The sequence below is a fragment of the Phoca vitulina genome, unplaced genomic scaffold (genome assembly GCF_004348235.1).
Source record: "Phoca vitulina isolate PV1807 unplaced genomic scaffold, GSC_HSeal_1.0 scaffold28, whole genome shotgun sequence".
In the NCBI taxonomy this organism is placed as follows: Eukaryota; Metazoa; Chordata; class Mammalia; order Carnivora; family Phocidae; genus Phoca; species Phoca vitulina.
This window is the reverse complement of record NW_022589731.1, coordinates 2,696,281-2,840,459: the sequence shown is the minus strand read 5'-3', so window position 1 is coordinate 2,840,459 and position 144,179 is coordinate 2,696,281. Positions and strand designations below refer to the sequence as shown.

Below are 144,179 nucleotides of genomic sequence, written 5' to 3'. Positions count from 1 at the left end.
TGAGTGGAATTCACACCAAAGGCAGGGATAACACTCATCAGCAAACATGGTCTTCTCAAACTTTTGAAAGCCTGTCATTGGGCAGATAGCATACCATGATACCAAAGAACACAGGTTTGGGTTTTGGAAGGCAGGCAACTAATCACGTCCACATTTGTTAAGCAAATTCCTACGAAACTATAAATTATAAGCTGCCCATAGGTTTAAAAAAAAAAAAAGGCATTACTACAGGTTGCCATTATCTGAAATGCTTTCCTAGCTTAACTCTGGGCCATTGAAATAGGGTATTTTAAACCTGCACGTACAAGTTTAAGATTTCTGTAAAGCTGCCAAATCTTTAACATAACAATAATTAACATAAAGCTTGTGCAATTAAGCTGCCCCGAAAGGAAAGAGTTTGAATCTTTGGCAAGATGTTCCTCTTTTTTAAAAAAGCAGCCTCACCAGTACATATTATCTTCACTCAGAGCTGTTTCCCTTAGGTTTTGCAGGTATGTGAAGCTGACTTTGTTTCATTCCAATAATTGTCTGTAGGGATAACAATTTATTTTCAGTCACTAATTTTCAGGATGAATCAATCCTCATCAAACCAATTTTACCCACCAATATAATCTGCTCTGACTATTTCCATTTTTATAGTTTGAAAGAATCAGACTTGCTGATTCCCTCAACCTAAATAGAATTCTTCTGTGCTGAGAATGGGATTAATTTCCCAAAATAAACTCTAGGAAGGGAATTCATTTCAGAAAAAGAAATTCACAGATATCAAACAATAGATGCAGCGAACCAGTACCTGAAATGACTTGATTTTAGGGAGTGAAAAATAGCATATTATTACAGGTTTAAAAGACTACAGCTTAGAATTCTGTGGACTAATGAGAGTATAAATCTCCCTCTACTTATGATGGAGTTACATCCTGATAAACCCATTGTAAAGTGAAAATATCGTTAAGTCAAAATGCATTTAATACACCTAACTTACCAAACATCCTAGCTTAGCTTAGCCTGCCTTAAATGTGCTCAGAACACTTACATTAGCCTACAGTTGGGCAAAATCATTTACTTCATAATAAAGTGTTGGATATCTCATCTAATTTATTGAATACTGAAAGGGAAAGACAGAATGGTTTGTATGGGTACAGAATAGTTTTAAGTGTATGGGTTGTTTACCCTTGTTACTGCATGGCTGACTGGGAGCTGGGGCTCCCCACCACTGCTTAGTAGCAATCAGAATTCAAAATTTTAAGTTTCAGATTTTCTATGTTTATGGTTTCTACTGAATGCATGTCGCTTTTGCACCATGGTAGAGTTGAGCGATCATAAGTTGAACCACCATAGGTCTGTACTAAAAAGCTAAAATTGAACATTTGCTGCTCTGAAGGCAAGCTTTATAAACCCATCAATAACTGCTCAAGCTAAGATTATAGGAAGCTTTCCTGGATCATTGCATCCATAACTGAACCCGTCCTCAAGAGTTCAAAATTCAGTGCCAAGAATTCTGTAGGAGAAGAAAGAATGAGAGGGAAAAGGAGAGAGGAAGACATCTTTACTATATGTTTCTTGCCCTTAAGGAGAATAAAACTCTTGTTTTAAAATAACATTTTTTATAACAGATTACTGATTACTAGACTTGGTTATGTCATACTACAAGTTATTCTGCAAATTTAACCTGGGTTTTGAGGTCCAAATGCAGATCAAACACCACGAAACCTGGGCACATTAACTGGGGCTATATTCTGAGAAAATCATGATTTCTTGCTTAACAAGAAATGCATACCTCATGTTCTTTTTTTTTTTTTTTTAAAGATTTTATTTATTTATTTGAGAGAGAGAGAAAGCACATGAGAGGGGGGAGGGTAAGAGGGAGAAGCAGACTCTCTGCTGAGCAGGGAGCCCGATGCGGGACTCGATCCAGGGACTCCAGGATCATGACCTGAGCCGAAAGCAGTCGCTTAACCAACTGAGCCACCCAGGCGCCCCGCATACCTCATGTTCTTTAAGGCCTTTCATACAATTGAAAAAAAAAAAAGGATATGGAAGTTTAAGATTTTATGATTAATAAAGATGTAAACATGCATTATCGATATACGTCTACTTTCTTAAGACTGATGCAGTGTTATAAGAATCAGGGTAAAACTGATTATACCTTGTAAATTAGATAAGCCACATTTTACAGCAGGTAAAATTTTAAATGAGTAAGGCTGTAAAGCCACAGACCTTACTTCAATTTTCTTTAGCATTCCAAACCTTTTCATTGTTGAGTTTCATTATTGTGTGCAGTGAATTGGGGATGATATGGGCTGTGTTCACAAACTGTGAAGGTGAGGTTGCTTACACATGACATAATCATGGGTTGTCAGTTTAAATTGGGGGAAATGGGAAAGTCATTTGGGATTTTTGTTTGAATACAACTTTGGGTGAATACAAATGAAACACACTGATGTTTACAACTGTTTTTCTCTGATTCATTCATTCTGCTGGGAATAGGGCTGCAGCAGGGGATAAGACTGAATCAGAGCCGCTGAGTACTTTACTGACCCTACTACCAACAACTAACGTGCTATGGGACTTTGGCAGATTCAGTTAAAATTCTATGGTCTCAGTTTTCTCATCTATGAATTATAGAAAGAAGAGTAATCTTTCCAAGCTCTGAGTTTCTCTAATTCCAGTTTGGGTACATTTTGGTATACCTGAAATTACCAGTTCCCACCATTACTCAGTTCACAGAAAGTTAAAGTTACAGATAAAATTCCCTGTAGTAACAATCATTGAACTGACAATAGGTGCTAAAAATGGAAAAGTAAATATATTTTTCAGGAATTTACAAAGACAAATTGGACACTTCAGTATTTATCACATAGATTCAATCAGAATGAGCCCTGGAGAAATTTGTTATATGGAGGATTTTTTTTCTTCACTGACCTTCCCTTCCTCTTAGCAGCCCTCCCATATCATCAGAGTCCCAGTCTCCCAAACCCTGGGCTTCAGGCTAACTCTCACTACCTGTCACTTGCCATTGCAGGTCACACTCCTGGTTACTCTGCTTACTTTTACTGTCATCTACTGGAACTCATATCCTTGCTTTTATTAAAGTGTGTTGCTTACCATAGGTGCTCAATAAGTGTGTTCTGAATGGATAAATGATTAATTATTTAATCAGTAACTCAAAAGGTGAAAATCCCAAAGTGATAAGATAAAGTCACAGTGTAGCAGCCTAATAGAGCAAGGGATGGGGGAATATTAACAGCAGGCAGAATTTTCACTGTGCCTTTTGAATTATTGATGGGGGCTGGTTACCAGAAAGACCAAGCCATGATTAGAAGTTTGGAATTTTCAGACACCACCCCTCCCCAACCACTTCTCTAGAGAGGGGAGAGGGGCTAGAAGCAGAGTTAATAATTGATCATGTCGATGTGAGGAAGCCTCCATAAAATCCCAACGGTATGGGCTTTGAAGAGCTTCCAGGTTGGTGAACACATTCATGTACCAGGAGAATGACACATCCCAACTCCACAGGGACAGAAACTCCTGTGCTTAGGACCCTCCCAGGTCTCACCCTATGCATCTTTTCATCTGGCTGTTCATCTGTATCCTTTATCATACCCTTTAATAAACTGGTAAACAGGGGCACCTGGGTGGCTCAAGTGTTTGAGTGTCTGACTCTTGATTTCAGCTCAGGTCATGATCTCAGGCTCGTGAGACTGAGCCCTGTGCTGGGCTCTCTGCTCAGCTCGGAGTCTGCTTGAGATTCTCTCCTTCTCCCTTTGCCCCTCCCCCAGCGCTCTCTCTGTCACTCAAATAACTTATCACCAAATGGGGTAATAATATCTACTCTATGAAATATAATGATGCAGATAAAGTGTTTAATATGGAACTTGCCAGATAGTAACTCTCCACATAATGGGGTGAAGGTAATGATGCTGGTGGTGATAACCTTAAAGCTGAGGATGGAGACAAGTGTCAAGGGCAAGACAAGAGAGCTGCTTGATCAGAGAACTTTTCTCATCTCTTTTATTTAGCCAAATTTTCTCAGATTGTGCTCCAATAGAACAATGGTGTTCTATGAGCTAGTTAAAGGTGTTTTACAGGTAAAATTGAAATTAGGGTGATCTTTTCTAAATTTGCAGGAAAAAATTAAAATAAGTTATAGGATGCTTCTAATTACATTATTTTCTATGCACTCTTCTTAACACTCTTGTGTCTGCTAATGGACAACAGATAACAAATGAATAGGTAGCAAATGAATATTAAGAAGAAACATCAGTAAACTGATTTAAGTGTTATTCAACATTCAACAAATATTTGTTTTATAGAAGTTTTGGGATTTTTTTGGGTAAAGACTTTGGTCACGTTTCTTGCTAAAATTATTGCTTTTAGTTCATATAACAAAATGAAATATGGCTTTATTTCATTCTGTTTCCGAAGAGCCCATGTCATCCCCATGCTTGACCCCTTGCAGAAGTCCATGGTCTGCTATTGCCAGCATCTCATTGTCTGAAGCTATAGAGTCCTGGGTTTTAGGGCACCCTTAAGACTTTACTAAAATATCCATGGAGAACCCCACTGTTCATCACCTAACCCCCTCTTATATTAGAGGAACAATGTCTTAAAAATACAGAATTTTTTTTAAAAGCTGTAATCTTGGTTATGCCACACTTCTGTTACTTGTGCCACATGCTATGAATGGATAAGTACATCTGTATCTCGTAGAGTCACTATATACAAGGATGTCCTAAAGAGTGAGAGTAAGAAGAACTGGGAAACATAGAGGAAACGCATCCTGCTTTAGCCCATGCTCTATACTAGTCATCCCCAAGAAGAGAAACAGTGCTGCTCAAGGTAGCTGCTCAACCTTTGGAAAACACAAATGACTAAATTTTGACTCATCTTCCTCTCAGAAATCCTCTGAGACTCAGAGTAATTTATTGATTGCTTGTTCTTGATAAGTAGGTAAATCTAGCACATTTCTAGGTGTTGACTGGCAGGACTGATTAACGAGGACTGCAGGACGCCAATCTGGTGAATAGCCTTGGGCAGCCCTCCTCTTACGGTGTGGCTCAGCGTTACTTCTTCCATTAAGATGCTCTTACTAAGTCTTCCATGTTAATTCAGGGGCATAGAAGAAAAGGATTTGGAAATCTCATTATCCAGACACAGATAAAATGGCTCAAAGAACCTGGCATGAATTCTGAGACCCAAGTCTAGGATTCTCCAGATACTTCATACCGCTGAAGACCTGGATGAATGCTTCTGTTTGAGTCAAGTTTTATTTTTGCAAGTAATGCTTCACATTGAAGGACCATCACCATGATAAATTTCATTATTTGTATTTTTATTAATTGCTTATCTCAAGGGCTGGATTTATTGCTGCGAAGTGAATCTGAAACCCTAACAAAAATTAAGAGTAACAATCTCTCTTCCTAAGGCTTCTGTACCCAGACCACAGTTGGATTTATAATAAAAGCTTGATGGTTAGCCTTAGTCTTAAACAGGGTAAATTTAGAATCCTCTTGGAAGAATTTCCTGGAAAACTCTTTCTTATTGTAGCTATGTGCGCCCTGATATTGCTGAATATGCCACAAACAAGTCCTTTAGTCCACAAAATCTTTTTCTACACTCTATCAACCTTCAGCTTCAGGAATTAGAATCTTAATATTTTTTATTCCTAAACAAACAAATCAAATCATTAAATGTATAAGAAGAATAACCAAAATGGGTTTATTACAGGAGTACAATGCTATTTCAGCACTTGATAATCAACATACTTCACCATATTGGCCAAAAAAAAAAAAAAATCATATGACCATCTAAATAGATGCTTAATAAAAAGCATTTTTGATAAAGTTCAACATTATTTCATGCTAAGTAAAAGCAAATTAGTAATTTTTAAAAACTTATCTAATAAAATATTTAATTTAAAAACTATGATAAATATAATGGTGAAATGTTGAAGACTTTTCCTTTAAAATCGAGAATAGCAAGAATGCTCACTATTATCATTTCTATTCATCGTTCTGAATGATGATGTAATTCTTATTACAAAGTATAAAGCAAAAAAAGAAAGAAAATATAGAGGGACTGGAAAGGAAAAAACAAAACTATTTGCAGATGATACGACTGAGTATACAGAAAATCCAAAAGAATCTAGTAAATTATTCTAAATAATATGAGAATATAGTAAGATGACTACATAAGGTCAAAATGGTAAAAAATCTATTAAACTTATAATAGAAAGTGAAATTTTAAAAAACATTATTTTGAATAGCATTAATACCTAGGAAAGACATAAAACCTCTACACAGAAAACTGTGAAATGTATAAACTATAAAATTATGGAACATATAAACTGTGTTTATAAAACATAAGCATATAAACTATAAACATTAAAACATATTAACTGTATGTTTATAAAGCATGTAAACTATAAAATACATACAGCTATATAACATTATTCTAAGAACTCATAGACCTTAATAAACGGAGATGTAGACAAGGGCTCCTGAATTGGAAGACTACATTTTAAAGATATTGAGTTCCCTCAAATTGGTATATGGATTTTGTGCAATTTCATTTTTTATTTATTTTATTTTTTTATTTTTTAAAGATTTTTTATTTATTTATTTGACAGAGAGAGACACAGCAAGAGAGGGAACACAAACAGGGGGAGTGGGAGAGAGAGAAGCAGGCTTCCTACGGAGCCCAGAGCCCGATGTCGGGCTCGATCCCAGGACCCTGGGATCATGACCTGAGCCGAAGGCAGATGCTTAACAACTGAGCCACCCAGGCGCCCTGCAATTTCATTTTTTACAAATTCTTGGCAGATGTTTGTGTATATGTGTGTGTTTGACAGGTTCATTGTGAAGTTTAACTGGAAATGCAAAGGCCCAAGAACAGCCAAGATGCAGTGAGAAAAGAAAAACAAAGAGGAACAAAAACAGAACAAGTTGTTGATATCTTATTGATATCAAGATATCTTGATATCTAGACAGTGTGGAATTGGAGCAAGGAGAGATGAATAACAGTGAAGCAGAGTCCAAAAAATACCCATGTAGAAGTAGAGACTTGACCTATGATAAGGATAGCACTGGGGCACCCGGATGGCTCAGTCAGTTAAGCATCTGCCTTTGGCTCAGGTCATGATCCTGGGGTCCTGGGATGGAGCCCCACCTCGGGCTCCCTGCTCAGTGGGGAGCCTGCTTCTCCCTCTCCTCCTTCTCCCACTCAAGCTCTCTCTGGCTATCTCTGTCTCTCTCTCTCTCTCAAATAAATGAATAAAATCTTTTAAAAAACCCAAAAAACTAAACTAAGTTTGACCCCTAACTCATACCATTCACAAAAATCAGTTCCAAGAGGATTTAGATCCAAATGTGAAAGGTTAAAAATAATAATTTAAAAGACTTATAAAATTAACATAACAATAAAAAATTTAAAAAAACAGAAATAAAAAAATAAAAATAAAAGACTTATAAAAAAGGATATCTTCAGGAACTTGGGAAATGGAAAGGTTTACTTAGATAAGAAATAAAACACACTGATCACTAAGGAAACAATTAAGTGTTCTGTTTATAAAAAAAAAAAATTTAATAAGATTGGAACATGCCACAGATTGGGAGAAGTTATTTACAAAATATATAACTGATAATATCAAGGAAATGAACAAGAAAAAGACAAACAATCCTAATTTAAAAATGGTCATGAAACTTGAACAGGCACTTCACCAAAGGGTCTACCCAAATGACCAATAAATACACGAAAAGGTAGTAAACCTCCTTACTAATCAGGGAAATTAAAAACAAAGCCACAATGAGATACTACTAGACCCACCAAAATAGCAAAAATGAAAAAGACTGACCATACTAAGTGTTGGTGTGGAGTCTCTTACACACTGCTAGTGGGAGTGTAAACTCCTGTGGAATATCTGGCATTAGTTACTAAAGTTAAATGTGTACATACCCTATAACCTAGTGAGTGCACTCTGAGGTATAGTTTCAGCAGGAATTTTGTGCACATGTTCAACAAAAGACATGTATAAGAAAAGTAGCAGCATTTTTCATAATAGTCAAAGTCTGAAACAATTCAAATGTTGACATATAAATAACACTTGTCATACAATGGAAAGCTGCACAGTATTACACATGACAATATGGATGAATCTTATAAACATAATATTGAGCAAAAGAAGTCATACACAAAATATTACATATCATATAATTCCATTTTAATGATTTCAAAAACACACAAAATTAATTTATGGTACTAAAATTTCCTGAAAAGTGGAGTTTCTGAGGGCTGGTGATGTTCTATTTGTTGCCCTAGATGGTGTTTATGAGGGTATGTTCACTTCATGATTATTCATTAAGCTGTATTATTATAATTGTGCACCTTTCTGTATGTGTGTTATTTTTTTAAAGCAATGAGAACAAAAGACAAGCAGCCCATGAATCAATTACTTTCCCTTCATGTTTCAAAATTATTCTTTTTTCAAATTGAGAAGTTTTGAGGTAGCAACAAGCATTTCTACATACTAGCTGTATTATATGTACTTATTGAATTTGAAAAACTGTTTATTAATAGACTATTTTTTAGAACACTTTTAGGTTTACAGAAAAATGGAGCAGGAAGTATAGAGTTGCCATATATCCCCTTTCTCTTCTCCTCTCCCCACCAATCACAGTTTCTTCTATTATTGGCATCTTGCATCATTAGCGTGATACATTTGTTATAATTATAAGCCAATATTGATACATTATTCTTAACTAAAGTGCATAGTTTACATTAGAACTCATTCTTTGTGATGTGCATTCTATGGGTTTTGACAAATGTATAATGTCATGTATCCACCATTACAGTAGAATGGATTTTAAAATTTATTTTTAGCTTCATACAGTTTCTATAATGATTATTCTTTCCCATTGCTGATTGATTTTGTCTCCTTTATAACTATAGCTATTTCCCAGAGACGATGTAAATTTCTTTTTATGTCATTAGCCAGTGGTTTAAGTTAAGTAACATCAAGTTAAGGATTTATTGCCAAGTACTGGGCAAAAAAAAGTTGCTTTCCAGGCCTGAAATTTCAGAGATAGCCTACCTTGCATTTGTCTTTGGCAGTTAGAAGATGCGCCAATGGGGCGCCTGGGTGGCTCAGTTGGTTAGGCGACTGCCTTCGGCTCAGGTCATGATTCTGGAGACCCGGGATCGAGTCCCACATCGGGCTCCCTGCTCAGCGGGGAGTCTGCTTCTCCCTCTGACCCTCCCCCTCTCATGCTCTCTGTCTCCCATTCTCTCTCTCAGATAAATAAATAAAACCTTTAAAAAAAAAAAAAAAAAAAAAAAAAAGAAGATGCGCCAATATTCCAGTGAAAGATTCTATTATAATTTTTCAGGGAGGACTTGCCATGGGCCATCAACCCTTAGCCCCCACACTGAGGATCACTGAGTCATGCTCTGAATCAACACAAAACTCAAGACAGGATGTGCAAGTTTTTACTCTGGGCACAGTCATCTCAAAAGGCTTCATATACCTTAATATGTGACTATTGGCCATATTCAACCTGGAGAGGGTCTGGACAGCAGATTTTTCCTCCACTCCTCCACCTGCATTCCTCAGGGCAGCACCTCGGAAATAACTAATATCATGACAGAAAAGGAAGGTAACTGTTCCCACCTGCCTTCGTTCACAAAGAAGCACGTAGTGGTGGCTTCTAGTAAGTACTCAGGACTAACAGGGAAAATCTAATGACTGCATTTTGGTCTTAGAGTGAACTTGGTTGGATGTGTGGTTATGAGCACTGGATTAGAGATAAACCCACTTTTTAGTCATTGAAAACAACATACTGGAGTGTTGATTATATATTAGAAGAAGAGAAAGCAGATACACTCAGATGTGTTCAGAGACAACCAAAAAAACATGTCATATAAATGCAATCCATAAATAGAACTAATGAAATCCAAAGTCAAGAATAACATCAAAGGCAGCTCAAAGTTGTCATGAGGCAGGATGGGTTTACCAACATTTTAAGCCAGATTATATAGAAATTCCTGCTAGTGTGGTCTCATAATACTAATTTTACTAAACCAAAACATTGGAAATGATTAGATTGATATCTAATGATCTTAGGCTTAATGAAATTTTTCTTCATGGAAAATATTAAAACAACAAGATCATGAGAAATTGTTTACAACTGTAAGAAAATAAAACCATTGGTTTTCTTTCTTTCTTTTTTTGGCGTTTCAGGTTTTTATTTAAATTCCAGTTAATGGGGTGCCTGGGTGGCTCAGTAGGTTGAGCATCTGACTCTTGATTTCGGCTCATGTCAAGGTCTCAGGGTCATGAGATTGAGCCCTGTGTTGGGCAGAGGGAGAGGAAGAGAAGCAGACTTCTCTGCTTCTCTCCCTCTCCGTCTGCCCCTCCCCTTGCTTACTCGCTCTCTAAAATAAATAAATAAATCTTTACTAAATTAATTAATTAATCAATTAATTCCAGTTAGTTAACATATAGTGTAATATTAGTTTCAGGAGCAGGACTTAGTGATTCATCACTTACGTACAGCCACCCAAGTGCCCTCCTTAATCCCCATCACCCATTTAGCCCATCCCCCACCCACCTCCTATCCAGCAACCCTCAGTTTGTTCTCTATAGTTAAGAGTCTGTTTTATGGTTTGCCTCTCTCTTTTTTTCCCATTTTCATCTGTTTTGTTCCTTAAATTCCACATATGAGTGAAATCATATGGTATTTGTCCTTCTCTGACTGACTTATTTCGCTTAGCATAATACACTCTAGCTCCAACCACGTCATTGCAAATGGCAAGATTTCATTCTGTTTTATGGCAGAATAATATTCCATTGTATATAGATACCCATTATTAAACACTTTAATATCAAGTTGTATACCTACAAACATGATGATAGTTGCTTATTCAATAAAATAGTGCCTTCAACAGCTAGCTACAACAAAGCAGTGTGTCACCTGAGTGTGAGTTACTGCGAAGCTAAAAGTGAACTTTTCATTCATTAGTTCAGGTTTTCTCCTATATCACACTCTTGCATGAAGGTTACAGGAGCTCTCAAAGTATCCTAAATTATGTTTTCTTCCTCTATCACCCATCTTTGTTGTTAGAGATTTCTGTCCACCAGATCTAAATATTATTTTAAAATAGCAAATATATATAGACTTATCCTTCTTTTCTGAAAATATTCTTACCCAATGATAAACCATGATCTTGAAGTTCAGGTGTGGCTGAGAAGGTCTCTGAGATACCAAGAGGCTCCCACCTCTGAGGCCACGTCTGTCCTCTGCCGGATGCTGTTAGGTGCCTTCAGAAGTGTAAGGTTCTCAGATGCGTTCAGGTAAATAGAGCTGCACAAATCTAAACATTGTTAATGGAATGCGGGGTTCATCCATGCCGTTAATGATTAGTGGAATATCCGACTCATCTAAAAATGAACTGTGTTGATGTTCTTACGTGAAAAGGATTCTTACCCCTGAACTCCAATTTTTTTGAACAATCTGTGCGTTGTACGGGGTTTACTGAGCCCTAATCTACACTGTTGCCTAATTGCCTCGTGAGCACCACGCCTGAAGGCAACAAGCTAAATTATTTTTAATATTCATTTGTATTAGAAATCTACAGAAATCTCTTAATAGAGTTTGTATCATGTAAATAATTTATTTTTATGAGGACTTGTACTGTTTTGTTTAAAAGATTGCAAAAAAGAATATCCTTCAAGTCTCTGGGCCAGAACTTTCGGCAGGAAGGGACCTCCTGCTGTTGGTTTTCACATCGTGTCTCATGTGCTGACTGAGGGAGTTAGTTCACAAACTCTTGCCCATTTATATTTCAGTAAAATTCTCCATTCCAATAGAAAAACCTCTCCCAGGGATGCCAGGAATCTGGGGCGTAAAGATTGAGACTCAGCACGTAAGGACAGCTGCCTTAGGAATAGCAGGTGCTTTTCGCTGGTTTAAAAAAAAATCACAGGAGTCCTTTAAACCTCTTTTTGGAACAAGTGTTGAAAAAAAGATAATTTCTTTGGAAAATGCTCTTTTCATCTATCTAAACACCCTTCACAACTACCAGATGTCAGCATGATTTTACCAAGCCCCTTACAATGACAGAATATTTCTTACACATTTCCCTGTGGGCTAGAATGTACCTCCCACAAATAAAATCAAGGAGTGCCTGCATCCTGCCTTTACCTGAAAATGTCTTGGGGTTACAGTTATGACATGTCATCACTCAAAGGGATTAGAGCATCAGACCTAGACTAAGCTGGCAATAGAACCCAAAAAAGAAACATACAATAAGTTACAAAACTGTAAAAACTCCAGGACCAGAAGAGCAAGCAAGATCTTGTCCCTTTACCTACCTAAGGCAAAATAGGGAGTCATTCCCCATGGGAAAAACAAATGAAAGCTAACCCCAGACCTTCATTTCAGAGCCTCATCTTAAGAACTCCGAGGTTAGGAATGAGGAGTCTGATCACACTTTATTTTCACCAACTATTATCAGGCTCCATAGTGGAAAAGAGCCCAGCTGCTGATATTATCTGTGCATGCAGGAATGGCTGAGAAGGTGGAAACATGCCCACAAGTCCCTTCTCTCATCACACTCAGAAAACATCGAGAGTCTAACTCAAATTGGAAGCAGTTAAGAAAGTGATGGAAGGGAAGTGGAAGAAACTGGAACAGTGTTCTAGCTCTTCTACTGAGGGCTCTAGATGCATTCTATCCCTCCTGATTTAGGGAAAACCAGTCTAAATTATCCTTCTCACCTTCCTATGCACCATCTTCGTCTTCTCTCTTCGTTTCTCCTCTTTCCTTCTTTGTTACCTTTGTGCCTCCCTTCTTCATTTTACTTCTTTTCTTCCTCATACTTCTTTTCTGTTCTCTTTTTCCTTACTTCTCATTCCCCTTGGAAGGAATATTTTCTGAATACTACAGTGATCTGGATACAGACCAGGCGCTGTAGATGCAACGATGAATACAGCACTAGAGACATGGCCTAGGGGAGGGGACGGGGGAAGCGTGACAGATCTGGTTCTTAGCATGTGGACATTGAAGTACCGGCAGGATATCCATGGAGGCAGACGGTACTGGTTGGGAATACTAATCAGGAGCTCGGGAAAGAGGAAACTTACTGAATCTCTATTATACTATAAGCACTGTGTTTGGTGTTGGGAACAGAGTAAAAAGATAAAACCCAGCCCATTTCTCCAAGGACTTTAAGAAAACCAACAGCTGCATTCAAGTGGTAGAGGTACAGAGAAAGTGTGGGCAGGTGCAGAGGAGGTACAAAGGACAATGTCCTACATGGGGAAGGAGGTAGAGTTGGCCCCTCAGTTTCATTCACCAGCCCAGCCAGGATGGTGTCCAAAGGCATTAAATTTGCAGTTGGCCCTTGAAGTTCTGTTGATACCAAATCATTCCAGCCAATCTTGCCTATGGGGTAAGACTAGCTTTTCTGATTTGTATTCTTCGTTCTCTAACTGGGCACTGATGTCCAGGAGCAGAACAGTCTCCGTCTCTACATGGGGAGGGCAATCTGTGGCTACCTGTATAAGGCCTCCTGCCCAAGGTGTTGTAAGAAGCCTGAACTCGTTAGCTTTATCGTCAAGCTTAACACTGTGCGGATTTTGCGACATAGCCAATGATGGCTTACATTTTTCCCATGCATTTCCTGAGCCCTAGAACAAGCCTGATGGTATTCTGGGGTGGGAGTGCACGGACTTTAATCAGCTGGCACTCTGATGGGTTTCAAGAACTTTCTGAGAGCACAAGGAGATAATTGCTGTGAGGCTTTTCGGTCATGTAAGATCTGACGAAATTAACTTTATATTTCAAAATCCCTTCCCAGCTTTTGTGGTAAAATCCCCTTTGACTTATCAGATCTTGAACTAATGGAAATTCCCTCCCATGCTACCCTACTCCTAACCCCATTTGTTTGAGCATCAGAGGAAACTCTCCTGTCTTTCATCAGTCACCCATTTGTATCTCTCTCCTAACCTAAAAAATCCTCATGGTCTGATTAAGTAAGTTAAGGTTTACATAAATAACTTAACTCTCCCAGCCTTTTCTCAGATGCCCGAGTTAACTCAGACACACCAAAAATGGAAATCCAAATGTCACATACCTGCTGCATTTTTATCCCTTTAAAGGAAGAGTCCCCTTTTGTGTTTTTCCTTTGCCAAGAGCATTGCCCTCTAGCCACAAGTTATTGCTAAGAAAACAGGGAACAGTGGTGTGAGGTTCTATATATAGTTAAGTCAATATGACTGCAATCAACTCAGATATTTCTGCTCAGTCTAGGTTTGTTTTTCCAGGTTTTGGATTTAGATTGTCTACTTCCCTCCAAAATTACCTATTAAAATGTTGTTTCAATTATGGTAATGTATTATTATTGATGACCTGAACCTTATTTGTGATACTCTTCCAAGTTATGTGGGATTATTATAAAAAAATTATAGTGAAGTGTAAGTTGCTTCTTGTTAGTCCTGGGGAAAGAGGAGGATTATTGGATTCTTTTTTTAACGAAGATATTTCTTTTTTTCCTCTTTTTATTTAAATTCCAGTTAATATACAGTGTCATATTAGTTTCAGGTGTGCAATATAGTGATTCAACACTTCATACAACACCCCGTGCTCATCACCAAAAGTGCCCTCCTTAATCCCCGTCTGCTATTTCACCCCCCACCCCTACCCCCCACCTCCCCGAAGGTCACCACCAGTTTGTTCTCTGTAGTTAAGAGTCTGTTTCTTGGTTTGCCTCCCTCTCTCTCCCTCTTTTTTTCCCTTTGCTCACTTGTTTTGTTTCTAAATTCCACATATGAGTGAAATCATACGGTATTTGTCTTTCTCTGACCAACTTATGTCACTTAGCGTTATAATCTCTAGCTCCATCCATGTCATTGTAAATGGCAAGATTTCATTCTTTTTTGTAGCTGAATAATATTCCTCTGTGTGTGTGTGAGTGTGTGTGTGTGTGTGTGTGTGTGTGACATCGTCATTTTTCGTTCATCAGTCAATAGACACTTGGGCTATTTCCATAATTTGGCTATTGTAGATAATGCTGCTATAAATGTGGGGGTGCATGTATCCCTTTGAATTAATGTTTTTGTATTCATTGGGTAATACCTAGTAGTGCAATTGTTGGGTCATAAGGTAGCTCTATTTTTAACTTTTTGAGGAAACTCCATACTGTTTTCCAGAGTGGTTGCACCGGTTTGCATTCCCAGCAAGAGTGCATGAGGGATTCCCCTTTCTCCACATCCTTGCCAACACCTGTTGTTTCTTGTGTTGTTGATTTTAGCTATTCTGTGTGAGGTCATATCTCATTGTAGGTTTGATTTGTATTTCCCTGATGATCAGTGATGTTTAGCATTGGATAACTATATCTTTATCATTTTTTGGTCATTTAAAATTTTAATTAAGTGCTCTATAGGCCAAAGAGGTGGAAGATTTGAGATAATCAGAAATGATAACATTTTCTTTTAACTGTTAGTACCCCATTTCAGGTACTCTTCTTGCTGTGGCTGCTTTATTTAATATAGAAGAAATGAGCATAATCTGATAAACATAAATTACATAGCAAAAAAATTACCTTATAAAATATATTTGATTTTATGCCACACTAACTATCCTGCCCTTTCAAGTATCTTCTTAGTATGTAGAATGGCTGAGCTTACTTCTTACTCCCAAGAGAAATGAATGGATGGTAAAATCATCAAGAGCAGGGTTTTTCTCCTGAAGTTCATCATTGAGAATTGCTAAAACTTGCACAGGATTTTAGAGGCACATGCTTGGTCCATAATGTTTGCTAATCCTTCAAGCTCCTCAGTAGTTAGGATAATTAAGAGCCCCAAAAAGCATCTTGAACATTTCCCCAAAAGCCATAGCAAAACAAGCAAACAAAAACATACATCTTAGTCCTGACTCTACCATTAAAGACATTCAATAACATATTTAGTTTATTTGGGTCTCAATTTTGTCATTTGCATTATCATTAGGTGATCTCTAAGACCTCTTTGAGCTCCAAAATTTTATGATATTAATATTTGAAGTATGCCCATTTTTACTAAAATTAACCTTAAAGATTCTAACATCTTCTGAGAATTGATACTTGTAAGTCTTGGGTGTTTGTGGTATTGACAATGAGGGAGCTATATTTGAGTCTTTACATTTGAGTGAATCACTCTCAACCTTTGAAATGTGCATATCTCTTTTTAAGGTCAAAATATTTTATAGAGTTCCACATGATGATATTTGTACTTTTGGAACCAATTGATTAAAAAATTAGGCAATGCCAGAGGAATGCTTTGACTTCATTAACATTTAAAATGAATTTATATTTTATTATTCACAACAGTATCTATGTATATTTAGACAATACCATTACTTATTATGTATCTAAGTTTGGAGAATGCCATTATTTATTATTATGTATTAGTGAGGATGCTTTCAACTCCAATAACTGAAAATACCAATTCAAATTGGCTTAAATGATAAGGAAGTTTATAATCTCAACATACAAGGAATCCAGAGATAGGTTGGCTCCATGATATTTCTTCCAGCACTCAATGTTGTTGTGAGGAGCAAGGATGTTTTCAATTCTCATCTCCTCACTGTGGTGATTTTGCTCACGTGGCTGTAGTGTTTCAGCAGGTCCATATCACATCCAGACATAACAATATCCTGAAAGAGAAAAGGGTTATCTCTTGTCTCCTTAGAAGCAATAAGCCTTCCCCAAAAGTCCCTAGATAGGCTTTCTTCATGTACACTTGGCCACAAATGGGTCACATTTCCTTCCTAAACCATCATTAACAAGGGCAGTAGGTTAAGGTGAACAGTTTGGGGGTAGAACTGGGAGGCCACCACAATGACCACTCTAACAGATGATACATTCTCAGTCTATATATACAGAACATTGTGCACAGAGCCATGGTAGTAAGTCGACATGTACTGCCCACTTCTCCTTTCAAATACTCTGGAACTCCTTGGTCAAATCCTCTCCATAATACCAAAGTCCATTAACACTCACCACACTATTAATGATTTGTATTCTTTTGTGGATAAAAAAGATGAAATTAACAGTTCTAAAGCAAATCACCCAGTGTGTGCATCTTTCCTAGAGGATAAATCTTAAATACTGCAACAAATAACACATGTCATGCTTAATATTTAATGTTGCTACTGAAAAAAAGAGATCTGCCCAATGAACAAATCTCAAATGGGATCACAGAGATTATGATTGGCTATCATTACTGCCAATCATTTCTGCTATAAGAGTGGTAATAAAAGGGGTCAGTGAGAAATACAGACGTTTTCAAACAAAAATTGAGAGAATGAGTTGCCAATAAATCTGCCTTTCAAGAAATGTTAAAAGAAGTTTTTTAGAGAAAAGGAAAATTATATAGGTCAGAAATTCAGGTCTATATAAAGTAAGGAAGAACCTTGAAAAAGGAATAAATGAAGGTGAAATAAAAACTTCTATTTTTCTTATTACTAATTGATCTAACAGACAACAGTTTGTTTAAAATACTAATACCAACAGGGCGCCTGGGTGGCTCAGTCGTGATCCCAGGATCCTTCGGCTCAGGTCATGATCCCAGGATCCTGGGATCAAGCCCCACATCGGGCTCCCTGCTCAGCGGGAGGCCTGCTTCTCCCTCTCCCGCTCCCCCTGCTTGTGTTCCCTCTCTCGCTGTCTCTCTCTCTCTGTCAAATAAATAAATAAAATCTTTAAAATACTAATACCAACAACATATTCAATTATGTATGGTTATGCTTCATATATATAGCGTATGCTTGGATGTAAGTAAAATGAAAGACAGCAGGGGCGCCTGGGTGGCTCAGTTGGTTAAGCGTCCAACTCTTGATTTTGGCTCGGGTCATGATCTCAGGGTTGTGAAATCGAGCCCCACATCAGGCTCCTCGCTCAGCCACAGTCTGCTTGAGGTTCTCTCTCCCCTCTGCCCCTCCTCCCACTCATGCTCTCTCTCTCTCAAATCAATAAATAAAATCTTTAAAAAAAAGAAAGTAAAGAAAATGTCAAGTTTCACCACAGACTGGGATGAAAGAATATCTGCAAAAACACCTCTCTCAAATAGGACTTATACCCAGATTATATAGAGAATTATCAAAATTCAATAAGAAAACAACCCAATTTGAGAATGGGCAAATATTTGAATAGACACTTCACCAAAGAAAATACATGAATGGTAAATAAACACATGAAATGATGGTCCACATCTTAGTCAACAGAGAAATGCAGATTAAAGCCATTATGCAATACCACTCCACACTTATTAGAATGACTAAAATCAAACAAACAAACAATACTGAGAGCTGACAAAGATGTGGAACAATAAGAACTCTCATACATGACTGCTAGAAATGCAAAATGGTACAAATATTTTTAGAACAATTTGTCAGTTTCTTAACAAATTAACTCTATATTTATCTAGGTCAACATTCCACCCCTAGGTATTTGCCCACAAAAAATAAAAACTTATGTTCATACAAAATAAATACATAATGCTTAAAGCAACTTTATTCATAATTGACAAAAACGGGACACAATCTGAATGGCCGTCAACATACAAATGTATAAAAATTGCGTATCCAAACAATGGAATATGACTTAGTAATAAAAAGAGGCAAACTCGGGGAAGCCATTGCCTGTTTAATAGTTGCTGTTGCTGCACTTGCGCTTCTCTCCCAGCGAGAGAGAGACACGAGTGGCCAGGCCCAGCAGCAGCCGCCGCGGGGGCACGGAGGAGCCAGACAAAGAGAGGGGCTGTTTGCGGGGTGGGGTGGGGGGTTCGCTATGTCGGATGACGATTCGAGGGCCAGCACCAGCTCCTCCTCATCTCCGTCCTCCAACCAGCAAACCGAGAAAGAAACAAACACCCCCAAGAAGAAGGAGAGTAAAGTCAGCATGAGCAAAAACTCCAAACTCCTCTCTACCAGCGCCAAGAGGATTCAGAAGGAACTGGCAGACATCACTTTAGACCCTCCACCTAACTGCAGTGCTGGTCCCGAAGACTGTAATCCTGCTGACCCTTTGGTGGGAAGTATTGCCACTCAGTATATGACCAACAGAGCAGAACATGACAGAATGGCCAGACAGTGGACCAAGAGATACGCTACATAAATTGGGTTTTCACAATTCTTACATTGTCTGTCACAGAGAGAGCTGCTTATGATTTTGAAGGGGTGGGGGAGGGTGGGAGTTGGTAAAGAGTAGGGTATTTCTATAACAGATATTATTCAGTCTTATTTCCTAAGATTTTGTTGTAACTTAAGGTATCTTGCTACAGTAGACAGAATTGGTAATAGCAACTTTTAAAACTGTCATTAGTTCTGCAATATTAGCTGAAATGTAGTACAGAGAATAGACATTTGGGTTCAGTTGCTTGTAGTCTGTAAATTTAAAATAGCTTAATTTTGTACAGGTTACACACATGGCCATTTATGTAAAGTCCTTCCAAGACTACACATTTTTTTTTTTTTCAAAAAAATTGGAATTTGTTTTCCCTTCTTGGGAGGGAACATTGATATTTAACAGTTTTTAGAGACTGTCATCTCATATATATAAAATGGATACGTGGCTATAAGACACCATATAGGAAATGAGTAGTTATGTGTTTTATTTTATATGCCAATCTACTTTATTGTGACAAGATAAGAGGTTTGAATCACGACTTGTGAAAACCTGTAGTAAAATACCTTAAGCTGTTAACTGTAAGGTGTGGAATAGGAGTTGCTCAGTGGATTGGTTATATGTTGTGGACTACTTAAGTCTGCATTTGTTACTGTGCTAATAAACAATATTAAAACAAAAAAAAAAAAAAAGAGGCAAACTAATGATGTATACAACATGGATTAATCTCAAATGATAGTCAAAGAAGCCAGGCTCAATAGGCTATGAATTGTATGATTCCATTACATGACATTCTGGAAAAGGGAAACCATAGGAATACAAAACAGATTAGTAGTCGACAGGGGCTGGAGATGGGGGTGAATTACAATGGAGCACAATGGAATTTGGGGATGTGGTGGAACTGTTCTAAATCTTGAATGTGGTGGTTATACAACTACATGCACTTGTCAAAACTCATGGAGCACAAAAAAGGGTGAATTTTACTGAATTCAAATTATCTGATTTACATCTGATTCTGGCAAATGGCTAAAATACAGGAGCCCCAAAACACAAGTTGGGAACCACTGATGTAAGAATAGTTTGAAAAATTTTAGATGAGGGGAACCTGGGTGGCTCAGTCAGTTAAGGTCTACCTTCTACTCAGGTCATGATCCCAGAGTCCTGGGATCTAGCCCCAGGCCAGGCTCCCTGCTCAGTGGGGAGTCTGCTTTTCCCTCTCCCTCCCCTCTCTTGTGCTCTCTCTCACTCACTCTCTCTGAATAAATAAATAAAATCTTTAAAAAAAATTTTTGGATGAGTGTTATAATCACTGGAATGTTGATCAATGAGCATGTCAGGCAACAAGACATGATTTTCAGTGAGTCTGTGTACTAGAGATATACCCATGAGGAAAACAGTGGTAACCACAAACCAGATAATAGGGTGTGGTCTTCAACTTAATGAAGATAGTCCTTGTGTGGACATGTTTTGTGAAAACCCAGCCTGTCTTCTGAATCATGGCCTATAGTACAAAAGAATGTTCATCACCTGATGCAGACATTTCAGATCTTTGGGCTAAAAGCCATTAAAATCCAGTAATAAATCCATCTGTCAGGTGGCTTCCTGCTATTTTGTTGAATTGTTTTTCCTTGCTCCCCAACAGAGATCAAGCCTAACATACATTTTAAACAACTGGTCTATTTATATTCAGTAATTCATTTCTGAGAGCTCATCTTTTTTTCTATGAGCACTATTGAACTTTTCATCTCCTTGATGCTTCTGACATCCCTTCCACGTAATTTCTGAGCACATAAAGTACAAATAACTTGGCTTACCCCAGTTCTTAGAGAGGCTTAACACTGCCAGAGTGGGCAGGTGAACAGTACCAAACAGAAGACTAGGAATGACTTCCAGCCGAAACAGGATTTTCATTTCTTCCATAAATGGGGGAATCTTTTGGAATCTAAGGGGTATATTTTCTCTGATAGTGAAAGGGTAGCAACTGTTAAGACTAACACTTCACATATTTTTCTTTGGCTCATTGCTGTCTTTTGATAAAAAGTTATCTATAAATGTTTAGTTATTAGAAACAAGTTACAGGGGTGCCTGGTTGGGTCAGTTGGAGGAGCATGGGACTCTTGATCTCAGGGTTACGAGTTGGAGCCCCATGTTGGGTGTAGAGATTACTTAAATAAAAAAATATTAAGGGGCACCTGAGTGGTGCAGTTGATTGAGTGTCAGACTCTTGGTTTTGGTTCAGGTCATGATCTCAGGGTCATGAGATGATCCTCGAGTCGGGCTCCAGGCTTAGCTCGGAGTCTGCTTGAGACTCTCTATCCTTCTCCCTCTGCCCCTCCTCCACCTCTCTCTCTCAAATAAATCTTTTTAAAAAAATAAATAAATATTTTAAAAAAGAAAAGAAACGAGTTACAGATAATTTAGTAGAGCATGTGTTAGAAATAACACATGGTGGTTTTAAACTAATTAAGGGTATTATCTATAGGTGATATATTTTAATATTATCCTATTGTCTTAATTCTAAATTCTTCAAGACAGAAAATGAAACCGTTTTTTTTTTTTTAAACCTCCCATGTGTTAGGTAATGAACATAGGACAAAATGGAGGCAGGGAAAAGTCCAAACCAAGGGAATGATCTTTTTTTTTTTTCCATATCCTTCTGTCAGCTCTAACAGGTGGTCTTCTGAGGAAGGTAGAAGGCCTTTTGAGTTAGGGAAAAGGAGAGAAGTTGCTGTGGTCAGTGGTTGGCCTGGAAAAATCTCAGTGTCATCCCAAGCCCTACCCTCTTTCTCATCCTAGCAGCAATCACTCAATGCTCTGTGTCTTCCTAACCTCCCTGATATTGGCCCCCTTGGTTCCTTTCCTTTTTTCATCTTTGCCTTGCTAAACTTCAGCCTTATCTTTCACCTCAACTACTTCCCTGGTGTCCTTTATTGGTCTCACTGTCTAAACTCTTTTGGTCCACTCTACACCATCACCAGATTAATCTCCATTCCACCCAGTTCCCATCATTCCATTTCTTGACTTCCCATAAATCCCTCTCACTCACAGAATGACGTAGACATTCCTCAGACTGGCCTTTCAGATTCCCCATGATCCAACCAGCACACCCTACACTTCCAACCTCTCCCTGTCTACTCTTTTTTTCATGGTATGTTTTACCATCCTCCACCCAAGCCTTACTGTTTCCTAGGACTGTGCCTCTCATGCTGGACTCTGTGCTCAAAATTTCAGATCCACCTTCAGTTTCTTAATACCACCCATCCTTTTAAGTCCAGCTCAAATAACAACTCTTTCATGAAACAATAGCTGACGCCCACAGCTGAATATCCATATACCTTTTTTTTCGTATTGTAAATTCCTTAAAGGCATTTTTTACATCTCATCCTCAACTGTATCTATACACCCAATGCCTTGCTCAGAGTAGACACTCAATAGGTATTTGTTTACTCATTCAACAGACACATATGGGTTCTAAGTGGATAAGTGAATGAATAGATCTGAAATTAGAAATGGAAGAAAAGAAACCAGGTGCTTTGTTATTATATTAAAGGCAGCAAAGAACACAGTTTGGGAACAATTCGAGAACCATTATAGACAGGAGAAGCAGATGGAGGCCTCAAGCCCACGTGTGAAGGGCAAGAGCTGGTGTGCTGTATCTCAGCTGCATCCTTCCAGAAGCCACATTGCTCCATAAACTGTGACAAATGCTGTTGTCGTAATTGTTTACAGGGAAGTCTTATTATCCAGGAGTACATGCAACCAAAGAGAAAGCTAGGCGGAAATATGGTCTTCTGGTCTCAGAAATATAGTAGCAAACTGCAACAAATAATTATTGTATCATTTTTATTTTAATATGTAGGAATTCACTTTTTAAAAAAATCAGTGGATTCTCTATCCAACAAAACAGCTGAATCACTGACTCTAGGTACTGGAATTATCTCATTAAATGTAAAATTATTTTCTCTCACCTCCTTCTCAGTGAACTTCTTATTGTCTCTTAGGAATGCAAGGCAAGTATATCCCAAAGCTTCAGGATTCCTGGATGAAAGTATCATCAGAACAAGATATCACTATCATGTGATGTTGTTTTATGAAAAGAAGGTCACAAAGTCCGTAGAAATCCATTGATAGGGTACATTCCTTTAAACCAGATAAAGAAAATTCAGTGTTCACAAAGATTAACGAGGTAGTGAATAGTCATTTGACAAAAACACCCTGTCACCAAAAAGTGGATTTACGCATCACTTTTCAGAAACTTGGCAGCCACGTAAAACGGGGTCCACCTATACTCAACATTGCTCAGCAAGTGATGAGAATCTGGTCACCAGGTGCCAATCTGGGCTCCACGTGAACAGGCATCCTTTCTGCCCAACCTATTTAAAAGTCAGTAGATAATTTGGGGAGGATGAATATTTTTCCGGTTGCCACTTAAGGAAATTTTCTTTCTAGTCCATCACAAATTGATTAAATGTGACTCATTAACACAGCTCTGAATGGAGCAGGGAACAAGAAACACCTTTCCGGTGTCTTAGTCACTGCTATGTCCTAAATCTGACTCTGGTCCTTCGTTTCAGCAAGAATTTCGCTTTTTTCTGTTAAAAGACAACTCCCTTAGTACCAGGCATATGGTAGGAACTTGATATATAAATGCTGAATGAACATAAGATTTCTTTCACTCCATGTACCAAGATAATTTCTTCTTATAAATGATTTTGCCAAGCACAATAAATGATGAATGTTGAGTAACTGGAATATAAACACTTGAATTCTTTTAATCTCCTTCTATCCCAAAGTGCTTAGTACAGGACTCTGGAAACAGCACATACATGCACACATACACATAGGCGTATTAGCTATTGAGTTAGCTTAGGGGATCTTGATGAATTACTTTGGGGTTTATCTATTTTGGGTCTGACTTTTCCATTATTCCTGGAGAATTATGTTATTACAGGACCCCAGGGGGGAAAAAAAGCCATGCTGATTCCAATGGTTGGTTAGCATGTCTGGGTTTATACAATCATTATAGTTAAATAATTGGTCCATGGTTGCCAAGTCCTAATAGATAGATTTTTATCTAAATGCATCATTAAATTATACCAACACCATAATGCTGTTGGCAGCAAATATCCCCACTATTCAGATGGTTTTCGTTCTGATTTAAGTTGTCATTTGCTCTTGGCCTGATCTATTTTGATAATGCCTATTTTCTTTCAGTTCAAAGCTATGGGAATATTTAAATTTTAATGATACACCAGGTGGTGGAAAATGAGAGTTCAAGAGTTGAATGGAATATAGGCTCTGCCACTGTGTGTAAACAAACAAACAAACAAACAAAACCCTGACCCAGTCCTCCTCTTGTGTCCTCCTTTACTCTCACATCACTGCCAAGCCCACAGCACTTTGGACACTCTGGTCACCAAATGGGGGGGGCAGGGGGAGGGGTTCCCACATCAGCCAACTCCACCACAACAGCTACGTGTCCTACAATTTATCTCAATTCTGACACTCTCTGCTTGGAGACAGTGTCAGATCCCCCAGGGTAGGGGCTCAGTCCCACGAGACTGCCCCCCACTGCAGATGCCAGTCACAAGTAATAGGTCCCCAGGTGACCCACAACTTCTGTCCAATGTGGCAATAAATCAGAGGTTCCCATGACCTCCTCCGTCTTGGATTCAATTATTTGCTAGAGGGGCTCGCAGAACTCAGGGAAACATTTATGTTTGCTAGTTTATTAAAGGATATGATAAAGGATACAGATGAACAGCCGGATGAAGAGAGACATAGGGCAAGGTCTAAGAAGGTGGTGAGCACAGGAGCTTCTGACCCCCCGCAGCTGCGATGTCTCACCCTCCTGGTATGTGGATGTGTTCATCTACCTGCAAGCTCTCTGAACCCTGTACCACTGGTTTTGTAAGAAGCCTTCATCATGTAGATATGATTGATCTTTAACTCCATTTATAGGCCCTCTGCCCTTTCTGGAGCCACTTATTATATATAAAATCTTTGTCCTGATTACTCAACTTCTCTGAGTTTCACTTTTCTCGGCTATAAAATTTAAAAAAAAAATAATAGTACACACCTCTTAGGGTTGCTATAGGGAATAAATAAAATGTATGTAAAATATCTGGTGCACAATAGACCTTAGAAAATGTTAATTTCAGTCTCTCTTCTTTCTTAATGATCCAAACACTCACAGGTGCCAGTACAGAGCTGCTTTCTAATGTCAATTTAAGAACATTTTCCTAATACCTAAAAACCCTCCCTCTCGTGGCTAATGAGGCCTTTTGTGAGCTAGCCCCTGCTCTCTCTCTCTCTAGCTTCTCTCCTACTGCCACCCTCCCTTGGTTTGGGACACTTAAATAGACTGGCATCACTTTTCGTCAAACTTACTTGGCTTCTTCTCCTTCAGAGCCTTCTCAAATATTTTTCTCCCTGTCTAGATTCTAGAGCAATCTCAATCCCTCCTTTCACCTGTATGACCTCTGCTCAACCTTCCTCTATTAGTCTAAATGTTACCTTCTTAGCCAGACTTGCCCTTCCATCCCTCCTCTGGATGACCTCTCCTCCTCTCTGATAGAATCCAGAATTCGTTCTTTATAATAGTCATCACATTTTTAATTGTATATCAGTGCATAATTGTTTGTCATGAACATCATTTATTATAAATTGTGTCCCCCTCCTAAAATTCAGATGGTGAAGCCTAACCCTCAGTATCTTAAAATGTGACCACAATCTGGAGATACAGCTTTAATGAAGTAGTTAATATGAGGTTGTTACGATGGGCTCTGATCCAATCTGACTGGTGTCCCTATAAGAGATTAGGACACAGAGTGAGACAGCTGGGATGCACACATACAAGCAGAAAAGGCCATATGAGAACACTGCAGGAAGACAGCCCTCTGCAAGCCAAGGAGGGAGAGACTTCGGGAGAAACTTAGCTGCTGACATGTTGGTCTTGGACTTCCGCCTTCCAGAACTGTGAGAAAACTAATTTCTGTTGTGTAAGCCACCAGAATTTTGTCCAGGCAGCCTTAACAGAATAATATATTGTTTAAGACCTACCTTCTTCCGCTAGACTGTGAACTCTGTAAGGACAGAGAATATGTCTACATTTCTTTTTTTTTTTTTTTAAAGATTTTATTTATTTGACAGAGAGAGACACAGTGAGAGAGGGAACACAAGCAAGGGGAGTGGGAGAGGGAGAAGCAAGCTTCCCACTGAGCAGGGAGCCCGATGCGGGGCTCGATCCCACGACCCTGGGATCATGACCTGAGCCGAAGGCAGACGCTGAATGACTAAGCCACCCAGGCATCCCTTTTATTTATTTATTTATTTATTTATTTTTAAAGATTTTATTTATTTGACAGAGAGAGACCATGTCTACATTTCACAACTGAGCTCTCAACATACAGTTTAACACCTGGCTCTGAGCAGGAGCCAACATGTTTTTGTGTAATTCATCAATTAGTGAGTGAATGAATGAATGATGCAGGCTTATGTCAATTTTATGCTGAAAGCTCCCCCTCTTCTAGATTCCCAGTGCTCTTCTCCTAGGAGATTGACAGCAGACATGTTGAGTAAGTATTTACTTGGGGTAGGCAGGAACATCCCAGAAAGCAAGAACCCAGTAGTGTCACATTCTAGGTCATCAAAAGGCTTCTGAAGTGCGCGACTTCAGTGCAGAATGTTGGGGGCTTAGGAGTGAGACTCCTACAGGTGGTGCTCGGTGGTCCGCTGCCCTTCCACGTGGGGCGAGTGCCCACAGGAGCAGGGCGCAGACACGCATTAGTGCTACACTGCAGGAATCCTACCACTCCCCTCTGGACTGGGAATACCACCAAAGTGAGTTCCAGGGTCAGACTCCCCATATTACCAATACCAAGAGTCTCAAGCTAGTCTGTAGGGGTCCTAGAAAGCCAGACCCTAAGCAGGTATTCATTGGTGTAAACTGACACTTTAGGGAAGACTAATGGCTCCAGGGAATGAGCTGAGACTAGAGAGTTTCTGGGAGTCCACACATGTCTTTGGGTGTATGGAGACTGTGTTTGCCTGATTTGAACGGCAAAAAGGTCCTTAACCCTCCTCAGCAGTATCTCTCCGTTACATGGTGGCTAAGCACCTAAAATCTTGTCACTAACACATCCCTCTTTGGAGTCAACATCACTGTATCTGGCTGCCCCTTTTAAAAAAATGAATCCCTGGGGCGCCTGGGTGGCTCAGTTGGTTGAGCGGCTGCCTTCAGCTCGGGTCATGATCCCAGGGTCCTGGGATCGAGCCCCGTGTCGGGCTCCCTGCTCAGTGGAGAGCCTGCTTCTCCCTCTCCCTCTGCTTGTGCTGTCTCTCTATCTCTCTGTCAAATAAATAAATAAAATCTTAAAAAAAAAAAAAATGAATCCCTGTGCCATCAATTGTCCTGCATTTTCAGTCACTAACATCTTATTCTGAATGAGCTCACCCCTTTCCTCCAGGCGGGTTTGACCTGGCCTGAGTCAGAATGAAGGAAAGAGGGCAAAGGCATGTGTAGGAGAAACAGGTCTTGAATGTAAATCCTGCCAACTTCACAGTTTTTCTAGGAATCGAACGCTCTGACCACGGGCCCCCCACAAGCCTGGCCACACCATGAATCATGCACCTTTGGATTTTTACTATTCTCTGGCCACAAGAAAAGGGAATACCACGTTGTGGCAGCTCTCTGGTTATGAAAGATAAGGAAAAGTCCTCAAGGGCATTTCCTTTACCTTTGTTCATTTATCACCACAGACCCACAAATGGTTAATGGGCCTACCCTCATTGGAGAGACGTTCTGCTTCCTGTAAAGTTTTGATTCCTGGAGGCAGATCTTTTTTAAATGCTGCAAGTGTCCGATAATTGGAAGGGTGGAGTAACTGTAAACCCGACACACCTTTGTCAGGACTTGTTAGGGAGCAAAGAACTGAGAGAAACAAGGGGGAGAGCAGGAGAAGTGAACATTTTTGGAAGATCACTCAGCTCTAACACACCTGGGCTGGGTCTGGATAAAAAAAGTGGGGCCTGCAAACATCTTGGAGAAAACATCAGGAGGAGAGAAAGGGGCGTTTATTCGAAGTTGTTTCCAGTCCCTTCCAAATCTCAAAGAAGGTAAGTTACAGGAAGGATTTGCCCTTTTTCTCCCTTCCTCTGGGATTTTGACTTGGAATTTGTTTGTTGGAGAAAATAAGATGAAATTGTTACGGTTCAAGCCTTGCGGTAGCGGCAGTTAATTGATCGGGAAAGGTTACTTTGCTTTCTGCATTCTGCTTAGGGCAGGTCTTTTAAAGGAACAGTAAGAAAGATTCATCTGTGGGAAGGAGAAGAAAAAGGCCGGTTAAGATAAATTGGGCTCTAGTGGCCAGTTGGGTTTTCTTTTTTGGTATTATTTTCAGTATTGTAAAATGGCTTGTGTTAAATTGTTTTATTTAGAATAAGATAGAATTATGATTCCTTGAATCTCAGTCTTGCTCTCGCTCTCCCCCCTCCCTCAAAGGCAGAGAGCAGCTCAGAGGTGAAGTTACAGTGTGGGTAAGTGGGGGCTGGGAGAAACAGCCCCTGAGCACCAAGACCTGAGTTGCCACCTGGGCTCTGCACCAGCAGGTCCCGATTAAGCTCGAGAGGATGGATGCACATTGTTGTTTACCACGCTCTCAAAATACTGCCTCTAATCAAAAGTAAAGTGTAATATCTGAAATGATATAATTAATCCAGGAATTTCCTGGAGTCAAATTTAGAGCAAGAAAAAAAGGGGGGGGCGGAAATGTTTTGCCTGTGTACACACGTTTACTGGTGAATTTTGCCCCCTCTCCCCAAATCATTTTGGGGTGAGAATGACCAACTTCAGTATCTCACTGGACAGCCTTAAGTGCTCCATGACAAATGACCACACGTTGCTTTTTGAAGTGTAGGCAAAGGGTCTGGCACATCGCTTCATGTGAGTAGCAGCTAATCAGTAGCTAATGGCTGGATTTGTTAATGTCCATAAAATATAGTGAGGTTTTTAAAAGATAGTCATTTGAAAAGCAGAACCACTTCTCCTCACCCGTCTGCTGTGTCTTTCTTAGACGTAAGGCACAGGTCTAAGTCAGCTCCTGATGGCTGCCCTTCAGAGAATCAGAGGCACCAGCTTTACTCTGAGCCCCTTCAAAACACCCACACACATCTGACCAGAGTTTACCTGGGGACAGTAAACAGAGTCTTGCTTCAAGCTTGGATAGAAACTCAGATTCGTGAAACTGACCCCACCTAAGAACCAGCCTCATTCTCAGATTATGCTTGACCAAAAGAAGACTAGGTTTGTGTGGTTGGGCTCATTTGCTATTATTAACGGCAGCAGGACTTCACGAAACAGGGCTGTGAACAAGAGGCAGAATCATAAAGCCGGTGCCCAAACTCCCCCAACCCTAAGTTATGGAAATCAAAGATGCCAAATGTAGCTAGGGGCACACCCACTGTCGAGGTTTGTAGAGACAAAAGCCTCTGAGACAATCCACCCTAGGGCGCTGGTTTTCCTGGCCCTCAAGCTGCTTGCCCCATCTGTGTTAACGGATGAGTAGTGCATGGTTTTCTCGCACTGTGACCATTTTGTTGTTTTGTTTTAAAATTTGAAGCATACAGAGATGGGAGTAATAGAAGTTATAAAAATTCTTGCGGTTCCTTAGCAGAGGCTAGGGAGATGAATTCTTAAAATAGGAACTAGAAAACATTTAGCTTCTCCATCCCCTTCCTTACTGAAGACCAAGTGTTCCATGGGTCATTGTTTTTTTAATAAAGTTTTTTATTTTATTTTATTTTATTTATTTGAGAGAGGGAGAGAGATAGCAACATAGATCGTGAGAGAGCACACGAGAGGGGAGGATAGGGAGAAGCAGGCTCCCCTCTGAGCAGGGTTAGATCTCAGGACCCTGGGATCATGACCTGAGCTGAACCACCCAGGCGCCCCTCATGGGACATTAGATAAGGTCAGCGTGAGAGCTGACTCCCTAACAGCAGTTTGTCCTTGTTTGTGTGTGTGCCATCATCGGAATAGTTTTAGGTGAATGTGACATCATTTAAATGCAGTGGAAAGAAAAGAAAATTCAAAAGAGTAGAAAAATAATTTTGAATTGCATCTTCCTGCATAAGAAAATATCATGGGATCGTTTTTTCTACATCTTCTAAAGCATATTAACTATGAATAACCACGAAGCAGCCCCTTAGCACTATGGATGGAAATTAGCATTATTCTGGAATTGAGAACCTAGAAACCTGCTCTTCCTTGGTTCTAGAGAAGTGGCCTAAACATCAAAGAAGTTAAAATTAAAAAGTTAAACATTATGCTACTTGACAGTGCTTCCATTAAGTAGTGTTTTGGGAGGAGAGCACGCGGGTGAGCTTGGCGGGGAGAGGCAGGCTCGGGCATGTGCCCGGGCTTGTAACTTTCCTTTCCCTAATGTTACACTTCTTAAAACAATCCGCACTGAGGATGTTTAAAAAGGAAGTCCTGCAGGAATACCGTAGGTCCTATGGGATGATCCCAGTCCAGGTTTGTGCCTCGACCCATCACTTTCCTTTAGATGACTCACTTAAAAAAGTTTTCATCTTGATGTTTGGTTTAAACAAATCCGCCTCCCAGCACAACCCAGCCTATCAGACTATCAGTGGCAAAGTCAACAGAACTCTGGCCTGGGTATTCCAGGCCTAGGAAATCATTCTGCACGGCCTGGGACTCAGCCATCTCAGGGGCTTCAGGCTGAAAGAGAGGCAGGGGCCCATCTACCTGCCCCAGGCTCAGGCCCATTCTCTCCCTGAGCACCTTCTAGTAAGGAGCCCCCAGGCCCTGGAGGAGGGTATCTGATTTCTTAGCAGGTGGTCCCTTTCCTTGTGCCTGCTGGAAGTTGGGGAACCCTTGGCATTTTGCTGTACACCTCAAAGCTCCATCATTATGACTTGAGAAAAAGATTGGGGGTGCCTAGAATAGTGGGTTATTTTTCTGGGTACAGAAAGAACAAGAAAACACTCACTAGGTTTGCTGCCTGGACACGGAGACCCTTATCAGTGGGAGCTATCATCAGCCTGCCTTGATGGCTACAAGTAAAAGAAACCCAGCTGAACCCAAATGTATGGTTTCTGGCTGCAGCTTTCTTTAAAGGATCAAAACACACAATAACTTGCAGGAAGTAAAAGCTTACATTGCCTGTTATAAACAGTTCCTTTCAGGATAGTGTTTCACATCAGTTCAGGTACCACTCTAGGTGGCTCCCCACTAGCAGCCAGGTGCATTTGAGTGTTTAGTTTCCAAAATGCCTCCTGGTCCACAGCTAACGACCAATTAAAAAAAAAAAAAAAGCAGAGGGGCTTCAGAGGTACCAAAGGCAATTACTGCTTAAACAAAAGATTTCAAAGAGGGTGTCTGGTGGCATGTAGGTTTGCTTGCCAGTAGTCACGCAGGTTAGAGCCCGAATGCAGACACAGACACAGGCCAGATTTGGCCTTCTAAAGAGGCTGGACTCCCTCGTGAAATGGTTTATGGAGCCCCTCTTCTTTGGCTCTGGGAAACATACCAGAGCCAAAGCCACCTTCTGTGGCTTCTCAGATCCAGTCATGAGTTTTTCCATGATGCCTCATTCCTTGCCTAAAGCTGCATCTAAGAAACTCCAATGAGCAAGAAGTTGGCACATTCGACCAGGCCCGGAAGCTAACTGTGCCGATCTCGGTTCATTCCACCGGCTAGCTGAGCAGCCAGTCTCCTGTGGTCTTGGTTTTCAGTGGGGAAGTCACCCAGGGCCACATTATGACTTTCGTGGGCTCTAGTTGCTTTTGCTTTTGTGGACCGCTTCTTTCATTTAAAAAAAAAAAATAAATTAAAAAATTATATTTTATAACTGCATTGAAAGAATACAAACCAGGTTGGTTTGTGTTCATTTCTCCTTCTGATTTTAAAGATTTTCTTTTTAAGATTTATTTATTTATTTATTTGAGAGAGAGAGAGAAAGAGAGAGTGTGCGTGAGTGGGGAGAGGGGCAGAGGGAGAGAATCCTCAAGCAGATTCCCCACTCAGCACAGAGCCCGATGCGGGGCTAGATTCCAAGACCCCAAGATCGTGACCGGAGCCAAGATCAAGAGTCATACGCTTAACCGGGTGCCCCATTTCTCCAGCCGATTTTAAATTTTTTTAATTTTTATTTATTTATTTGAGAGAGAGAGTATGAGCAGGAGGGAGGGGCAGAGGGAGAAGCAGGCTTCCCACTCAAGAGTAGAGCCCGATGCAGGGCTCGATCCAGGACCCGGAGATCATGCCCTGAGCTGAAGACAGATGTTTAACTGACTGAGCCACCCAGGCACCCCTCTCCTTCTGATTGTAAAGAGAAATTAAAACACTTTAGTGGGCCCCCAAAAGTATGATAGGATTAGGCATTGTGCCTATTAAGAAGTCGACCCTGAAGTCACCAAGCAGGTAAAAATGTCTGAAAGGAGAAATCTTCAAGCAAGAGGCATCCTGGGCAGAAGTGGCTTGCCCAGAATTCTAGAATCCAATTTGAACTGCATCCAAAAGAGGAAGGGAAGGTTAGGGAGAGGAGGGAGAACCACAGGAAAAGCCAGATTTCAAGTCCTCCCAGACGTGGGACTGGGAAGCACAGCAAGAACCCAGTTGGGATGGGGATCCCTGTTGTGCTCTTCTGTGTGTTTAAGCCTCACCCCCCACCCCAGCCCCTTCTGTCAGATGGCCTCAGTCCATCTACACTTCAGGACACAGTGCACAAGATCTTAATGGTTTTCCCTTCCGGAAGCAATGAGTGAAGGGAGAACATAGATAACATACAAATATGCCTTTCCTACATATTTCTGTAGATTTTACACATTTTCTTCATATATTTTTCCTACTCGTGTCTGAAAATAAGCATAGTGGGGCTAGCTTGTTATGAAGGGAAAGTTCCATATTGTGAGAAGTGTTAAGTGCCATACAAGTACCAACAGTACAATAATTTTTTTTCCCGAGTTAAGTCCATCAAATGTCATTCTCCCATCTAAACTCTAAATGATGAAGCATGAATGTCTTCTATTTATCCAGTTCCCTATAGAACACTGAACATTACGGGATGCAACAAAATGAGTTCGTTAAAAGCACCAAGTGCCTTGACAGATACCCTTCAGCTGTCTGTTACTTTGGCAAAGAATGGAAGTTTTACAAAGGTCAGGGCACCACATCTTCCATGTAATCCTGTTAATGCTCAGCAGGGGGCAGCCTGGTTAATGAGATCCTGAAAAATGAGCTCTCCATACAGAATAGAATCCAAAGGGGAACTATTAGATGACTACCTCTTATAACTGAATCAAGTGGGAAGGACTCTGTAAAAAATATGCACGAGAAAGAATTATGCCTTGAATTCTGGGAGTCAAGTGTTTTTGGTTCTCAGCTTGCATAGTAGGGACCTATGCTTCCTAAAAGTGATGGTCAGAGTCATGGCTGATCATGGTTTCTGGATTTTCTTCAGGTGGCTATGGTATGGATGTAACCAAGAAAAACAAGCGAGATGGCACCGAAGTCACTGAAAGAAGTAAGAGCATGAGACATATCATTATAAAAGTAATTAAAAAATTGAAAAGAGTAAATAATTCATGCCTGATTCCATCACAACTACTGTATCATTTCTAAATTATAGTTTTTCTTGGAGTTGTTTTTTTTTTTTTGCTTTTTTTCACTGTATTATTTAAAATGTTTTCCTAAGTAGACTTTAATCCTTCCCATAAGATAGCTTTTGTTGATTTTTATTTTAACATACTTGTAATCAAAATGTGTTCTACTTTTTCTCAAAAATGAAAATTACCATTTTGACATAGTTTTCATAATTAGCACTTTTAATAGCTGCATAATATTCTGTGGAATGAATCTGCCGAAGGCGTTTAACCATTTCTCTATTTAGAAGACGGGGCAACAGAAATCCGAAAGAATAACATCCTACTTACTGCAGGGACAAAATTAGAATAACACTGGTGTCGCAGTTGCAATCTACACTGAAACTGAAAACAGACACATTTCTTTTGTGAAACTGCCCAAATGATAAATTCAGAGACATTTAAACTGTCCCCGAAACAGTTCTGACTCTTTCATTCATCCTGTGACTTTCATATATCTCTAATAAAAAAATCCTGGCTTCACAGACTTGGAACGTTAGATTAAGAAATCATTTATTTTTATGTGTCCAAGAATCCCAAAGGTCCCCACAATGAGAGATTTAGTGAAAGCTGAAGGATTGTTATTCAAATTAAGCTGCCATTTTAGTCTGAAAAACCATTTCCTGTTATGCATGGAACGCAGTTTCTGCCACAGTTGTCACCCCAGGTTCCTGCCAGGACAAGGAAATCAATTAGGAAAATACCCTGTGACGAAGGAAAAGGGTGGGGACAGCAAGACTGGTGCGGGATGGAGCAGTGCCGTGCAGGACGGCTTAAATTGGCACAAACGATCCTGCACCTTTTCTCCTTTCACCACCCCTACCAACACACATGCGCACATGCGCACATATGCACATATACCCGAGCATGTGCACATACGCACCATACGTACACATACGCCTGGGCATGCGCACACGCACATATACCCGGGCATGTGCACATACGCACCATACGTACACATACGCCTGGGCATGCGCACACGCACATATACCCGAGCATGTGCACATACGCACCATACGTACACATACGCCTGGGCATGCGCACACGCACATATACCCGGGCATGGGCACACCTGCGCACACCGCACGAGTGTGCTATTAAAGATCCGTGACCCGATCTAGATTGCTGCTCCTTTATGTCCCACACAGAGGGAGGTGGTGCTGATGGTCACCGTCAGAGAACAGCGTTGGCCTCACTGTGGTTTTAGGAACCCGCGCACCTCCCCATGTTGCCGCAGGGGAGAAAGCGGTTCAGGAAGGCAACAGGTCTTTCTTCTAACCGGTATTTAAAACATACTGGAAGCTTTTATTACCTCCATAGACTCACCGTCACTTGGGAGTCTAGAGAAACTCAATCTGGGGAGGCAAAGGCACTGGTTCTTCAAGTCTGTCTTCCATGTTCCTTTATCCCTGATTTCACCAAGCACCAAATGTCACTTACTAACCCCCGGCCTTCCTCCACCGCCCCACACTCAGGCATGGCTCTGAAGATTTTAGAATGAATTATGTCCTTCAGACACCCCTAGTTGAAAAAGAAGCACAAAGTACTTATCCACTTCACAGTGAGATCAGCCAGGATGATGCACTGGCCCAGCCGGACTGGGTGACCACTTGGAAGGGGCAGTGCAGACAGAGTGTGGCTCCACACACTTGAGGGTGACTTGAGGCCCTGGTCCTCCTTCAAAGGTGAATCCAGGCCTGGACTGGATCTAATTGTTAAATGAGAGACATGAATGCCAAGGTAAGTCATCCTTCTAATCAGTGGGTAATTCCATTTGGTTCCAAAAGGATATAAACGTATTTTCCAGGTACATTAAACCCCATTGTTATTGCACATATGTTCATGTACAGAGGGTCAGAGCACATCCCTTAAAGCACAAGTATACAAAAATCCATGTTGAACCTAATTTAAGATGCTGAGCCCATGATAGATGTTAGACCTTGCCAAAATATAGGGAATTCGGTATGTTAAGATATCTTTTTATTGTCTTTTTCTAGTTATCACGGAAACAGTAACTACAAGACTTACATCCTTGCCGCCAAGTAAGTGACTATCAAGAGCTTTCTTCTCAGCAAGGCATGTGTGAAGGAATCCACATGTAACCTTTCCCATAGGCGCTTACTCTTCAGTTGAGCAAATCCAAAATATCTGAAATCTCTTGTTTAACAGCTATATAGACATTAATTTATATACCACAAAATTCACCAGTTTGAAGTATATATAATTCAATGGTTGTTAGTATTGTTAACCTTAAAAATAAAACTGCCCGTTATTTTACCAGCAAAATATGGGTTTATTTGGGAATAGCAAAGAATCACAACCTGGAACAAGCAAGCTAAGACAGAACCATAAGCAAGTCCAACAAACAAAGGAGAGGAACATTATTTTATGGAGAAGAAAGAGGAAGCTGAGAGGTGTTGTTTAAATGAAAGACCATCAGAGAAAAGCAAGAGTTCAGGCTGTTGGATGGTTCCTCACTGGCCAAGTTGCAGGTGTAGTAGATTTCCTGTAGGAGATGCAATGTACACTTTCCCTGTACATTGGGGCCTGTAATTGATGACTCTTTCCTGTTGAGGATTCTTCTGTTATGTCTGTAATTGACATTAAGTGGCCGTGGCTCCCCTTCCAACCTCCCCCTCCAGCAGCAATTCACTTTAGCGAGGTTTCCTTTTATTAATTTTCACAGTATATTTACGGAGTTGTGCAGCCATTGCAACAATCTAATTTTAGAACATTCCATCACCCCAAAAGGAAACTTCACGACCATTAGCTGTCACCCCCCATTACCACCCCTCTCCCTAGCCCCCAAGAACCACGAATCTATTCTCTGTCTCTATATATTTACCTCATCGGACACTCGTATCAAAAACCTTATCCAGCCTGAGCATAGAGGGTGGGAGAAGGGAACCAGTAAGGCTTCCGTCTGAGTCCACTTGTTTTCTGAGGGGGTCCTTAGGTTGAGTGGATTCTGTATTGGAGAACTGAGCCCTAAAGCTACCCCTGCACCTGCCAGGCAGGCTGGCTTACAGAGGATGGGGACGAGAGGTCAGAGCATGAGGGGCCGCCATGCGCCATGAACACCAGCGACACAGAGCTGTCACTCACCCCTTCAACAAGTCTAGTGGCTGCCATTGTCTGTGGCACTGACCAGGCAATTTCCAAAAGTCAAGCCCAACCCATGTCCTGGCCTTACAGAGCCTTTCATCACTCAGTTGCCTTTTCTAATACTTCAGTTTTCCTAATGAGCAACTTGCTATGCTCCATCCAGAAGACTTTCCTTATAAATGGGGTAGAATATTTGCTCTTGACATTTCTATCACAAACAAACAAATGAGAGTATGGCAGCTTGCACTTGCAAAGGGACCCCCAACCAGCAGGGTCATGGGTGGTAAGCCAGGGGTGGTCTCCACAGCGGAGGAGGAGAGGACCCCTGGCCTGACTCCACCCATAAATTGTCACCTGCTCCTTGTTTGTGCAGAAGGGGGAACCAGCAACGGCTATGCTAAAACGGGCTCTCTAGGTGGAGGGAGCCGGCTGGAGAAGCACAGCCTGACCCATGGCAGCAGTGGTTACATAAACTCAAGTAAGTGGCTGCTGGTGGAGGGACTGGGGGAAAACAGATGGACAGGGCAGAGGGAGTCCTACAAGGAGAGGGATGGTCACAACTGCTTGTCATCCTTTCCAAATGCCCCCAGTTGTTTGTGTAACTGACACAAGATCCCAGCCAAGGTGATACTTTCAAATCAGCCGCATTTGAAGCCTCCTTACAATGGGATCAATTTTCATTAAGTCCCCAATATAAATAACAATCCTCAAGAATGCTTTGTGGGGAGGTCGCTCTTTTCCCACTGAATCACTCTCTTGCAGCCATTTCTTTTAGGGAAGGGTGTGTACACAAGAGGGTTTACAATTTGAATTAACAACAAAAACAAAAGAAACTTAACGACTGGGTTACTCTGCTCAAGGAGTCTAGCGACACACAATCCCACACTGAGTTTCCACTGGGCAAGCATCCAACACAGGCCCATTGTTCCCAATGAAACACTCTTTCACGGTGGTAGCTTTCAAACCAAAACAAGACAGCGAGCAAGGCAAACAAAACAAAGAACAAGCACACATATAACCCCTGAGGCCGTTTAAACCATCTTGGATTGACACTGAAAAAGAAGACCCAAGACACACAAATAGCCAGGTTGACCAAGAGGCGTGGTTGCTGTGAGCTGTCAGGGAACACCTCGTCGGATTGTATTCTGGTCCATCCAGCAGTGAGCTGCAATTAAATGCCAGGTCCTCAAGAAAAATCCTGCCAGAGCCTCTCCATTGCCATGTGCAGCCACATCCACAAAGGGCCCCCCCGCCTTCCTTCCATGGTTAGCTGGGGAAGGACACTGGTGATGATCCCACCTCCGATTTCTGAGCCGCCGCGGGAGTGCCCAGGTGGACCCCGTCAGCAGCGTTCTCAGAAGGTCCTCGGGGCCTTCCGGACGGCCCTCTTTTATCTTGAGCAGCCGGAGTGTAGTCAGTATAACTGCAGGCCAGTCTGAAGTGCTCTGAGAGTTGATGCTTTTCCCCACTCGCAGGTGGGAGCACGCGGGGCAATGCCTCCACATCCAGTTACAGGAGGGCTCACTCCCCGGCCTCCACTCTGCCCAACTCACCAGGCTCCACCTTTGAAAGGAAAACTCACATCACCCGCCACGGAACATACGAAGGTATCAGTCCCATATATTTTATTTTATTTCATTTCATTTCATTTTATTTATTTATTTTTTTTAGCATCTTTTTTTTTTTTTTTAAGATTTTTATTTTATTTGACAGAGAGAGACATAGCGAGAGGGAACACAAGCAGAGGGACTGGTAGAGGGAGAAGCAGGCCTCCCATGGAGCAGGGAGCCCGATGTGGGGCTCGATCCCAGGACACTGGGATCATGACCTGAGCTGAAGGCAGACGCTTAACGGCTGAGCCACCCAGGTGCCCCGCATTTCATTTCATTTTAGAGGGTGAGAATAAGGGGGTGAGGGGCAGAAGGAGAGGGAGAGACAGAATCTTAAGCAGGCTCCACGCCCAGCGTGGAGCCCAATGCAGGGCTCCATCTAATGACCCTGAGATCATGACCTGAGCTGAAATCAAGGGTCCGATGCTTAACCGACTGAGCCGCCTGGGCGCCCCTCAGTCCCACAGATTTTAGAACTACTCTCTCCCCCAAAAGAACTTCACTCATCCTTTGAGGATGGAATTATTGGCCACCCGTGTTTAGCTGTTTCTGCCCTCAACTTTCTCTTTACTCGTGTTTTGATGTGGTTTGGAGTGTTGAGGTCTGGAGCCAACAGCCAAGAAAGAATTCTCGAGATGTCTTTAGTGCAAAAAGGTGGTTTTATGATAGCCCAGGGACAGGACCATGGCAAGAAAGAGCTGCTGCCCTGGGATTGTGAGGAGCAACTGATTATATACTTTGGAGTTCGGGGGAGTAAAGACAAAGGGAAGTTCCAAAAGGGTTTTCATAATGCTGAAGAAGACTCACCGGATACTTGAGGCCTGGCTATTGTCAAGCTAAGGTTGTTTTTCTTTTTTTTTTTTAAGATTTTATTTATTTATTTGACAGAGAGAGAGAGGGAGAGTGTGCACAAGCAGAGGGAGCAGCAGGGCATAGGAGAGGGAGAAGCAGGCTCCCCGCTGAGCAGGGAGTCCGATGCGGGACTCGATCCCAGGACCCTGGGACCATGACCTGAGCCGAAGGCAGATGCTTAACCGACTGAGCCATCCAGACACCCCAAGCTAAGGCTGTTTTCCCTCTAGCACAGCACTGACAGTAAGACAGCTGGGAGCTTCCTGGAAGAATGCCATACTCTGCCTGCCTCAAGTACTTGTTAATGGGCTGCAGGTTATAAGGACATTTAATTTCATCTACATTTCCTTCTGCCTTTGTTTCCCACATCAGTTTCCTTTCCTTTATGGACTCAAGTTGGAGATTTCATTGACTTACCCACCCCCTTATTCATTCATCCATTCAGTATTTTATCACATATCTACCATGTGTTTAACACCGTGTGGAATGCCTTAGTGGACACCGTAGGGGCCAAGGGCTGGCTGCCCCAAGACAGGCCACTCTGGCACGAACATTATTTTGAGTTAAAAGCAGTCAGAACCCAGCAGATTCAGGAAAAGCTTTTTACCTCCCCCTCAACTGTCTGCTTGTACCAAGAAGAGAGCTATTAACAGAGATTCCCCTACCCAAGACACTTACCTACATAAGGCAATCTTTGTTTTCCAACCATCTCCTCTCACCTTCCTGCTAATGGCCTTTCTGCCCTTTGTATCCTCAGACCCCTACCCCTCTCCTCAGCTCACACAAGCATCATGTTGCCTGTCTCTGGAATTTCCATGTCTGTGTGCATTCCCTGTATGTACAAAACTAAATTTGATTTTCTCCTTTCTCCTGTTAGTCTGTCTTATGTCAGTGTGATTCTTAGTCCCCCTATAAAGATCTTGTAGGGCAGAGGGTACCCACCCTTCCTCTCCAACACTTAAATGAATTAGACGTGAGGCCGTCTAGGGGGCGCAGTCGGTTAAGTGTCTGACTCTTGGTTTCGGCTCAGGTCATGATCTCAGAGTTGTGAGATTGAGCCCCCCATCTGGCTACGTGCTCAGTGTAGAGTCTGCTGAAGTTTCTCTCCCTCTCCCCTGTCCCTCTCCGCATGCACTCATTCTCGCATGCTCTCTCTCTATATATATATAAAATAAACAAATCTTTTAAAAAGGAGAAATGAATTAGACATGGATCTTGTCTCCAAGTTGCTTCTGGTCTAATAGATTAGCTAAGATGACAGGTAAAAACTATGATGTAAAGTTGAAGGGGCTGAGCGTTTCCAGCTAGGGTGTTCAGGGAAGACTCTATGGAGAGGTGGCCTCTGAGCTGGGCCTTCAGGATGTGTGACATTTGAGGCCAGGGTCGGGGGGGTGGGGTGGGGCACTCCAGCCTGCAGGGGGCGCACTCAGCACAGACGGGCAGAAGTCAGGGCTGGGCAGCAGGCCGCTCGGTCCTGATGTGAAGAGAGCTGGAGGGGCTCAGATTCAGGGCTGGCCTGTGATGTCTGGACTCTATTCTGCAACACTGAGAAGCCACTGGGATTTTTTTTTTTTTTTAAAGATTTTATTTATTTGAGAGAGAGAGAGAATGAGAGACAGAGCATGAGAGGGGGGAGGGTCAGAGGGAGAAGCAGACTCCCTGCCAAGCAGGGAGCCCGATGCGGGACTCGATCCCGGGACTCCAGGATCATGACCTGAGCCGAAGGCAGTAGCTTAACCAACTGAGCCACCCAGGCGCCCCGAAGCCACTGGGATTTTTGAGTAGAGAGTCGATCCTCTTTGAGGTCCAGGACTAGAACTCCGGAAGCCATGTACAGGAAGAACAGGGAGGAAAGAGGCTGAACATGGTGACAAGTTAGAAGATGCTTATAGTCAAGGGCAAACTTGGCTGGGATTAGGGCGGTGGCAATGGGAGAGGAAACAAGGAGCGGGAGATGGAATTGATGTTTGACAATTGATTAAATATGAGGGGAGAGGGAGGAGAAGGGAGTCCGGGCCACTGAGATTCAAGCACAGGTGGCCGGGTCCACGGTGGTGCCAGCGACTGAGAGAGGGGTGCCGGAGGCAGGCCCCCAGGTGGACAAGCTCTGTAATGCTCCCAGGTGGGGCTCCCAAGCAGGGAGTGGGAGTGGGGCGCACAGCACGTGAGCTCAGGGAAGAAGTTGGGCAGGATACCCAGTTTGGAGCCATTTACAAAGAGATGTTAGTAGAAGATGGAAGACTAAGGAATCAGCCAAGGAAGGGAACAGGAAAGCAGAGGGAGCAAAGAAAGATAAAGGTGGGGATGAAACGGAAGGAAGAGCCAGAGGACACAGGAGGAAGAGGAGCCTGGGGGAGTGGGGAGAGCAGGACCCCGATAGAGACATGGAAGTCAGTGCAGGAACGCACTCAGGGTCAAGAAGCAGAAGGCGGGCGGAGGACATCTGGGTTCGGCTCCTGAAGTCCCCTCAGTGCCCGGAGACTGCAGAAGCCGGTTTGGTGGGAAACAGATGAGCCAGGCAGCAGGGGGTCTGACCGGGACTGGAGATGGGTCCCGGTGCTGGAGAAGCAGGACTGAGGGATGGGTTCACCAGTACGTGATTTAAGACCCAGAGCTGTCAGGGGGTCTGGTGGGGGGGCGAAATCCAGGCTTGTGTCACCACAGCGCCGTGTGATGTGAGGCCTGCCTGGGGCCTTCATTGTACCGTCCGCGTTCGGGACGAGCTTCACAAGGTCAGTGACGCTCCCATGCTGACAGCACATTTACTTGACCAACACTGGTACAGGGCAAACCCAGTCAAGAGCTTAAAAACAAAAAAAGAAAAGCAAACCTGCTTTCCTGTGTTCCAACCCTTCACCATCCGAAGTAGATCTGTGATCAGGATGAATCTCGGCAGCTGGGTCCAGCAGGCGTGTCCTATTTCAAGAGCGAGCCCACTGCCGAGCACCTACATCCTCCTGACCCAGGGCTGCCGAGGCTCAGAAGGGGGCACCCGGCACACCTTCCCCCATCCGAAGCCCCCCGGCTGGCGTGGCCATGGGTACTAAGTGTTTTCTCGCCCTGCAGGGAGCTCCAGTGGCAACTCTTCTCCAGAGTACCCTCGGAAGGAATTCGGTAGGTCCTTTCCTTATTTTCTGAAGGCACGGTCTGATGCGCTAGGGAAATGCCTGGGGTCAGGGGTGGGGGGACACTGAGTTCAGTGGATTCTTCTAAAGGACTTTGACCCTTGCTGATCAGTTTTTCCCTTGCTCTTTATCCTGAAGCATCTTCAGGCCACAGTCAGCCACGTTAACTTGCTGCCATTAGCCATTGCTCCTGATACTACCGAAATGGCAAGTTGGTCACACAAGGCTCAGACTTGGACAGAGAAGCCCCTAAGGCCAGGCAACAATTGTAGGGTGTGTCCTTCTGCAGGATGCACAGGGACCTCCCAGCAAAGAGCAGCAGGGGTTCGAATGCACACACACCACAAACATCACAGCACTCCCCCCCCCCCCCCCCCCCCCCCCCCCCGGCTACAGCGGGCGGCAAAGGGGCACATTTATATGCCACGTGAAACCCTAGGCTGTCTCTTCATTTGGCCTTAAGTTTGTGGTCCATGTTCTTGGATTCTCACTGTGCATATGAATTGATATGATCAATGATTATAATTTTACTGCTTTGCTTACATCAGGAAGACCAAGATCTGGCCATTTTTTTGAATACATTTGGTCAGTGTAGACAGCCAGCCCCAATGACTAGGCTTCCAAATGATTAACTTAGTTAACACTCTAAGTGTGAGCCAATTTAACATTCATTTCACTAACGCCCTAAATGCATCGGAGCCTTGCAGAACTCACTCTGCCCTTGGGCTATGAGGTCATCATTATTAAGCGTCCACCATCGAACTCAGGTGCTTTGGGTTCACTGTGGGGCTAATGATTGAACTAGGGAAGCCAGGTGGACGCCTCCACGTGGACACGTTCCATCACCTCGTCCTGAAGCGGAGCTGTCTGGGCAGGGCTCCCAGGGAGGAAGTGGGATGCACAGGGCTTGAGCTCCGAGAAGGCAGGGCAAGATACTCAGTTTGGAGTCCTTTACAAAGACTTTACACAGTATTAGTAGAGACCCAGAGGATGGCTCCCATCTGGATATAAAGTCACAAAAAAAAAACCCCCCCCCCCCCCCCCGCTCAAACAGATCTCCTTCCAGGTCAAAAATATCTAGTGTGCCACCTCTTCTGTGCCTAAGATTACTTTTCTTTGTTCCTCAGCATCTTCTTCAACCAGAGGAAGGAGCCAAACACGAGGTGAGCTCTGTGGCTGGGTTCAGTTCAGTTCATTCAACAAGTTTTTTCTGAGCATCTAATGTGTGTGCTCAGATTTGAGCCAGAAAATGGGAGGAGTAGAGAAGCCTAAATAAGGCGTGGTTCCTGCTTTCAAGGAGCCTACAGCGTCCTGGGACTCTTCGGCTGGCCCCATCAGGATGCGAAGGGTAGTTTGGGGCACTGATCTAACATGGAAGTGGAAGTAAGGGTACAAACACCTGGTAACCACCTGGGGACTAGTTTGTTCTACTGTGGATTATGAAGATGCTGGTGCCACATCTGGTTTCTCTTGGAGTCTCCTGGTTGACTTCAACAAGATGCACTGTAATTGCCTTTACGTAGCGAGAAATGAACAAAAGCCCTTCTTTTTCAAGTTAGTCCAGGGGACAGAGGGCTCCGTGACAGTTTTTCATTCTGCAAGTCTGCCCATGGATAAGGCTATAGGAGGGAAATGGGCTCCTGGGGAGGGCTGGCCTGGATGCATCTGGTGACGGTGGGGGGCGGGGGGAGTGTGTCCGGGCTGTGCTGAAGGCAGAATTTTCACGGGCTCCGGTAGCTCTCCGTGGTCACTCTAGACTTCCAGGGACCTTATTGCATCAGTAACTCGAAAGTTAGGAACACACAAACCACCTACAACTTTAGGCTAATAGTTGAAAGATGTCAATGGCCCACCTGAAGCTAACTGATAATGTCAAACCCAGAGGCAGCTCAAGTGGCTAAGTAAAAGGTATGGGTTTTAGAATTCCGCCTCCTGCATCAGAAACCCAGGAGGCAGGAGAACAGCTTGGTTTGAGCAGGAAGGGGGTCGGTCATTGCTGGTGGTGATCCAGGCTCCTGCTCAGCCTGCGATCTCATCAGAGCATGTCCAGGTGCTGGGAGGTATGCGGGGGGCTGGTTAGGGTGTGGGGAGAGGATCCCTCCTTTTAAGCAGCACTCGTTCTGGGCACACTTAGGTTTTCTGTTCCCAGGACAGATCTCAGAGCAGCCCACATTTCTTTCTGCTGCTCAGAGCTCAGGGTCGGGCTCCTTCATTTATACCTTCTCCATCTCTTCCCTTGTACAGAGAGCGAAATCCGAGTCCGACTGCAGAGCGCGTCCCCATCTACCCGATGTAAGTGGTCACTGTCTGAAAACAAAGGATCCAGGAATCCAGGGTCACCATGGCGTGCATGCATGTGTGCGTGCATGGGTGTACGTGTGTGGTCAGTCACTCGATCATAAAACGTGTCGAAGGGCCTTCTGTGAGAGGGACCCTGGCTGAGGTGCCAGGGGTCAGGAGCTGAGAAACTCCTGTTCCCTGCTGCTGATAGGGAGATAGAAAACCATCCCACCATGACCTCTCAGGGAGCTGAAGGAGCAGGGAGCCAAAGAAACCCTCCTGGGTCAGCGTCCCTTGAAAGGAGACGGAAGGCTCCATGGGACGAGCTGGCATGAGACCCTTGAGGAACATAAGCTCAGACATTGGAGGAATGTTCAGTGTGACCAAAGGAAAAGGAGCAGGAGGGGACCTTAAGGTTGGAGGAGAGTCAGAAGTAAGTGGAGTGTGAGAGTTTGAAGTTTATTTCACATGTCTGGGATGCCCCAGTCCCTGTCCATTGACTCTGTTAGACTCCTGCTCTTGTTAGAGGTGACTGGACATTTTGAAATGAACCCAACTGATAGGACGGGAGCCAAGTACAAAGAGTAGGAGGAGAAAGAGGTTGGTTGACCCAGGAATCAAAGACTGGGGCTGGCCCAGAAAGCTCCGCGCCCCAGGCCCTGGGGTCTGATGCTGTCTCCCCAAAGTCCTTCCAGGCTGGGCAGGGCTGAGCCAAGGTTGGAGCTTTCAGGGAAGGGGGTGCCTGGGCAGTCCTCCAGCACGTGTTGTGTGCAAACCTGTCTCTTAAGCGCTGCCCTTGCATGATGCTTCCCTCCTGTCCTAACTTGCCCCGTTGGGAGGCACAGGGAGCTTGCATGTGACCTTGCTACAGGTAATAGTGGCCAAATGAACTTGAACTCACACAAAAGCAGCATACTGTTAAGAAGTTATGGGCCACAAATTCCTGTGACACTCCAGAGCATACAAGGTCAGGGACCTAGTATTCAAGGTGTCCTGGCAGGGGATGAGACCACTGTTGAACCATTTGTTTCAAGGGATCTGGTTCTCACTGCTTTGGGTGTAAATCCTCGAGTCCCCCAGTCTAGGATGACAGGGCCTTCTAGCCACAGAATTCTCCCTGTGGTGCCTGATGAGGGAATCTATACTGAGGACCTCCCCATGGAGACGCTGTATTTATGAGGCCATTAATATTACAAAATGTGAGCTTGATAAGTGCTATAAATTGACAAAATGCAAAAATTAAAAGGCTGACCAAAAATATCCCAGCGTGTGAAGCAGATGCCATCCCCCCCTCATATTCTGGATACCATTAATGTTCCTCCCACTGCAGTTGGACTCAGGAAAGAATCCTGGGCCCAATGGAAAATGCGGGGATTACCTTACAGGGACAGAATTGGATGATGTTAAGCGTTTGCTCAAGGGGAGCCGATCAGCAAGCGTGAGCCCTACCCGGAACTCCTCCAACACCCTCCCCATCCCCAAGAAAGGCACGGTAGAGACCAAGATGGTGACGGCGAGCTCCCAGTCAGGTCAGTCCCGGGGCCCCGGCTGCCGTGGAGGGAAGGGAACGAGGGGGCAGAGTTCCCCCGGCCCAGGGTCTCAGCCGTGCCCCAGCAGGCCTTCCAGGTGGTGGCAGAGACCTCACAAGGCACTGAGCATCCACGCTGCGTGCTGTGTGACCACGTGGGCTGCACCCTGTTGGCTCCACCATCCCGTGAGCGTGTGGCTGGGCTCCAGATCCTAGAGATTCCCTCCCAGGACATTCTTGACCTCTCTCGGGAATGTGTTGGCCAGGTTCCCCAAATGAAGACTACCGGGGACACTTGTAGTATTATCCTTCATTTATTCAGTGAATGTTCTGTGGCTCCTCTATGCCGAGTACCAGGCACTGAGGAGAAGCAACAGACAAAGGAGACCCAGCCCCTCGTGGGGGTGAGGGCCTCTGGGGGAAGCCAGACCAATAACCAGGAGCTCGTAGTCAAGTAGGATGAGTGTTGTGGAACCCTCTGAGATCACATGCCTACCAAGTGGGTTGGGGGGGGAGGGCAGAACAATGAATAAGCAGATCCTCGGAGGGAGAGGAGGAAAGCAGCCAGTTGTACTGTGATGTGAAGCTTTCTTTCACTCCTGGAAAGGAAAAAAAACCCTTGAGATCGTGACCAGATCGTGACCTGTCTCTTGTTTTGTAAATATAACACCAAACCTCAGGGCAGTTTTTCTGACCTGCATGGCCAGCTCCCCCCAGGGTAGTGAAGAGGCAGAATTGGCTTCAGACCTGAAGGAGCACCAAAGCCCCCTCCCAGGGGCAGAGTGGCCCTTGGGTCTGGTGGGCACGTAGGAATGTTTACGGGGCGCTCACTGGGGAAGATGCCCTCAGCGCAGGATGTCGCAGAGCCAGGCCTTTGCTGTCTGTGCCTGCCGCGTGCCTGGAAGTCGGCGTGGGATTTGCTGTTCCCGGGCATCTGTGGGAACAGAAGGTGGAATCAGCAAGAGATGGAGAGACCATTGGTCCCCACCACACCAGCACACTGAGAGGTGGGGAGGGGATCTTGGAAAAATGGGCAGACCCCAGAGCAAAACTGACCTACTTGAGATTTCACCAAGAGCCAGCAAGCATTTCTAACACAAGAGATCAAGTTTTCACCAGCTCCAGGGTTTCGGATGGAAGTGGGCTGACCAACTTCCCTGGACTGAGGGAGTTCCCGGACATGGGACCTTCAGGACTAAACCCAACTGCGCTACACCGACCCGAGTGGGTTACCCCAGCACGGAGTGCCAATTTGTCTCTCACTGGGGTGTGGGCGTGCCTGTCTGTTTCCAGTGTCCGGCACTTACGATACCACCATCCTGGACGCCAACCTTCCATCCCACATGTGGTCTTCCACCTTGCCGGCGGGGTCCTCCATGGGGACCTATCACAACAATGTGACAACCCAGAGCTCGTCCCTCCTCAACACCAACGCCTATTCTGCAGGATCGGGTACGTGGTACAGGGCACTTCCCTTCCCACCCCTGGGCCCCTTGCACCTTTATTGGACCTGAGGGACCCCTCTGGTATTGACTCTCACCACGGGTTCCCTGAGGGGTTTTCTGTAGCCCCATGTCCCACGATTTTCCCAGCTCAGTTCAGTCTCCAGGTGTGTCTTTTGGTGGGTCCCCTCTGAGAAGGACTGTAGCACAGTGTATCAGAAAAAAAATGTCATGAGAAAGAACATGAAAACAGATCTAAAGAGCCTAGTTTCACTCCACGTGGATAAACTGTGCCCTTGGGTACATCAGTTAACTTCTCTGGGCTTCAGACGCCTTCTCTGCGAAGTGGTGACTCACAAGAGGGGCTTTGGCTGGACCCCGTGTCCGCTCGACGACCCAAGGACCATCCCTTGGCTAGGACCCAAGGCACACCACAGACAATTGGGTTCTCTGGTGCAAGGCAAGCGCCCAAGATTTTCCTAAAACCAGCAATGTAACAAAACCTAAAAATGCAACTCTGCCCCTCCTCCCGGGGCTTCCGTACCCCCGCCCCTTCTGGGCCCAACATCCCTCTCACTGGCCTTCCTCCTCCCCTGCAGTCTTCGGAGTTCCAAATAACATGGCGCCCTGCTCTCCCACGCTGCACCCAGGGGTCAGCACCTGCTCCTCAGGTCAGTGCTCGCCAGCTTGCATCGCCTTTTCTCGGAATGTCTGCTTAAAAAGTTAGGGATGCTCCCTCCTGCTGAGGAGAACAGTGGTTTCCGCAGAAATGTCCTTTCTGCCCCCGAGCCTGAGGACTTCCATCAGTGCACACAGGGACGCAGGTGCAGGGCCCAAGGGGTGCCTGCCTGCAGTCGTAGGTAGAGCTCGGCCCCCAGGGCCAAGGCCTAAGGTGGAGGGGCCAGAGGCCTCACCTACCTGCTTGTCTTGTGTTGGTCCCTTTCTCTTCTGTGAGTGGTAGAGAAATGGGGGCAAAGGGGCTGAGTCAGCGCTCTGGCCATTTTCAGGTAGAAAGTATTGTTAGGTTAGAAGGATCTGACTTTAGAAATTTTTTTTTGAAGATTTTATTTATCTGACAGAGAGAGATCTGGGATCGTGACCCGAGCCGAAGGCAGGCACCCAAATGACTGAGCCACCCAGGTGCCCGAGGATCTGACTTTAGATCTTTTTATAAATACTGTAGTTCATTGGGGGCTCAACCAGGGTTACTGCTTAGTTCCCAGTGCAAACATGACCATTTTAAAGAAACATGTATTCACTCTATTTCCACATAATTGCCTGTTATGTAAATGTTACCAGCCCCCATATTTTTTTTTTTTTTTAAGGACTCTGCCTTCTCTCTCTGTTACTGTGATTAATAAATAAAATGATGTGGGCCTTCTTTATTTACTTGCCTGGTATATCCACAAGTGTGTGTGTAGCATTTTCGTTTCCACACCTCCATTTGACTAGAGCCCCACCAAACCCAGAAGACAGTGGGTGTACGTTTCATTCCTTCTGCCTTGACCCTTCTGAGGAAGGTGGGCTGATCTTGGACCCAGGATCTGTGCCCCAAACACTAGAGACAATGGAATAAGGGAAGCTGTTAACTTGGGAGGAATAAGCTTCTGCACGTTATTTAAAGACCAACAATCAGCCTCTGAGATCATAATGGGGGCTAGGGGAGTTTTATGTGTTTAAGTCTCGAGGAGGAAGTGTTCAAGGGAAAAGCAGGGGTATGCCAGGCCAGCCCTCCTGTGTCTGCGTCCCATGCCCACAGTTCCACACTGTGCACCAGGGCGCCCCAGCAAACAGGGACCCCTGGGATATTTTTAAGTAGGCTCCACACCCAGTGCAGAGCCCAACTAGGGGCTTGAACTCACGACCCTGAGATCAAGACCTGTGAGCTGAGACCAAGAGTCAGACACTTAACCGAGGGAACCATCCAGGTGCCCGGACCCCTGGGATGTTTTTGAATGTGCTGGGATACAGCGACATCTGTCAGACCCTGTGCAAATGACCGCTCTTCAGTTGTGTGCGCTCACTACCCAGTGCTTGGAACTGCTGGTAGCTTTTGGCCTGCAGTGGGGGACCCCCGTGTCACTCGCAGTGTGAGAACTGAGCATGCTGGGCAAGGTGTCCTGTGCAAAGGCTTTCATCATGGAAGTGATTTGGGGGGTCCAGGGGCTGCCTCAAGCTAAGGGCCCCCCAACCTGCACTCACCTGCCCCCCCTTGCTTTCGCAGTGTTTGGCATGCAGAACAACCTGGCGCCCAGCTCATCCGCCCTGTCCCGCGGCACGGCCACCGCCTCCACAGGTCTGTATCCCAGGTGTGGCGCCCCCAGGCCCCGGGCAGTGACACCTCTCGGCAGCTCTAACTCACAATATCCCTTTTCAGTAACTGAATCGGAGGCACCAAAATGTCTCTCAAACTCCGTCAACCTTTCCCACCAAAGTAACAGCCCCCCACCTCCCAACCTAGAGATGCCAACTTCTGTCACGCGCTGGCTCGGACATGAGGGGAACCACGGGGTAGCCTGTGCTGTGGCCACATGTATGGCCCTGTCTCACTGCTGTTCCTGATAGTCCCCTGTCACTGCACATTGATCACCTGGCTGATTTCCTGGGGCACCCCCTGTGCAAGCCTGGGGAGGGGGAGCAGAAGAGGTGTGACCCTTAGCCTTAGCCCTCAACTTGCTTACTGTTTACTTGGAGTAGAGAGTCTAATACACGTGAAACAACTGGGCATCCTATAAGACAACATGAATCCAGCTATGCAGAGCAGGTGTTTGGGTTATAGGAGTTCCGAAGGGAAGGAATCCTAGGAGGACTTCATGGAGGAGGAGGAATTTTGGAACAGTCCTAAAAGGATGAGGATTAGACCAAAGAAAGGTTCATCTATACTCATTGCTGCCCCTGTGGCTGGAGAGAGTTCCCTTCATTATTATTGTTCATTTTATTTATTATTCTTACTGTCCTCTTCTCATCTGGGGGGGCTGGTCAGGCTGCTTCTGAGCTTCGTGGAGCCGCCCTCTCACACTGGCCCCGCTCACTCAGCAGTTCCTTTCTTGCAGCGTATGGTGTGAAGAAGAACCTGCCGCAGAGCCCCGCTGTCGTGAGCACTGGCACGTCCACCTCTGCCGGTGAGCGCTATCCCTGGCTGCCGAGGGCAGGCTTGTGCAGGGCTCTACGGTGACACCTGCTATATGCGAGGAGATCGAACCCATTGCTGGTCTGAGGTCTGCAAACGTGACTCGCGCCAGAGTCCCCCCAGTTGCCAGGACAGAGCAGAGATGGGTGTGCCCCTGACCCCACCTGGGCCTTCCCGTTCAAGGGGTGGGGCAGGGAGCTCCACCCTCCACAGCTGCCTAGGGTCAGGCCTTTGCACCCCAGTCCCCAGCAGTGTCTGGAAGCCCCCGGCCTGCTCCTGCTACGTACTCCCCAGTGTAAGACCTAGGGAGCCCCTCAGAAGGTACCACCCCACCACACACACTTCCGATAGGATCTTTATCAACTTGGGCTCACCGCAGCTGGTGGGTTCTTTCCTCCATTGCTCTGATCCTGTTGCTTCCTTCCATTCAACAATTTGTTGATTCAAAAAAGATTTACTGAGCACCTGCTTTGTATGAGACACTGTTCTCAGGGCCCAAGCAGAGGCGTGAACAAGGCAGACTAGATTCCCACCTCACCAGGCTGACCACTGCAGTGGAGGAGGCAGATAGACAGGGAGACCAAGTACAGGAGAGGATGACCGAAAATAACATCCACTGGAAGAAATAGGTGGCTCGCCTAGAGACAGGAGTGTGTGTACCTTAGATCAGGTGGTCCGGAAGGGCTCCCCCCAACCCAGGACAGAAACCCGTGAGGCTGAAGGTTAGAAATGAACCCACCATGTTAATTAAAGAAGTGCCTGCCTGACAAGGGGACTGTGGCCCTTTCACTAAAGATCCTGTAACGTCCAGGTGGGGAGGCAGCTTCAAAGGTCAGGCGCCCAGCGCTTCTGGCATTGACCTCTGATGGCCAGGCCCAGCCGGGCAGGGGAGGGTGCCTTTGGTCCCGAGGAGGCTTCTTAGTAACCACTGTCGGTGAAAGCAGGAGGCCCGCAGACGTACCCGCTGATCTCTCCCTTTCCCTCCCTGCTCTTCTCTTCCTCCTTCTTCCTCTTCTGCTCATTTCTTCCCTCTCCCTTGGCCGGCTCCTCTGCTCCCCAGCCTGTACCACAAATGTCCAGAGTGATGATCTCCTGCACAAGGACTGTAAATTCCTGATCCTGGAGAAAGACAACACACCGGCCAAGAAGGAGATGGAGCTGCTGATCATGACCAAGGACAGCGGGAAGGTCTTCACTGCCTCCCCGGCCAGCATCACTGCAAGTACGAGGGGGCCCACACTATGCAGGTTTCAGAAGAAAGGCAGACCCTGTAGGAGACCGAATGTCCCAGCAAGGTGGTTTGAGACATTTTAATAAGAAAACCACAGTCACCCCATTCAAATAGCCTGCCTGAATAGGGTGTTCCAGGGTCTGCCTTGAATGTAGATAAACATTCAGGAAAATCCTGGCAAAAGGCTCCCAGAGGGGTCTTTGGGCAATGTGAAGTCTAAGCACAAACACAGATGTGGGAGATTAACTGAGGAAAGCCGGGCCCTCTTGCTACGCGGTGTCCACGCAGGAGCGGCTCTGGGGCAGGCAGGGAGCGAGGACAGAATACCCCGGATGATCATGGGTTGTGCGCACAGCATCTTTTTCAGATGACACCCTCAAGAAAGAAAAACAAGCTGCCTACACTGCGGACACCTGCCTGGTTTCAGAAGCTAATGGTGAGAGGAAATCTGAGACTGTCCCTCTGACTTCAGTCTGTCTGCATCTCATTTATTTATATTCTGAGACCTTGCTACTCAAGAATGCGGCCTCCTGCCCAGCGGTGCGGGTGCCACCCAGGAGCCTGTTAGAAATGCAGAGTGCCAGGCCCTGGCCCCACAGCTCCGCAGTGGTCTCGTGTGTGCATGTGTGTGACTGCAGCGGATGCCTTCCCGGGGTGCGTCTGACGTCTACGGCGGGATTGTTTTTCTCCGCTTACTCCCTGTCCCATAATTTTCAGAACTACTAGAAAATGCTTCGCAAAGCACCTGCTACGTTTATTTTTTTTTTCCTTCTCAAATATTTGGATTCTGTCCCAGATAACTGCATTTCTCTGCATGCTCTGGGCCCTGTAGACTCTCCCCAGATCACTGATTTCAGGGAGGTCAGTAAAGGAAAAGTTGGGTCCCAGAACATCTTTTCAAAATGCAAATGCAGTCCGTTACAGTCTTCGACAGGCCTGACTCTAAGGAAATGCTTACTTTGAAGACATATATTTTAGGGTTGGAAATGGGGCTGTGGAGACAAAGATTGCCAGATCTGATGAAAGCTGTAAACAGTGTTCCCAGAAAACTTCACATGTGCCCACAAACACTCAGTGGTCCAATAGCAGGAGGGACTCCTGCGCTAGCCCTCCGCCCCTCTGTCCCTCCGCCCCAGGTGAGGAACGTGTTCGGAGTTCCTGAACCAAGAAATCAAGAGTCCTTTCTCATAAGCACATATATCGTTTGAATGCGAATGTCACCCCTAACGCGGAACTCCAAAAATGTCCTGGGCTTGAAAGATTTAAGGTCACAAGAAGGTTAAGACCCTGCTTTTTCCCTTGACAAGTGCTTGTCAAAAGCCATGTCTCTCTCGATGGAATTGTTGCAAGTACCCCATCAGCGAGGACTGAGGGAGGGAGGGTCCCAGCCCGGTGGCTCCTCCGCGGGCTCGGTCGGCATGTTTCCCTCAAGCTCTGCCCACAGTCCACTCATGGGCTGTCCTGTGGGCTCCTGTTGTTGAAAAGCTCAGGTCCAAACCTGTGTCCTTGGTGTTTGCCTTCCAGGAGACGTGAAGACCGTGTCCACCAAGGGCAAGGCCGCCTCCGCAGGTGAGTGATGACAGCAGGTCCTGCGGGGACAGGGGGACAGGAGCTGATGGGGCTGGTGGTGATGGATGGAACAGATGACCCCCCCTCGCCTGCAGCTGGGGCACACAGGAGTGTTTCCCTGAAGGCCCGAAGGCAGCAGGATGGAGGGCCAGGGGGCGCAGGCTGGGGGCTGGAGCAGGGCCACCGCAGGAGCTCAGCTCGGGGGTGGGGCTCACAGGCCGTCCAGGGTCCCCCAGCCTCAGGAACCCCCTGCCTGGGCTTCCGAGGCCCCTGAGACCACATGCACATCTCCAGCCCTTTACACTTAGCTCCCTTGCTTCCACAGTCTTGTGAGAGTTAGGGTTATCAGGGTTATCAGCCCATTTTAGTCAGAAAAACCCTTTTCACTTTAAAAAGAAAAAAGCCCCTGGCCACCCCCATAGGTGCGGAGTGTAATTCCGGGCGCCGCAGGGGTTACAAAGAAGGCGCAGTGGGAATGGAGACGGGGAGCTGGGGACGCTTTGGGTTTGGCCATAATCAAATGCGGAGCTGGTAGCAAATCAGCGGTCATCGAGATGTTTAAGCTCCGGGCCACGCGCTGCGTCCTGAGCTCACTGCCTTGCGTGCCTTATCGCCCTCATTCGGCAACCGTCCTAAGGAGGAGGCAAGCTTTTAACCCCATTCCGTAAGAAAGGGAACGGAGGGGAAGGGACCCCCTGCGGGCCGCACACCCGGGCTGCTCAGGCTCTTCACCAGCCCGGGGCCCTATGTTCCGTCCAGGAGCCAGCCGCCGCCTCTGTGGAGTCGCCAGCCCCGACCAGCATTCACTCAGGCCCCGAGCAAGGCCCCCAAACGCGGAGAATTCGGAGGGAAGAGGGCGCAAGCCTGCTGCGTGCACCTTACCCTTCCTCTGTCTTCCGCAGAAATCCACGACTACAGCCACCGCGTGGGGGGCGGCGGCGGCGGCGGCGGCGGGGGAGGCGGCGGGGGCGGCCCGTGGGGGGCGGCGCCGGCCTGGTGCCCCTGCGGCTCCTGCTGCAGCTGGTGGAAGTGGCTGCTGGGCCTGCTGCTCACCTGGCTACTGCTGCTGGGGCTCCTCTTCGGCCTCATTGCTCTGGGTACGTGACAGCAAGGGGCCCGGCGACAGGCCCCACTGCCCGTGCAGACGGCAGGAGTCCGCCCGGCCCAAGGATGGAGGGACCAGAGCGGGTGGGTGCAGACCCCTTGTTACTGCAGATGAGCACACTGAGGCTCCGGAGGCGGCCGAGCTTGGGTGCCCGTGTGGCTCCCAGCCCCGGGGCCCTCTGTCCCTGGAACAGCCTGCTAAGCAAGCCTTTGGCTGCCCTTACTAGCCAGGCCAGGCCTTGCCGTGGCGCCATGGCTTTTCCCCTCTCCCACGCCCCGTATGGGTCTCTGTGTGGCCCCCCGCACCCGCGCCCCGGGAGAAGGCCCCCCCTCCCCCGCCGCGCTGTCGCCACCGCGCACCGGAAGGCTGGCTCCCAGGCCGGGTTGCGTCGCCGCCCCCGCGTGCGGATTGCAGCAAGATGTCCCTAGAGTCCCAGGTGGGGCCCACGCTGAGGCGAACCCGCCCAGCTGAGCGGCCTGCCCCCCCCCCCCCCACCGCAGCGGAGGAGGTGAGGGCGCTGAAGGCGCGGGTGGCCGCGCTGGAGCAGAGCCGGGACGCCGTGCTGCTTTACGAGGAGAAGGCGGAGCGCGCCAACAAGGACCGGCTGCAGGGCGCCGTGCCGGGCGTGGGAGCAGGCGCGGGGAGACTGGGGCTCGACGGCCACAGTCAGGAGGTGCTCTGGCTGTTCGTGAGGGACAAGCTGATGGCTGAACAGGAAAGCGGTGAGCGTGGCGCAGAGCCCTGACCTCCCACGCTCCTCGTTCGCCCCTGCCCAGGAGCCGGGAGGGGGGCCGGCATTGCCATCCCATCTGACTGCTGGGAACACTGAGGCCCGGCAGGAACTGCCCCAGGTCACAGGGCTAGCACACCTTAGAGTCTGGGTGCCAGTCCCCGCCTCCGTTTCTTTCCCCATACCGCGGCGACCCCCCTCGTGTGTGTGCGTGTGTGTAACACACACACAAGATGTGCCGCTCACTCCACGTGTACCTTCCTTTGTAGGAAATCTCCGAGGAAGCCCCGGCCCGAAAGGTACTGGGTAGACTGAGCCCTGACCCTCCTCTCTTTTCCTGCCCTTGGACTGGGGTTTCTGGTTGGAAATTTTCCCAATTGAAGGATGAGCTTTGGAAAGATCTTACGGCATCTGTTGGGAGGTTTGAGAATGGTCCTGGGGTTCTCACCCCGTCTCATAGTTTTCGTATCTTTCTGATTTTAGGTGACATGGGAAGTCAAGGCCCTAAAGGTAAAGTAAGCGTGGCGATTTTGACCTGGAATATTAGTAAGGGTTGGTTTAAGGCAATCGGCCAGGGTCTGATTCCCACACACCCCGTCTTCCTGGCTAGCTCTCCTCGTGTAAGACCTGCAGACGCTTGGGCTTTTGGGGTCAGGGCGCTTAGTGACAGAGCAGGGCTCTGTGTCTCTGGGGCAACACTGTTCCTCGTCCCTCCTCACGGTTCTCAGGACTTCCCCAACAAGGACTCTGAATGCATCAGAGGCCTGCATCTCCCTCCGCTCCAAAGGGCAGCCCAGGGGCCTGCTACTCTACACAATCCTTAGGGAGATTTCTAGAAATACAGATTTCCTGGGCCCTGCCAGGCATCAGATCCTCTGGGACTGGATCCCTCCTTCCCCCAGGTTAATTCCAATGACCCAGGTCAGGGACGCCACTGCAGGTGAGCAGTCTGCTCCCAGGGGTCTTAGTTGGGGGAGGCTGGAGGTGACCCCCAGCAGTCAGAAACGGGGCTCCTGTGGGGGAATCCAGTAGGGGCAACACCACCTGCCTTTAGGGAGAGGGCAGTGTAGCAGGGAGGCAGGACATATTCACAGGAAAAGGGGCCCCACCGTGTTAGTTGGGGAACAGTCATGTGCTATCTTGTGTGACACATTCATGTGCCATAGGAAATATATTTCCTCAGAAAAGTGGTTTGACAGGCTCATGGGCAGAAGAGTTTTCCGATCCCAGTTGACCACAGCAGCACCCCTCGACCTAGCTGAGTGGGGTTCACGAACTTCAGTGTGTAGGAGAATTGCCAGAAGATGCTGGGCCCTGCTCCCAGGCCTCTGATTTAGCAGGTGTGGATGGCACCCGGAGTTAGGGTCTTGCTCACCCGGGTAGTTCTGAGGCCAGGGGTGCGCGGACCACTCTGAGAACCACTGTTCAAGATGACAGGGCTGGCCCTCCATCCCCAGCTTTACCTCCCTTCCCAAGAGAGCCCAGTGCAGGAATGGGGGTTCCTCCACCTGATGGCCTTCTACTTCTCTTCCAGACTCCCTGACCCCCCCACCCCCAGTCTGGGTCACTGCATGAGCCCCCTTCCTGAAAGCTCCAGCTTGCAGGCCACACACCCCTTCTGACCATGCTAGACATGAGGACGCTTGGTCCTGGAGTCTCTGACTCTCTGGTTGCCATAAAATACAAGACATTAAATTTGAATTGCAGATACATCATTTTTCACTATGTCGCAAATAATTGTGTTAAACGTACTTAGACTACAAATGTACTCAGTGTTTGTCTGCATCCTGTATATTTGCTAAGTTTGGCAATCCTACTTGAGTTCTACAGTGGCTCTTTGAGGTAATGGGCACGAGTCCTCTGACTTCTCGCTTTTCTCTCTGTCCCCACAGGCGACCGAGGGCTCCCTGGGACTCCAGGTGTGTAACCTCTGATGGCGTGGCTGGTGTCGTGGGCGGCTCGGCCCTGGCTCCCGGCTCTAGGGGGAAAACAGGACTGAGGTATTCTTGTATCTCCACAGGCGTCCCTGGGCTCTCGGGCCACCCGGGTCCAGAAGGACCAAAGGGACAAAAAGGCAGTGTGGGTAAGAGCCTCTTGGTCCATTCTTTCGTTTCCTTATTCATTCATTGATTCAATAGATATTAAGTGCCCATGTGTGCCAGGCTCTGTTTTAGGAGCTGGGGAGACATTGGTGAACAGACCAGAACCCCCCGCTCATCTTTGGGTTGGGGAGAGAGATCACAGACATGACAAATAAGTAAAGTACAGAGCAGTGTTGGAGGTGGATCGTGAAATGAGAAAGACAGACCCTGGCAGGGCCCTGGGAGCGCGAGGGGGTAAATTTAAATATGGCTGTCAGGGAAGGCCTCACTGGGAAGGTGCCATTTGAACAGACTTGGATAGACTTGAAGGGGGTGAGGGAGCCGGGCATGGGGAGATGGGCGGCGGGAGACACTCCAGCCAGAGGGAGCAGCCCTGGGCCCTGGGGCAAGGGTGTGCTGTGGTCAAGGAGCAGGGAGGGGGAGGAGGGGAGGCCTGGCTGGAGCCAACCGGAAGACTGAGGTGGGCCTCTTGATCGTGGGGGGCCTTGGAGGCTGTGGCAGCCCTTCAGCATTTACTGCCACTGAGTTAAGAAGCCATTTGCAGGTTTGGGGCAGAAGCGGGTTGTGATCCACTTGCATTTTCTAAGGGTCGCTCTAGCTTCTGGGTTGAGCCTGGGCTATAGCGGTAAGGAGAGAAGCGGGAGACCAGTGTGGAGGCTCCAGGCAGGTGTTCTGCCGGCGACATGCTGCCGCTGGAGCCCTGAGCCAGGGCACTGGGTCCTAACTCGGAGCTGGCTGTTCGTTTCTTTAGGAGAGCCGGGCCTGGAGGGACCCATGGGCCAGAGAGGACGAGAAGGCCCCATGGGACCTCGTGGTGAGCCAGGGCCTCCTGGGTTTGGAGAGAAAGGGGACAGAGGTAAGAGGCTCTTCCTCCTTCATTTCACTCCCCTTTGCTGAGCACCTACCTCAAGCCGGGCTTTGTGCTGGGCCCTGCAAAGACCATGCTCTAATGAGGGGATGAGGGCTGGGCTGAGGGTTCAGGGGTGAAGCTAAGAACCCTGCAGTGCTTGGAATCCACAAAGAACTTGGTAACGGGGAGAAAGGGTCTTCCCAGGTGGGCAGTGCAGGGTCAAGGCTGAAGTGAAGAGCTCAGGGCAGAGCAGGGCCTGGCTGAAGGCCGAGTAGAGCGTAGGTCCTTGAGCCTCTCAGGGCTGGAACTAGGCAGGGAAGGAGACACAGGCCCAACCCTGGAGGAGGTGGGGAAGATTTTACATTAGATTCTCAACCATGAGTCTGCTTTTATCAGGGTAAACCAAGCACAGACACCAGAAATGCTCAAAATGCTAAAAGATCATGAGCAAGAAGTTTATTTTTAGCTTCATTTTCCCTTAAAAATATTGTTTAACCAGGCAACAAAGATTGCGTACCTACCGGGTACCAGAGCTCATGGACTATAAATAAAGACTCTGGGGGCAGAAGCTGAAGGTGTTCTGCAGATTCGTGGCCTCAAGGAGGTATCAGATGGATCAGAGACCACCAGCAGCCTGGGCAGTGTACCCCAAATGACACTGCCTGACTGGGTGGGCAACCAAACTGAGGGGCCTCACCTTTCTCCCCAGGGGTTGCTGGTGAACCCGGTGTTCAGGGCCCACCCGGCGTCCCAGGTTCTGTGGGTCCCAAAGGTAAGTTAGGTGCCAGAACAGGACCCAAATTTGCCACGTCCAGGACCAGGATGGATCACAGAGGTCCGGGCACTGGGAATCCTGGCAGGCCTGACCTACTGCCCCAGACCTATGCAGGGACGGTGGGCCCAGAGAGTCCCCCCACAAAGGAGTCCCGGGGGAGGGGTCAGGACTGGGGCTCTATTTTTGGCTTCATGGAAATTTGGACCGTCTTTGCATCTCTCTTCAGTGGTCCTGTTATATGGCCCCTAAGTGGGTGGATGGGTCAGGAAGTCCACAGTCAGATAAGTTCCTCACCCGACTGGTGCCCAGAAGCGCTCATTCAAGAGCAACATGTCTGGACAGCTCGGGGCGAATAGGGCCTTCTCAGTTGGACGCCCATCTGGCCAACTGTCCTCCCTCCTGCTGCCGGGGCCCAGATATTTTACTCTGACCGGGGAGGAGCAGGGGTCTCTCGATCCCACCAGCTGCAGCTGCCTCCCTAAGGAGAACTTTGCACAGGGGTCACCCTCCAATCCACTGACTTGGGGTCAGCTGGGAGTGAGCCCCCCCCGCCCCGGCCCTTCACCGTGGGGTCGGACGTCCCCGGCCTGTGCCTTGCCCCTGATGGTGGTTGTCTCCTCTTCCTTCTCAGGTTCCAGTGGCTCCCCTGGCCCACGGGGTCTCCCAGGTCAGTGTGCTGCGTACATCAATACGTGCTATTTCTGGGGAAAGGAAAGGGATGCCTAAGGGAGGAACATGTTTAAAGCAAACGAAGTAGTTATAAACAGCCTCCGAGAGACCCCAAACTCCCGTTCTTCCGCGCGTCCCCTGAAGCCGAGGTCAGGTTCCCAGTGGGTCCAGTGAGACCCGTTGTGATCTGGCTCTGGCAGCTTCAGCAGCAGGTGGCCCCCATCCCGCTGCGCCTGAGCGGAGTCCCTGCGCCATCTCCTCCCGGGGGCCAGAGCCCCTCTGCCGCCGCGGGCCTGGAGCTGCAGGCCATTGTCTCTGCTCGGGGCCCACACGGCGTCCCCACCCCCAGGCCTGGTAACACGGGCAAGGAGCTGGCCTGGGACGAGGGAGCAGGGACATGGGGAGGCGTCTGTGGAGCGCAGCCCTTGACTTTGCCCCAGGGGGTGTGTGCACGTGGGTCGCATGTACACGCCCCTCAGCCCCAGGGCTGGGGCCACTCATCTGCCCATGTGGTTTCCTTCACTTGCAGGCCCTATAGGTCCCCAGGGGCTCCGAGGGGACATCGGACTCCCTGGTATCAAAGGTAAGCTTGGGAGAGGGCTTGGGGGCAGGGGCTGTCACCCTGTAGATGCTCCTCGCTCAAGGAGGAGGTCTTGGGGGGCAGGGAGCACCTGACAGGTGTGACCAGCGGCCCGTGCAGGCTGACAGGTACGGGAGCAGAGGGGAGGTCAGGATGGCGGGAGAGCCTGTCTGCACACACAGACCGTGCCCTTGCTTGATCGTCCCCCCCCCCCCGCCCCCCAAGGTTCTTTACAGAGTTGTCTATTACCTTTCCAGGTGACAAAGGACCTCTGGGGTCACCAGGACCCAAAGGTACGTTGCTGCTCCTCAGACATCCCCATCATTGCCTGAGTCCTAGGAACCCAGCTAGGACCCCTGCCTCAGAGTCTGGGGGTGTATGTGAGAGCTCGTTCTAGCCTGGCCTCCCACCTGGGGACACTCAGGCAGGAGTCAGGGAAACAGCAACCGCATCACAGCGCTGTGGTTGGGTGGTCCGCAGGAGGGCCGGGACATCCCTCTAGTCTGGTTCTCCTGGAACCCGTGGTGCCCACTTGAGTGACAGCAAGGGGCTGGGATCGGTCTGTGGGTGACCCTGGGGGAGGGCAGGCGTGCTCCTCGGTCCACCAATTCTTGCCCAGTTCTCACCAACCTCCTCCTGACCGTGGCTTGTGGGCACAGTGACAACTACTCGCAGCCGGGGGTCCCTCTTGCTGAGTGAGGGGGTTTTCCTGGCTCCCGAATGACGCTTCCTGCCTCCCTGCCCTGTCCCGTGTTTGTTGCAGGTGACCAGGGAGAGAAAGGACCCCGAGGCCTCACAGGTCAGTCCTGCACAAGCATCTGCAGTGATCTGTTAAAGACTATCTTGTAAATCCATTGGGCCCTGGAGGTGGAAAGAAATACAGAAGTGTGAGACAGACTCTCTGTCTAAAAACCTCCAGAAAACCTGTAATCTAAAAAAAAACAAAACAAAGCAAAACAACAAAAAACAAAAGCACAAGATAAAACAGTGAAGGGAGTGGAAGGCAGCATCAAGATGTATGTATAGTCCAGACGGTGAATGTTTGGAACAGAAAAGGGAGTTTCTGATTGTCTTGCATTATTTGGGGGGAATCCAGTTGGGAAAATGAAGCTCTTCCCAAAGTAGTGGAGCATTCACGCTCCTTGTGAGCCTCTCATCCACTTAACTTCCTGCCAGCTTGAAGGACTGAAGACGGAATCCGGAGCACCAGGGCGTAGGCTACGAGGGGCAGCCGTGTGGGGCCAGGGAGTAAGAATCAGGCCCGCTTCCCTTCGGTCCTGGTGTGGCTCTGGGCCCGTCCGTGCACGCTGCCTGGGGACGCTGACTGTAGCCGCTAAGAGGCTGTGTCCCCAACCTCTGTTTGTCACCTCAAGCTCTCTGGTTGGGCAGGTGGCAGTCTTGGGGGTGGGTGGGGAGGGAGGAGCGTTCTCATAGGTGTCAAACACGCATATCTTGGAGGCCTCCAGGCAGCTAGCCTGTTTCCTTTGCAGGTGAGCCGGGCTTGAGAGGCTTGCCTGGTGCTGTGGGTGAGCCCGGAGCTAAAGGAGCAGTAGGTGAGTGTCGCAAAGGAATGGATGCGGTAGGTCTGCCCCCGCCGGTCGTCATGGCCGGAGAGCTGAGAGCCTGCTTCTAGAGCTGCCTCTCCTCTTCTCCAGTCTGCCGGCCCCTGGCCGAGGGCCTGTGTGCGTGGCTGGGCCTGGACAGTCATCTCTGGGTTTCTCACTGCTGGGGGGGGTTGGTTGGTGGCCTATCCATGCTGGTCCCTGCCTCTGAGCCACTTGGGCCCATGGGGAGGACAGATGAGCATCGAGGTCCTTTGGGACTTGCAGTGTTGCAGGCCCAGGCCTGGTACTCCAGAGCTGACGTCCCAGCCAGATCCAGGTTTAAGTATTTTGCTGGTGCTTAGCATGGTGCTTGCCCAGCAGAACATGGAAGCTGGCCAGGGACCCTCCGAGGGTCGAGCATTTAGCACCAATTCCCAAAAGGGTCTAAGTACCACCAGTGGGGATATGGTATATTCACTTTCTTGTTCATTTAACAGAGCAAGGAAGCTCTGGATGTACACAGGATGCCCTGTGGGGCAAGTCAGATGCTTTACCTCCGAAAGGGGAGATAAAGCTCGTATAAGGTGACAGGTGCCCTGAAAGGTACAGAGTACTATGAGGACATAGCAGAGAGAGAGTCCTTCCAACTAGAGGGATGAAGGAGGGGGCATTTCATCTGGCCTTAGAAAGTAAGGAAGATTGCATCATGGTCAGTTTGGAAAATCCCACACAGAGACAAAATGAGTGAGGAAAGACAAAGGGGGGGGCGCAGAGAAAGCGAGACATGGTCCCAGGAGGACACCCCTTCGGACAGAGGTTAGCGTAATGCCCAGAGCAGAGGAGATGAGAGCTTGGAGGACCTTGACTCCCAGGACCTTGAGTGAACGAGGCGGACACATACTGAGCATCTCGTGCGTGTGGAGTCTCACAATAGGCCCTGGGGATGCAGTGGGGAGTTGCTGACCTGTTAATTCTCTGCAGGAAAATACACAATTCCTGGTTGAGGGGAAGAGGCCAGGGAGAAAGTGCCATCCAGAGGGGATCCCAACGATGGGGCTTCTTCCGTGGTTGGTGGCTGTGGGAGGGGCCACCCGGGCTCCCCCCTGGGAGATGACCTGCCGAGAGGCTGCAGGGCATTTGAGGGAGGCAGGCCCGAAGTCGCTCCTGGGGTAACTGATGAGCTGTGGTTCGGTTTTCCTAGGACCCGCTGGCCCCGATGGACACCAAGGCCCAAGAGGTAGGTCACTGCCCTGCTGTCCTCACACTCACCGCCGGGCCTGCCCCGCCCACGTCCCAGCAGGCAGGGCCCTGTCCCCTGAATCCTAACGCCAGCAGGGCACACATCACGTGGACCCTGCGAGGCCCAGGTCTGACTCCCCTTCTCCTTTCCACCTGCCCGCAAGTTATTCAGGAAAACCCCAAGAACAGAGGCTCAGAGGTGCTGGCTGGTTCAGCTTTCCTAAAAGGAAAACCTTTCTGTGTTGCTGGTGCTCTCTAGGTGAACAAGGGCTAATGGGGATGCCTGGAACCCGCGGCCCACAGGGGCCTTCTGGAGACCCCGGAAAGCCAGGTAACGGAGTGGGAAGAGGGAAGCACAGCCGTGCATGTGCGTGCGTGTGTTTACACGCCAGTGCGTGTGCCTCATCCCATCTTCCTCCAGCATCTCAGCTGCTGCAAGGGCTGGCTTGCGCTGTGTACAGTGACCGTGGGTCCTGACGCCTCTGAGTCACCAACTCTGGCGATCTGGTGGTAGAGATTGACAATTAACAGATTAACAGCGAGTTTTAGAAAGGAACAAGGAATGTCTTAAAAACTGCAAAGTTTAAGGCGATTTCCATACCTTGCCCCGTCCATCTCCCCTCTGGCCATCCCTGGACCCTCACCGAATGCCCCACCCCCCCGTCTGAGAAGAGGGGCCACTGTGGGGGTTTCCTCTCAAGGCCCACCAGGCACCAGGCCACAGGGCCACAGGGGGTGAGACCAGAGCAAGCTGAGAGAGCTACAAGGGCAAGGTGGCGATCATCAAGGGGCCTGCTCGGAGCCAGGGGCCCCTCTTCCTTCAGTGCGTGCTCAGATAGGGAGCACCAAGGGAGGGAGTCTTGGGGAGCAGCATTGGGGGTCCATGAGTGTATGAGCTTGCTGGCTTCCTGGCTCTCAGATGCCGAAGGGTGTGACCCCAAGCAGGCTGCGAACCATCGCCTGATGGAGCAGTGGTCATGTCACTGCAAAGTCCAAAGAAATCTTTGTCCAGTGCTGGGAGGACCCTTGGCTGAGGGTGTGGCTCCTCAGCCCTTCGTCTATGTCTCTCTCTCTCTCTCATATTCTTTTCTGTAGGTCTCACAGGACCCCAAGGACCTCAGGGTGAGTCATGGGGCCCCTCCCACCTCCAGACGACAGCTGCCCAGCCGCCTCCTTCCAGCAAATGCCTCACCAGTCACCTTGGGGTTTCCTCTCCTCCCTGCACTACTGCCCCCCGCAACCCCACACACAGATGGGTTCAGGTCCTTTCACTGTGGGTCTTAAGAAACATCTGAGGAAGGAAAAATACAGAAAATCTAGAAAGCTATTGTGGAGACCCGAAGTTAAACCATGTGCCAATTCAGTCTGCCTGGCCCGGGGCGCAGGAGCCCCGAGAGGAAACTCCAGGCCCAGGAGCTGCACTGGCCCCACCGAGGCCCCCAGGGTAGGAGAGGGGGCTCCCCTCATGCAAGGGCCCAGGCTCCCTGGGACAGCTTCAGCGGCAGAGTCTGTCCTACAGTTGCACTAGCGTTTACCCCTTTGTTTTTGAGAAGCTGTCACCATGCCCACCCCCAACTCCTAAAGGAAATTGGGTAAAGATGTGAAATGAAGTCAAGCCGCAGGTCTCCCCCCAGAAGTTGAGTGCACGGGGCCTCCTCCTTCTCCTGATAGAACTCAGCCACAAAGCCAAGGCGGGAAGCAGCAGCCCAGCCCCTACTCCCCTCCACTGCTGGCAGGCGTATGGGGGGGCTCATAACCCAGACCGACCGGGACCCCCCAAAGCTGTGTCCATGGGCCTCCCTCAAGCCCAGTGGTTGCCCCGTTTCCCAGAGAGGGAGAAGGGCTCAGAGCAAGAGCTCCCCGAGGGAGGCAAGCAGGAGGCCAAGCCAGGTGGCCCTGCAGGTGGCCCTGGGGGCTGTGCCCAGGGACGGAGCAGTTACTGCCACAGGGGTCTGGGATTGCTGGCCCTCCATCATCCCCACTGACTTGTTTTAATCTCCTCAGGACTTCCTGGTACCCCCGGCCGACCAGGAGCTAAAGGTAAGTGATTGTCCAATTCAGATATTCCTTCTTTTTACTAGCCATTTTTGTGGGAGAGGAGAGACTAGCAGGAGGGAGCCCCTCTCTGGCCAGAGTCTGGATCAACAGTGGCATCTAGTGGCTTCAGCAGAAGGCACTGAAGCTGGAGAGCCAGGGATTTGTTCTGATCCGCTGAGCCCTGAATCCTCGCGCCCCGCCCCCCCCACACCTCCTGCCCCCACAGTCCTGAGCCTGGCCTGGTACCAGATGTCTCCAGGCCATTGTTGGAGGAGGAGCTGGAAGGGGGTGCTGCCTTGCAGAGCCTGTCCAGCTCCTGGCTTGCCTCTAGAACATCCCTGTTCATGCTCTGTCTCCCTGGCTTAGACTTGGTCCCCCCCAGCGTGACCCTTCCCGGGGACAGGGACCACCTTTGTCCTTTTCGTTCACGCAGGCCTCCGTGTGCCTGCACACCCCGCAACCTTCTCTGGCGGGGGCTCTGACAGGTAGGGAGGAGCACCTCGATGCCCCTCAGAAAACAAAGTCGAAGTTCCAAGAGGGAAGTCCTCTGCAAGGGTCTGGCCAGGGGAGGGGACACTCTCGTCCTGCTCCGGTCCTCTGCCATTGTCCAGTTCTGCAACCCCTAGATAGCAACCCTGGGCCAGTCCAGGGGTCAGCGGTGCTCAGGGACAGTTTTTCTCCTGTTCCAGTGACTCCACATTCCCGAATCCTGACATTCCGTGGAGCTATGCTGTCGTGAGCAGTCTCGATCAACTTGGGGAGACCCTAGGAATGGAATTACTACTTTCCAGAAACTATTCCCAATGACTAGTTGGGCCAGGGAGTTCTTTTGGGACAAATACATGTAATTCCAAAATAATAACTGAGTTCCTATATCCCAGGCAGACTAACCTCTGAGGCTATAGATCTGCTCATGGATTGATAGCACCTTTAGGAAGAGACGCCTAGGTTTGGGGATCCCTGAGGATACCAGACACCCTCTCCTTCTCCAGGGCCTGTGACTTCCTGTCCAAGAGGGGTTTCAGGCCCTTCCTGGGCAGTGTGCGCAGGTGGTGGACATCTCACCTAACGCCGTGTTGTGTTCCAGGAAAACAAACACCAACCAGTGCTTTCTCCTCTTGACCTTGACCCCAGGGAATGGCAGATAGCAAGCAGAGAACCGCCCTCTACTTCCTCCAAGGGGGAATCATCCTCTCCGTCGTGGTGTGGGTGATGGACTTGCCCCCAGATCATGGGAAATGACAGAAGAGGCCCCCGAGGAGCCCCCAGGGGAGGGCTTTTCTGTCCTCCACTCTGTTCACTCAGTTCCCCGGAGTCCGTGCATTTCCAGTCCTGAGAGATGCCTCAGGCAGCGTCCAGTGGTCCTTAAGTTCAGGGAAGTGTGAACCCGAATCCCCTCGTTGGAAATCCTCCACCCACATTTGCATTTTCGACCCTCTCAGACAGAGGCAGGAAAGAAATCTGTCAACCTCTATGTAACTCAGGCTCTCCCACACTTACCAGCCACGGCCCCCCTTTCTACTCTGGTTACTCTCTACTACTGTCCCAGGAATTAGCATCCTGAGGGGCACTCCGGGGACCCGGCTCTCCGCCTCTGTCCTTTGGCCTCTTGGGACTCTTCCAACTGAGGCAGTTCCCAGCAGAAGCCTGGGAGGCCCAGCGTGGGAGTGGGGAGGACTCCTGGCCAGCCTGGAAAGGGAGACTCTCCCGCCTCCTCAGAGGAAGCCCCTCCTCGGAGTGCTGGCTGCTTCCAAGAGCTAACGTGGGCCAGGAAGCCGGAGGTGGCCTCAGGGTCTCTGGCCCAGAGATTGGTGCTTCCTGCATCCTGCGTGCTCCCCTGCGGTTCATTAAAATGCCTTTAGCCCAAGGGTTGGAGGCGCAGGAGTGGCTCTCAAACTCCATCAGAAGCCTTGGAGATGATTGATGGAGCCGCTAATTGACCCTGGGAATAACTGTTCTCCTTCGCCTCCCCTCCCAGGTGAACCTGGAGCTCCAGGCCAGATCATGACCACAGGTAGGCAGGCCCGGGAGGGCGGACATCTGCCCCGGCTCTGCCTTGGGACCCTCGGGCAGTGCCAGTCGGGGCTTCTGGCAGCAGGGGGCAGGGCTCTCGGGTCAGAGGTCATGGGGGCACACATGCCTGGCCTGGGTTCGCAGCGCCTCTGAGCAAGAAGAGTGAGGGTCCCTGTTCCGTGTGCTTTGTTTTCAGAGGGATCATCGCCGATCACTGTCCCAGGCCCCCCGGGGCCTCCTGGAGCCATGGGACCACCGGGACCTCCAGGTGCCCCAGGTCAGTCGTTCTCTTGCTTTACTCTGAGGTTGCATTTAAGGACAGCAGTGTTTGCTCAAATCCTCAACCCCAGGGAGGAGCCCCCTCCGGCCCAGCCTAGTGAGCGCCCATCACACCCCAGCAGGTACCCCAAGCACCTGGCAGGCATCGCCTCACCAGGCCCCCACAGCCCCCCGGGGAGCCTCAGGCAGGTGCATGACTCCCCTGCGGTCACTCGGCTGAGCGGCCGCAGGGGCAGAATTTGGCCCAGCTCCTTCCCCCTCTGGAGCCTGTGTGTGACTTCAGTTTGTTGCCTTTCGGAAAACAATTTGATAAAATGCATTAAGGGCAACAAAAATGCTAGGAATCTGTTTGGAGAAAGCATCTCCACATGGTCCAACCACAGTGAGACGGCTACAGAATCACAGAGACTCCGAGCCGTTACTGAGAAGTGCGTGTCTTCTGAAGCTGCACCTGTGTTTTTACAAGATGAGAAAAAAAACACGCTGTAAGAAAACAAAATGCTTACAAATTAAAGGATTATAGGTGATACTTTTTCTATTTTTCCAAATACCTGTGATTTTGTTACCTATTTTTTTAAGTTTGTTTGTTTTTTTTTTTAATTAAATAGTTTCTACACCCAACGTGGGGCTGGAACTCACGACCCCGAGATCCAGGGTCGCATGCTCTTCCGACTAAGCCAGCCAGGCGCCCCTATTTTTTAATTTAAAAAATTTTACGTGTAAGTGAAGTAGGTGATTTAATACAACCAACGCAAATATGGGATCAGCCTTCTATCCTGATGCACTCCAGCAAGAAGGGGATCCTGAGGGTGCTGAGAAGTCCCTAACCAGGGAGGGCAGAGAGGGCAGCCCTGCCTATCCCAGAGCCCCGGGGTTCAGGAGAGGAACTCTCACGGGATGGACCACAGGGCTGGTCTCAAACTGCTTATTGCTCTCAAGTGAGCCACTGGTCCATGCCTTGGGAGGTAGCTACGTGTCTCCCCGGTCACCTACCCTTCCTTCAGTTCTTTCTACAACTGTGACCCTAGACGTGTGGTAAAGCCTTTTCTTCTTGACTCCATGTCCAGGTCCTGTGGGCCCAGCTGGTCTGCCTGGACAGCAAGGTATGTCAGTCCTACAGGAGCCTAGGACCGTGGGCTCAGCGGGGAAGGCTTCCTTCCCAGGCTGGACTTGGGACCCCATCTTTAAGTGAGGTGACAACCTGCATTTGGGGAAGAGAGCTGAGGTGACCCGGTGCTTCACCAAGGGCCTCGCAAGGCCTCAACTGCAAGGGGAAACACCTCTCCTCCTTCCCATGTTTCTGAGAAGATAGGGGTCCTCCAGACAGGGGGCCGAGGCTCTGTGGCCCCCTGGCCAGGGTCAAGCTTGGCTATTTCATAGGTGTCACGCCTCTTGTGACCAGACCCCAATCATTGTGCCACTGTCCCGTGATTTATCCAAACACCAAAAAATGGGCTTAGGAAAAGTTGGTCCAGTTGCTCCCGGGCTGTTGGGGCTGCGAACAGGAATGTTCACAGCCGGCTCTCCAGCCCCGGCCCATACCCTGCGGGGCTCCAGGCCCTCTGGACAGAAAGCAGGTTGGGGTCGCTGCACACGGTGCCCACCTGACCCTGTGTCCTTCTCACAGGCCCACGCGGGGAGCGAGGACTTGCTGGCGAGTCGTTCATGGGTAGCCACAGCTCCATCTCCGAGGTCCTCTCTGCCCGTGAGTGCCCCCGTGTTCTCTGGGGCGAGGTGACACCGGGGTGGGAGCAGGGCAGACGGCAATGCACTGGGGCCCCGCGGCAGCTGTCCCAGTGCGTCATCCTGGGCCCCGATGTGAGCAGGGATGACAAGTTGCTCTGAAAGGCGATGCTAGCCTCGAAGCAACAGCAGGGCTTTTGTCGCTCTGGGGGGTGAGTCACTGGGATGGGGCAGCTGTCAGAGGTTCTTGGGATTCTAGTGGGGCCTCTGAAGTGAGCTGGGCACCAGGAGAATGGCTGGCAGGAGTCCTGCATCCCCCACTTGGAGCAGGGACCCGGGTCCGTGGGTTCTCGGCCATAGGCCCGGCCTGGGAGGGTGAGTTCTGGGTTCTTCTGTTCCTAGAGTCCTTTAAAGAGCCCTCGCAGACATGCTGCTGGGCCTCCCGCGTAGACACCTGAATGGCAAAGACCACAGCCAAGCCTGGTCCAACAGTCGCCATGTGCTAGACATGTGTCGTGGGACCTCCCTGGGTCTACACAGTGCTCCTATGACCTAGGTCTTATGCCTCTGGTTTAGAGAAGAGCCAACAGAGGCCAAAAGAGATAAGAACTTGCCCAAAGTCACCAGCTGGAAGGAGCAGAGCAGGAGTTTGAACTCAGGCTGACAGCAAAGCCACGTCCTCAGCTGTCGGGGAGTTTGCTGGCAGCCCTGCCCTGCCTCGCTTGTGAGCGAGGAGCACCCCTAGCAGAGGGGGTCCAGAGCTGGCCTCTGGGGTGGGAGTGTAGCCCGGGTCCCCGGCACTGATGATCCTAATGAGGGGTGACACTGGCAGAGAACAGCCTCACGAGGGTTTCTGCTCATTTCTGCATTTTTCCCTCCACAGAAGGTCTTGATTTACGAGGTCCCCCAGGCCCACCTGGACCACCTGGGCCTCCAGGTGAGCATCTCAGGAATCATTGGAAGGTGGGGAATTGTGGGAGACAGGGCACTTAGTGAGGAAGCCGAGATCCTGATCACAGGGCAGGCCGGTTCCCTGCTGGTTCAGCATGGCCTCTTGCTTGCTCTCTTCTGTAGGACCTTCCGTTCCAGGCCCGCCAGGACCCCGAGGCCCAGCAGGTGAGAGCTGAGCTCCCCGGTGAGAGACACAAGACCAAGGCGCCCAGAGCCCAGGCCTGGCTCTCAGGAAAGCGCTTCCCTGCCACTTCTCCCGGGCAGAGGGGTCTTGGCCCATAGCTTGGCTTTACAAAGTCTTGGTGGTTCTTTTATCTAGGAGAAGGTCTGCCAGGCCCACCAGGCCCACCGGGATCTTTCCTGACCAACTCAGGTAATGTTATAGAGTCAAGTCCCACCTGTTTTCCACCTCAGCCCTAGCTCCAGGACGTGCTGTGGTCACAGGCATGTGGTCTTCCTGACCTGCTCACCATGCTTCCTCCTTGGGACCCTCCACCACAGTGTGTTTGCATGAACTCCATAGAACGTAGAACGGGAGTTCTGCAGGTAGAACAAGAGACCATCCCAGCCCAAGCACCCTGATAGCCACTGCTAACCTAGTCGGAGGGAGGGAGCCGCTTCTGCTCTTGGGGAGCTTCTGGACTGACTGGTTTGTGACTGGGGACCTGGTTTCCATCCTTGGGAAGCCCAGGTCTGATAAGTAGGTGGGACACACACACATGAAAGGAGATAAATGTTGACTGTACAACACGGAAACATACGGAGATAACTTCAGAGCAAACATTAGCCCAGAACTTGTCCCTTGTGGAAAATCCACGCACCCATCTATTCGTCCATCCATTTGTTAGGTTTCTCTCTCATTTATATTTCTACCCAACCTTCCAACTATCCCTCCATCCATTTATCCACCCGTCTGACAAGTGTGGATGGAGCATCTGCCGTGGGCCAGCCTCTCACAGATGGTGCTGCTCCCTCACAAATACCATGTCCGCACTCAAAACTTTTTCCTCTGCAGAGACCTTCTTCTCTGGCCCCCCAGGCCCCCCTGGCCCCCCAGGCCCCAAGGGAGACCAAGGTGAGTAACGTCTTAGGGCACAGAAGGCTGTGCGTCCCTGCTTGCTCAAGGGGCCAGGAGGCTGGATGAGGCTGGATGACCTGCGGCATTTGTGTGTCCTCCTGCCCTATCCCATTAGGGGCTCGGCAGTCTGGGGCGGGGGGCGGGGAGCGGGGAGCGGGGCGCACAGTGGCTAGAAGCTCCACAAGGAGTCCCCGCCTCTGCGCTGGCCTACTAGGAGGGGAGGCATGAGGAAGTCCGCGCCCTGGGTCCGCTCCAGCGCAGGAGCCCATCCCTTCCCCGTGGGCCCCTTGAAGCCACGGCACCTCGTAGGTGTGCATCTCACAACTGTCTATCTGCTTCCCTCAGGCCCCCCAGGCCCCCGAGGACACCAAGGTACAGTAGAGCTGGCATCTAACAAAATGTGGGGTGGGGTGGGGTGGGGTGGGGGTGGGGGTGGCAAAAGCTGACCTTCCGAGAGCCTTGAGCTTCCTGTAAATGCATTTTGTCCAGACGAGCACGGGTGGATCAGTGTGGGTGTCTGAATGGTTGGGACTGCATGTGTGCATGCGCATGTGGCAGCTCGAGGTTGGGGGGCCTTGGGAGGGAAGGTGGGGTGAGGGCTGGGCCTGGGGAGGAGGAAGAGGAGGAGGGGCGCGCCGCTGACTGACCCCTCTCGGGTGTGTCCCTCAGGCGAGCAAGGCCTCCCAGGGTTCTCAGCCTCGGGTAAGTGCTAAGCCCCCGCCCCCACTGCTGGCTCTGGCCAGAGCCCCGGAGCCCTGGCTGATGGCTGTGTGTGTGGTTGGCTTCCAGGTGGATTCAACCTGCAGGGACCACCTGGCCCCCGGGGACCCAAGGGGGACAAAGGTCAGTGAGGGGAGCAGCCAAGAAGACAGGCCTGAGAGCAGGAATGGCTCCCAGAGTCTGAATAGAAGGCAGGCAGTGCTTGTGCTAAGGCTGGGGAGGAAGGAGGGGCTGCAGGGAGAGCGGGGAGGACGTGAGGACAGCCTCTGCCCGAAGGGAGCTCATGGTAGCCCTGCAGAAACCGAGGGACTTGGGACAACTGTTGAGTCATCTGCGGATAAACATGGTTGGGCTTAACCAGGGGAGGGTTCCTGGAGGAGGTGATGCAAACAGGGCTTCTCGTTTGGGATTCCAGGTGATCCTGGGGTCCCAGGGGCTCCTGGCATTCCTGGTGGTCTCTCTCAAGGTAAGAACCAAAGGTGACCAAAGTCCTTCTCCCCCAGTTCAAGCAAGGACACTGATTCACTCATCAGTCCCCCCACCCACGATTCCGTGTTGATCAGGTCGCTTCTCCACGAGCTAGGCCTCAGGGCGGCCCTGACGGTGGTTCTAAGTTGGTGGGGGTGGGAGGGAAGGACCCTGCGCAGTAAAGGTGGTTAACGATGCAAAATGATGGCGAACAGACCAGACCTGGGGGTCAGGGGCACGGGGAGGTGAGGGAGCCTCTGGGGTGCTGAGCAGGTTGCTGGAGGGAGGGTCTGGCCTGGGCAAGCTCAACTCGGAGCCCCTTTCAGTCAGCGGCCGCTACAGGCACTCCCTTCCTCTCCTTCTGGAGGGACCCTCCTCTTTGCCACCATCTTCTTTCTCCCACTAAGAAAGGCCCTCCCTCCTCGGGCTGTGGAAGCAGTGTCGGGGCCCTTCTTTGACCCTCGGGTGGGCTTCTCCTAGTAGACTCAGAAGGCTTTCCTTCCTGCAGGAGGATCGTCGTCGAGCACCATGTTCATGCCAGGCCCCCCAGGCCCCCCGGGCCCCCCAGGGCCTCCGGGCTCCATCAGCAGCTCTGGCCGGGAGATCCAGCAGTACATCTCTGAGTACATGCAGAGTGAGTGCTGGGGTCTGAGTGTGTGTGTGTGTGCACGCATGTGTGTGTGTGTGCATGCGTGTGTGTGCGTGTGCATGCGCGTGTGTGTGCATGTGTGTGTGTGTGCGTGCGTGTGTCTGCTCTGGCTGGGGCATCTCCAGTGCTTTCTGGAGCTCGGCTATTTCAGGAAGCCTCCAGTCTCCTCCTCCTTATGTAAATAAACACGACAGATCCCATCGCCTGTACCAGTGGGGGCCGGTGGGGGAGGCTCTGGGAGCGGGTGGGAGCCGGAGGCGGCGGGCAGGGCCAGAGGGGTGTGCTTGCGTGTGCGTGAGTGCGTGCGGCAGGGGACAGCGGTCTGTAGGCCAGGCCTAGATCAGAAATCCACCCCTGGAGCCAGGATGCGTGTCCATGCACGCCCCTCACACCCACCTTCTCACGGCTCCCCACACAGGCTGGTCCTCACCCGCACACACATACGCACACGGTCACACGAGTGTACACCCCCGACCTCCTCCCTGTGCTCCCCATACATGTGAGGGTGTGATTTGCAAGAATGTGGGCACAGAGCTTTGTCAAATGGGTGGCTGACTAGAGCCTCGTTGGTCCTCGGTCTTCGAGTAGCCCCTGACCCGGCACAGGCCTTGGCCTCAGTTTCCGTCTGTAACCAGGAGTCTAGGCTCCCTGCTGGCCCTGTCTTGGGCCACGGAGGTGGTGGGGAAGGCATCTCTGTGGGGAGGACATGCCCTCTCAGGGACAGGCTTGACTTTGCTTTCTTTGTTGGCAGGCGACAGCATTCGGTCCTATCTCTCTGGAGTTCAGGGTCCCCCTGGACCACCTGGTCCCCCAGGGCCTGTCACCACCATCACGGGGGAGACTTTCGACTACTCAGAGCTGGCAAGGCGCGTCGGGAGCTACTTACAGAGTAAGCCTCGCCATCCCCCCCCCCCCCCCCCCCCCCCCCCGTAATGACCCCTTCCTCCCACCGTCACTTTGTTCCAGAGCATCCTCACTCACTTTGCCCTTCTGGATGTGGAGTTCAGTTCTGGATTCATGGCTCTCCAGCCACTGGGATCTGGCTTCCAGAAGGGGCTGCTCAGATTAAGAACAGAGGCCACACTGCAGAGCCACGCTGACCGAGCCTTCTTGCCATTGACAGATGTGTCCTAAGGGTGTGAAAAGGGAGCGAGACGGGCGAGATCTGGCAGGAGTTAGGCTAAAGCATACTCTGGAAAACAAACTGCATTTCTTACCAAACAAAACAAACACAAAACCACCTTTATTTTTTCACGCCTTCACAATAGCTCCTCACACCCCCGTTCGTTCATTTCGGCAAGCGCACGGCCAGCCGGGTCCTGGTGGTGCAGCGGTGGGGAGGCTCTTGCTTCGGTCTTGCTAAGCACGTCACACAGGGTTTCCTTCCCCACAGCCTCGGGGTACAGCATCAGCTCCTCCACCTCCATCTCTGCTGAGGACATCGTGGCTGTGCTGAAGCGTGAGTGCCCGCGGCGGGCTGGAGGGTGGGAGCTCTGGAGGCCCAGCTCGACCCCCATCTGAGCCCGGTGAGGGCTGCAGGGAGGGGGCGCCCCTCCTCGTTCCCAGCCACTTGTGAGTCTGGACTCACTGGAAAGGGGGCAGCAGATCTCCCCATCCCCGGGGCCAGGTAACCGGGCAGGTGCCTTGTTAGGTACCTGGAAGCTTGCTGATTCCCCCTGTGGACTGAGAACCCAGAACCCGGAGTGGGGGCAGCCTGTGGGGGCAGACCTAACTGAGGCCAGCTGTGGTGGTGCGGGAGCCCTGGGGCCTGGGTGGGCCCACTCCAGCGCATCCTGTCCTCGCAGGGGATGACGTGAGACAGTATCTGCATCAGCATCTGATTGGAGATTGGACCCTCCAGTCTTTGGACTACGCCGAGCTGAGCAGCCGCATTCTCAGCTACATGTCCAGTGAGTGTCTGCCCTCCTGGCCTGCCCACTGCAGGCAGGGGGTCAGCAGGGTCCCAGAGGAGGGGGTGGGGGCTGAGCTTGCCTGCACCGGCCCCCAATGCTCCCCTGCCAGGTGGCACCAAGCCCAGAGGGAGTGAGCTGTGTTCAGAGCCATTCACATCGACGGCCCCAGAGCAGGTGGCTGAGCCTGGCCAGGGAGGCCACGAGTGTCTGGGGCACTGTCCTGTATGGAGTTAACACACAACTTGCATACACATATGCAGTGTCAATCTGTCGCAACTTGGGGTTTTGTTCCTCAGGCTCTGGAATCAGCATTGGGCTTCCTGGCCCCCCGGGACCCCCCGGCTTGCCAGGAACATCCTATGAGGAGCTCCTCTCCTTGCTTCAGGGTAAGGCTGGTCAGGGGCCATCTGCCATGTGGCTTGGGGTGGAAGGAGAAGGCCCTTGACCCGGGCCCCCCACTGACTCCGTGCTCTTTGGGTGTCTCAGGGTCTGAATACAGAGGCATCGTTGGGCCCCCAGGTCCCCCTGGGCCCCCAGGGATCCCAGGCAACGTGTGGTCCAGCATCAGCGTGGAGGACCTCTCTTCTTACCTGCACAGTAAGGCACAGGGCAGCCACGGAGAGTTAAACTATTGGACCAGCCACCCAGTCCCCCTGAAGCACATACAGGGCTGGGCCCGGGAGAGGAACACCCTTGTTCTTGACATGCTTTCAGCCATGACAGGGGGACTAGCTGGGAGAGACAGTGCTCCCAAGTGCAGCCCCTAGAGAAGTCCTGAGCAGGATGTGATCCTGTGTGTGGCAGGAGAACGGGGGAAGGGGATGGGATTTGGGCTGAGTGAGGGTCCGGACTGGGAGCGGGAGGGCAGGTCCGAGTAGTGGCTCCAGGGTGATGCCAGGAGCTGGGCCCCCGGTATTCCCTCCTCCCCTTCTTGCAAAGAGGAGCTGCACCCGAGTGCAGGCTGGGAACTCCGCTTTCCCAGCTGGGCCATCCCTAACTTTTCTCTTTCTCTGGCCTCCCATTCAGGTGCCGGTGTGTCCTCCATCCCCGGCCCTCCAGGCCCTCCTGGTCCTCCAGGCCCTCGAGGGCCTCCCGGGGTCTCGGGAGCTCTGGCAACATATGCAGCCGAAAACAGCGACAGCTTCCGGAGTGAACTGATTAGCTACCTCACAAGTAGGTGCCCCCTTCCCAGACCTTGCTCCTCCCTCTGAGAGGGCAGCTGGTGCTTGAAGGAACCCGGGCGGCCAAATGCGTGAGCCCCGCTAGCGGGGAGAGCCCAGGTTCCTCCTTGCCGGCACTCCTACTCCAGTGCAAGTGTCCTGAGGTTCGCACCCTGCCTCTCCATCCCCAGACCTGAGCCCCACCTAACGCAGCCTCCTTCCTGCAGGCCCGGATGTGCGGAGCTTCATCGTGGGCCCCCCAGGCCCTCCAGGGCCCCAGGGGCCACCCGGGGACAGCCGCCTCGTGTCCATGGACGGCTCCTACAGCCGGGGCAGCAGGTCCTCTCACAGCGAGTCGGCCAGTCGGAGCTCCTCCTACAGCTCTTCCATGGGCATCGGAGGGTCCAGTGGAGGCTCCCTCGGTGAAGGCGGGGCCTTTGGCCTGGACCGAGGCTACGGGGGAGCAGTAGAAGGCGGCATGCACGGTGGTGAAGGTGGACCGTTCGGGGCTGGCTTCACCGGAGGTCTGGACTACAACGAGCTGGCTGTTCGGGTGTCTGAGAGCTTGCAGCGTAAGTCCTGACCCTTGGGCTTTGGTGCTGTGGGGAGGTTGCAGGCGGGGAGTCCATGAGCAGCTCAAATTATAGACTCCAGAAATTCACCCTCTCGTTTTCAGAATGCCTAGGCTGTGGGGACAGCACTTCTAGAATCAAATGGGCAGGGACTGAAGGCAAGAGGCCCAGACCCAATTCACAGCCTAGTTCAGGAGCCCCAGTCAGGACAGGGCCTCTGTTGCAGGGAAAGGGCATGTTGGGGTCTTTGGACTTTGCGTCCCCAGCTAACCAGCTGTGGGTCTGAGAGGTCTTTATGACAATGGTGGTTTCTCGTGGGGCTCAGGGCGGGCTGTTGGTTAAGACACACCGGCAGCTGAATGGGAGGCCAGAGAAAGAGAAAGGTTAGGGATGGCCCAGCTGGGAAAGCGGAGTTCCCAGCCTGCACTCGGGTGCAGCTCCTCTTTGCTCCTCTCTCCCCGCAGCTTCTCAGCTCGGCTCTGCCGTCAGCAAGCCTCTGATGAAAGGCCACGGCGGCAGAGGCGCGGGGCCGGTCGGCGGTGTGGGGGTCAGGGGCAGGCTGACAAAAGAAGCCGGCGGGGCTTCTCCCTTGCTGCCACCTCATCTAGTGGGGTGTTTGGCAATCCAAGGGCTCTGTTCTGTGAAGAGGGGGCTGGGGGACTCTGCTGCCTGTGCCCACACCCTGGTGCTTCACAGGTCAGGGCCTGCTGCAAGGGATGGCCTACACAGTCCAGGGCCCCCCGGGCCGGCCAGGGCCCCAGGGCCCCCCCGGCATCAGCAAGGTGTTCTCTGCCTACAGCAACGTGACTGAGGACCTCATGGACTTTTTCCGAAGTAAGGGCAGCTCCCTGGTCGCTTTCCCAACACGCTTTGCCGCACGGTCTCACATGCGAGAAACCAGTCTCCCAAAAAACCTTGGGTTATTAACACTTGAGAGGCTGAAAAGCTGATAAATTCTGAACTCTGTTTTGGGTCCCAACTCTACCACTCTCTTCCTGTGCTTCTCCGAACAAATCCCTTTGCCTCCCAAGCTCCAGAGTAACCTCTTGTCTGAGGCCAGTCTTCTCCCCCTGCAGCTTATGGAGCCATTCCAGGCCCCCCTGGGCAGAAAGGAGAGGTGGGCACCCCAGGACCCAAAGGTAAGTGGTGGCAGGGAAATAGCCAGCAGGATCCTATATAACCACGCCCTCTTGCTGGGAAGCCACCCCCTTGCCAGTGCTGTCTTGGGGGTGGGGTGTGTGTGTGTCCCCTCCAGGCCCCAAGCTCCCCCTTGACTGAGCACAGCCCTCTGTACTCCCAGGTGAAAGGGGCCCCGCAGGACCACCAGGTCGGCCTGGGCCACCCGGCCCTCGGGGGCACAAAGGAGAAAAAGGAGACACAGGTAAGCCTTGGCTGCCAGGTTCTGCAGTGCTGGGAGGCTGATGCTCAGGGTAGTAGGCAATTTACTCCCTGAAAAATTAAGGCAGATGCCAATTACTAAGGCAGATGCTGCCACTGACATCATTTGCATAACAACGAAACGACCAGCTAGGGAAAAAGGAAAGAGACTGCCAATGCGTGCAGGAAAAGAGAACCACTCGGTGATGAAATAGGGTAAACAATTTAAATAAATTGATAGTCTTACAAAAGAGTTCATCTTTCAAGCCCGTTTTGCAGTTGTCACAGTTGCTATATAATTGCCCAAGCTGAAGGCCACAGGCATTTAACTTCCTCCTCTTCTAACTTCCAGGTGACCAAGTCTACGCGGGGCGGAGAAGGAGAAGCATCGCCGTCAAGCCGTGAGCTTGGAGGAACAGCCTCTGGCTGTTCTTGCAATGGCTTATGGTGCTCATGTCAAAAATCTCTCCAGAGGGCGGACACTGGAGGCTCACTTCCTACCGACACAGCACAGCTAAACAGTTAAATAGAACACCTGTTTTAGTCTGGAACAATCTCTCTATAGATGTATCATCCAGTCGAAGCCACACAACCTGAACCCCCGCACGGGGTGACGCTACAGCAGCCGCGGCTGTGGAACAGGACTGGCTGCTCGGCTGGCTCGCCCTGAGCGCCTTGGCTGCTTTAGCTCTCAGCTCCGGCCGCAACCCAGGATAGCCCGTTACGCAGAAGCTGGCTTAGGAATCCTTGAGCTTTGCCTAAAAATGAGCCAGAAAAGGGAAGACGGGGATGGGGTGTGTTCTGGTTATCACTGCAGGGCTGTGCTGTCCGCTCCTTCCTCCCTGTTGGTTCTGCATTCTCTAGTCATAGAAAGGACTTGGCTAAGAAGCAACTCTTGCAACTGAAAAAATTAAGAAATTCACTTCCCCTGAGGGTGGTGACAGGGTTTCTAATAGTCATTTCTCACCACATATCCTATTCCCACTTGCTTAGAAAGTCTGTCTGATTGTAGCTATGGTCTGTTTCTACGGGGCATGCTAGCATTTAGAGAGGTGTTCTACTGAACTAGACCACGGCAAGGGGGAGAAGAAGGGCAGTGGGGAAGGAGGGAAATAGAAAACTCGATGCTGGGAAATGGCACGGGGGACTGGGCACAGTTGGTTTTTAAGCACTTTTCAGTATCTAAAACAAACATGTATGTTAGATGAAATGTCATTTCAATTGCAAAATTTAGAATTAAAGTTTTTTCTTAATATCATGTGTAGTGTGATCCATCTAACCAAAGTGAGAGAAAGAATGAAAAAGGGAGGAACGGGGAGGGAGACAAAGTAGGAAAGAGAAATGGGGGATGCAGAGGGAAATAGGACAGAAGGAAAGACAAGAAGGAGACAGAAGGGAATGAAAAAAAAAAATAAAAGAGAAAAGAGGAAGAGAGAGACAGAGGTGGGAAAAGACAGGGAGAGGGAGACAGACAAGGAGAATGAAAAATGGAGACAAGAATGAAAAAGAAGGAAAGAAAGGGCAAAAAAGGGAAAGATAAGGGGGGAAAGGCTGGGGTCAGCCATATGCTGTGAACTCTTCACACTACTACCACCACAAAAAAGAAAGACTACTGTCATCACTAAGTTCTGTGATGAGGACGCAGTGTTTTCCCAAGTACCCCTACCCTCACCTCCACCCCCACACCCCCATTAGCAGAGCACCTTGGTGCCAGTAGAGTAAGTGGAAAGGAGTACTGTGGGATGCAAGAAGCTACTGGCCCAGAAGGGACAAACATCTGGAACCCAAATAGTGAGATTTCCTCTCAAGTTAGGAGTTGAATCTACAGTCTACCTTCTACAAGTCTGGATAGTTTACTTTCCAGGTGGTCTGTCCTGAGTACCTCACATACGATCCTGGGAAAAAACCTACCATTCAGCGTGCCCTGAACCGCTAGCAGCAACACCCAGGGACGCACCGAACACTGTGTGGTCCGCTGGCCGCCTGTCTCACAGCCTGACCACCACCTGCCGTGGATCATCATGGGGATTCTGAACAAGGAGCTCATAAGGCCTTCAGAATTTCAAACTTTTCACTACGTAATGAAAACTTCTTGGGTAAAATGAATGACTGCATCACACCTTTTAAACTGTTTAACCTAAAAGGTGAATCAAGTAATAGTAGCTTCAGGGGCTCAAGTATTAGATCCCCTTTAATGGCTCTTACCTTTATTAATCAGACCGGATCCGAGTGTTCAGGGGCTCAAGTATTAGATCCCCTTTAATGGCTCTTACCTTTATTAATCAGACTTGATCCGAGTGTTCCTTAGTTACTACATTTACCTTTCCAAGCTATCCGGAGTCTTCAGAGTCCTATGCGCAACTGAATTAGGATAAAAGTCCAAACCTGCTACCTTCTCTGGACAGAATCAGAAAGGGGATGGGCAGACATGAGACATACCCTCAGCTGGATGGCAATGGGTCTGAGCCTGTTTCACTTAAAAAAAAAAAAAAGTCAAGAATGAGCTTGATAGTGTGTGATGCTCCTGGGTTAGAAAAGGATACACTGTGCCTCCCTCCAGCCAAGCTGAACACTCGCCAAATGACGGTGCCTAGTGTCTACTGACTCTTTCATGAACGTATCAATGATGGAAAGAGGTTATCTTTAGCAGAGGTGAGGTCATATGGTTAAGTGAAATGTTTGGTGAGAAAAATAATCCATCCCAAGGGAAGAAAAATTAAATGTCTATTTTTAATATATATTACATATAGAATACATATATGTTATATATATTTAATATATAATTTATTTTAAGCACCACCCAAAGGAGGGGTTTGTATGCTGAAAGACACCGCCCTCCGAGTTACCAGTAAAAACTACATTCTTGTGTGTGGTGATGAGTCAGGTAGGAACACAGGCAAGTCTGGAAGGGTCCGAAGGCCTGGAGGACTGTGAGGGCTAAAAATGAAACCAAAAAATGTTGCAAGATGTTCTCACGAAGGACAACCCAGTATCAAAGATTCTTAATAAAAGACTGCTTCCCAGAGTAGATTAAGAAATAACTTTATTTTTCATTTGTCAATCCCATGATTGAAAAGACATGTTGCTCCCAAATAGACAAGAGGCATAATCAGAAACAAAAGTCTTCCTGAAAATTTAGCTCATGAAGTTATTACACTGCAAAAATCAGCAAAGAATCACCAAAAGCTGCAGCCAACATTTAAAACTGGTGTAACATTCTACTCAAGCTTAGCAGAAATTTTAAAGCCGTATCAAAACCACGTCAGCCACAGACTAGCAACAATGGAGGCATTAACTGTTGTGCCTTCAAGAAAAGCATTTAAAATAGCCCATTTCCTATAAAAGATCATCTCCCCAAAAAGAGTGATTTATTTCATCGGCAGACTCTCAGAACTGGTAAGTAACTCTCCTCTTCCACCCCAGTTCTAGGCTTTCCTTTAATCAACAATATCTAGAACTCATCTTGGACAGAATTTGGCTTCTCAGAAGAGTCTTTGTCATGTAAGCACAGTGTGGAATGGGAGAAAGTGTGTAGTTACCAGGGAACTAACAGAGTACAAAAGACAGTCACTTCTGAACTCGCTGATGCTCAAGAGATCAGAGACCCTCCATTAAAGAGGGTCTCATATGCCTGAGAGCTTTGTGCTTGAGGAAACACTACTTAGAGGTAGCTCTGGTTCTGGTTTATATTTAATTACAATTTGCTGTATCCTGTCACAGGAAAGTTCTAATATTTTCAACAAAGTATAAGCACTCTCAATTTTCTCTTTATCCCCACCCCCCATAGCTTCCCCATTGAAAAGGGTAGGAAAAAGCTTAATTGTGACTCCATAAAGAATAGCAGCTAACTCAGCAATTCACACCCAACTACGACTGACAGGACAAGGAAAGGCAACCTGGTGCGACCAGCTCTGCGAGCTAGGCCTGCAGAAGTGCAGTGCGTGCTGTGTTCACAGCATGCGGGGAGAAGAGGGAGGATGTCGTCGGGGCGCACGTGGAGAATTTCTTTTATGTGTTTCATAGCACATTCTGCCACAGCAACAAAACCACCACATCAGCAATGGATCCGATTGTACTCTTTCAAAGAAGTCTGTGCCCCTCCCCAACTCCCCACCTACACTTCATGCAAGATTAAAAAAAAAAAAGAACAAATGATCACTATTATCTATTTGAATATAGGGCCCAAAAGAAGTGAGCAGGGATGGGTAAAAACAGCATATTCTATAACAAAACACTTTTTGAAAAGATTTGTGTAACTTTAAGCATTAAAATGAATGTTTCACCTCTACACATGTATCATTTTGCAGTCCTGCCCCCACATGAATATGGTCATATTTGAAAGAGAACTCCAGCATGAACACTGAATCCAAAAGGCAGTTTTATGGGTTTTCCAAGATTTGCTAATAAAGTTACCAGAGTATCAACCGTTCTACTCTGAGCCTCTTTTCTTTATTCAATACTCTCATGTCAAGTTGAAAGGAATAAAAAGAATCAAATATTCAGACCAAATTAATTATGTGCCACAAACTAAGACACAGGATTATCCTTTAAAAGATCCTGAAAAAGTGTACACTACCTGAAATAATTTTTTTATAAAAGCCAATGAACTGAAAATTTCAAAGGAGAGATTGGTATGAGAACCTTCTTCCTCTCTCCCTCTGTAAATAAATCATTAAATACATTGGGTAACATTATACTGTCATTTTTATCATAACAATATAAACAATTTCCATCATCATCCTGAATATTACTTTATAAAGATATATACTTTAAAAGGCTTTCAAAACATTTTCAACCCAGCATTTGAGAATAAAGCATTAAAAGAGTTTTGTATACAGTAACACATTCAATGTGATAAGTGTATGAATTTACAACCATATATTTTATATATATATATATATGTATATATATGTATATAAAAAACAAACTTGGCCAGAAGTTAAGGCTACCTACAGAGTTGTCCAAGAAATTATGCTTGTCAAAACAATTACAAAATTAAAATCACATGCATTTTCAAATCATCTAAATCACTGACAAAATAAGGTTCGCATTCAAAATTTTCAAATTAACTGCAAGAAAGTGCTACAGATATTTACATTTTCTTAATATGAATCAGTGTTCCCACAAAATTACACTTAAATTTTTCGCCAGCCTCAAATGTCAAATAACTAAAAACTGAAACGTCTACAGTTTTGTACTTAGTACTCTTAAAAGAGAATAGGTTGAAAATGGCAAACAGCAAGCATCATTTACAAATGGGCCATCTATTCAGCCACCAAAGTACATTGCATAATACTGTATGACCTGACTAGGACTTGGAATTCTGAGTCACAAGAGGGACCAAGAGTGAACATTTCATTAATAATTACATGTATCATCAACCACATGATAAAGGTTTCAGGCTTTTCCCACTCAAATCAAAGTAAATAATTTAAACATGGGACTAAATAAAACCAAAATACAAATGACTTTCAACAACAACAAAGTCATTTCTGACATTGCCTAAATATTTTATTTAAATGCTTTTTTAAAAAGTATTCTGAACAAATGCCTCTTTTAAGATTAATTTCAGAAAATACATTTATAAGTATAACAGAGCCTGCAGGCCTCAGGCAGAGTTTTCAATGAACAAAATGTGCTAGGATGGGAGAGGTCACTTAACCAGATCACGGATTATTTTAGGCAATAAGCTAGGAACCTAAGTCTATACTTCTTTTAATTTGGTGTGTTATATTTCCAATTTCAATATCTAAAAACTACCTTTTTTTAAATCTTTTCAACTTTGTACAACATATATTTTAGGATGAAAATTTCTATCAAATGGTAATAGGAGCAAGATTTAAAACACAATAATGCTTAATGCTAAGGATGTTTGTCCCTGTTGAATCAAAAAAGGAAATCCTACTTTAGACTCAATTGAAATTTAGTGTTTTAGGCACTATTTTAATAAAATTAGCACCCTTATTAGCTCATGACTAAACAGGTTATTAGACAAATTACTCCAATAATGTTTCTTTTTTAAAAGAGTCTGTTGCTATTTAAAGACAAAATAGATTTATTTATTCAATCAATATGGTATTTTGAGCAACTCAGAGCTTTGTCTTGAGAGCTGATTCACCAAAAGGAAATTATTCCAACTCTCTACAGCAGAGTTGCAGCTATAGAATTTAGGCATCACTGAGAAGTTAGGCCAGGTAAAAAGATATTCACTAATATTCAGTGGCCTAACAGCTTTTAAAAAAAAAAAAAACTTCAGACATCATACTAACAGTTTTTCAGGTAACAGTGTCTAAAGAACACAATTTTTAAGATTAACATACAAAATCACCTTAGGGAATTACTGCAAGATGCCACTTTGCCAACATGGCCCAGCATCTGTCTTGGTTCCTTTCCCTTCATCTTTGCTAAACAAACAAACAAAATAAACAAACAAACAAAACACCTAGAAGGTGAGGCAGGTGATTGTCTTCATAAGCTCTCTGATATAGATTGTGGCAGAAGATGAAGAGAACAGAATGACATATTTAAAAAGCCAAACCCAATCACAGAATGTTTCCTATTGTTACGACCCAGTGGAATGCAAGCTAGGAATAGGATAGAACTTGGAAATCCGGCTCTGTGTTGATGGGTTAAGGCATTCAGACTCCCCAGTCATTTTAAAGAACACCTCCTGTTCCTGCAGTTTCCTGGCAAACTCTTCTTCCAGTGTCTTAAAAAGGAAGGGAAAAAAGAAATTATGTGCTAGTATTTCAAACAGAATTTACTCTGACAGCCAAGAATAAAACTATTTGCTCAAAACACTCTCTCTGTATGTTATCCTAAGGAAGACCAGAGTGCTCAACAGTTAGATTAGGCTGTGCACAGCCCTAGATGGAAGCCTTTGGCTCAGCCATACGAATGTATAACTTGGGTCAATGACTTAACTTCTATTACAGAATCATCTCATTCTTCTGTTATAAAATAGGTAGAGTATCACCTACCTCACTGGGTTGCTACGTGAGGATTAAATCATGATGTACTTAACACCTACCAGGCACTCAATAGATGACACCTATTATTAACTACTACCTTTCTCTCCCACATGGCACTTTCCATTTTCTGTTTATTTTCATTTTTGATGTGCATGTCTTTTCTTTCACACTGAACTATAAGCTGTTTGAAGGTAAGCCCTAAACCAGATTCAGCTTTACATCCCCACAATACAGATGGCATATAGTAAGTGCTGGATAAACACTTGTATCAGTGATTTTGCAGACAAGTGATTCAGGGATGCTGCAGAGGCACAAAGTACAGCAGAGGACTGAAAGATACAGGAGTGTTTCTCAGAAGAGGTGAAACATGAGCTCAGTCTTAAAGGAAAGAAAAGAATTTGATAGACAGGATGCAGATGGCATGCCAGACAGAGGGGGCTGAAACAATGCACACAGGCAGGAAACCACAGACGTGGTGTGCGTAATGGTGATTATACCCAATATCAGAATATGACCAGGGAACAAAGTGGCTTGTGGGAGATACTGCTAGAAAGTCTGATTGTGGCCAATGTACGGCACTATGACAGCCACAAAGTCAAACTGAGGCATTTCCACTTTATTCTGATAGAACTAAAGATTTATTAACACCACAATGCCAGTACCAGGGATGTTCTTGAATATAAATACTCTGGTGATGGCAGACAAGCAGGAAGAAAGGAAAAGGAACTTGAGATCAGAAGGCCCATTAGGACATTACTGAACATTTTTAAGCAGTAGAATGATAGTAATGGGAAAGAGAAATATTATAAAAAGAGAGTTAAAATTATTTGTCATCTCACTGAAATGGGATGTGATAGAAATGAAAGACAATTCAGGTTGTTAGACTAGATGTCAATTAGATGGACAGGGATGTCGGGAAGCACACTGATGGTGGGTGGGAACACATGGGGGAACAAAGTGAGATGGGGATGATGGAGAAAGGCTGTGAAGTTCAGTTTTATCTCCACTGAGCTTACAATCTTTAGTCCATATTCAATAGGTATGTATTGATTGTTACAATATGCCAGGAACTATTCTAGAAGCTGACATATACCAGTGAACTGAGAGATAACGCTCCTGCTTTCAAGGAGCATACATTCTTGTGGGAAAAGACAGACAATAAACAACTGTGTCTGGGGCGCCTGGGTGGCTCAGTCGTTAAGTGTCTGCCTTCGGCTCAGGTCATGATCCCAGAGTCCTGGGATCGAGCCCCGCATCGGGCTCCCTGCTCTGCAGGAAGCCTGCTTCTCCCTCTCCCACATCTCCTGCTTGTGTTCCTTCTCTCACTGTGTCTCTCTCTGTCAAATAAATAAATAAAATCTTTAAAAAAAAAAAAAAAAACACAACTGTGTCTGGTGGTGAAGAATGTTATGAAGGAAAACAAAGGTGATGGGATAGGGAATGTCTGAGGTGGGCATGGAAGCTATTATATATATATAATCATCAGAAAAAGGAACCTTTGGTGAGATAATGTTGGAACAGAGGCCCGAATGAAATAAGAAGGAATGGAACATCCAGGTGGGAAATGGGCGCTTAGAGCATGAACCAATAATAACAAAACAAGAAACAGTAAGAGCAATGGTAACTACTCATTGAACCCTGACTACAGCTCAGGTATTAGGAAATGCTATAGACACACATCACTTCTTTTAGGTCTTAACAACCCCAGTTGGGTACCTAGTGTCATCTTTGTTTTACAAATGAGTAAAACTGGGCTTGGGAATGTTAAGTGACAAAATTAATCATGTCAGCACTGAGATCTGAACCCAGATCTGTAGGACTTCAGAATTTGTACTTTATACAACCCCTACTTAATACAAGTGCTGGGACTGTCCTGAAATGTGCAGCAGATGAAGCCATGACTAGGCACAGGATCATCAAGGGTGTAAAGCTGTGAGATGTCTAATGTTTCAGGTGACTGGAAGACAAAGGAAAAGTGATAAAGAGCACAGAGAAGGAAGAGTTAGGTCATAAAAGTCGGATGAGAAGAGAATTTTTTTTTATAGATTTTATTTATTTATTTATTTGAGAGTGAGAGAGAGCACAAGCAGGGAGAGTGGCAGAGGGAGAAGCAGGATCCCCACTGAGGAGAAAGCCCGATGTGGGGCTCAATCCCAGGACCCCAAGATCATGACCCGAGCCGAAGGCAGACACTTAACCGAATGAGCCACCCAGGTGCCCCGAGAAGAGAATTTTAAGAAACAAGATTTCTAATGACAACAGTTAGATAATACCATAGGATCTGGCTGTTAGCAATTCATACTGTCAATGAGTTCAACTGGGGAGTCTGAGGTGAAAGCTAGACTTCAAAGAGCTAAAGAAACCGGGAAAAGGCCCTTCTGTACCTTTTGAATTCCAATCCAATCCAGGAAGGCCAAGAGAAAATAAAGGTTTGAGTTTGAGAGCTAGCAAAGGGAGAGGATCACATAGTTATAGAAAAAAAATGAGTTGAAGTGGTTGACCAATTGGACCAGGCCAGCAGGGAGTCAAAAAGGAAGTACAAAATAGGAAGATGGCTGATAGCTGGATGGGGGGAAGGGAGACTTTCCTATTTTACTATCATATGAGAGCCTTATAATCTGGCTCCTGTCAACTTGTCCAGACTAAGCTGTCCTCCCTTCCTTCCCTCTCGCCCTCCTTAATGCCTACACACAGGCACACTCCCCCAGTGCCCCAATGGCAGGGAGCTACTTGCAATTCCTGTACACATCATTTTCACCCATTCTCTTCTCTGAACTTACATTTCCCATCACACCCTAACCTGCCTGTATGCCTAGCCAGCTGTTACTCATCCTGAAGTCTCACTTGGCTTATAAGGCATCTTCTCTGTAAAGCCTCCCTAATTTCCCAGGCAGACTGAAGCACTCCTCGTCCTTGGCCTCAACACTGTGCTCCTGTCTCCTATCCTTACCTCCCTCACAGCAGTGTTCCTACTGAACTGTAATTGCTTGTCACTACATTCTGAACCTTTGGGGGAGAGGGACTTTGTCTCTTCATCTCTTATTTCCTGTCTCTGACACCGTACACCACATATTAAACAGCCAATAACTGGGTGGACAAATGGATGAACACAAATGTATTTTATCTAAAGCTTTTAAAATTACCTTTTTCCTGGGTCTCAATTTCTCTCTCCATTCCTTTAATTCTTGGCTGTGCTCCTCATCCAACTCCTTCAGTTTCTGAGTCTCATGCTCAACCAATAGGTGGCATTTTTCATTCTGAAAATAAAATTTGGATTAAAAATTTTCAGATCAACTAAGCAATTTTTCACAAATGTAATTATCTTCCAATAATAAAGCATTCATTAAACATCAAACTATTTTTTTTTTGTTTAGATTTTATTTATTTTTTGACAGAGAGAGAGATAGCGAGAGAGAGAACACAAGCAGGGGGAGTGGCAGAGGGAGAAGCAGGCTTCCCACTGAGCAGGGAGCCTGATGCAGGGCTTGATCCCAGGACCCTGGGATCATGACCTGAGCCAAAGGCAGATGCTTAACGACTGAGCCACACAGGCGCCCCTAAACATCAAACTATTACTGAGGTTCAGCCTCTTCCCTGAAAACCAAGGGCTCAAATGAGTTATAGCTTCATTTCTGCAGGTTTAGAAGCTAGATCTCTTACTTACCATATGGAAAGAACTTAAATAGAGTTAGTTTGATCCTGTTTTTCCTTTCTAAGAAGGTTTGCTCATAAAATTGACACTTCAAAGGACACCTTATATGGATTTTACCCACTGGTACTAGAATGTGGGATTAGGAACTATTCTACTCTAGTAAATTAAGCAAATATGTAGAGTATCCATAATGTTTACACTATCCATAGTGTAACGGATAATAATGTTTACACTATTCTGAAATTTTAAACATTTTAGGCTATATAATAGATGGGCTGCATACTCTAGGTAAGGCCCCAAAACAGTCCCCCTAAAGTAACCTTTAAATTTCTTAGGAGAAAAATTCTCATATATTTAGTTTATCACTTTTTTCAAACACCTAGAAGAAAATGAACTATTTCTCCCTAAATAAAATTTTAAATTCAGAATCTGATAACAAAACCATCTACCTCATTTTGAAAACTTTGTTCATTTTCTTCGCAAAAGAGACTAAAAATACTCAATACTGCTTTTGAAAGATTCAACTTCTTAGGCTATAATTTAGCCTCATGTTTATATTAACCATGGTTATATAAAAGCTAAATAAGTGCCTATGATACTAACCTGATCTTTATTTGGATCTATACAGAAAACAAAACCTCTCAATCCCAGCATTTTCATGAGTAAAGTACAGTTTATTTTGGTTAGCTACTGTTCTCTCCAAACCAGCCACTCGTGCTGCCCCGTTGCCACCAGTTCAGTTTTCATGATCCTGTATCTGACCTGCAGCTGATGCAACTCGCGGACGTTGGCTTCACACTGCAACTGAAGATCCCGCATTTGATTTTCGTGTTTCTGATGTTGAGCCATTCTCTCATTTTTCTGCCTCTTTTCTTCTTGAGCAGCAAACTATAAATTAAAAAAAATATGGTTAACAAGCAATGTAATTTCTGCATCTTCCAAAGGAGTAATTAAGGAATTTAACAAGACTTAAAGTACAATAAACTAAAGTTGCAAGTAATAATAATATACTGTGACTTGAGCTGGAATCTACATTATGGCTTTGGTGGGGAGAGAGGGTGCTTCTGATTAAAACCTTGTTCCTCCCATCTGCTTAGTGACCGTAGTTCATTTGTGTGTGGGACCTATGACTATAGAAGCAAAGTGAAGCCCTATGTTTTTCAAAAGCTGTCCAAGTCACCTAATTCCCAGGACTGGTCTTAGGACCAGTCTAGCCCAAAATCTGGTGTAGGGTATGGGGCGGAGGGCTTTGCCCTCTGTGGCCACCAACCTACGAACACTAAGTTGGTATATGCCACATATCTAGCCCCAGCCCATAAAGCCAAAGAGAACATCAACAAGCCCAAGATGGCTTGAAATGTTTACAACACAATTATGTGACATTTCTAAAGGACATTCACATTTTTTAAATCTAAAAAAGAAGAGACTAACTGGCTTATTTACCTGTTTAATTTTGTCACGGTCCTGATCTGGTGTGGCCGTTGAGTTAATTCTCAAGCTTTTCTTAAACATGGCCATTCGAGTCTTGGCTTCACTGCGCTGAATCTTAGGCAGTCTTGCTCTTTCTTGAGTCTGTCTGTTTTTTAATTCCTCAATAAGTCGTTGATTGTAACGCTGCATTTGTTCTGTTTCCTAAGAAAGTATCAAACAGAGTCCAGTGATGTAGATATATTTTATTTTTATTATTTTTTTAAAGATTTTATTTATTTATTTGAGAGAGAAAGAATGAGAAACAGAGAGCATGAGAGGGAGGAGGGTCAGAGGGAGAAGCAGACTGCCTGCTGAGCAGGGAGCCCGACGTGGACTTGATCCCGGAACTCTGGGATCATGACTTGAGCTGAAGGCAGTCGCTTAACCAACTGAGCCACCCAGGCGCCCGAGGGAGATATAATTTAATACTCAGTACTCACATGTATGCTCAAACATGTCATTTTGTTGTTGTTTCTCAAAATTGCTCTTTCCCTTGTTGCATTATCAACCAGCAAACTTTTACTCAAAATATAATTTATAATAAAAATATAGCTTTTAGTAATAAGAATCTTTTTTTTTTTTAAGATTTATCTATTTATATTAGAGAAAGAGAGCACAAGTGGGAGGGGCAGAGGGAGAGGGAGAAAGAATCTCAAGCAGACTCCACGCTGAGTGCAGGAGTCCGACATGGGGCTTGATCCCACAACACCGAGATCACCATCCACAGACCTGAGATCACGATCGGTCACCCAACCAACTGTGCCACCCAGGTGCCCATAATGAGTCTTATATTAAAATTCTTTTACTAAGTCAGGGAGTCCACATTTTTAAGATATTTGAACCATAAATGGAGCCACAATAGCTACCTTTGAGAGACAGGATGAAAATTATAATGTAGAAGAGAACTTAAAGCACTGTACTAGTCACCTTCCATGAAATTCATAAAGAAGTTTGCAGTCACGATAAGACACAATTAATTACTCCAAACTTCACCAAATAAATTTTAGGATTAAAAATATATATAGAGAGAATTCATTCTCTAAGAAATAGTTTCAGAAATAACTCTATAAACTTGAACAAAAAGTAAACCAATTTTCCTTTCATTAACCTTCTCATGACGCTTAAGTAGCTGATGTCTTTGCATGAAATACTGATCTTTAAGTTGCTGTTTGAGCAGCTGGTGTTTTTCTTGTAAGTGTCGTTCTTCAAGCTCCCAAATTGCAGCTTCTCGAGCTAGAAGAAGAAAGCAATTTTCAAAACGTCACTTTGTTCTTTTTACACATGTACTTTGGTCTTCATTTTAATATTTACATTAAAAGTGTTCTATATACACTAACTTATACACACAATGACATTCTGAACTATAAATGAAATACTACCAGTGCACAGGTAATACTCATCACCACTTACCATTCTGTTCTAATGTCCTATAAACAGAGAGTGTCCCACCCCCAACACCAAAATTCCTTTTAATCATCTTAATGATAAAGAAAAAAATCTTAGCTTTTTATTAAGGGAAATAAGTGTTTAAAATCCCATTCCATTGTGTAGCCATTAAGTATACCAACAATTATAAGGCATAATGAGTATACCAAACTATTCAGGTAAAGTTCTAGCACCATCTGAACAAAAAGATGTTTTAAGAATTATATGTTTTTTGTTTACTTCTCCTGTCGTAAAGGCATTCGATGTCTTACAGTATTTATAAAGAATTTTAAAATTTTTAGTTCTTAAAATTTAACATAGTTTTTCCTCTTATTAACCTCAACTTTATCTTTCTACCACTCTAGCAAAGGAGAGCATTCAAATAATTTCCAATTATTTGATATTATGGGTATTAGATATATCCATATATCTCAGCAATGTTCTTCAGGTACCATTTTATATACACACATATGCTGCGTAATTTCATATACCTCTCATGAGTTGCTGTTTGTTATTCAGGCACTCTCTTTCAATATTGGCTAGCTCTGCCTTCTGCTGTTGGATGATCTTTTTCAGAGAGCCATCTAATTCTTGTTGTTGCTTCTGAACAAATTCCTGTTCCTATTAGACACAGTTAACCATCAGTTAATAAGCATCTACTGAGTGAAACATCCATTTATCTATATGACTATATTAGTGGTTAACAAGATTTCTAAGCCAAGTTTCTAAAAAAAAATCACCAATTATATAGCATATATAATATAAATGTATTAGTAACTCAAGCCCAGAAAAAAAGTACGAGAATACAATAAACTCACTATTAAAAATAACACACAGAGGTAACCCTCTCAGGTCCCCTCCCTCTTCAGGAGCTCTGTACTATCACTCAATAAACCTTACTAAGCTCTCAATAAACTTTGCTGCCCACCAAAGGAAAAAAAAATACACACAAAAGACTACAATTCACTCATAATTAAAATGCCTTATTACATGAACAGCTTTAGGAAAATAACAAATTTAGAGCTTCAAAAACTGACAATTCATTACACTATGGTGTGGATAAAACAAGAATAAACAAGAAATGCCTTTTAGGAAAAAGAGAATAAAGAGCAAATAAGTAAAACACATATCAGAATTTTAAATATCTCTATTTTTCCAAGAAATAAAGAGTTAGGAAGAAATACCATGGCTACACTAACAGAGAAAGATAGTTTCTGTATCTAGTATTTGCCTAAAAATAACAATAGTTTGTAGACAATGAGAAATAGTACATTGCTAGAGAAATGTGAACTAAGAAGAGTAAAGTGAGTTACGTTTTATAAATATATATATAAAATTCCTTATAATCAGAGAATTCTACCAACATGTTTGGGATTCACTCGTTCATTCAACAAATATTTATTGAATACATACTATTTGCCCAAGTGCCAAATTTATGCTTAAAAAAAAAAATCCTTCAATAACTGTGTAAGAAAAGGAAATGTTAAAGTGACTTATGGTCTTTGTGCTAGATCACACATTTACAGAAGGAAGAAATACTATCCAAATTGAAGAAATATGTTGAAATAATATGGAAAAATAAGTTTTGCCAGTAAACATTTGGCTCTCCATCCCTCTTGGCAGTTACAGCAGTCTGTGATTAGCAAAACGGATATTCTGATCAATTTGAGTGTGGATTTAGAGATTTAGGATTGAAGCAGCACTCCACCTATAATCCCTCCTCTTGCACATCCTAGAGAAGATGAAAGCCCAAGATCCATTTGGATCTATTCTTTATGCCTTGGGCAGAGTCTGACAGGATCTGGATCACTGCCAGCCTGGTTTTCAATACATGAAGAGTGAGTCTAGCTGTGTTCCTCAAGGTGCTTGCCTTACTACTATGTCCCTGGAGGGGAGAATCAGGTTTTATCATTCGTGATGTCCTGTTAAAGTAATCTGGAGCTATAAATACTGCTGTCTCATCTGTGTCAAAGTTTGTACTTTAGCATAAATACAAATATACACTAGTAGAAAGACTAATGAATTGCCTCTATAAAATACAACTGTGAATTGACTACAGTCACCTACATTATCACAGAAAAAAAAAAAACCCACAATGAATATTTAATTTCAACTATTTAGAATAAGGCCTTTTGAGTTTTAAAGAGATGCAAAATCTCCATGCCTATCTTGTAAGCAACTATAACAAAGAAAGTTGCTTAAGCTTTATATTTTCCTACAGTAAATATCACCTATAATAAAAATTACATTGTTTCTCTAATTTCATTGTAAAATTTCTATATGCAAACTTGTATAATAAACTTAATATAATCTGCAGCTATATCAAAGGGTTTTCTTTTGTTCAACATTTGTACCATTAATTTGCATAAAGGACTTTTAAAAAATATCTGTGTAGACAGAAACAATGGGCCCAATATTTAATTACTCTAAATATAAATATTACATTTAGACTCAAATCAAATGCAAAAGTGTAAGATGGGGGTGAATAAATATTTATGTGAAAATTTAAAAGGGTAAATATAAGCCAGTGCCACTAAAAAAGTGAATGCAATTTCCTGTCAATTCAATTCTTGGTTATATTAATATATGTATGTCTAGATTAAGCAAGATAAGAGCTGGGTTCAAAGAAAACCTTTACTAAGTACTTAGTAAATGTTGGATACTGTACTAGTTATGAGGTTACTAAAATTAAAAAAAGACAGTATTGCCTTTAAGGAGCTTCTAGTAGTTCCAAATTGGTTTTATCTGTCCATATAGAGAGCAGTGGGCCCCTTCCCTTAGTATCACATTTTCAAAAGTTCAAAAGTAAACCATAGAAAACCAAAAGCTGGAATACAGGGTCTAGAAACCATGCCACACAATGAGCAACGGAAAGAACTACAGAAGTATGCAGCAGCTAATACATAAGGGGAAAAGAAGAGCTGAGACTATTATATAGGAGGAGGCAGAATTAGCATGTGCTGGTCCAGAAAGTAAAATAAGGATTAATAGGTAAGAGTCAAGGTAGGCTTCTGTATGCAAGTGCTTCCAACAGTGAGAGTTAGCAAAGACAGCAGTTGTCTTACAGAGTCACAGACTTAAATAATTAAGCAGAGTCTGGATAATTACGTAGTCAAAAATACTGTGCAAATAATTTTTTCTTTCTCTTTCTTTCCTTCCTTCCTTCACTTATTCATTTATTTAAGTAATCTCTACACCCAACGTGGGCTCAAATTCACAACCCCAAGATCAAGAGTTGCACACTCTTCCAACTGAGCCAGCCAGGCACCTCAAATAATTTTCTTTATTAAAGCTAAAATTTACCTGAAAGGTCCAGATCCCTCACATACTAATTCATATATTTTATTACCTCAAAAGAAATGAAATTTTAATTATTATTGAGCTTTCATTAAATTTCCTAAATTTCATTAAGTTTCCTAACAAAAGCCAAGTACAATATATTCACGTTGGAATTTTTCATTAGAAATTACTTTTAGGATCTAAAAGGAAAGTGATCTTACATTCCAAAAAGATTGAACAAATCACATTTACCCTAAAAAAAAAAAAGATGTAGTTGATCACTAAAAGTAACAAATAATTTTAAATGAACACATAAACTGTAAAATGAGCACCCTTTCAAAGTACAAGTTTAAATGCTGGTAAGAAATTTTATCATATTAATCAGATAACTATAAACATTAAAAATACAACTTTGGGTTCTAGAAAACTATAGGAAAGGTTTATGATATACTGGGCTATTTGTACAAAATTTGATTCTAACTCAAAAGGAAAAGCTAAAAATGGTAATGATCAGAAAAGTGATCGTAATTCATAATTTCTCCCTCTCATTAAAAAAATTAATGTTTTGCCTACTCTTTAGAAAACTATAGAGCCCAGCAGCTGCCAATAATAAAAAAGAAAAGTAAGTCTAATTTCAGGAGAGGGGAAGGGAGGGGTTGAAATCAAGCTGTATTCTATCTACTCCAGTTGTGTATATCAAACATCACAAACAAAAATTACAGTTAAATAAGCTAGTCACTTCCCTATAGAAACTGTGAGAAAGAATACAGCCTGGAATTCCAGACTTAATTTAAAACTACAGCAAGGAGAAGAGCAACTCACTATTCATTATGGACAATTTGAATAGTGAAAACTAGAGTTAAATGGAACTACAATCACTACTTTTAATATGGCTTTTCTGACCATATCCATAATTAAAACATATATGTAAACATAAATGCAATCAAAATGTCACTTCACACAAAGATAAAAATCTAATCACAGCATTCAATTTCTCACATGTGCAAAGCTTATAAAATACTACTGGGAAGGTATTTCTCGAAAAAGATGAAAATCTCAAAATTTGTGGTGAAGGTAGACAGAAAAAAGAACACTATTATAAATATTCTAATTCCAGCTCTACCATTAATGTCTTTTTTGACTTTAAGTAGACCACTTAGTCTTCTGTGCCTTGATTTCCTTGCCGGTAAAATGGACACACTCCATCCCTGTATTAGGGTGGTGGCAGTGTGAATCAAATGTGAAAACTCTTTGAAGAATACTATACTATAAAAAGTTCGTTTCAGGTTATTACTATATTGTCATTACTGACATTATCATCTATCAATCTTCTAGATTTTAACAAATGAAGCGAACAATGAAAAGGCACATGTGAGCTGAAGAAAAAACAGATAAAACAAGAGAAGGCAAGGCATCCTCCCACAGACACGTGGGACTTACGTCCTGCAACTGGGCCTTGAAGACTGCACAAGATGACAACTGAAAAGACTGAATCATGACCTGAGCAATACCCTGTGGATTAGAATACAATGCACCGCCCAGGTGAGAATATAGCTGATGACTTTTTGTAAATGGAAAGAATAATTATACAAATGTTGAGTTTCAGGAGGTGTAGAACAAGTCACTTAACAGAGAGGTCTCTTTCTCATCTGTAAAAGGAAGGTTTTGAACTAGATCAGTGGTTTCTGAACTCTAGTTTGTATTGTTGTTTTTTAAACCAGTCAAATCCTCTTTTAAAAAATGTACCATAAAATTTATGAAACAGATGAAACGTCGTGCTGCGTGACATGAAGCAGAAGCAGGGCCCTAAAGCCCTACAGTTCTCTCTTTCTGAAGGATTCTCGAGGTGCTTCTTCCAAACTCAAGAGCTCCTGGGAGTACAGCTTAAAAACCACTGAACTAGTTGATCAAATACATTCTGGCCCCATGACTATATAACTATTATTCACAAATTCTCAAAAAGTTTAAAATAGACTCTGCAAAGTTACTGTTTTAGCACCTTCACGAAAAGCAGTAGCAAAAGAGAAATACTTTTTAATTTGTTAGATTATACTAAATTCTTCATTAAATTTACAAAAAGAAATTTACTATTGCTTTCAGCTTTAGTTGAAAATATAGGCTAGTCCCCAAAATTTTACGAAAAATCACCAGCAAAGGTTTTTTTTTTTTGAAGATTTTATTTATTTTTTGAAACAGAGAGAGAGAGACACAGCAAGAGAGGGAACACAAGCAGGGGGAGTGGGAGAGGGAGAAGCAGGCCTCCCGCCGAGCAGGGAGCCCGACATGGGGCTCGATCCCAGGACCCGGGGATCATGACCTGAGCCAAAGGCAGACGCTTAACCGACTGAGCCACCCAGGTGCCCCACCAACAAAGTTTTATTAAAGCATAGGATCACCTAACTCCTTCAACACTAAATTCTCAATTTCAACTCTAGCATCTGAAACATTACCTTTTGGAATTTAAAAAGTCTGTATTTCTATAGGAGGAAAACTTATTATTGTTCTTGTTTGAAATCCAAGTTATCCAAAATTAGATGTGTGGCAAGTAAGGACTTCCTCTTCAATTACTCACAACATGACCAACAACCACTGGACTAAGCTGACAGGAGTTTAGATTAAACACAGAAATAACAGTTCAGACATGAGAGGCAGTACAGTGTGGTGGTTCACATGTGCTCTCATTTCCTCCCCTGAAGAACAGAGGTAGTAAGAGTAACCACCCTCATATGTTGTGAAGTTAAATGAGTTCATGCAGGTGAAGTACTCAGAATAGTGCTGGACACATGGTAAATGCTGTGTTTGCTATTATCACTTTATTTATTTTTTTAAAAGATTTTATTTATTTGAGAGAGAGAGAGAGCAGGCTTTTCCCTCTCCGGGAGAGGGAAAAGCAGGCTTCCCCCTGAGTAGAGAACCCAACACAGGGCTCTATCCCAGGACCCTGGAAACATGACCTGAGCCGAAGGCAGACACTTAACCATGTGAGCCACCCAGGCACCCCTTACTTTAACTAGTAATCCCCACACTAGGCCAAGACAAAATTTTTCACTGGCTCAAACCAAAAAAAAAAAAAAAAAAAAGTACTCAATTTATTAAAATAAGCTAGTTTTGTTAAAATTTTAAATTCCAAAATATTTTCTTTATTTTTCATGGTGTTAAAATATTCTCTCCTTTAAAATGATGGTGACAAGTAAACAGCACTTTAAAATATCCTTCTGAAAATAAAATATCCTCTGGACAAAAAGAAAAAATTTTTTAAATGTTATTCCATTTGTCATGGTCCCCAGTGGTTTTTGTTTCTTCTATCTTTTTTCACAGGTCCGTAAAAGTTTGGGAACCACTTTTTAATCACATAAAACCACATTAAAATGATAATGGAAAACAGTCATTAACATATAATCCATATCTCTTCTTCCTTTGACATATGTAACTACAAATTGAGCTCACTTCTCTCTTTGCTTCCAAACTGAGTGCAAACTTAATTAAAAGAAAAATGATTCCTAGTATAAATGACCTTGTAGAGTCATATGAGATAATTCTAGAAAAATCTGCTTAAAATACTATCTTGTCTAGTTTTATAAAGAATTCACCCATCTTAATAGGCCCAGCCTTATCATAACCTAGAATCAAGATTATACAGGCAGTATTTTTTAACTGCTGGATTCTGAATCAAAAAGAAAAAACAACATACTTAATATTCAAAATCTGGTTTTAAGGTACTTATGTTGTTGAGTTAATAGTAATAAACATTAGATGTCCATTTAACATTACCATTTACCACTGTTCTTTTAACTTCCAACTATATAAAAATAATGGTCTTTTAAATAGGCATTCTTGTCATATGCACAAAGCCTATACACTCATCCTCTGTATTTTGTCATAAAGTCTTCTATCAAACACTGACATCTTCTACCAAACACTGACTACTTAAAAATATAAGCTTCCATATGATTATAATAAGAATACAGTGGATTACACATTAACATACTTGTTCATTTCATCTGGAGTCAGCTTTCCAAACATTCCACTTAATTTCATATTAGCAACTTAAATGTCACCATTAGTGTGATTTTAGTTTTATATAAAGAATGCCCTGGGAACCTTTGTATGAGCAGAAGTCAACATCATATAGTAAGTACAGCAGGAGTTTGCCCTTTCAACCATGGTTTACTGAGCTGCGAGAATAATGCTGCTTTCTGTTTTTAGTAGCATTAAGCTGCTGCTGTTACCTGAGCATGCTGGCTTTGTGCAAGCTCCTCTTTCCTGCGTTTCATGAGCTCTTTTCTCAGCTCTTTGGGTGCTTTCTCCACTTCATTTATAACCTACAGTGTATAAGCATGCAGGAGGTGGGGAAATAATACTTTCTCCACAGCAAGCATTTATGTGAGCAGACACACTACAAGTCAAAGATTAGAGCTGTTAAAAAGTTCCTTTCAACATGCAATAGCATAGGTGTTAGTTCGGTGAAAAAGAATGAAAGGATAGAACATGCTTAATCTCAGTGCAGAAAGGGACATCACACCATATAAAGGTTAATCAGATGCTTAATTATCCCTACATATTATTCTCTCTTAAAGATCCAAAACAATCAGTAAAGGATTACTAGCAGCACTGATTATGAACTAAAGATGATAAATTCAACTGACCTTCTTGAAAGATCATAAAACTATAAACATATCTATTGACATTGTTTGAAATGTTGAAAATAAGGAAAGTTAATGCCATTTATAAAAGTGCAAAATTTCATAATTGGCTTGATAAGACCAAAGAAATAACTCTACATTCATTTAATGACACCAAAAAAAAAACAAAAAAAAAAACAAAAGGAGAAATAAATGGATACTATGTTTTCTTTTCTCATAAAACACACCATTTTATACATGGTGTGATAAAAATGAACACATTTGATGATTTTGTGTTGGATCAGAATAACACTCTCCTTTGCTGACAATTTAAGCCAAACTTAATTGTCAATGTCAGTATCATAAGCACTCACAAAGTAACAGTTCAGTATGCTAGGATTTATTACACCAGATAAAGTATATAAGATGAAGTATAATTTAAAGCTCCTTCTTTTAATCATTTCAAAATCCTAGATATGTATTCCACCTAAGCAGATCTATAGTCCAACTATGAAAAACAATCATGTGTTTACAAGTAGAAGCACCAAAAGCAATCAGATTCCAAATCACCGCATGCTACTGATGGTCTGTGAAAGAGACTAATTTTGATTGAAGAGAGTGTATTTAAAATTCCCCATCAGTAATCCCTCATGAAACCAAATCACCATTAAAAGGAAGAGATTCCCCAAATGCAAGAAATTTAGCGATAAAGAAGAAAATACATTAATAGAATTATTTAAAATACGCATATCACGACTCAAACATGTTCACCAGCTAAAAATCTCCAAACCCAAAACAGTAAAAATAACTACAGACTTTTATATATTTAGGATTAAATCATATATTTACCTATAAATTTTTAAAAATTTAATCTGATATTAAAAAATAATCTCTCAGTAAAAACTATCCATAGTTTCAAGAAAACTGACATGGAGCCTCACTAAAGTCATACATCATGGTGCAACCCTACATAAAATATTAAACAGTAAGCAACCCTACATAAAATATTAAACAGTAAGAAAACTAATTTTTAGAAATGGTAGCTACATCAAATAAAGTTATATACCATTTCATTATTTACCTAAAAAAATTATAGAATGCATTGTATTTATTAATGTTAGATCCTATGCTTTTAAAGTAGATCCTCAAGTTCAGCAATATCATTTCAGTTTTAAGCATAATTAAAGGTTAAAGCCAACACGAACCAGGGTATTTTAGATGTACAACAAAAGTGAAAATGCATTTGCAGGTTTGGTTGAGATTTTTATTCCAATTCTAGTAGAACTAATCATACTTATTGTCCCTGGGGTCTTTTGTATCATGAAAAGGTAAATTCTTCCCCCACACCTTTAGTGTATTAGTATAAATCATAAAATCATATTTGCTAATATGTATAAAACTTTTATTTTAATTTGGGGGAGAAAAAGACATTAATACAATATACCAATCCTCTTTCTGAATCAATGACAATCTTTCACAGTAAATAACCGCACAGATTCTATAACAAAATGGAACAGTTTCAGGAAAAATTTAAAAATTCATTGTAAAGAAACCACTTTACACAGATATTTTCCACATGTGATTCCTTAAGTATCTCTCAATTTGATGAATTTACAGATATAATTTCAAATTTCAGGGTACTCAGCTTTTGTTTTGGCACAATGTTCAAGAAAGGCAATCAAGCTAACCAAGAAAAAAAATTTTAAGTATGAATTAAATATTACAAATAAATAATAAGATGAATTATTGTTGCCACCTGCAAACACAACATAGTAAGTTTTCTTCAAAGAAGTAATTTCTACAGAGGCCTTAACTATTGCATTAATAAAGGAAAAATGGTAGACTGGAAGGAAAATGAATTAGACTTAATTTGAAGACTTGGTTCAAGGTTTAGCTGGACATTTAATGGTAGTTTGTGAACTTGAACAGACCATTAAAAACCTCTTCTATTCCAGTCTTCTTGACAGTAAAATGGGATAACACCTGACCTTACTACTACCCTACATAACTGCTGGGAAGACCGAAATAAAGAATAAATGAGCACTATTTAACTCTCAAGTATTATTCCTAATTCTGTAGTTTTAAGTGTACATTAAAAAAACAGCTGTCGTAATTAAAAGCAGTAGTTACACTTACCTCCTTCTTTCGATTCTTTAACATATTCTGGAATTTGGACAACTCTTTCTCTTGTTCTCCTTTAATGCGTTTGGCTTCATCTCGTAAGCGATTTGTGTGTTCTTGTTCTAGACGTTCAATAGTCTGTTTCTGCTGTTTTTCTAGATTCTCAATTTCTTGATCATATTGTCGCTTTTTGCTCTGTAAAACAATGTTGCTCAATATCATTTAACTTTTCTATCATTCATATTAACTCATTATAATGATGATGTTTACTAAGAGTACATAACTAGCATTTAAATTTAGTGATGTGACACACAACATTTGCAATACTGAAAAAGTTGAATGCACTAAAATACATTATGGAATTTTTTTAAAAGGTGAGCATTTTGGGGTGCCTGGGTGGCTCAGTCAGTTAAGCATCTGCCTTCAGCTCAGATCATGATTCCAGGGTCCTGGGATTAAGCCATGCAACAGGGTCCCTGCTCAGCAGGGAGTCTGCTTCTCCCTCTCCCTCTGCCCCTTCCCCCACTCATGCATTCTCTCTTGCTCTCGCTCTCTCAAATAAATAAAATCTTTAAAAAATGAGCATTTCATTTTTTTCTAACACAGAAAATACTTTTCTATTATACAAGTAGAATGTTCAAAATTTTTAAACCATCGAGACAATATCCAGTTGCTATGAAGTACTAAAGTTAGAAAAATTTCAATATTTATCCAATAAATGTTTGATAAATCAAAGGTCTTATCCAAAGCCTATTTTAATAATGTACCATTATTTATCATATTCAGATTTACTCGTCCTCATTAAGATTCTTCTTTTTTATTTTTTTTTTATTTTTTAAAGATTTTATTTATTTATTTGACAGAGAGAGACATAGCGAGAGAGGGAACACAAGCAGGGGGAGTAGGAGAGGGAGAAGCAGGCTTCCCCGCGGTGCAGGGAGCCCGATGTGGGGCTCGATCCCAGGACCCTGGGATCACGACCTGAGCCGAAGGCAGACGCTTAACGACTGAGCCACCCAGGCGCCCCGATTCTTCTTTTTTAAAGATTTTATTTATTTGCAAGAGAGAGAGACAGAGAGACAGAGTGAGCAAGAGCACAAGCGGGGGAGGCAGACAGAGAGGGAGAAGCAGACTCCCCACTGAGCAGGGAGCCCAACACAGGGCTCAATCCCAAGACCCTGAGATCATGACCTGAACTGAAGGCAGACACTTAACCAATGGAGCTACCCAGGTGCCCTACCCCCTCACATTAAGATTCTTAAACATCCTATTTCACTGAGACAAATCTTTTGAAATTATAAATCTGCTCTTTCAACAAAAGATTCCTACTTATTTAATACTTGAGTATTATATAATTTTGGATATAGGTAAAGCTAAATATTTATAAAGGTATTTTATTTTATTTATTTTTTTTTTTTTAAAGATTTTATTTATTTATTTGAGAGAGAGAGAATGAGAGACAGAGAGCATGAGAGGGAGGAGGGGCAGAGGGAGAAGCAGACTCCCTGACGAGCAGGGAGCCCGATGTGGGACTCGATCCCGGGACTCCAGGATCATGACCTGAGCCGAAGGCAGTCGCTTAACCAACTGAGCCACCCAGGCGCCCCTATAAAGGTATTTTAAAAACATAAGTAAAGGGGCACCTGGAAGGCTCAGTTTAATCATCCGATTCTTGATTTTGGCACAGGTCACAATCTCAGGGTTGTGAGATCAAGCTCCACATCGGGCTCTGTGCTAGGCATGAAGCCTGCTTAAGATTCTCTCTCCCTCTCCCCCTACCCCTCCCTTCAGCTCTAAAAACTAAAAATAAAAAATAAAAAAATAAAAAGCAAAACATTTCAGAAAATATTTGGGGGGAAAAGAGATGCAATTTTTATAAGGTTCCTGAAAATAGAATGTTGAGTACTATAAAAACAGTCAATGAGAACAAAAGTTCAGTATTTTCTTAAGAATTCTCAGTTATGGGGGTGCCTGGGTGGTTCAGTCGTTAAGCGTCTGCCTTTGGCTCAGGTCATGATCCTGGGGTCCTGGGATCGATCCCCACATGGGGCTCCCTGCTCCACGGGAAGCCTGCTTCTCCCTCTCCCACTCCCCCTGCTGGTGTTCCCTCTCTCGCAGTGTCTCTCTTCGTCAAATAAATAAATAAAATCTTCAAAAAAAAAAAAAAAAGGAATTCTCAGTTATGATCCAACAAATGTAATCAACAATGCCACACTTCACAGAAAACAATCCTTACTACTTACAATTTTTTTTTTTTTTTTTCAAGATTTTATTTATTTATTTGAGAGAGAGAGAATGAGAGACAGAGAGCATGAGAGGGGTTAGGGTCAGAGGGAGAAGCAGACCCCCTGCCGAGCAGGGAGCCCGATGCGGGACTCGATCCAGGGACTCCAGGATCATGACCTGAGCCGAAGGCAGTCGCTTAACCAACTGAGCCACCCAGGCGCCCCTTACTACTTACAATTATAAGAACAGCAAAAGAACTATAGTCAAAACATGAATACTGTAACATCTGAAATGATCTTTTTTCTAACCTTCATTAAGCTAGATGTTTCAATAAATTACTGAAATTTTATAACACATTACTTATTCCTTTTCCAACTTTGGACCCAAGGTAAAAATTGAAAGACTCTATGACAAGTACCCTTGGCTAGTCGGCACCAATTTCTCTAGCAGCTGTGAACAGGGATGTGGAAGCTTAACTGTAGGAGCCAGAGACGCAAGCATGTTTTGAACAAGCCCCAAGTAGTTCTAATATTCAGACAGGCTTGAAGACAACTATTCTAGACTGCCTTAAAATCTTGGATCCTAAATCTGAGAGGTCAAATTGTAACACTGAAAAATTATCCAGAAATACGCACACCTAAGAACTTTACAGACCATCTACTGGCTTCATGATCCAGGTTTTCATGATAAATTTTAATCAAAGAAAACTGGAATACACCCATCACACTGTAAGTCAGTGACAGGAAGACTGAGATAGAAGATCCTTTCATGCAAAAGGAAAAAAGACATACTAGAACACCAAAGAGATAAAGGCCAGAAATACTAACAAAGTCAGAGAAAATCTCATAATCAAAGAACAAGTTCTAAAGGTGGGTTTTTTTTTTAAAGCATTAAATTTCAGTATAATAAAATGGTATAAAATCTAAGACTTTACCATCATTTCTTGCTCAAAGCGCCGGAAAATTTGTTCTCGCTGTTGTTGCAGCTTGCTATTGAGCTGTTGTTGGGCTCTTTGCTCTTCTTTTTGAAGGAATCTTAACTCCCGAAGCTCCTGACGTCTGATAAAATTTAACAGCAATAATAGGGGAAGACAGCAAAAATTACACCCTTGAAGTAATGCTTTTTAAGAAAAAAAAAAACTTTAACAATAACAGTATTTTCAAATGATAAAGTAATAAAAATAATCCAAAATTAGCCAAGACTTTAGTCTTGTTTCTCTATTCTTCATACTTTGCAGAGACTGAAAGGAAGTCACAAAACCAGTTTTAATTATGTTCTCTACTCACCTAAGAAACCTCAACTCTTCAGTTTTGGAATCACTATCTGTAACTATCTTTGACGTTGTTACACTCACTTCTACACCATCAACAACAAATTTGCGTGTTTTCTTCAATGTCTTCTTTTGTCTTCTTGTTTCCTGAGTGAGATTTTATTTTAGTTAGGCTTTATATGGAAAATACTGGAGACAGAAAACATTTTCTTCTTAACAAAACACAACACAACACAGAACTGTGCATGTGTAATTTTTATGATACCACATCATAATTAGGCACAAGTGGTAAAAAAACAATTCACATAAATGTCTAATTAGTATAACTTTTACATGTTAATCATTTTTCTTCCTCTTTTGACCTTAAGTTCTCAGATACCTCTGCTTTTCAGTTTTAGAACCACTGACAAAACACTTAAAAATAAATGCCTGGGGCTCATCCCTTAAAGAATCTAAATTAATAGGGTGGCTGAGAATTTGCATTCTAGAAAGGCTCCCCAGGTAATTTTTACACACTACCAGGACTGGGAATCAAAATCCATTTCATCAGCAACAATAATATCAACAGCCCTCCTCCATCTCAGAAACAGAGGTGGACTTGTGATTTTAGAGTTATTAGAAAGATAACAACTTCTACTGCCTGATAGCTATTGCCTACCATTCTCTATCAAGACCAAATTCCATTCCTCAGCTGGTATCCAAATGCTTTTTAAATCCAAATAGAAATAACAGAAATATAACATGCCAAAAAATACAGTTGGAATACATAAGTATTGAGAATAATTACTTGGTTTTGATATGGGGGGAAGGGTCTGAAAGCAGAGGGAGCAAAAGTGGAATATGAAAATACTAAATTCAAAATGCATTAGGATTTTAGTTTGTCTCTGGCACTTTCCAATCACCTTTCTGCAACCTCTTAGTGTTCGACTCTCCAGGCTGCCACTATACTCATGCTTCTCTTCCTAAGTCCTGGACTATGGCACCCTATCTAGCCAGGCTTCCCCTAAAATCTAAGGTGCGCATGCCACCCTGTAAATCCAAACTTTCTATTTCTTCAGTTCCTACTCAAGTATCTACAATTAATATCACCTTAATCCTCAAAAAAAGTATCTGGATTTTTTTAAAAGGCTATTAAGTCAGTTCAAATGAACGGAATTTAACTGAAGACAATCTAGGCAGTATGTGTAATAATTTGGTACAGACAGGCAGACGCATCAGTCATGCCCTGGAGTCCTGTTCCTAAGGTCAGTTTCCTAAGTTGTTCCTGCTTTGTACAGTCTTCCCTTCTGCTATCAACCCAGAGCATCTAAGTAGTCTGTGGCTCACCTGATTCAGAATTCCATGGGATCTTCTGTTACAAATACTGATCTTGGGCCCTACCCCAGACCTCAACATAGCTCTCTCTGAAACTCCTTTTCAAAATAATTTATTCATGCTGAGTATACTTGACATATAATAAATAGTATATTAGTTTCAGGTGTACAACGTAAAGATTCAACATTTGCATGTGTTGGTAAATGATCACCATTAGCACCATTAAGTCTCGTTTATACCCCTGATCATGTAGACCCCTGGTAACTCTTCAGTGCATTCAGGTTTGAGAATGGCTCTAAAGGCTCCAAGTGTTCTGTGTTCTAGTTTTTGATTTTTTGTTTGTTCTCCCACAGTGGTTCTCACGGCAGTATTAACTATGGCTGAGGAGGCAACAATGTATGGGCCACTGGTAAATCAAGGACCATTTATACTCTAAATGTGCTTAAAAAGAGATCATTCTTTCAATTCCTCAATTCTTTCATATATTATGGATTCTTCCTAAAATATATCTAAATATGTGCAATAAGAGAACGCAAACAAACCAAGTAATTTCCACTGTTTACATCAAGTTGGCAAAAATAAATAGGTATTACCAAAGAATTGAAAGATTATATCCAGCACCTCTCTCCTTGATTCTTTATAGTTGATTGCCTTCATAGGCCTTAAGAATTTTATAGGGTTAGTACTACACTGATTTAGTGCTGTTTTATTTTCAAAATATCTGTTTCACATATACTGTAAATTGCCAAAACGATGAAAAACCCAAACAAGGACCCACATATACTTACTTGCAAAGATATTGATCCACTGTCTTTAGTTTTGCTTAAGAAGCTAGAAATGGATAAATTCAAGTCAATGCTGCTATTATCAGCAGTGGAACCAGTGCCTGAATCAGTATCATTTTCCTTTTGATTCTCGGATTCTGGAAGCAGCATGGTTTCAGTTCTTGATAAAACACCTATTTCCCCTTTATTTTCTGCATCTTCAGAGTTGATATTAATACTGGGTATTGGAACAGGCTGAGGTTCACTGGGCTGTGAAGAGGGAGTCACTTGAGGTTCTGTTTTAATTGGCACTTCACATGGGATTGCTTTTTGCTCTGTATCTATCTGAGCAGGGGCTTCTTGAGCATCCCGAGTTTCACTTCCTAAGGCCTTCTGGTCAGGATGAGTTACTACACGTCTAACCTCTCTTTCTTCAGTGCTACTGGACTCAGTAATTTCCTCACCTTCGTTTGTCCCAGATTCCTCATTGGTCTTCACTATGTTCTCCAAACTGTTGATTAATTGTTCCTCATCTTTACCTTCCACAGATTTCTGATCTATCTCATTAGTTTCTACTACGTCTTTAATAGGAACTTCCTCAGTACCACCAGCCTCAGGACCCTCTGTGGGCTTACTTACTAATTTCTGGTCTACTTCAACCACTTCTTTCCCATCATTACTCTGAGCATCCTCAGCATTGTTTTCAACTGCCTTCTGAGCAACATCTCCTGCCTCATTTGTTCCTATCAAATGGCTTGTATCACTGATCACATCTTCTAGAATTTTATCATCTTTTCCCAATTTCTCTTCGGTGTCTTCCTTTGTAAGCGCAACTTCATTTTCAACTGGCTGAATGTCTGCCTCTTTTTCTCCAGTCTCTTGAGAAACTAAATCCATTGTTTGAAGAGTGTCTTTAATTTCTTCAGATTTCATAATCTTATTTTCAAATATCTGTTTCTTTTCCTGATCCCCTTCTTCCACAGGTTTCAGAATCTGTTCAATATCTGTTTCTAAAGTCATCATTATGTTATTCTCTTTTCCTTCACTGACTGAATTAATGTCCACTGTTTCTTGGTCTTCTGTGTCAGGCAAATTTTCAAGCTTGGGTCTCTTCTCCTCTCTCCCATTTTCCTCAATTACTGTTGTTCTATTATGAGGTTCAGCCATAGCTTCTAAGTGAACATCATTAATATGTTCATTAATATCCTCTGCAGCTTTTTCAGGTTCATCAGTGATGAGCTTTTCATTGAGAACTTTGCTATTAAATTTATCTTCAGAAGCATTACGTTCTGTTTTTTCTGAGACAGATTCCAAAATACAAGCATTCTGTGAAAGTTTATCTTCTTCAGAGCTGGCAATACTGAGGTCAGACGAGGCACGCTTACTTGCAGGTATTGGCTAAAAAAGATTTTATACAATTTTAGTGTTAAAACATAACTTCAAGATGGAGATCAAAACAATATATATTTTGTATCTAGATAAATACATGATTTAAATAATATATAATGATTTAGTATCTTAATTAAAATTTGATGAGGTTATAAAAATAATTTAAAGAACTGACAAATCTTCAAATAAATACAACAAAAATGGACAGCAAAGGGCAAACTTGTTAATCTTCACCCTTAAAATTAAATATTTTATACTGCTACCTCCCAATTAATCTTTAGACACAGGCGCAATTCCACCTCAAAACCTGACTCTAAACATTTCCTTTCTAAATACTGACCAAAGAATTTTCTGTTTCTTCATCATCATCTTCCTCTTTGCCATCTTCAACTTCTTCTGTTACTTCAGCCTTTGCCTCTGCAATCAGCTCTCGAATTGGTTTGTTGGAATCAACCGTAACAAAGGGATGCTGTTTGATCATTAAGAAGAGCATACTTAATATCAGCTGAAATGCTTGCTTATAAAATTTCAAACACATAATACACACGTTATTATGTGGTAAAAATATAAACACGTGGGTAACAAAAATATAAACAACTTCAAATAATGTTACATCTGGGCAAGGAAGGAGGAGAAGGGGACTGAGCAGGAATAGGGCTGCCTGCAACTATGTACTTTTTAAGAATCTGAAGGAAATATGTCAAAAATGGTAACACATTTCTGGGTAGTAGGTACATGTACTTTTCTGTATGTTTGAAATTTCATAATCTAAATTAAATTTTAAAGCAAGTTTCAAATTGACACAGTTTTAGTTCTTAAAAAGTAACAACAATATATATAAATCCTGGATAAAGCCTCAATAAAAGAATTATACAAAGCTTTAGAGTTCTGTTAAAAGTGTCTGCAAATAAGGGCACCTGGGTGGCTCAGTCGGTTAAGCATCTGCCTTCAGCTCAGGTCATGATCCCAGGGTCCTGAGATCGAGTCCTGCATCGGGCTCCCCGCTGAGCGGGGGGGCCTGCTTCTCCCTCTCCCTCTCCCCCCTGCTCATGCTCTCTCTCTCTCAAATAAATAAAATCTTTAAAAAAACAAAAAAGTGTCTGCAAATAACTGTTTTGACAAGGTTCTAATATTCTTAAGAGTAAGAAGCCATTTTATTCATTTTTGTACACTCAGCAGCACTGCCACAGACTAAGATCTTCTAAGGGGGGGGTAATAAAATAATAAGAGAAAGTGTGTTCTAGGGATGTACCTCTTGCACAGAGCAAGGCAATTTTTTCTTTTTTCTCCTGTGATAAACAGATCAACCTAAAATACTACAATGCAGGAGTTACAAAGTAACTCAATCTAACAGGTAACTGCCTCAAGATTTGTCATTCTGTTTGTCTACCTGTAATATTATTTAACAAATTTCTCTTTCAGATATTACAAATAGGTCCTGCTATAAAACAAAATTATCCAATCACTTTAACACCATTTTTCAAAAAAAAGTCAGCAGTATTTACTGAATATTTATCCTCACTGTAAGAGATATAAAAAAAAATTAATTAGCTCATGACCCCTGCCCCCAAGGGGCTTGCTATCTAGTAACTGGAGAGACAAACTGGAAATAACTAACTAAGTGGAAATAATTAACAAAATAAAAAGAACACAATTAAACTGAATCAAAAAAGCACAAAAGGAATGCCTTACAAGCTAAATGCCTTTTGGTAATGGCAGCACGTATGTTTGTAAAGCAAATGCTTACTACTACAATGTATTCTGAGTTTCCACAGGAAAACTCAAGTGAAAAGAGAATACACTGAAATTGTATTCTTCTTAATGAGATGTTAAAACAATTACATGGTCACTGTCGTCATATTACTCTTCTCTTACCTGCAGTAGCTGAGATGTACTCCACCTGGAATCCACATTCTTTTCCAAGCATTTCTTTAGAAAGTCCTTAAAATTTGAAGACCTTCAAAATAAAATTTTAACAATGACATTTCTATTTTATTTCCTGTTATTAAAAATCAAACAAAACTCTGATAAGTTATGGTTGTGTTTTATTATGTATGTTAATACTATTCAACGTAAGAAAACTAGTTAATGAGACTACTAAGATTTCATAATAAGATGAATATTAAGGTATCTGTAAACACATAATTAAATATATATGTATGTAGAGTCATAGTTTTAGACATTGAGAGACATAGTCATATATTCACAAGTATGCGAAAAATCACAGAAACTCTTCTATTAAATTCCACAAATATAAATCAATCACATATATACCTCACTTTCTTACAGTACAGAAAATACTGTATTATATACAGTTGTTTCCTGTAGACCTCAAATCACTGATACTTTCAAATTTATGGGAAAAGTTAGTTATAAGAGTTTGTATGGTCCTTAAGTCTTAAAAAAAAATTACCAAAAATCAGTTTTCTACTCATACAGTCTTTGTACCATGTAACTAAATTTAAATACCCTTGAAAAGCTGGGAGAATAAAACATCAAGTTTTGCTTCGTAAAAGGCTTCATTTAGAATATCTTACCATTTTGATGGCTGTGCTAATGTAGGGGGCTCTGATTTTGCTATTTTTAGCAGCACTCGCATTGGATTTAATTCATGATGAGGTGGTTCTATCTCAGCCATTTCTATTAAAGTGATACCCAGGGACCAAACATCAGCTTTGTAGTCATAGGGTCTGTCCTTAGATGTTTCACACATGACTACTTCAGGAGCCATCCTATGAAGACAGAGAATTAAAACTTAAGATGTTTAACTTAAGAATAACAATTGCAAGCCACATCAAAGACAGTATAATCAATTATGTGGACAAAATTAATGCGTAATAGGTGATAAGAGCTTCTGACATAATACTATAAATCCATAAAAAGCTGAATACATACCAATATGGTGTGCCAATAAAGGAATCTCTTCTTTGAATTGTCCTTGTGTTTTTAGCTGATACTCCAAAATCCGCTTGAAATAAGCAATCATACAAAAGTATTAATAGTTTTTTAGCAAAGTTCACTGTATTTAACATAGGGAAAAGCATTTCAAGTCTTTAACAAGGCCACTCTTATTAAAGCGTAAACAAAACAGAGAGAGTAACTTCTCTACCATCCTAATTTTGAACACACTCTTTCTACCACAACCCCCCCTCCAAAAAAACTGCCAAAGAAAATATCCTATCATTAATACACTTAATACTACCATCTTTATACATATTCAGATCATGAATTCTTCAGAATTGATAAAAAAAAAAAAATAGTAACTTTAAAACAGACCAGTCTACCCACTTCAAAACAAATGCCAACTAGTGGTACATGCTATAATTAAATTGACAGACATAAACATTTTTTTCTATAGTGTGAAAAGCAGAAATTACAAAGTAGCCTTTATGACAGCATATGTCTTGCTAATTTCTTCATAAAATTATATTACAAAGAAAAAAACCATATTTTCTGATTTAAATTATAGAGAACAACAACATTATAGCTTTATCACTTGTCAACCCCACCTTTTCAGCTTAGAGCTTAGAGAACAATTAATAGCAACACAAATTTGCTCTTGCTGCATAATCACCTCATACCATTTATACATAACTTTTAGGTTTCATGTTTGACATGCCGTAATTCTCAAAATGAATAAATATCAAAAATCCAATATTTGGTGCTCAAACCGCAAGAAGTGGCACAGAATATATACTCAATAAATGGTAGCTACTATTAGTAGCCGTATCTATAATTTTAACCTTTGTGCTCTTTTGTTGGTAGAACTCTTAAAGCTCATAAAATCCTGACGGTATTCTAATTATTTGTGTCTATTATATGGTGGGGGTTTTTTTTGGACCACATAATTCTCCCACTTAAAAGATAGTGGTAGCTACCTATTGCCTGTGGAATGAATTTTAAGCTTCCTAATGTGGTGTACAAAGTCCTTTATTACATATTTCAGTAATGTTTTATAATGAAATTCATAAATGAGTAAGCAAATAAAACATACTAAATTTGGAAGATATATTTGTGGAAGATACAGTATAAATAGATTTATTCAGGACTCTTCACCACTATCCCTCCCCACCGACCCCCAACCTCCTCAACTTAAAAGCTTCTCTTATGTTTTTGGGAGGAAGGACTTGAAACAATTTAAATTGCTGCCAGAAGAGGTTCCGTACTCAGGTAAATTCAGCTCAGTACTTATTCTAGTGTTTTTCTAGAGCCTATTAATGCTCTTTTCAACTCTCTCCCCTCAGAATATGACTGGGGAAGGAGGTCCAGAAACAGGCCTAAACAACAACTGTCCCTTGTCTACATTCTTATCTCTCTAAGCACCCGAGGTAAACTAAAGATGGACAAAAAGGCACCTTAATTGCTGTGCAAAGGGGAAAATTAAGGTTGCTATGTGCTTTGTAGTTCTACATATAATGATGCAGCATGTATATGTTGGTCTGTTTAAATAGCATTTTACACATTTATTTCCATTTGCAACAATATGACCTGATAAAATCATCATAAAAATTTTGTTACTGTAGTATATTGAATAGTTCTTGAGAATAGTATGGTTCTTTACAGCTGTGTACATGTAACAGGGTATCACAGAAATAGAAGGTTCTCTAAGTATTTACAAATTAATAAAACAAAAATTGCAACTGTCAACCAAGTCAAGACTATTTTGGCATTCCTAAATCTTCAATAATTTACTTACTTTTAAAGGTATGCACTATTTTACACAAAAGTATGTTCCTATATTGAAGATTCTAAATACATTTACAGAAAAATGTGCACCAGAATGGATCAAAATGATAATGTGCTATTTTTAAATGAGCTACCAGAGTTTAAAAAATGATATAAAACATAAAAGAGTAACATACATCAGAATTACAAAACCTCAATTATGAGGTAACAGAACTCAAGAAAAATTAGAAAAAATCATTTTAGAAACAAAGACTAAACTAGGAGAAATGCAAGAGCAAATAAACAACAAATTCACACCCATTACCACTTTACATTCATTAGGATGGCTATCATCAAAAATACAGAAAATGACAAGTGTTGACAAGGATGTGGAGAAATTGGAACCCTTGTGCATTGCTGATGGGAATGTAAAATGGTACAACTACTATGGAAAATGGTAGTTCCTCAAAAAATTAAATACAGAATTACCACATGATCCAGCAATTCCATTTCCAGAACACCCAAAAGAACTGAAAGCAGGGAGTCAAACAGGTATTTGTATACCCATGTTCATAGCAGCATTATTCACAAGAGCCAAAAAGTAGAAGGTAAAGTGTCCATCAATGGATGAATGGATAAACAAAATGTGTGTACATGTAAGTAACAGAACATTGTTCAGCCTTTAAAAGACCATTCATGGTCTTTAAAGCTACATAAATACAACATGGTTGAACCCTGAAGACATTATGCTAACTAAAATAAGCCAGTCATAAAAAGACAAATATTGTATGATTCCACTTACATGAGGTACCTAGAGTAGTCAAATTCATAGAGACAGAAAGTAGAATGGTAGTTGCCAGGAGCTGGGGGGAGGGAGGAATTGGGAGTTAGTGTTTAATGGGTACAGAGTGTCAATTGGGAAAGATGAAAAAAGTTCTAGAGATGGATAGTGGTGATGGTTGCATAATGATGGGAATATACTTAATGCTACAGAACTGTACACTTAAAAATAGCTGAAACAGTAAACTGTAAGTATATTTCACCACAATTTTTTTTAAATGAAGAAAGATAAAAAGAATCTGGGAGAAAGTTTTTAAATATTGATGACTGGAAAAGCCAACAAACAAAAAAGTCCCTAAAAATGATAGTCAATGCAAGGGAACAGAACAAATACTCAAACCTGTAATTCCAGAAAACCTTCCTGGAAAAAAAAAAAAAAAAAAAAAGCCTTGAATATTATAAGAACATATTAGAGAAAAGTCTAGTCAAATTATTGGTACTTGAAGAAAAAAAATTCTTTGGCATCTAGGCAAATGAGCACATGACTTCAAAGAGAAAGAAAATCAGATTATCATCAGACTTTTCAACAACAACACTTTATAACAGAAGAAAACAGAGTAACGTATTTCAGATACTCAAGGAAAGAAATGTTAGCCAAGGATTTTCTATCCAGCAAAACTGACCTTCAAAGTATAAATATGGGTAGAACTGTTATCATTAGATAAGAACTCAGAGAGGCCCTCCAGAGTTATCTACCAGAGAATAAACTTCAGACAACCAACATGACCAAAGAGATAGCAACATAAGGACTAGTGGTGAGCATTAAATATAGAAAAGGGAACTAAAGTAAGTAATTATGGGATGTTCTAAATCTATCATCAATGTCCTTGAGAACCAGGACTCTCAGGATAGAAGGAGATACACATGTAATACCAAAGAGGTTAGGTTAAAAACAAAAACAAAAACAAACATCCTGAATTTGATTAGGAAATACATAGGAACTCATGAGAACCTAGCTCTGTCCTCTGGAAAGGCCTAGAATGATGGCCAATCAAGAAACTGTTAATCACTTCTAAATTCAGATGTAGTCTTGAAATACCATATCCTACTAAAAGAAACTAGGGCTTCTTAAAGAAATGGCTAAATTACAGGTTGGAGGCAGGAAATATATAAGATAAGCCTGAAACACCACAACCTAATATATAGTAACAAAGAAGCTATCAAAGGTTACTAAAGTCATGTCAAAAGGATTAACATACCAACTTGAAGAGGCTCCCATTGATCAAAGATGGTATAATGTGAGCTTTAATAAGGATAAAAATTATAGATTTCATATCTATAAAATTAAATTAAATTCATGAATTAATAATATTTTTAAAATACCGGTTACCAACTGAGGATGAGAGAGAACCAATTCATGGTCTTTAAAGCTACATAAATAAAAAGAAGGAATCAAGCATTTTTCCTCTCTTGTCCATTTGAACTATACTCCTGAGTAACCAAACAGTTGAAGGGAGGTGTCATCTTATATAATTATTCCTAATTCTACAATGATAAATAAAAATAATGAAATAATTGGCAAATAATTATATCAAAATTATAATCAAAAAAATAAATGAAAACAAAGTGATAGAATTCATTTTGCAACTCAAACCAAAGAACAGATCTAGGCATTAAGCATCAAGAGCTGTAAACAAAAAAAAAAAAGAAAGAAAAAGGAAAAGGCAGACATGTGTCTCCCCAGTGAAAGGACACAAAACCACCTAAATATAGTCTGGCCAAAGAATCAAATTTGAGACTGATGAGGCCTTTGCATTTATCTGCAAATATGAAGGAAATAAAATGATCATGAGTATGCAATTGGCAAAATGCAGGTTGAGGGAAACTCTACAGGTCCAACACCCAGGTCTCATAGTTCAGTGCTTCTCAACGTTTTTTTCATCATCATTCTCCTACCGAGCCTCTTTAGACATTTTTTCCTAATCCTCCTGTCCCCCATGAAATTTTAACACCACAGATATACTATCTGTTTGTGTACTGTGGGCCTTTGGAGGATTATTAAACACTGTAATATCTAAGATCTTTTTTACCCCCTAAGAACCAATTTTGGCCCCCATGAAAATGCATGCCATAAATAAAATGTAAAGAAAAGAAAGAAATGGGGGGGGGAACCTATAAATTAAGAGACTTAGAAGAAAAATCAGGTTTTAAATATGGGAAAGTCTAAACTCTAAAGTCAAGAGATGAACACTGGATGATAGAGACATAAAGAAACGCAAGGAAAAAAAAAACTCAAAGAAGTGATCACTATAAAGGTCAGGATAAAGGTTACCTGTGGAGGAGAGAGGGACAGTGATTAAGATGGGACACATGGAAGAGCCGCTAGTTCTATTTCTTGACCTAGGTGGTAGTTACAAAGCTATCATCTACAAAGCTACGAAATCACTAAGCTACACAATTACTTGTGTGGTTTTCTATATCTATATTATTTCACAACAAAAAGGTTAAAATTTAGTATATCAAATTATACCTGTTTATTTTTTTTAAAGGTTTTATTTATTTATTTGTCAGAGAGAGAGAGCACAAGCAGGGGGAGCGGCAGGCAGAGGGAGAAGCAGGCTCCCTGCTGAGCAAGGAGCCCAATGAGGGACTCTATCCCAGGACCCTGGGATCATGACCTGAGCTGAAGGCAGACACTTAACTGACTGAGCCACCCAGGCATCCCAATTATACCTGTTTAGATGTCATGAAAAAAGTGAAATGATTATGATCAATGGTATCACAAGATGGCCTGTGAATATATTTTATCTTTTCATCCTTCCAAATTACAAAAATTTATTTATTTATTTTTAAGATTTTATTCATTTATTTGTCAGAGAGAGAGCACAAGCAGGGGAAGTGGCAGGCAGAGGGAGAAGCAGGCTCCCCGATGAGCAAGGAGCCCGATGTGGGACTCGATCCCAGGACCCTGGGATCATGACCCTGGGATCAGACGCTTAACCGACTGAGCCACCCAGGTGTCCCGACAAATTTAGACTTCATCACCAAATTTTTTTTAAAAATTCTTGTCTTGGATACACTTAAAGAGGACTGTATCTTCCATTTGTATGTGTACATTGGAAATTAATCAGTTTTCCATCTAAAATCTATATCTATTTGCTCCTTATGAAGTTATCATTTATTTCCTCAGTGTAAAAAACAAAATTAAAAATTCTAGTCCTTTATACTTATTTTAGACATCCTTTTCAGGCCTACTTTGTTAGTTTAGCCGGATACCATATTTATAAAATGGAGTATAAAACTAAACATGGGAAAAGAAAAGCACTAGACATGAGTTTTGGAAATGAAGATAAAACTAAGTTAGCTTTTTTATGTATTATCTCATTCTAAATGTATTACAAGTATTAAGTCTATATACAAAAATTTAGGAGTAAAAAGAATTAACCGGTCTTTCTAAAGCTTGTCTTTTTGAAATCCATCCTTTCTTACCTTCTTTTTAAAGTGTCTTTATATTAGTTGCCTCTACTTAGGAATTCTGGGAGTTAATGAATTATTTATCCAAGGCAGTATTTAAAAAATTAACATGGAGTAATTTCTCCATGTTTGACACATCTGAGTCATAACAAAACAATATTAAGTCACGTACATACAGGGGAAAATCTCAGCACAAATTCAAATGTTTTACTTAAGGGAAGAAACTTACCCAACTTAATATCTCCATCTAAGGTAAAAAGAATGTTGCCAGCCTTTAGATCTCTGTGGATTATTTTATTATCATGCAAGTAGTTCAAGGCCTCTAGAGTCTGTTTACAAACTACTTGTATTTGGGACTCAGTTAATGGTCTCTCGAGTTCTATAAGGAAAAGAGTAAACAAATCTGCATTGTTATACTGTGAAAACACATCAGCAAGATGTATATACCTTTACCATCAATGTCAAAGATCACATTTAGTGAATTATTTTAGAACTAAATATCGACAAAGATTACTTTCTTCACATATTATTATTTTTTTTAAGATTTTTATTTATTTATTTGAGAGAGAGAATGAGATAGAGAGCATGAGAGGGGGGAGGGTCAAAGGGAGAAGCAGACTCCCTGCTGAGCAGGGATCCCAATGTGGGACTCGATCCCAGGACTCCAGGATCATGACCTGAGCCGAAGGCAGTCACTTAACCAACTGAGCCACCCAGGCGCCCTCTTCACATGTTATATTCAACATTTCATTTTAGAATTTTGTTACAATTATCTAAGAATATAAAATGTAATTAGGCTGATTTCTTAATTTATTGAGCTTCACCCAAGATACCTATTCAAGATATATATATAAGGTTAAATGTTTGAAATCCTTTGATTAAGTATAATTTAAGATACAAACATAAAGAACAAAAACACGTTTACCAAGCATCACAGCATCCACTGCTCCACCTGCACAAAATTCAATGAGGATCTGCAAGCAAACAAAAAAAGCATGTGTCTAACATGACACTGAGTTTGAGTATTTTTTCTTCAATTTAGCAAAAAAGCTAAAGGAATCACTAGGCTATGGAAACAATACTATGCTGATATCCTTATGCCATAAAGATTTTCTGTCAAAAGAGTTAAGAGTCTTAATGATACACATTTTGAGAAAGCACAAAGAGAACACATTGTAGACATATGTGCATTTTTTAATCACCATTTTTAGTGTCCCTGCTTCTCTAAAATTACTAGGTACACAATTTTTATTGAGGACAGTATCATATATCCATTTCATCACCACCGAAAGATTACACTCATTTTTATTTAATGTAACTACTATGATTTAAGTGACCAAATCTGTTTTTTAACTTTATTAATAGGAATAAATCCTCAAAATACTTAGACTTCTTTTAGTTAAAACACACACACCCCACACACAAAAGCTTCAGATCCTAGCTCAATTATCACATTCTGATGGATGCCTTCCCGGATCTCCCTGGGACAAACCACCATGTACTTTTCCATCTTACCCCATCACAGCTGTAATTTTATATATATAATTCCTTGAAGTATTAATTATAGATAATTAATTCTACATCTCTCACTAGCCTGTCCCTCACAGATGTCCAACCTTTTATTTTGCAACAATTTCAAGTAAAGATCTTACCTGTTTACTGTCCAGGAGTTCACTTTCATTATAATCTCTGAGAACACTCTACTAGACCCCTGAACAACTATATTAGAGGACACCACACAAAAATAATTATTAAAAATTACTTGTCAAATTATATAGCTTGCTGCTTTTTTCCCCTTTGCATATACTCTATTTTTTATAGGTGCTTGCCAATTACAAATTATTTTCAAATTCATTATATCATTTGAAAAATAATTTGGAAGGTAGATCACTCATCTTATAGATGAGTAAACAGACTCAGAGGTTAACTGACTTATTCAAGCTCCTACCTAGCAGCACCAGGATCAAAAAATATAGGGCTTTCAATTTCCAAAGTATTACTTGCACTACACTACCTACTCTTTTCTCCTAACACTTCCATCATAACACTTTTCTTCAAGGAGAAAAACAAAAACTCCCATTTCAGGAAGGTGTCTTGGTTAAATTAGTGTCAGCAGAGAGCAAGTGACTGACCAATTATAATAAATATGATTTTATCTCTATATGTATTTGTGCCTAATATTTTCTACAAATGAACAAAATTTATACATGCAGACTTAGCCACTCTATCATGTACCAAAGGTGAGTCTGATAATATAGAAGATAAATATTTAACATTTCTAGTAAGTATTCTATACTTTATTACATGATTTACAAAGAGTTTAGGGTAAGAAATTATAAACAATTTCTAAGAAAACAAAAGAAATTTCCAAAAAAATTTTTAAGTAAATGCCTAAATTTAAATTACAAACAAGACCATTTAATTTCATAATTTAGGAAATTTAATATTCTTAACCAAGTTCTTCCATTTGGGTCCAATGTCAATCATGAAATACTGTAAAACTGGAAATACACATCGGAACATCTGTTGAAGCTAAGGATAATTATGTTGTTAATGACCCTCTCATCAGATAAATTCAAGTAACATAAGTAATTAAACAGAAGAAGTAACAGGTTTTCACAACTTAATAAACCTCTTTCAGACAATGAACTCATTTTGGCTCTTACAGATCAACAGAAAATAGTTACCCAAAGATTGTTCTCATAATAGAAGGCATCCAGAAGTTTGACTATATTTGGGTGATCACAAGACGCTAATATATCAATCTCAACCATGTAATCTTCAAGTTCTTCTTCAGATTTCGTGTCAATCACCTTTGCAGCAGCTAAAACATTGGTCTCTTTATTCTGGGCCTAAAAATGAAAGCATCACAAGTGTCACACAATGCATACTTGATTTTTAAAATTTTATTTTCCATTTTTTTAAATAAACTTTATTTTTTTAGAGTAGTTTCAGGTTCACAACAAAGCTGAGCAGAAAGTACAGTGTTCTCATATGGTCCCAGCCCCTGACAATGCACAGCCTCTCCCACTATCAACATTCTGTACCTTAGTAGTATGCCTGCTACAACTGATGAATCTATAATGACACATCATCCCCAAAGACCATGGTTTTCATTAGGATTTACTCTTGGAGTTTACTCTACGGGTTTTGACAAATGTATGACATATATCTACCATTATATCATACAGAAGAGTTTCACTGCCCTAAATATTCTCTATGCTCAGCCTATTCATCCCTCCCTTTTTCCTAAACCCTAGCAACCACTAACCTTGTTACTGCATCCATAGTTTAGCTTTTCCAGAACTCATATAATTGGAATCATACAGTATACAGCCTTTCCAGATTGGCTTCTTTCACTTAGTAACATGCATTTAAGCTTCCTCCATGTCTTATCATGGTTTGATAGTTCATTTCTTTTTGGGATTGAAGTGGATAGATGTGCCACAGTTTATCCATTCATCTACTGAAGGCATCTTGGTTATTTCCAAGTTTTAGAAATTCTGAATAAAGCTGCTATAAACAACCATGTGTGGGTTTTTGTATAGATTTAAGTTTTCAACTTCTCTGGGTAAATACCAAGGAACACAATTACTAGATCATATGGTAAAAGTATGTTTAGTTTTGTAAGAAACTGCCAAACTGTCTTCCAAACTGCTATGCCATTTTGTAATCCCACCTGCAATGAATGAGAGTTCCTGTTGTTCCACATCCTCACATGCATTTCGTATTGTCAGTATGAATTTTTTTGTCATTCTAATAGGTGTATAGTGGTATCTCTTTTAATTTGCCATTTTCTAATAACATATGATGTCAAGCATCTTTTCATGTGCTTACTGGACACCTATATATCTTCTTTGGTAACTGTCCAGATATTTAGCTCATTTTTTTAATGAAATTGTTGATTTTCTAATTGCTGTGTTTTAAGAATTCTTCATATATTTTGAGTAACTGTCCTTTATCAGATATGTTTTGGCAAATATTTTCTCCCAATCAGTGGCTTCTCTTCTCATTCTCTTGACATACTTATTCTTAAAAGATAGCCTAAACATATATATATTAACTAATAAATGTTATGCACTGTGGTAAGTGCTTTATATGCACATAGAATAGTGTTTCAAATTGCAGGCTCTACCGGGTCAGACTGTTAAGGTTCAAACTGTAGTTCTACCACTTAATAACTGTGTTGCCTGGGGCAACTTACAAAATCTTTTAGTTTCCTCATAATAAGACATATTAACATCTCACAAGTTTGTGAGAATTAAGATATTATTAGCCGAGTGAAAAAAATACATATAAATATTTAATAAAATGCTTGCCATAGACAGTAAGGATTCAGTAATATTAGATATAATTATTACTATTATTTAATCCTCACAATAACTGCATGATATATTATTATCCTTAAAAGAGGATATACAAACTTGGAGAGGTTAAAAAGCTTCCCCAAGGTCATGTAGTAAGAGACAGAATCAGGATTCAAATCCAGGTTTGTTTCCAAAGGCCTTTCTTTATCTGAATCATTACCCTTTCCAGTTTTCCTATACTTCCATCAGTTATTTTTCTTTGCACTTAGTACTTTAACTTTTCCATTTTCTTTCTTTGGTGAATAACTTCTCATTTCCATTTATTATAAATGAAAGGCTTCCAAATACACTGTAGGAGCCAAGACCATTTGTTAAAAAGTTAAGAATCAGATCTTAAAAATACTAATTAGGTTTTTAAAAGACATTTCAATATTTTATGTTATCATCGTTTCAGCAAAACTGCATCTAATACCTTAAAAAAAGAAAAAATACCAAACTCTTAAAACCTAGTAAAAGTTTCAATAAATAAATTAATGTCCAAATTCCACTTTTAAGAATTTATCATAAGAAGAGGCACCTAGGTGGTGCAGTCAGTTAAGTCTCTGATTCTTGGTTTCAGCTCAGGTCATGATCTCAGGGTTGTGAGATTTAAGCCCTGCATCAGCTCCGTGCACAGTGTGGCGTCTACTTGAGATTCTCCCTCTCCCTTTGCCCCTCCCCCTGCTTGTGCTCTCTCTCTCTCTCTAAAATAAATAAAAAATCTTAAAAAAAAAAATTTATCATGAGATAATTATACAAAATTAAAAATATGCATACACAAAATTATTCATCAAAGCCTGAATGAACCTAAATATCCATTAGCAGGAACCTGCTTAAATAATCAGCACATTTCTACAATGGAAAATGATACAGCCATTAAAATCAATAACTAATCAATTAATATTTAAGATGGAACAGTAGCTGTAACACAACACTGAATGGAATAAAAGGCAACTTACTAAACACAAGAAGTATGTAATTTTACAAAAACCACAAATCTACTTTCACACATGAAAAGCTGCATGAGAAGTATCTGGAAAGACATCATCACCCCTGAGAATAGTGGAATTTCAGGTACTTTTGACTTTTTCTGTATTTTTTGTATTGTTTGAATTTTTTAAATGAACTTATTTTTATAGAAGCAGTAAAGTACTAAAAAATATCAGCGTATGGGAGATTTCTTAGGGACCTATTATCTAACCTTGGAAATGATGAAAAGAATAAACAAAGCAGGTATCAGCCTGTATACAGAATTTTCCTAAGTAGACTGTTATGTTTTACTTCCTTAAGAAAAAACAAAAGTAAAAAGTAATACTAATTACTAATTAAGTAATTAAGTAACTCTCATGTTTAGGGTTCAGAAAATATGTTTTGGATAAAAAGATAACTTTATACTGGTCATTGCTACCACTCCAGAAGAATATTCTCATCTACCACATTTTGTCAACTCTGGGATGCACTACTATTGGGGCACCTGGGTGGCTCAGTTGGTTAAAAGTCTGCCTCTGGCTTCGGTCATGATCCCAGGGTCCTGGGATGGAGACCCACGGCAGGTATCTGCTCAGTGGGGAGCCTGTTTCTCCCTCTCCCTCTACCTGCCGCTCCCCTTGCTAGTGCTCTCTCTCTCTCTCTGTGTCAAATAAATAAATTTTTTTTTAAAAGTGCATCATTTTATGTTCCACTCAGGAAGGAAAAATGCCAATTAAACTACAAGGTTTTATCATTTTGAATTCTTATGTTATACATTATTTATTTTTTTTAAGATTTTATTTATTTGAAATAGAGAGAGAATGAGCGAGAGCACAAGCTGGGGGGGGGGGTGGGAGGGGAAGAAGGAGAGGGAGAAGCAGACTCCGCACCGAGCAGGGAGCCTGATGCACAGCTCCATCCCAGGACCCCAGGATCATGACCTGGGCCAAAGGCAGACACTTAACGGACCGAGCCACTCAGCCCCATGTTATACCTTTTTAAAGAGCTCATTTGGACACATTTAGACAAGGATTGTTTAGACAAGTATTGCTGGACACATTTAGACAAGGATTGTTACTGTATATCTATTCTCCTTGTGCACAAATAAGAGGTTAAATACTTAAAAGTTTGACTCTTCTGAATCACTTTTTCACTCAGAGTTACCTAATGTCTGTGTTTTTCCACAGGATACCATTCTCTGGCCATTAAAAGCTTTGGTAAAAGACTGCTTCTCTACGACCGTCACCAAGAGTTTCTTTGAAACGTATTTTCTTGATCTTAACCAAGGTGCTAAAAGATTTTTAGGTAACAACCAGGTCTCACATTCTTTCTTCAAAAGGTACTTAAATAGTTTGATTGAAACATCAAGGGGCTGAAACTATATGACACTAAGGATACAACTAAGTTCACAATGCACAGGCAATGACAGATATATCACAACTGCCCCTCGGCCAACAATACTAAAACATCTATGGATAAAAGACATATCCCAATTTCAGAGATGTTAAAAAGTAAAAACTGTCATAACTAGTGAAACGTGGTATCAAGTCTGTCTCTCAAAGAAAGAGACTACAGTTGAGCCAACAATAATTAGAACTCACCCTCCCCTGAGTCAGAGGAAATAAGCCAGTGAAAGATAAGCTATTCTCTCACCATTTTAATGTAACACTTTGGGAGGAAAAAGACCAGAGGAACTGTCCTTGAAGAGGAACACTATAAAATATGAGCCTTGGTAAGAGACCAAGTGGGGTTAAAAGTCATCCTGCTTCTGCATGCTTCTACTGATGTCCTTGGAGATTTTTAAGATATGTCATGTAAATGGATGACATAAAGGGGAAAAAATAATTAACACTAGATAATCTCTAAAGTACTTTATAGTGACAAACTCCATTATTCTAGTCCTCTGGATATAATGATTAAACCAACAACAGTACCATTTGGTTACTCTAAGTAATAAATAAAAGTTACATTAGAAAATATAATGCCGGGGCGCCTGGGTGGCTCAGTCGTTAAGCGTCTGCCTTCAGCTCAGGTCATAATCCAAGGGTCCTGGGATCGAGCCCCACATAGGGCTCTCTGCTCAGCAGGAAGCCTGCTTCTCCCTCTCCCACTCCCCCTGCTTGTGTTCCCTCTCTCCCTGTGTGTCTCTCTGTGTCAAATAAATAAATAAAATCTTAAAAAATATATATATATAGTGCCTTTTATATAATTGCTTGAAAATGACTTGATTACTCTTCAGGATCTGGTTCTAGAGAACTCTGAAAATCAAAACTGAAATAAATATTGGCAAATGTGTGAAAATATCCTTTGAACAAATATAAAATGTTAAAAAAGAAATAGCTTCATCTATCTACTACCTAAAAGCACGAAAATTCTTCACATAAAGATTTAATGAAATAACTAAACAAATGGAATAATGAATATTGATTTAAAGAAGATATAACTTCTATTGATAAAGTTTTCAAAGATCAATCATGATCACCTAAAAATCTATGTTTTTTCTTTTTCTTTTTTCTTAACGATTTCATTTACTTATTTGACAGAGAGAGAGAGAGCACAAGCAGGGGGAGTGGCAGAGGGAAAGGGAGAAGCAGGCTCCCTGCCAAGCAGAGAGCCCGATGTGGGGCTGGATCCAAGGACCCTGGGATCACGACCAGAGCCAAAGGCAGACACTTAACCGACGAGCCACCCAGGCACCCTTCAATGTTTTTGTTCTCATGAATCATGAATAAAGTGTGGCCACATTACTACAGGGAAACATAACTTATCTGAGTTTCCTGAACTGGTTTCATGTTCTAAAAGAAAAACTATATCCTCTTATATTACTCTTGTTTTAACAGTTTATTTCTTGGGTGGTGAGAATATGAGTAATTTTTAAATCTTTATTTTCTTCCTACATTTCTATATTTTCTAAGACTAATATTTCCATAATGAGAAATATATTTTAATAAAATTGTCAGCTGGAAATTGAAACACCAGCACAGAAAATATAGATGACTTCTTTAGTACCAGAGAGGTGTTAGTTAATCAAAATGGGAAGGCCAAAGGAAAAAAAAAAAGGATAAATACAGAAAGAATCTAAAAGACAAAGAATAAAAAGAGAAAGAGAAGAATTCAATCACTTTGATAATCACTGAGATTGATTCTACTGATTTGGATGATTTGAACGAAAAGGTTGAGAACTCAAAGGTATTCCTCCTACCACCAAGACAAGAGATAAGACCCTAACTGTCCAGTGCATAAGGACATGCAACCATAACAAAATATAAAAACTAAACAATCCAAATCACAGTTAATGTTAATCAACCACCTACAGACATTGGTCAGAGCTGTAGAAACACAAACACAGCACTCCACAAAAATCTGTATACGCTGTATACAAATCTATTAAAGTGTGCTCAAGAGTTATCTGCTAAAATTAATTCATTCTTTCAATACTTACTGAGTGCCTTTTATGTCAGACACTGTTCCAGATGCTGACAATGTAAAGAATATACAAAATCTCTCTGCCCTCATGGCACTTAAATTGTGGGGAGAGGACAGTCAATAGGCAAATAAAGAGTATATTAGTAATTAGTACTATGGAAAAAATAAAGTAATAAGATGAGGAGATAGTCAAGTGGGCACAGGAAAGAGGTTACAATTTAAATAGGGTAGTTAAGTTAGACCTCACTAAGAGGTGATATTTGAGCATATCGATATTAATGTGATTATGTTTTTTGAGCTATGTAAACTGGAAATTTTAGTATTTTGCAAAGAAAAGGCTATAAAAATCCCAAGTTCTTTCAAGTATGCTAGTCTATATAATAATATCCACTAAGCTATTAGATGTTTTTCATTGAGCAATTACCTTGCACCAAACACTGTTCTCTGCACTCTCCATTTATTATTTAATCTTTGTACCAGAAAAGGCCCAGCTACAGAAAGAAATCAATGTATTTTAACAGAATTCAATATCTTTATTAACTATGTTGGTATGTAGGTAACTAAAAAGATAAAGAAAGAACATGAGAGACAAGGGAGGTAACAAGTGCAGGGAGAAGCTACCACCCATAGGACCAGAGGAGCGAAGGTAAAAGACTGGAATTATTAAAACCTCAAGGCTTGCAGGGAAGGTTCTACACCACTGAAACTCAGATCCCTGAGGAAAGAGTGCTGCTTGGCTGGTGCCAACATCTCTGATTTTGGAAGAGAGGGTCCTGTTGAACTTGGGTGTCTTTAAAGAAAGAGCGGACTAGCCAAATACAGCCGGTGTTATGAAAGGCATTGATGAGGCCAACTCTTGAGTACTGGAAAACTACAAACTGGATTCAACTGCTGCCTCAGAGAGAAACCACTGTTGCTGGGGTGAAGAACTCCCCTAGGATGGTGGTCACACTAACACAAAAGCAGAGAGACAAGGAGCCCACAGGAGACAAAGAGAAAGTCCATGCAAGCCCCTTCTTCCTCCTCCTCCCTGCAGCCTCCCTCTAGCGCCCTGTATATGTGAAACCTAAAAGTGAGCAGCTGACAAGGCAGAAATGTGGTTTGCAAAATCTTAGAACAGCATTATAAAGCAAGAGCAGAGAAGGGTGTGTTTGGAGCTGAAAGACAGTAACTTAATAGTTGTTGGCATAATCCTTCTAAAACTGACGAGGATAACAGATGAGAGAAGGAACGAACAGAGTAGTATGAAGTATTTGGGTAAAAAATACCCAGAGTTCCAAACAGCTGTCAAGTGAAAAGAAAGGAAACAGCACTGAAGGAAGCATATACTTTTAGACTATTGACACTGCTGTTACCTGTTTCCGTGATCTCTTCAGAGTCCTAATAAGATTTTGGTAGGAACAAGTGTCAGAATTAGAGTAAAATTACTAAACATGACTTAGTAAAGATATGCAGTTGATTTTCATTATTTGTGGTAGTTATGTTCTATAAAGTCACTGCAAACACTGAATTAGCAAATACTGACCCACTGCCCCTAGAGAAACAAGTACACAAACATATATATCTCATATAGATTATAATCCTATATCCTAAACACAATTCATTCTGGTAGATTCTATCATTTTTATTGTACAAAAGAGAAAATGAGGTTCAAACGTATTACGTGCCTTGCTTGAGGCTGCCCCAAAGTAGGTACCAGAGTTTGGGATTCAAATCCTATCCAACTGGTACCAAAGCCAGACTTTCACACTACACTGCACTGCCCTCTACTGTCTCCCATCTTCCAGTCAAGTCTGTGTGAGGGCTGAAAGAAGACAGCGTCAGTTTGTTCCATCTCAGCTGGGAACGTGCAGGTCTAGGGACTCAATTTCCCCAACTCTGCACATATATGCAAATGAATGAAAGCACGGAGTACAGACTTTGGAGCCACAAATAAATTTTAACAAGTAGACAAATTCACAAATACAGAATCTGCAAATAATGAGGACTGTACATGCTCTAAAATTTCTACAAAATATTACAGAAATCCTTTCTTAAAAAATCATTTTCATATTATTTTCTCAATTCTGCAGAAGTAAAAGGAATATACTTTATATTCTCTTTATATTCCAAAACACTATTTTATTTATAGTGTTCTGGTTACTTATTCAAAACTTAGTCGTTGATCAGTCAAGATAACCACCAACAAAATTATGTCAATAATAAGTTAACACTGGCTAAATCTGCACTTTCCAAAATGTTTTACCAATTATCAGATCACACAGTCTTCCCACTTACTTCAAGGACTTGCTGATTCTGAGGTGCATGAATAAACTAAAACATAATTGACAACTGTGTGATAGATAAGCTGATGGAATTTGCACAGATCCCACAGTTGAAAAGATGGAAAACTGAGAACACAAAAAGACAATTACAAAAAAAATATTTAAAAGACAAAGATGTACTACTTCTGAAGATTCATTCAAGAAAAATAAAGGTGTTTAGATGGTAAAGAAGATCATTTCCACACAAATATTCTCAACACTAAAATTATAAAGGACCAAAACGCACGACTGTTAAGGTAAGAAACTCACCATGAATTTTACAAGGAAAGAAAAAAAAAAGCCAGCATGTTAAAGTTATTTTTATAGTCCAAAGTTTCAGCTACCTCTTTAAAACATAAAGGTATATGTGCTAGGAATTTGGACTTCATGTGGTATACAAAGCATAATATTTAATAAATGCCAAATAACTTTAACAGTATAATACAGAAATAGTCACCTGCCTGAAAGGAGACTCTCTCCTTTCATAGAAAAAGAGAGAAAAAAAATGAATGAGTATATGGAGAGAAAAAAAATGTGAAAAGGAGAATTGTTAAGTAAAATAACAATGCAGAGTATTTAGAAGTATGACCCAGAATATGGGGGTCCATTTGTGACAACATAGATGGACCCTGAAGGCATTATGCTAAGTGAAATAAGTCAGACAGATAAAGACAAATACCGTATGATCTCACTTACATGCGGAATCTAAAAACAAAAACAAAAAACCAAGCTCATAGATACAGACAATAGACTGGTGATTGCCAGAGGCAGGGGGTAAGGGGTGGGAAAAATGGGTGAAGGAGGTCAAAAGTACCAAACTACCAGTTATAAAGTAAGTAAGTCACGGTGATGGAATATACTGCATGGTGACTATAGTTAACAATGCTGTACTGCATATTTATTTATTTATTTTAAATATTTTATTTACTTATTTGACAGAGAGAGAGAGCACAAGCACAGGGAACAGCAGACGGAGAGGAAGAAGCAGGCTCCCTGCCGAGTAGGGAGTCCGACTCAGGGCCTGATCCCAGGAGAACCAGAACCGAAGGCAGACGCTTAACTAACTGAGCCAACCAGGTGCCCCTGTACTGCATATTTAAAAGTTGCTAAGAGACTAGATCTTAAAAGTTCTCATCACAAGAAAAAAAAATTTTTTGTAACTATGTAAGGTAACAAATGTTAACTAGACTTACTGTGATCACTTTACAATATATACACATATGGAATAATTGTGTTGTACACCTGAAACTAATAAAATGTTATACGTCAATTATACCTCAATTTAAAATTGTTAATACAAGTATGACCCCTTACTTTATTTTGAAATATTCAAACCTACAGAAAAAGTGAATGAACTGAACAGTGAACGCTCATATACCTATACCCCTCACCTGTCACCAATTATTAACATTTTGTCACATCTGATACTCTCGCTCTCATATACACACACAAGCATACATACACGTATATTTTACATATAGATATGTACACACACACACACACGGGCATTTCCTTTTTATTATACCATTTGGAAAGTAAACTGCACTTCAATTCCCAGAACTTCAGCATGTGTCCACCAAGAACAAAGATACTCTCAACAAACGACAATTATCATGCCCAAAGAATTTAACATTGATATATCTAATATGTACTCCATATTCAAATGTCTTCAAATGTCTTTATCTTTTTTTTTAAGATTTATTTATTTTAAAGAGAGAGAGAAAGAGTGAGAGCACGCATGAGGGGTGGGGCAGAGGGAGAGAATCTTTCAAACAGACTCCCCACCAAGCAGGGAGACCAATGACAGGGGGCTTGACCCCACGACCCATGAGATTATGACCTGAGCCGAAACCCAAGAGTCGGATGCTCAACTGACTGAGAAACCCAAGTGTCCCTCCTCAAATGTCTTTTAAAACTCCTTTATTGTTGGGCGCCTGGGTGGCTCAGTTGGTTGGGCGACTGCCTTCGGCTCAGGTCATGATCCTGGAGTCCCTGGATCGAGTCCCGCATCGGGCTCCCTGCTCGGCAGGGGGTCTGCTTCTCCCTCTGACCCTAACCCCTCTCATGCTCTCTGTCTCTCATTCTCTCTCTCTCAAATAAATAAATAAAATCTTTAAAAAAAAAAAAAAAAAAAAAACTCCTTTATTGTTTACATTTTTTAAAAGATTTTATTTATTTGAGAGAGATTGTGATTGAGAGAGAGATTTATTTGGGAGAGATTATTTATTGAGAGAGTGAGCAAGAGCGAGAGCACGAATGGGGCAGAGGGAGAAGCAGACTCCCCTGCTGAGCAGAGAGCCCAACAGGGCTAGATCCCAGGACCCTGGGATTGTGACCTGGGCAGAAGGCAGGCACTTAACCAACTGATCCACCCAGGCACCCCTATTGCTTATTTAAAAGCCCAAACCATTTATCTGTAGAATATCCCATTATCTGGATTTGTCTTTATATTAGATTCAAGTTAACTATTTTTGACAAGAATACTACATTAGGTGATTATATATTTCCCATCGAATTACATCAGAAAACACATAATGACAGTTTGTCCTATTACTGGTGATTAACCTTATTTGATCACTTAAGACAGTACCCATCAGACCTCTCTACTGTAAAAAGTACCCTTATAGGGTGATACTTTCTTTTTTTTTTTTTTTAAGATTTTATTTATTTGACAGAGAGAGCACAAGCAGAGGGAGAGAGAGAGAGAAGCAGGCTCCCTGCTGAGCAAGGAGCCCGATGTGGGACTCGATCCCAGGACCCTGGGATCATGACCTGGGCCGAAGGCAGACGCTTAACCGACTGAGCCACCCAGGCGTCCCTAGGGTGATACTTTCAAACCATGTATATAAATCCTGTTCCTCCAAAACTTTTCACACAATGATCTTAGCATCTATCAATAATCTTTGCCTGAATTATTATCGTATGGTTGCAAAATAGTGGTTTTTCTAATTTTATCAATCTATTTGTATTAACTACCATTCTTCTATTAAGTTACTATTTTGTCACTGATATTTTTGTTCAAACTATCCTTAATCTTTGGCCTGTCCCCATTAGTTTTTGAGCATGTCCTTGCTTTCTGGCATATTCCAGGCTCTTTTGGGAAAAAAAGGACTAGTGAAAAGGCTTTCACTTTTCAATTTTATCATTTCTGTACTTTCCTACCCTAGACCTGGATGAGCCATTTCAATGAGCTCTGGTTCTTTTTAGTGGGGATTGGGATTTAGAAGCCAAGAACTGGGAATACTAGTTATAGTATAATTATTTGTAGGCCATTTCAGAGAGAATGGAAATGTGTGTATGTGTATTTACTATCTGAATAACTGAAACTGCTAATTCAAAAATCAACATCACAGAGTTCTTTCTCATCTTTTCCCCATTCCAAGTTTCTAACTCCTTTCTCCCAGAACTTCAACCCTAGTTTCTAAAACATCAATATATCATCTCATTTGCTCCATCCTATAATATATACATAGGTAGTTTCAGAATTATATTAATATAACTACTAGTAACAAACCTATTTAACAAGAATTCTTTCCCATTTGGGAAAAAGAACTGGTGGGGAAGACTTTCATTTTTTAATCTTATCATTTTTGTACTGCTCAAATATCTAACCATATTAATATCCCCTTGAGTTTTTTAAAAAACTGCTAACAAGGGCACCTGGGTGGCTCAGTCGGTTAAGTGGCTGCCTTTGGCTCAGGTCATGATCCCAGAGTCCTGGGATCGAGCCCCACGCTGGGCTCTCTGCTCAGCGGGGAGCCTGCTTCTCCCTCTCCCTCTGCCTGCAGCTCCCCCTGCTTGTGCTCTCTCTGTCAAATCAATAAATAAAATCTTTTAAAAAATAAAATAAAATAAAAAATAAAAAACTGCTAACAAAGTTATCTACATGGTAAAATTATTTTTATATATTCTTTATACTTTGCTATATTTTCAAAACAATAGCATTTAAATTTCTGGAAATGATAAAATATACATTTTGGTTTTTTGGGTAGAAATAAAGCCTCATATCAATCCAAACAGAAAATTAAATTCCAGATGAATTAAAATTCCTTATAACTGAACTATTAAAAAGTCAAGAAGAATGTATAAATATTTAACTAATTTCTGGGTAGGGAAGGTTTATCTAAGCATGAAAGCAAAGAAAAAACAACAACAAAGTAACTCATTGACAGATTTTGCAGAATAAAGAATACTGTATGTCTTTATATCAGAAAAACAACATAAACTAATAAGGTAACTATAAACTAACTGCAGCATCTATGATAAAGTGTTCATTTCCATAGTACATAAAAAGTACTTTCAGGGGTGCCTGGGTGGTTCAGTCGGTTAAGTGTCTGCTTTCAGCTCAGGTCATGATCCCGGGGTCCTGGGATCAAGCCCCCAAGTCAGGCTCCCTGCTCAGTGGGAAGTCTGCTTGTCCCTCTCCCTCTGCCTCTCCCCCCACAAGTGCTCCTCCCTCTCTCAAATAAATAAATCTTTAAAAACATAATAAAGTATGCTCAAATCAACAAGAAAACACTCTATTAGAATATGGATAATTAGATTATTTTTTAAAATGTGTAATCTCTCTAGAAATCAAAGAAATGTAAAATGAAATAAACTGATACTTTTGCCCATTGAAAAAGCAAATACCTTTTTTTAAAGGATAAGAACTAACACTGAATTCAGGTTAAGGAACAAAGGCACAGATATAGACCACTGTTGGGTTGTCTTAACAGGGAGAACTCATGTACAGATATAAAAGTACATATAAAAATAATCTGGAAACATATACATGAAACTGATAATAATAGGTACAACTATGGATATAAAAGAAGGAAAAGTAATTGGAGTAATGGTCAAGAAGACTAACTTTATTTCTAGTAAGTTAATTTTTACAATAAATAGATATTCTTTAATTATTTGTATAATTAAAAATTAATTGAAAAATAAATTTGCACAACCTTTCTAGGGTAATTTCACAGTAAGCATCAATAAATGATCTTTATTTTGTCCTAACAATTCTACTTCTAGGAATCTGTCCTATAGAAATAATATATACCATGTATATGGACATTTGATATATGATGGAGGCACTGCAAAAGCAGTAAGGAAAGGATGGTCTTTTCAGTAAATGGTGCCAGGATAACTGGGTATCTATACAGAAGAAATGAAACTGTTGAGCAAAAGAAGCTAGACACAAAAGAACACATATATGATTACATTTATATGAAGCTCAAAACGCACCAATAACTTGCAGTAGTCTAGGTAAGAGGTAATGGCAATTTTGACTAGTATTGCGACAGTGAAGAAAGAAGATAATTCAAGAAATATTTAATAGGTAGAATTAACAGGCCTTGGTAATTACACTGGGTTTTGTGGGTAAGGAAGCAGAAGGTGTTAAGAATGACCTCCAGGTCTCTGGCCTATGTAACTGGTAGACAGAGATGTCAATTACTGAATGGAGAACGTAAGAGAAGCAAATATGAGGCTGACATCAAGAGATCAATTAGTTCGTGTTTTGGACTTGTTGTTTAAGAAAACTGTGAGATATCCAAGTGGAAATCTCTAATAGATACTTAGATGCATGCGTCTGGAATTCAAAAGGGAGGTCTTGGAGTAGAGACATAAATTGCATTTAGACTGTAATAGAAGCCATGGGAGAAGATGGACTCTTATTGGAAAAGAAAAAGAAAACAGGGCCTACACCCAAGTCCTGTGGAATCCCAACACTTAAAAGTCAAAAAAGGAAGAAAAGCCAGCAAAAGTCTGAGGAGTGGACACAGAAATGGGAAAAATATCAAGAGTGTGGTGATCTAAAAACTAAAAGATGAGCTTTTTAAAGAAAAGGATTGGTCAAATGTATCAAATGCTCCTGAGAATATAAGTATGGTGTAAGTATCCAGTGAATTTAGAAACATGGGAAATCCTGAGGCCACAGCAAGAACCATTGCCTAGGGCGCTGGTCCAAATAAATAATACATAAAAATGTCACAGAACCAAAGGATACCGGTTTTTGGATTGAAAGGACTAACCAAGAGGCCAGCAAAATGAAAAGCACAGGGAAAACTTATATCAAAGTTCATCACCATGAAAAGGGAGGGGATTAAAAGAAATCTTAAAAGCTATGAAAAGAAAAAGATCACAAAGAATCACAAAACAAAATGGCATGGGGCTTTTTTTTACTTACCATTTTATTTATTTCTTTGTCAGAAAGAGAGAGAGAGAGAGAGCACAAGCAGGGGGGAGGGGCAGAGGACGAGGGAGAAGCAGACTCTCCACTGAGCAGGAAGCCCGATGTGGGGTTCGACTCCAGGACCCTGAGATCATGACCTGAGCCAAAGGCAGACGCTTAACCGACTGAGCCACCCAGGCGCCCCAGAAAAACTTATCTCTGAACTAGAATTCTATAACCAAACTATACATCAAATATGACATTATAATAAAGATATATTCAGACAGGCAATGTACCTTCCATGGATCCTTTCTCAGAAGACTTACTGAAAACTGTATACAACCAAAACAAGTTGGAAACTCCAACAGGAAACACAAAGCATTTAAGACACTCTTGAAGTGCCTGGGTGGCTCGGTAGGTTAAGTGTCTGACTCTTGATTTCAGCTCAGGTCGTATCTCAGTGTTGTGAGTTGGGGCTATGTCAGGCTCTGTGCTCAGTGGGGAGTCTACTTGAGATTCTCTCCCTCTCCCTCTGCCCCTCCCCGCACTCATGCTCTGTCGCTTGTCCTCTCTCTTTCTCTCTCTCCGCCCCCCCAAATAAATAAATCTTAAAAAAAAAGGGGGGGGGGGCGCCTGGGTGGCTCAGTCGTTAAGCGTCTGCCTTCAGCTCAGGTCATGATCCCAGCGTCCTGGGATCGAGCCCAGCATCGGGTTCCCTGCTCCGCGGGAAGCCTGCTTCTCCCTCTCCCACTCCCCCTGCTTGTGTTCCCTCTTTCACTGTCTCTCTCTGTCAAATAAATAAATAAAATCTTCAAAAAAAAAAATTAAAAAAAAAAAAAGACACTCTGGAAGCAGTCTGAACTCCCAAGACTTCTAGGGAGAAAAATTATAATCCATTATTGAGAAATACTAAAAAAGGCCTAGAGGTAAAACATATGCATAAATAGGAAGACTCAATATCAGAGATGTTAATTTTTTCAAAACTGATTTATAAATTTAATAAAATCTCTCCAAAAAAACACAGCAGGGTTTTGTGGAACTTAAGCCAATTCTACAATGTACACGCAAGCACAATGAGCCAAGGATATACTAGATACTGTTAATGAAGAACATGGGGAAGCTGTACTCTAGCAGAGATTTATTTTAAGGCTTTCCTAATTAAGACAGTGAAAAAATGGTACAGGAACAGAAACACATCAATGGAAAAAAGAAATCAAGATCACAAAAACAGGTATGTTATATAATAGATAGGGCCCTGTAACGCAGTGAGAAAAAAGTTTACCCCCGATGATGGGTTCTGGGATAATTAGGCATTCGGATGAGGAAAAAAATGAAATTAGACCCTTACCTCAAACCATTTACAAAAACCTATTCTAGGTGGGTTGGAAACCTAACTTAAAGGCAAAATCATAAAGACTTTAGAAGATAATACTAGGCGTTATCTTCATGATCTCAGGTTAGGAAATAATTTTTTTTTTTTTTAAAGATTTTATTTATTTATTTGACAGAGAGAGACACAGCAAGAGAGGGAACACAAGCAGGGGGAGTGGGAGAGGGAGAAGCAGGCTTCCCGCCGAGCAGGGAGCCCGATGTGGGGCTCGACCCCAGGACCCTGGGATCATGACCTGAGCTGAAGGCAGACGCTTAACAACTGAGCCACCCAGGCGCCCAGGAAATAATTTCTTAAAACACAATACAAAAAGTATTAACTGAAAGGAAGAAACTGACAAATTGCACCACATTAAAATCAAGAACTTCCTGTTCATAGAAAGACACCATAAAGAAAATAAAAAGACAAGTCACAGAATGAGAATATATTTAGTAAATGGTTAAAATCCAGAATACACTACAAATAAACAAGAAAAGGACATCCAATAGGAACATGAATAAAAAACTTGAACACAAAAGAGGAAATCCATATTACAAAAAAAACTTACAAAAACAATTACTTAGCAGTCAGAGAAAGATGAATTAAAACCATAATGAAAAACGTAACATAAGATTGTCAAAAATTAAAAATTCTGACAATACCAAATGTTTGTTGAAAAGAAGATGCAGAGCAAGGAAATTCTCATACACTTCTTGTGGGAACATTGATAGTTTGGTATCACTAGTGAAATTAAAGTTACACTACTCTATAACCCAGCAATTCCACTCCTAAGTTAAGTCTCAGCAAAACTTATGCATAAATATACCAGAACTGGGTATAACAGCCCAAAACTGGAAATGAATGATATATCCATTAATAGTACAATGGTAAATAATGGTGATATAATCATAAAATGGAATTCCATGCAACAATGGAAATAAACTACAGCTCTAGGTGGTAAACATGAACCTCACATACATATTTCACTATTTTTTTTAAAAAGGCACATGCCCATCAGGGCCATAGAAAGAATCACTTTCATCCAGCACACAGTCAGGAATTCAGTTTCTATTCAATACATGATTTTATGTCATTCTTTTTTTGTTAAAAGCAACAAAAACCCAAACATAAAAAACCGTGAGAGATATTACATATCTTCGTTCATAAGTCAAATAATACTACATTTAAAAGAGAAAATAAAATAGTGAAGATTTTCAGGCAAGAAAGTAACTGTTACAGAGTTGTATAGTGCTGAACCAAGTGGAAAGAATATAACTGTATGATAGAAAAATGTTTCAAATAAACTAAATATATACATGAGATCGTTGCCTATTTACCATTTAATCTTTGTAACAATTACTAATTTTCACAAACAAATTAGAGTCAATTTTAGAAACAGTTTTCTACTGCATACTACTACATACAATATTAAGGTTTGCTAGCTTGTTCCTCCACAAAGAGGAAGTCTATATATTTAAAATTTCTAGAGATCTTGGAAAACAAAAAACTTTTAGGAAAAAGGCAAAACAGGCCAGGTAAGCTTAAATTTTAAATTTTCTTTTTTTTTTTTTAAAGGTTTTATTTATTTATTTGAGAGAGAGAGAGCACAAGCAGGGGCAGCAGCAGGCAGAGGGAGAAGCAGGCTCCCCACCGAGCAGGGAGCCCAACACGGGCAGGGGCTCCGTCCCAGGACCCTGGGATCATGACCTGAGCCGAAGGCAGATGCTTAACGACTGAGCCACCCAGGCGCCCCTTAAATTTTCTTTAAAAAAAAAAATCTCAGAGCCCATTCCTTGGAAGCACAGAATACTGAAATGAAAAAGTAAAATGCAAAGAACTCATACTTTTCAAATATCACCCTAAAATAATCATCAAGCTCACAAATATTACCTTTGACACAATTTTATAGTGTTCAACTACATGGAGTAAGTCTCTTATTTTTCAGAAAATTTTCAATTTATGTTTCACTATAGGAAGTATATGTTACATTTTGTAGCAAGTGTCATTAAAAAATGAAATCCCCACAACCTGCCTGTGCCATGGGAAAACAAGAAAATGGTTTACTATCTTCGTAGGCCCCTTTTCCTGTCCCATCCCATATTTTGCTTCTGAGCTCTAAATGGAATAACAGTAATCTCTACCACTCGCTGAGCCCTTTCCACATGCCTTACATTTATTCCTTTAATTCCCACACACTGAGGACCAAGTCTTACTGATGAGAAAAGTGAGACATGAACAGTTAAGTAACTTGTCCAAGGTCACAGGCTGCTTTTGAGAGAGCCCAGATATAGTCCAACTCCAGAGCCAGTGTCTTAATACTACACTGTTTCTATTTGATAAAACATGTATACCATGAAAAGTGCCCATAATCACCTACTGCCTTCTAACTACTGGATTCCAGATGCCCTGAGGATTTATTTTTGCCCTTCTTAAATAACTGCATACTCACAGTACGATAATGAGTGAAGGAATCTGAACAAATGTTCAGGGAAATGCAGAATTTTTCAGCTAAAAAAACGAAGATCCAGAGAAGTGAAGTGTTCTGTTCAAGACCACAAAGCTGGTTTGTGACAGCCAGCACTAAGACAATTCTTGACTCCCAAAAGTGATCTTCCCACAGCACTAAAAGCTCTTCCCACCTTACACTGTACTGTAAGTTCTTGCTGCAACCCATACTCTACCCTCCACACAAACAATGGAGTTTATTTTGCCAACTTTGACAGCATACGATAGCTTCAATAGCATTCACCTGCAGGTAACAAACATTCTTTCAATTCAACAGAGAGAGAGATGTACTATGTGCTCAGGCAATAGATGAACCCAAACATATAGCACAATCCAGGGCCCTAGTTTCTACATTAACTACAATATGTAACAAGTGCTATGGTAGCCATGCGACAATGTGTTTTGAAAGAACACAGAGAGGAGTGGCTATTCCATCCTGAGTGAAAAAATGAGGACTGGGAGCTGTGACATGCATCTGAGGCAGGGCAAAGGCAAAAGTGTGATGATACTTAGAAGAAAAATGCTGTCATTTCCACCATAAGACATTAAGTGAAAAACGATAGCAAATACAGGGTCGGAAGACTGGAGTTCAAATCTGTGACTTAAGTGACTTTGAAAATTTTCTGAGTCTCAGTGTCCTCATCTGTGAAATGCAGATATTACTGACCTGCCTACCTCACAGGCTTTTTTTTTTTGGGGGGGGGGGGATTACGTGAAAGTGACTTAAAAACTGCAAAATCCTGTATAAACATAAGTTATTTATGTTTTCACTTCTAGGCAACCTTGTGGGTCCTTCCCCCGAACTGTGTCTCATAAAAACCTCACCCTTCAGGATGAAAATATTCCAATGACATCATTCATATACTGCTTATGAAATATAAACAGTTAACATTAATCCTTCATGTTGAGACATCAAAACTCTACTGAAATATACATAAAAATATGTCTGCATATATGGGTTGTTTTTTTTTTTTTTAATTTCTTAAGCACTAGTAGCGACTTCTAGTCAGTGCTTGCTGTAATTATATTTAGAAACTAGTACCAGATGCAGGTTTTCTTCTGGAAAATTTCTATCAGAAATTCCATTCCGTTTTATAGTATGTTGTCAAGCAACCAACTGAAGAATAGCCTGCAAGTAGCAATCACTTTGCTCTCATCCCAGAAGACTGGTTATATATTAGCCATAAATAAAACCAAATACATGCCCTGGACCCTAAAAACGGAACTGCTTTAGTACAAGCATGCATAAATGAATGCAAACAGCTAGCAGACAAATATAAATCCATTGAAAAGCACACTGAGTTTCTGATTTTAAAACCAGACCCCTCCTTTAAATTAACGAACACCCTCATTTCCTTTAAAGTTTGACAGAGGAGACTCTATAACCCTGCTTCCCTTTAGCTATCAGTCTAAACTACATGCAGGCCCCATTTTGTTCAACCTTACCCTCATGGTCTTAGCTACTCCTTGGATGATAACCTAAATAAAGTTCTAATGTACCTTTACGAAGTCAAAAGAAGGGGCAAGAGACGGGAAAGGGACAAGGGGAGCAAGAAATCCTCGTGCCACCCCAGACCAGTGGCTGTTTTACCTTACAAGTGCAACTTCCCGTTTTCTCCTTCTTACCTTGTACACTTTCCCAAAGGCTCCGTCCCCCAATTCTCCTATAATTTCCCAAAACTCCTCGGGGTTCAGATCCCTCTTCACATGTTCGTATTGCTTCTTCTTCTTGTCACTCCCCAACTTGAAGATCTTACGGAAATTGAAGAAGGACATCTTTCCTCCCGGCAGAGTTCCTTGCACTTAAGGACTAAAAGCAACAATAAAAAGCAAAGTTTCTCCTCCCTCTTCTCCGCGCGAGCCCGGCGGGCGGGCGGGCGGCGACGGCGGGCGCGGGCTTTCCCGGCTCCCGCCGCTCCGGCCGGGCCGTGCCCGGGGAGGGCGGGGCGCGACTCGGGCTCCGGCCCTCGGGACGAGGGGGGGTGCGGTTGCGGGCTGCACGGGCTGCCCCTCGGCTGAGCCCGGGTCGCGGGCCGCGCCAGTGGGAGCTGGGCGCCCGGCCGGCCCTCAGGGGGCGGCACCTGCCCGGACGCTAGTCCCCACCCGGCCCGGCCCGACGGGTCCGAGCGGTCCGGACGTCCGCAGCGCCGCGGCTTAGGCCCGTGTCACGGCGAATCTCCTGGGGCGGCGGCCACTCCGGGCGAGGGACGCGGCGGCGGCCCCTGAAGCGGGCAGTCGACAGGCCGAGCTCTCTCGCCTCGGGCCGCGAGCCCAGGGTGTCCCCGCAGCCGTCTGCTCCCGCGGCTCGAGGCCCGCGCGTCCCTTCAGCTCTGAGGCGCCGCTGCCGCCTCGCTCGCTCCCCAGCCCACACAGCCTCGTCCTGGAGCGCGCGCAGACGCCGACGCCGCAACGCGCCCGCGCTCCCTCGGCCGCGCGCCCCGCTCACCGCGCGCTCGCGCAGGGGCGGCCCCTCTAGCCCTGCGCACGCGCGTTGAGCTCCGCTTGCTGGCGGCCCGGAGGGGCTTGTAGGCAGCCTGGAGGAGCGTGCGATATGGGCGCCAGAGCTCCTTGCTCCTTGACGGTCGCTCCCGGTTTGCCCTCCAAGCCCCAAATCCTTGGCCCACCGCTCTGGTGGCGTTGCCGGGTGGGCACGACCCTGTTGGTAGTGCTAGCTGATGTTGCCTCCGTTCTGGATCTGGAAAATTTGTAAAGAGTGAAAGCTGAGCTGACGTTTGGAGCCCGAAAGTGGAACTTTTCTCTCTAAGCGATCCCAGAGTATTGTGAGAAGGGAGTATGTTTTGTGGCTGGGAACTTTGGAGCCAGAGCTTGACAGCTCTGTGACCTTGGGCGGGTAACCTCTCCGAGCTTTAGTTTCTTCATGGTGAAATGCAGACCTGGGGGAGTTGTGGCGAAGAATAAATGAGGCAATAGATGTTAGCCCTTAACAGGCTGCCTGCGCGAGTAAACGCTCAATTTTAGTTCTTGCTGTTGGTACAAGTGTGCAGGTAAGAGAGGCAGAAATATATAAATACTGCTTAAGCCCACTTCTCAAGTGATGACAACGACACTCTCTTGAGGGTCCTATACCTTCTCCTATCCACTTCCACAGTCATAACCCTGGTGCCACCCTTCTTGACTCTATCTGAACCATTTACTAAGAACTTCACTTCTTGACCTGGCTCTGGCCCCCTTGGGCAGCAGTAGTGGAAGACTGCCTAGTGTGGCAGCGTGGACGTTGGCTGGAATCTGCCGCTGGTGACCTGCCTTCCCCTCCTCCAGCAGAAGACAGCGCTTTCAGGACCGTGATTTGTTGCTCATCTTGGCATCCAAGAACCTGGCAACATTCCTGACATATAATGGGAAGGCAGATCCCAGGAAGGAAAGGAAAGGAAAGGAAAAAGGGAAGGGAAGGGAAGGGAAGGGAAGGGAAGGGAAGAAGGAAGGAGGGAGGGAGGGAGGGAGGGAGGAAGGAAGGAAGGAGGGAGGGAGGGAGGGAGGGAGGGAAGAAAGAAAGGAAAGGAAAGGAAAAAAGGAAGAAAGAAAGAAAGAAAGAAAGAAGGAAGGAAGGAAGGAAGGAAGGAAGGAAGGAAAGGGAAGGAAAGGAAAGGAAAAAGGAAAGTTATCTGGAGCAAAGGTTGTGTTGCTATCTATATAGCACCCACATAACCCTCCCTAACCAATTTGCCTTCCAGCCCCATTCCAAACCCCTCTTCCAGTAAGTTTAGATGATTTTGTTTCTCAAGATCCTCTTGTGTTTTAAATAGTTTTATTGAGGTATAACTGGCATGCAATAAGTTGCACATATTTTAAATAAACATTTAATGTTTTGAAAAATATATACACCTGTGAAAACAATACCATAACCCATTCTAATTACTGTCATTTATGTAGGTGGCACTAGATATTAAGGTAACATACTCATTATGGAAAATTAAGAAATGCACAAGGAATAAAAAGTCCTATAAGTCTACCATCCAGAGATAACCATGGGTAAGATTTTATTATACACACAGTATTTCCAAATAGAATTTTTTGGCTATGCATTAACTTTTTTTTTACAGGGATGAAATTGTACTGCATATAAAGGTTTACATCCTGTACTTTTCATATTCCAGTATTATTAGTAATTATTTTCTTCCATCATGAGATATTTAGATTACTTAGAACTTTTCTCTGTTTTAGATAAAACATTGATAAATACTTTTGTTCACAAATGCTTTTCCACATATTTGATTATTTCCTTGGAATAAATTATCAGAAGTAGATTGGGGTCAAAGGGTTTAAATCTATTTCCTTTTTTTTTTTTTTTTTTGTTCTTTTCAAAATAGAAAAACCTTTACTGTTTTCTCAAATTAAAAGAGAGCAAGCATATCCTTGTTGTAAATTAATTCAAATAATACAGAAATGATAAAGTACAAAGCTGGCTGTCATTCTCTCCTCCCGCTTTCCCCTCCCCAACTTCACCCCCATCCTAGACACGGTGAAAAGTTAAGCCTATGAGCATGAGGGAACTTTGGGGGTGGGTGTGTAACCAGAAAGTTCTAAAACTGGATGGTGGTAATTTTTTTAAAAGATTTATTTATTTGAGAGAAGCATGTGCACATGCACACGAGCGTGGAGAGGGGCAGAAGGAGAGGGAGAGAATCCCAAGCAGAGTCCTCACTGAGGGCAGAGTGTGGAGATGGGAGCCCACAGGCCACCAGATCCCACGACAATAAGATCATGACCTGAGCTGAAACCAAGAGTTGGATGCTTAACAACCGACTGCGCCATCCAGGTGCCCCTGGATTGTGGTGATTATTGCACAACTGTATACATTTACTAAAAATCATTGGATTGTACACTTACAATGGGCAATTTTATGGTACATAAATTAAAACATAATAAAGCTGCTTTTAAAAAGTTAGACTTATACAGATATATAGAACCATATTTTTTCTATGCATACACTTTTTAAATATAAAAATGGTATCCAGTATGGATCATGGACATCTTTCCATGACAAATAGATCTATCTAATCCTTTTTTTTTTTTTAATTTAATTTATTTATTTTGACAGAGAGAGAGGGTCACAAGTAGGCAGACAGGCAGGCAGAGGGAGGGGGAGAAGAAGACTCCCTGCTGAGCAAGGGGCCTGATGTGGGACCTGATCCCAGAACGCTGGGATCATGACCTGAGCCGAAGGCAGACGCTTAGCTGACTGAGCCACCCAGCACCCCTATCTAATCCTTTCTAATGGGTGCGTAGAATCCCAGTGTACAGCTCTACCATAATTTATTTAAGAATTTCTTTACTGTTAGGCATATAGGTAGTTTCCAATTTTTTGTCATCATAAACATGCAGTGAGCATGCAAATGCAAACATCTTTGTATTTTTCGGATTACATTTCCTTACAACAAAATTCAAGTGAAATTGCTGGGTTAAAGACTGTATTAATATTAGAACTTTTTTTCCCCAAATTGGCCTCTAAAAGGTTGTGCTAATGTATACTCCTACC

General features: G+C 43.3%; 2 protein-coding genes across 3 annotated transcripts; one reads left to right on the top strand and one right to left on the bottom strand.

The window, feature by feature from the left end:
* Nucleotides 1-28,176: 28,176 nt before the first annotated feature.
* Nucleotides 28,177-79,335, top strand: COL17A1 (collagen type XVII alpha 1 chain). Its single transcript, XM_032423299.1, has 56 exons — nt 28,177-28,275; nt 33,642-33,704; nt 35,820-35,864; nt 37,301-37,405; nt 38,403-38,534; nt 42,456-42,503; nt 43,642-43,677; nt 44,759-44,806; nt 46,180-46,323; nt 47,616-47,774; nt 48,364-48,435; nt 49,989-50,060; nt 50,818-50,886; nt 51,955-52,116; nt 52,481-52,561; nt 53,650-53,694; nt 54,597-54,791; nt 55,300-55,521; nt 55,799-55,828; nt 56,013-56,039; nt 57,422-57,448; nt 57,550-57,612; nt 58,383-58,487; nt 59,191-59,253; nt 59,888-59,923; nt 60,455-60,508; nt 60,763-60,798; nt 61,269-61,304; nt 61,996-62,058; nt 63,251-63,286; nt 63,548-63,619; nt 64,384-64,410; nt 65,293-65,328; nt 67,304-67,339; nt 67,535-67,615; nt 68,685-68,720; nt 70,184-70,237; nt 70,375-70,416; nt 70,571-70,624; nt 71,267-71,326; nt 71,675-71,701; nt 71,999-72,031; nt 72,119-72,172; nt 72,465-72,515; nt 73,029-73,151; nt 73,918-74,055; nt 74,560-74,625; nt 74,972-75,076; nt 75,376-75,465; nt 75,566-75,676; nt 76,106-76,252; nt 76,467-76,811; nt 77,508-77,645; nt 77,888-77,950; nt 78,112-78,192; nt 78,541-79,335. The coding sequence occupies exons 2-56, from the start codon at nt 33,653-33,655 to the stop codon at nt 78,591-78,593; spliced, it is 4,386 nt and encodes a 1,461-aa protein (XP_032279190.1). The 5' UTR covers nt 28,177-28,275; nt 33,642-33,652; the 3' UTR covers nt 78,594-79,335.
* Nucleotides 79,336-81,209: 1,874 nt separating this feature from the next.
* Nucleotides 81,210-140,595, bottom strand: SLK (STE20 like kinase). 2 transcript variants are annotated; one of them, XM_032423120.1, is made up of 19 exons: nt 140,309-140,595; nt 120,298-120,462; nt 118,536-118,584; nt 117,840-117,989; nt 111,587-111,659; nt 111,229-111,423; nt 110,567-110,648; nt 109,032-109,160; nt 107,327-108,700; nt 105,241-105,371; nt 104,889-105,012; nt 101,744-101,923; nt 99,215-99,307; nt 92,198-92,327; nt 91,390-91,514; nt 90,255-90,443; nt 89,574-89,699; nt 88,303-88,416; nt 81,210-84,897 (listed from the first exon to the last, which is right to left on the bottom strand). In XM_032423120.1, the coding sequence occupies exons 1-19, from the start codon at nt 140,456-140,458 to the stop codon at nt 84,751-84,753; spliced, it is 3,726 nt and encodes a 1,241-aa protein (XP_032279011.1). In that variant the 5' UTR covers nt 140,459-140,595; the 3' UTR covers nt 81,210-84,750. The 2 variants fall into 2 exon arrangements, with proteins under 2 accessions (XP_032279011.1, XP_032279010.1); XM_032423119.1 differs by lacking the exon at nt 99,215-99,307.
* Nucleotides 140,596-144,179: the final 3,584 nt, after the last annotated feature.

What these genes read in the sequence shown, in the direction of transcription:
- COL17A1 (XM_032423299.1), top strand. Translation starts at nt 33,653, where the DNA reads ATGGATGTAACCAAGAAAAACAAGCGAGATGGCACCGAAGTCACTGAA. An exon ending in CGCCTATTCTGCAGGATCGG is followed by an intron (nt 47,775 to 48,363) that starts GTACGTGGTACA and finishes CCTCCCCTGCAG; the next exon opens with TCTTCGGAGTTCCAAATAAC. An exon ending in GGGACCCAAGGGGGACAAAG is followed by an intron (nt 72,173 to 72,464) that starts GTCAGTGAGGGG and finishes TTGGGATTCCAG; the next exon opens with GTGATCCTGGGGTCCCAGGG.
- SLK (XM_032423120.1), bottom strand. Translation starts at nt 140,458, where the DNA reads ATGTCCTTCTTCAATTTCCGTAAGATCTTCAAGTTGGGGAGTGACAAG. An exon ending in AAGAAACAGAAAATTCTTTG is followed by an intron (nt 108,701 to 109,031) that starts GTCAGTATTTAG and finishes AATCTTTTTTAG; the next exon opens with CCAATACCTGCAAGTAAGCG. An exon ending in GTGGATCAATATCTTTGCAA is followed by an intron (nt 105,372 to 107,326) that starts GTAAGTATATGT and finishes AATCTCACTCAG; the next exon opens with GAAACAAGAAGACAAAAGAA.